Genomic DNA, 144,179 nt, shown 5'->3' on the forward strand with positions numbered 1-144,179 from the left:
CTTGAGTCCCTTATAGATAATAAAAGGGCTCAACTTGGTCAGGCTTTTTCCCTCCTCTGTGCATCTAACCACCAGAAATGATGGCCAGGTGGCACAGCTTTTTGCGACCTCCTCTTTTTTATCGTCAATTCGTCGTTTCTTGCCCAGACATAGGTCTGGGGCAAGTAGTTTTGTGTGTGTTTTTTGGTCCATATATAGTTTGGTTAATTCGGCACCTGTGCTCCCCACCCGCCATCGAGTCCAACAAGGGGACGGGCCATTCGGATGTCCAGAATGAGCCCGCCAGGGCTACACAGGTGCTATACTCAGTCAGCTGCTACATCGGACATGTGTCCAATACAGCAGCTCCCTGATTGACCCTCCAGCCACCGCCCTCCAGCATAGGTCGACGACCTATGCTGGTAGCTCGGCATGACCAGCCGGTTGACCCAGAGCGGGCCATCTGGGTCTCAGGTCTAGGGGAACTTGGAGCCAAAGTATTGTGTTGTTGTGGTTTATCCTCAGATAGCCACCACTCAAACACCAGGATCTCTTTATCCCCCCTTACCCGTCGCAGTCCACGGCAAACGGACTGGTCTAGGACGTAGTGAGAATTTAAAGTTAAGGAGACAGTGTGATGATCAATGAAGGCAGACTTAGGAAAAGAGGAGGCAGACACAATGATAGAACAGAAGTAGGGCACTTTTGAGCTCCAAAAGTGCTAAGGAAAGAGGAGCGCAGTTTAACGTCATGTCTCGGGACGGTTGAAATTTGAAAATACGCAAAAAGGAGCCGTGAGATTTATAACAAAAGAATATTCACATTGGATTAAAACGACACCATTCTTAAAATCATTAAATTTAGAGACACTTCAGGACAGAAGAAAAAGAAGGTACAGTAAAGTAGCAATAATATACATAAAAAAACTAATAAAATAGTAAAAATCCTCAGAGGCAGAAATAAGTATGCAAATTTTATTTTTTCCACTCATGACTAGATTGACACATGAAACACGCAGGACGTAATTATCTTCTCTTTTGAAGTCACGTCTGCAATTTATAAGATAATAACGCTTGTAAAAGAAAACTTCAACAAGCCGTTTGAGCACGTACGTATCTTAAATGTTTTTTTTCTTAAGAAAATTGCCTAAATTGGTCTAAGATGTGATCTATAGGCCTACATTTCTATTTCTAGATGGCCTTATGGGGAAAATTCAGTATTTTCTTTCAATAATGCATATCAGATTCACGTTTTTCATTAAGTATATCTATAAATTTAGAATTTCTAATAAAAAAATTGTTAAAAAAAGATCAAAATCTAGATGGTCCTAGATCTACATTTTATGGTAAATTTATGTTCTGCTTCTGGCCTACTTTTGGACATCGCTACAAGCTATACTAGTAGTCAAATTTCAAATAATATAAAATATGAAAGTCTAATGAACAAACGAAATAATTCCGGATATTCAGTTTATTTATTTTGAATAAAATATCTTAATCCTGATATTAAACATGATTTGTTTATACTTTTTGTATGATAAAAATTTATATAATGTAATACTTTAAAATGAAAAATATTCTTTAAGTATTTAAATTGAATTTTCACAGTTTAAAATAACGTTTTAAAAAATTGTTTCAGATTGAGAAAAAAAAAATCCGGAACCGGAGGCAAAATGTCCGCCATGATTATCAAAATTTACTCCTTGTTCACAAGAAAACAATAGTGAGCATCTTTAAGGTGTAAATATTTGGTTTAATATCTAGTTTTTTAAAAACCGGACCTTTTAAACTGTCACATTAACAATGTTAAATATGTAATATTCACATTAGCATAATTTTGTAACTTCTAGCATAATTTAAAACTAGGTCAACTTTTGCATTTGATTTTTAGTAATTTTAGTTGAGTCTGAGTGTAGAGTACTGTTACTGTAAGTGTAGTCCCTGTAGACTAGCCCTCTACTCTCTAACTGACTCTCAGACTCAGTCTGTCTCACTCACTCTTGGCCTTGGGGTCTAGATAGAATAGATAGAACAAGAGTCTATATAGATCTCGATATAGACTATAGCATTAGTTTCACTTATTTATAGAATAATTATAGATCTAGTCAAATCTAGTCATTCTAGTGGTATTATGTAATTCTAGATCTAGATATGATATGATATAATTTAATGTAGATTTACTAGATTAGTAGAATAGAATAGTAGAACATAGAGTCTAGATCTATTATTTTATATTAATTTTATATATATATATATATATACATAGTTAAAATACTAATATTCTAATAGTAGATCTAGTAACAAACAGTTTTGTTTTAGATAGAACTACTATCCTTAGTATCCTATAATCCTATATTACTATATCATCATCATGTATTAAATGTATATATTCTATATCTAGACTAGAGAATCTAGACAATCTAGTAGATCTAGATTCTAGATGTATATTGTAGATTTTGTTCGAGCATTTACAGTGCTCTTAATATCACGTAGGGAAAAAAAGGGGGGGGGGGAGGGCGCACTCACAAAATCTAGTCTAGATTCTAGATTCCAGCTAGACTGTATCTGTATACTCTTGTTATTATTAATTAATATTATGATTTATAATAGTGTTAAAGTTTAGATTGCTCTCTATTACTTATGACGACTATAGATGACTAGATCTAGAAAATCTAGATAGAGAACTAGATCTCTAGAATTCATATTGTAATATCTAGACAGTGGCAGTAGTGACAAGATGGTAGAACTAGGTTACTAGTGTTTATTATTTTATTACCAGATCTAACTATAGATCTACTAGATCTACATCTTAAGTTAATATTAATATAGTAATAGTATTTATAGTCCTTTTTGTTCCTTAACTAAGTTTACAGATGACACCGCTCTAATTGGCCTTCTTTCAGAGAGCACGGACATAGATCATTAATTACTGATATAATGAAGTGTAATGAAAACTTTTTAATGTTGAATGTCAAAAAAAGAAATGATTATCGACCTCCAAAAGGAAAAGAAATAAAATAATATTGTTTCTGGGGAGAGCATAAATAGTTCAAAGCTTTCAACTACCTTGGAACTGTGTTAGACAAGAAATTAAATATTATTGCAAACACAGATTACATCACCAAAAAAAGGCAACAAAGATTTAGGCTACTAAGAAATATTTCGTCCTTTAATGTTAGCGAAAAAGCATTGTCAATGTTTTATCATGCTCACATCTAGAGAAACTGCAGTATTTTAAGTGTCAACATTACTGCCCGGTATGGCAATCTGAACAGAAAACATAAAAAGACACAGATCACAAAAATAAATAGACACAAAAACTCTTTATGTTCCTTGGGCAATTAAATCGTTGAACAAAATGTAACTTGCGTTGTAAATTTTGCATGTAATGTTAAAGAGGAAATTGGTTATGAACGTATTGCTATGTATTGTTTCGGTAATGCACAATTGTAAAACAAATTTCCTCATAGATAATACAAAAATTTTATTATTTTAATTTGAGCTCACATAAATGCCTTTAAAAATGTAAATTCCACTTTATTCTAATTCACAGATGTAATTTTCCCTTTTTTTTCTAATTGAAATAATCTGTTAATTCATAGTTAGTTATAAATGCTAATTTCTGTGTTCTCATTTTTTTACTCACACACAAGTCATCAGATTTGTGTATTTAGTTCACCAATCAATCAACACACTGATATCAATTGAGTTTTAACTCTGCATTATGTGTGTGCATGACAAATATTGTCTGAACAAATATTTTATGAATTGGCGCTAATTATCACATGCTATAAATAATAAGTTCTCAACATAATGTTATTGTCAATCGCCCAATCCTTTGAAGAGGAAATGTGAATCTCCTATTAGATAAATATATATAGTAAGGAAAAAATTGTGATAAGCCCAAAATAACACTGTTCTGTTGCAGAGAAATTAATTTCGGTGAACAATTAATAAAAAAAAACACAACCCTCACTGCTAGTCGTGTGGTATGCACTCTGAGCTTTTGTATGAACACTGCCCCCTGTCAACCTCTGAATTCCTGTGGGAGGTGTGGACTACCTAGGATGTTAAATAATCTTCAAATCTCACGTATGTAAAATAGCGCTACCCAACTCTACGAATACAATAGACTTTATTGGATTTAGGTTGATTAGCTATTAGATTTTAATAGTTCCATTCATAATGTTGCCTACATGCACAGCATAATGATACAAATCAAATAAGCATGAATGTTACAAACACACTTAAATATTATTGTCCTTTAATTGAACACTTTCAAATGTGTTTATTTTTATATTTTATAACTACACATTCACTTTAATTACAAGTATGTTGAGTCATACTTCTAGATCAAATTTAAAAGCTTTATTTTTAGATCTAGTGATACAGGTCTACAGTTTTACTCTAAAGTATTTAGTAAACAACATTAGTGGCTTGAATAATTCTTTGATCTATCAAGTTTAAAACAAAAACAGTTTGTTTGATAATATTACAAAATTAATTTTTCCAAGTTAAAATTATAGAATAAGAGAACATGGGCTATGCTTTTTGTAATGACACACAATTTAAGGGTAATTCAAATTGAATAATAAATTTGCAGGAGTAGATTCAACATAAAACTGGAAAGTTATAGTTTTAATGAACTGATTAGAGAGAGCCTGAAACAAGCCCATCACTTTTATTTATAGTTTGTATTAAACTCAGAATTCAAAAGTTAAAGAATCTTCTATTACCGGAGACAGTTAATCTCCCCTACATTATTTACTCTGTATAGAAACTCTTAGCTACCAGAAGACAATGTGTAAAAAAAAAAATATCTTGTTTACACTTCTCTGGCAACCTTAACACATACACCATGTGATGATATAACAAATACAATGATACATTTGCTACATATTCTTTCTTTTGTTATTATCATAAACACTGAAAATAATTTTTTACAATGATTTTTTTCAATTCATGCTTAAGTGGGTTTTTTTGGGGGGTGGGGGTTTGGTTTACAAAACTTTAAAAAATATATAAAATAAATAATTATACTTGATAACTTGTTTCTTGTTAGGATCAAATATTTGATTTAATTTTCAAAAATGTTAATTCTTACAATTTATTAGGTGCCTCTGCGCTGTCTGTGCAGATAAATCTAAACAGAAGTAAAACTCAAATAACCAAGTCAAATAACACCTGTGGCAAAAGGACAGCATTGCAGAAAACACTAGACACTGATTAACAATGTCAAACAATAAGTTTAATATGTAGTGAAGGAAATCACTGAATGCCAATAAGCTAAAATATATACTCTCTCTAACGTTGCCAAGTGTTCTGTGTTTACTTGAGCTACACTTTATATCCTAGTCATGTTGTTACTAGTGGTGTCATTTTTGCTAACTTAAAACTTTACCCTTTTGATGAAACCAATAACTTTTCATGCCACATCCCTAATTGTGTTCTAAGAAATTAAACCTTGTTGTCCTCAGAAAAAAATCTTAGAAAACTGATTGTACAACTTTTTAATTTTGCTCTTTTACTGTTTCTTTCAGGTATGACTCTGGCTGTTCTGGTTTCAATCTGATGATTGTATACATTATTTTATCTAGTGTTAAACTGTACTTTTAAAAATTGCAAACAAGCCATCAATTTTCGCCCTCTATAGATCAGCCATCATGGCTGATAATATGGGTCATCATTCCTCATCAGACAATAAGGGCCATCATTTTGGCCCTGGCCTCTTGGCCAATCAGTTCCCACTGCATCCAAGAGTTGATTCTCTCATGGCCAAAAGTGCTAGTCATGGTCAACAGCATCTGCTTCGACCAGATCTTAGACATGAGCTAGACATAGTCAACCAAAGCATTGGCGTCTGTCTTGACGGCAAACAACGGCTCAATGCTCAGATTGAGCATGAGCATATAAGCGAAGGGTCAAGCAGCGGGGGCACAGCATTTCAGTCAGTTGAGCCTTTATCCTTGCTCGCGAGAGGAGATGCACTTATGACCAAGAATCAGGGCCATAGTCAGCAATCTCGGGGGGAACTTCGACATGATATTGATATGGTTAATCAAAGTTTAGGTGGATGTCTAGATGGAAATAGCAAATCAAGACTTAGTACTCAAATAGATCATAAACATATAAATGAGAGTAGTTCCAGTGGGACTGCATTTCAGCCAGTAGAACCATTATCTTTAATGTCTAGGGGTGATGGAATCATGAGCAAGGGTGGTAATCCTACCCAGCAACACAGAGGAGAGATTCGTCATGAAATGGACATTGTGAATCAAAGTCTTGGCGGCTGCCTAGACGCTAACAGCAGTAAGCAGAGACTAACTTCTCAGCTAGAGCACGGACAGATTAATGAGCCTTCTACTAGTGGGGGCAACTCATTTCAGTCTGTTGAACCTATTTCTCTTCTGGCCAGGGGTGAGGCCTTGATCAAAACTGCAAGTCACAGCCAGCAACATAGAGGAGAGCTAAGACATGAGATGGACATGGTAAATCAGGGCATGGCAGGATGCCTGGACAATGGTGGAGGGGGAAAACAAAGGCTTAACTCTCAAATGGATCATGAACACTTGAACGAGCCCTCCACCAGCGGGACATCCTCCTTTCAGGCTGTTAAGCCTCCACATGATATGAATGACTACTTCATGTACATCGGAAATAACAAAATGAATGTTGAAACATTGTACGGCAACAGGAACAATGAGTTTGCAATAGAGAAAGAGCAAGTTAACAAGAGTGTTGCCACAGATGATGATGATGCCCTCTATAACGCAGTTTTTAAAAGTAACATGTCTACACCTAGTCTTCAGGATGATATTCCCCTCGATAAAATCTACAAATGTGAGTTGTGCAGCAAAATATTCAGTAATAGCTTCTTTCTGCGGCAGCATACATTGTTTCACACTGGAGACAAACAGTTTGTTTGTGGTACATGTGGGCACAAGTGTTTTTACAAGAGTCAGCTCAAAGAGCATGAGCGCACACACACAGGCGAGAAGCCCCACAAATGTCATATCTGTGAGACAGGCTTTGCAAGAAAAGATGCGCTCAAGAGGCATTTAAGGTCACATATGGATGAAAAGCCATATAAATGTGACATTTGTGAAAAAGAGTTTAAACATAAGCCATACTTGCAAATACATAAAAAGATCCATACTGGAGAACGGCCACATAAGTGTGAAATTTGTGAGAAGATGTTCTCCCGTATAGAAAGCCTAAAGCGCCATAGAATTTCACACATCAAAGATAAAGCATATCCATGTAACTACTGCGACAAAAGTTTCAAATGTCTTACCTATTTACATAATCACACCCAGAATCACACTGGACAGAAACTTTATGGCTGTGATTTATGTGAGAAAAAGTTCAAGTATCCAGCCCTGCTAAAAAAGCATAAGATGAAACACACTGGTGAACGGCCGTTTCATTGTGACTTGTGTGAAAAGGGCTATTTTACTGCCACCGAGCTGAAAATTCATAAAATGAATCACGCTGCCACAGATCCACCTTTTCAGTGTGAATTTTGTGGTAAAGGCTTTCACATGAATGATATATTTCAAGCCCATGTGCGGACTCACACAGGTGAGAGACTGAAGTGTCGCTACTGTGACAACACATTCACACAGCAGTCTAGCTTACATGCCCATGAAAGGATGCACACAGGAGACAAGCCATACATGTGCAGCACATGTGGAGTGACCTACACCCAGCTCTCTTCCTACAATGCTCACATTCAAACTCATATTGGAGAAATGCCATATAAGTGTGAGCCATGTGGCAGGAGGTACCAGCACTATGCCAGTTTTCGCTACCACCAGAATGTGTGTGCATTCTACAATCCTCCAGTACCCAAACAAAATGCTGATCCTTGTTAGTGACTGTTAGACCATCTGCTAATTGGATTTCCATTCTTCCTTAGTTGGTGTTAATTTAATCACAAAATTACTGAAAAAAAAATTTAAAACTTTTTTTCAATTTAGAGTCTAATATATATATGTATCTCCACTGATTAAAATGTTAAGATAATCTTACAGTCAGATATGCACAAACAGATGCTGCAATAAATTGTGTGTTTTAAAATACTTTTTTGTGAAGTTAGACTGATTTTCCTATTGGATCATGTGTCACTGTGCTCCTGTAATCTACAAATCATTTGACATGGTTAAAGAACACTTCATGCTTTTCAGCGGATTCATGTATTTACTGTGTAGATGAAGTATTTTTCCAAAGCAATAAAAGAGCCATATATTATGTCTGTGGTTTAGTAAAAAAAAAAAAACTTTTTTTTTCCTCCCAATGTTAATGACCAAATGTATCTGTTGGAGAGCTGTCCTTATTTAAAAATATATAATGTGTCATGGACATTGCATGCTTTTTGGCGTGACTGTAGCTTAGATGAAATTAGAGTAATGCTGAATGGTTTCCATGAAAACATTTTGTACAGTGCTCATGCATGAAAAACTTCATCCCATGTTTCAATATGCCTCTTTGTATCGTGGACAGTTTTGTTGTTAGGTTTCTTTTTTTTTTTTTCCCATTTATGGTTAACACTTTGTCTTTAAACTAAGTGACAAACACCATTCATTGTGTTGTTGTTGTTTTTTTTCTCTCTTTTGTAAATATAGATATGTAAATGAATGTAAATAGCTCTCTTAACACATCTAGATAATGCTGTCATGTATTCTATTCACATTCTTGTGTTTATGTTTTATTTTGTGATTTTTCATTATATACTGTAGACATTATACCATATATACTATAAATTCAGTCTTATATAAATATTATTTATATATATGAAATTATAAATATACATTGACTCTTCTGTCGTGGCTTAATCACTTTTCTGTAACTAGGTTTCTAAAAATTGTTTTTGTTTTGGGCATCTGCTTATGATGAACAAAAAAAAACACCAAAATGCAAAATTATGATGTATTCCTAGAACAAATTCATTCATGTCATTTGTTACTGTGGGAATCTTTTTATGCTATAAAACTCCCTTGTTAAATATTGTTTGTAACTTTTGTTTATATTTTTTTGTCTCTGTTTAAGTAAGTGAATACTCACTTATTCATATACCCATGTTTCTGAGTGGGGAAAATCTTGAGGTCAAATCACTTTTCTATTTCATAACTTTCAATGGTAGACTTTTTCAAGCATTTTATTTTTCAGTTGCTCATTAGGCAAGTAATAAGGTATCTAAATATTTATGTAATTTTTCTTTCATCAAAAATTAATAAATGAAATATTTATTTAGATTAAAAGTAGGGTAGAATTTTCACCTATTTGATAAACATTATTTAGCCACAGCTTTTTGTTGTTTTCCTTTTACTGTGTATTGCTATTTCAGAAATCTATTCTATCCATCTCTTCTTGTTGTTTTTTTACTGTAATTTTTAATCTCAGTTCAGTAAAGAAAAAAAAAAACATTTGAGGAAAAAGGGTTTGGTTTACTGTTAAATTAATGTTCTACTTTATGTAGCTAATACAATAGATCTGATAATATCCATTATTTTGAGATTCTTTTTATTTAAGTAAGCTGTATAGACACTAAGTTACTTCTCCTTCTCCATGCCTCTTAACCAGAACTCTGTCCTATTTCATTTGACAAGAGGGCTGGCTAACCAGCCTAGATTTTCCTACTGTTGTTAGAACTATTAAACTCAAATTTGAGATAAATCTGAGAAATCCCTAACCTCCATCCTGCTTTGAACTTAAAGACACTCATTTATTACAACCATACAGTTTATGCCTGTCTCCCGCTCATTGAAAATTCTTCTTCTGTTGTTTGTAGTTTTTTAAAACAAGAAAGTTGGTTGTAATTTCTATATAACTCAAACAAATAGTCCAACCAGTACTATTTTTTTTATTAGAATATCCTAACAAATAGTGCAGTATCTAACAAATCTTTAAACTCACTTTTAAAGAGCAGCAGTCTACTAGTATAAACCATGTATGAAACAGTTTAGGTTTACATTTATTAAATTCTGTTCCCTTTGCTTATGATGTAATACTAAATGACAAGATATTTTTTTCACAGAGGTTCCGTCTGGTAGTGCTGTACAAGTAGTGTTTTTGTAGCAGTACAGTTCCATTCAAGAGTAGGCAGTACTTTGAATGTCTTTTGAGATGTCTAGTCTTTTAATTTTACTTGTCAGCTTTTGCATATATCTATTTTTCCCAAGCTGTCAGAGCCATCAACAATTCCTTGTTCTCATTTATAGACAACCAAAAAAAAAACTCAATATATGTCACTTGATGTTTACTTTTAGTTCTGAAGAAGTTGTTCTTGCCCTAACTTTTTTTTTTCTTTCAAAATCCTTTTTTCTATTATTGATTGAAAACCAAAAGAAAGGATAAACAAGTCTTAAGGAATATTTCCATTCAATGATAATGGTATGGAACTGCTGCCAAAACCACACAACTTTATCCTTAGGCTTGTTCTACTTTGAGATGGCAATTGTTTCTTATTATTCAAGTGTTCACAATATAGTGACAGTCTTTTACAAGATCAAAGTTTTAGTCAGTTGCTGCCATAGTGTATTATACATATGAATGTACAGTTGAATTATGTTCACATTATTTCCATGCCTACTGCATATGAGATGTGTAATTATTGACTTTGGTTATATTTAAACTGAAAAGAGTCTGTGTACATATTAATGTGTTTCAATGCATGTCACTGCGTATTGGATTGGTCTGTGCTTTTTTTCTCTCTCTCTCTGTCTGTTTTAATCTCCTTCCATCTTGACATGATTTGGGTTAATTATGTCTCGGTGAATGTGCAGGATGATGGCATTTATAGACATTGCAATAACTGATTCTGTAGTGTGTTTGTTGTTGTATTTTACTTGTTTTCGCTGTTGTTGGTTTTTTTTTTTTTGTTTTACTTCATTTTTAACCAAAACTAGAGATGAACTTGAATTTTTTTTTTTTTCCATGTAATGCTTACTGTCATTTTAACTGTAACACAACACCAAGAAAATACCAAATAGTTGTTTTTGATTTTTTTTTTCACTGTTTACTAGAACCTGGCTTTAATGTACATGGATGGGTGTGTTGTACATGAAATGATGCTTTGAAGTATGCCACACTAGCTAGTAGTTATGTTGATGTAACTGTTGGATTATTTACTTTTTTTTTGTAGTGGATGGGGTTTGCTGGAAGGATTTTTTCATTGGAGCATTTCAGTGCAGTGCAATTAATGAAAGAATAGCTATGCTAGAATTGGAATCTGTCATCAGTGTGAGTTAGATCATCAAACAGAGTGAAAATGTTTACAAAGCTGCTATCATCTGAGAGGCTGTGACATAAATTTGATCCTGTCACAAAGCTATTCAAATAAGTATTGTTAGATTTTATTTTTTTCTTGTCTCAAAATTTGTTGGACTGTCTTTAGAGTACGGTCAAGTGTTAATTTTTATTTTTTTTTACCTTTAACAATAGTGTCATTATTAAGTAGTCTTTTATATGAACATTTACTGTGAAAGAAAATAAACTGCCTGCATTTTAAGACTAAAGAGTTGGCAAAAAAAACTAGCAAAGGGTGTTTTACATATTTAAACAATTAATTTGAGAAAGTGTGTGTCTACAGTGTGGATGAGAAAAGTAGTTTTTGCTGTGATAATTTGAGTTGTCTGTTTTTGTTGTCCCTGTAAACATTGTTAAGTGACAATTTATTATTACTATTATTTTGTATTGTTTTATTTTTATACTTTCTTGAAAAAAAAAAATCAATGGAAGACTATAAGCCATATTCATAATGGCTGGTGTTACTGTATAAAGCTGTGTATTTTTTTTTTATTTTACACATATTTTTTTTTTTTATTACTAAAGTCTCTGTCTTAATCTCTTGCTTCATATTATCAGTCATTTTATTTTTCATTATTCTGATATCATAGGAGGATTCTCCACTGGTTTCAATGGTGACATCCATGAGTTACTTCTCTTTGTTTCCCTGACCTAAACAAAAAAAAAAATTAATACTATTTTACACATTTTGCTTTATCTATTATGTGTAGAGCTGTGTCCAATAAAATAATGTGAAAACAGACAAATATTGTGCTTGTGTTTTGCTTTTGTTTGTTACTTTCACATTCTGAATGTTAAATTTAGAGCAAAGGTGTCTTCTTGGTTGGTTCTTGCTCAGCTGAATTTTATATCATTTGGACCATAACCCATTATTCTAGTGTTTACTATTATTCTAGTGTTTACTGCATATCATTATTTAATAATTTCTTGTGAAGTTAACAATGTTTGTTTTTTTTAAAGAAAACATAAACTAGAACTTATTATTGATTAAAAATTGTGGCAGATGTAGCTTTACAATGCAAAGTGACACACTTTCCTATCAATTAAACAAATTTGTACTGTTCTGTTTCTCTTTATTACTAGTTTATATTGTTGTAACTCCAGTGGCAGACTGATAGGGTTAATGTGTGTGTGGCCTACTGACAAACGCGACTCAAACCAATCACACAGGTCAACGGCTGTCTATAGACAAAGACAGTACTGCTAGTACACGCAAATACGACCCGTGCTATGCTCATGTGATCGAAAGCCTTCTCGGATGAGAGACAGTGTGTAAGAAAGGACACTTGAGTTCAAGACAGCAAGGCAGTAAGGACTGTGCGGTACCATGTGAGTCCTTGAGAATGTAGCTATACGAGCAAGAGAGTTTAGTTAGGCAGTTCTGTTAAGTACAAGAAAGCATTTGAAGTTAGTGTAGCCAATTGTGTTGAATTTGGCTGTCGATGTAATTGTAATTAAACCGCTAAATTGTTTATTGAAACTCTTGTTGTCAAGTTCTTGTGTTAGATGTGCTGTTTTATTTAGCAATGTTTACAGAAGGCCTGATAGAGAAGATCGTGACAGTATGTTAAAAGTTTTATATAGGCTCATAGCAATAAAGTCTTTGACTTCAAATATTGATGAGAGGGAATAGCAGAGTTGTATGTGTATCTGTGACCCACATCATTTTCAAATCAAAAGTCATTGTCTACCTGAAGACAGTTGACTCATTGCCTTTCTTCAGCAGTCAGTTTTCTATGGGTCTCCAATGTGTATCTTGTGGCATAAGAGTTCTCCAGTTTAGCTCTTTTAAAAACCATTTGCTGACAGGTGTTTTCTATGCCATTGAGAGCAGGCTGGCATGTGAGCTGGTCTTTTAACATTTCTGATGTGAACCTCTCTTAGCCTGGCCTTTGGCATCATGTGGGACAGGTGCCATACCCAGCACAGCCTAAACACTGTCAGCTCTAGTATAAGCTTATTAATAATTTTACTAAGGTTGTCACTTGCCCATCTTTTTTGTTTTTACTGTCTGCAACGTTTTCTTAAAACAAAAGCAACTTTCTTTTTTAATCTTTCATAGTTTTCTCCCACATCTTAAATAAATTTTGTAAATTAATATCTTCTGTAGTAACTAGTGAAGGTTGTCATTTTGTGTAGACACAATGTTTAAGTAGCAAGACAAAAAATATAGAAATATTTTCTTTGTGAAAGTTTCCCAAGCTATTCATAGTTCACAGTTCATTCCTAACATTTTTTCATCAATTGTTACTTATTTTATTTTTTCAAATTTTGTTTACCATTGGTGCTACCAATGTAAGAATATAATAAGGCTTGTCTTCGAGTCCGAAGATTAATGAGGAATGCAGTATTTTCCGTGGCTATGCAGCCCCAGCTGTGATGTCAGCATAATCAATAAATAGTTATGAAAATATATGACACAAGCAGCAAAGTTGAAGCTTTTTTTTTTTAATTTAATTTTTTTTATCCAAATGACTATTAGTACCAGTAGTATTTAAATTGTATTGGGGGCTTCAAATAAATGTAGGTAGAGTAAAGCTCAACATAAGAGTGCAAAATTGTTTTCTGATTCGAATATGTTGCAAATTAGAGCAGCATTTAAAATATCTAGGTCTAACAATGTGCAATATTTTGAAAAAATAAATGCCACACCTCCTTACACTACATTATTCCAAAATGGTAGTAATCAGGGGTGGACTGGCTATATGGGCAAATGCCCGGTGGGCCGGTGCCAAATGGGCCGGTCTGGTCGCGACCAAAGAAAAAAAAAAACTCAATGCAGACAACAAAAGTGACAGCAGCAAGACACAAAGGCCCGAACAAGTTTTCTTGTTGTTGTTTTTTTTGTAAATTATTGTTACAATTAATTTTGTTTGAAATTTTAAGAATTACACTATACACTGTACGTATTATCATTTGTAAAACGTTAGACCGTACTTTCTGCTATGCATGAGCGGCATGGCCTTCAACACTACTTTGATGTCTTCAAGACTGTTTGGCCTGATCGTTTTGCTGGTCGGCATGGGCCTTTGATGGCACTGCCGTTTTTGTTTTGCTCCTTCCCTCACCCGTCTTTTGGTGGTTCCAATGAAAGTTAACGAAAAAGAGGGATGGGAGAGGTTAAGTAAGAAAACATTGATATAATGCGGCAAAAGGGGAGACAATTAACTCTTTCTGCGATTTGAAAAGAAAAAGTTTCTTGTTGTTTATTTGTAATAACATAGATCTAAAAATACTACACTTAAGCCACTTAAGGCTTACAAAAAAAAAATATTTAATTAAAACATAATTCTAAATTTATAGACATTGATATGTTTATAATATTATAATTAATGGCAAACTTATGCTTATGCTTAGTATGACGTCATTAATAATGAAAATTATTACAATAATTAAAATAATTTATATAGCGCTGTCACATACGATATTTAATGAAAGGAGATTTAGAATCATTTATATTTTAAATAATATATTCATATACAATTGAGAATGTACTAGGAGGAAGCAAGAGCTTTTCACATTTAGAAGTGCCTCCCTAACCGTTCTGCTTTCTCTTATCTTGTAAAAGAATATCTATCTATCTATCTAATATATATATATATAGTTCGTCCATCGTGGTTCGATGATGACCACTTTGTCATCCAGGGGGCTGAGAGCTTTACACTGGGGTTTTATGTCTCCTCGTGTGGCTGGTGAGACCTATGTGGGGCCGGAATGTTCGGCCGCACACTAGACAGGTTATTCCAGCTGGAGCTAGTGTCATTGGCCTTACTTTTCTTCTCTGGCGTTTTTCGTTTTTCTTCTGCCAGCATTGTTCTCTTTTCCTCAGCAACATGTGCGCCGGTTTTCACAGCGCGACGTCATGATGCTCTGTCATGTGCCTCTGTCTCCCAGGGTGTCCCTGAAGCGCTTTCTTTGACCACCTTGCGAGCGCTTTCCTTCGCTTAGTTGGCCATACAATAGTCGTTTAGGGATGCGGTGGTCTTTCATTCTGCATACGTGTCCTGCCCATCGCAGCTGGGACTGCATCAGGATTGTGTGGATGCTTTGCAGACCCGCTCTTTGAAGGACTTGAGTATCTGGTATTTTGTCTTGCCATTTGACATTCAGTATTTTTCACAGACATGTCATGTGGAAGTGATTCAGTTTCTTTGCATGTTAACTGTACACTATCCATGTTTCTGGGGCGTAGAGCAATGTAGGGAGGATGACGGCTCGATAGACCCCTAGTTTTGTATTTGTGGTGATACCACTTTAAAGGAATGGGTTGCCTGAGTCAGCCTTGAAAACCAATGATTTAGCATATTTTAAGTCACAGATCAACATGCATGACTAGATTGACACATGAAATGCGTAGGACCTAATTATTTTATTTTTTTGAAGAAACGTCTGTAATCTATAAGTAATACCAAAAAGTTTGAAACTCATTAATGCTGCTAATGTAGTGTTTATAGTTTTCAGACTACATACATGTATAAATAGAATACATTATATAAGCCTACGAAAGCATACATTCAGTTTTCGATGCGTTATCAAACTTTATATGTTTTGAATAGAATTAGGCTTACACCTATGATAAAACACATAGGCGTAGACGAGAGGGGAGGAGTTCAAACCATCACTGGCCTCAGATCTCATTGTCTGAAAGGGAAACTTTACTTACTTCCTGAGTGCAGCCAACTTAAGCAAACTACAGTCACCAAATTTCATGAACGTAGCCAAAAGGGGGTTTGTGGTTTCCTTTCCCCCCCCCCCTTTCCAATACAAAACTAAAAGCATTTTACCATTTTCTACCAGTCGCTGAACTCCAGTGAATATAAGATTTAGTGTTTGATCTTTTTAGCGGAAGAGTAGCAGGCTAATTGCACGGTAGATACCTTAAAATAAGCATTTTTTAAAGCTTAAAATAATGGAAATAATGCTTGGATCCGGACCCCACTAGGGGAGCTTACAGCGCTCCCCCAGACTCCCTAGCTGTCCCTTGGCGGTGTGTACTGCCTTTCACTAATTATAGGAAGAGAGTATTCTAGGGTAGAAAAAACGTTTAAAATAATGAAAGATAAGAATGTAATGAAGATTAATTACATATACACACACTAATATATATATATATATATATATATATATATATATATATGTATATATATATATATATATATTTATATATATATATATATATATATATATATATATATATATATATATATTGCGTAGGGGGTTTAAAACCCTCCCCCTACACCGAAAATATATGACATGCCATTTGTGGGCCGGTTTATAAGGTAATGCCCGGGCCGATTTTGATACCCAGTCCGCCCCTGGTAGTAATGGAATAATTGTCTCTAAATGTCTTGCTGGTTTCCTCCTATTTAGCACTACATTATGCATCACAAGCACCAACATGGTACAGTTCCAGGGTTCAGTAATTCAATGAATGGTGAATAACTTTAAAGTAAAAGTAATTGAACATAATTGTTATAGCAATTCAATAGTTAGAGTATCTAGCATTTATTTTTAAAGGAATAGAAAATTTAACTCTGCTTGACCAAATATTTATTATTATAATTATGGTAAAAAAAATGTATATATGTAGTCCTTTTCTCCCACTGCTACAATCAAGTGTTGATGTTTGTTTGTTTTTTTTTTAAGAAAAAGATTATAATAGTAGTCCTCTTAACTGTCTCCTCTGACCACTGCTGAAATGTAATTTTATGTAATGATATATTGTTACGGTTCTCTTCTACTCCGGCCTTCTATAAACACTGCTAAACACAACACAACACATCAACACATCAAGAACCTGCCAACAAGAGCTCCACAATAATCTGGTACTTTAATAATGAGTGAATAAGTAGAAGACAGCCAATACGACACAATTGGCAACACAATAAGCTACTACGAATGTTAAACTGTACATCACCGTATACAACTCTACTGTCTCTATTTCTTCCTAGACTCGTACATAACACTTGAGGACTCGACAAGGACCGACTTCATGGCCAACTAACAGTCCTGGTCTCCACGCTCTCCGGTCTTGAACTGCCGCTTTCTTACACACTGTGTCACTCGTACCGCAGGCTTTCGATCACATGACCATAACATTGGTCATATTTGCGTGTAATCGTAGTACTGTCCCTTGTCCATGGCCCCGCTGACCTGAGTGATTCACGGGTGTGTCAGCTGAGCCTATAGTTAACCCTTTTGCGCCGCCAATAGGGTCGTAACACTGCCCCCTTCTCAGATTTGTCCGTCCCGGACAAAATCTATCACACGACATGGGCAGTGGAGGTGAATCGATGCAGGAGGAGGTCTATCGGTGGGGGCGACAATGGGCTTATATTGCCATCTCGATGGAGCCATCTGCGTTGTATTCGGCGTATGTCTCCTTCTCCTACTCCAGGTGACCTTCACCTGGCTGCACTGACGTCGTGGTTGCATCGCCATGCACTTTGGACTGAGCAAACGTCGCCTTCTTCGGTCGCTCACTTCTGAGGGCAGCCACTTAACACACGGGGAGGGATAGGATGTCAGGACTGGGGTCACCAAGATCGCTGGCCTATCAGGTTGTTTCATAGGGTTTTCAAGAGACGGGTTTTTGGGAATGGGTGTCAGGTCCACAGGAGGGGAGATAGTGACACACATCATCTTCAGGCTTGTCCGGAGGGCAAACTAGCGGAGTAAGTTGGCAGCACTCCACTTGCGATGGACCCTCATCTTCAGCATCAGGCTCCAGTTCACTTACTTGACCATCACCAGGTCTCGTCAGCTGGACAAACGTCTGTTGGGTGCAGACCTTGCCGATGGGTTTCTTGGAGTTGGCGTTCTCCCTGCAAAGCTCGACACACAAAGTTCTCGCCAAACATCTGAGTGCAGCCATCAGGATTCGGGTCCCTCTCATCAGCACTGACAGATTGACAGATGTCTTTAATGTCCCCAGCTACAGGCTTGATGTAAGACACAACGTTGTCTGGTTCTGTCTGGCTGTAACACAACGTTGTCTGGCTCTGTCTGGCTGACGGAGGCACTCATTTCTGCAGCAAAAGCGACGGCTGACTACACACACCACTACCCCCATCTGTGCCACCACCTTAGATCTGTCCGTCCCGGGCTGATCCAGCTTCACCATGGTACTTGTTGAGTCTGTCGATGTGGACGACCTTCAGTTTGGATCTTGGGCTCTTCTGTATTCGATACACGACATCGTTGATTCTTTTTATCACGCGGTAGGGTCCTTCCCAGTCTGTTTGAAGCTTTGGGGACTTGCCTTTTCGTCTTTGTGGGTTGTACAGCCACACCAGATCGTTCTCATGAAACCCAGCGGCATTGGCCCGTTTGTCGTACCTTGTCTTCATTTGGTCACTGTTGATCTTGATGTTTCTGCGGGCTAGAGCGTGAGTTTTCTCCATCCGTTTTCGGAGATTTGCGACATAGTCTGTTGAAGAGGCTGGCACATCTCCCGGGATCCCGAATAGCAAGTCACAAGGTAGTTGCAGCTCTCGGCCGAACAACATCTTTGCTGGAGTGTAACCGGTGGTGCTGTGAATCGATCCTCTATATGCCATAAGGAACATTGGGATATAGGTGTCCCAGTCCTCTTGACGTTCATCGACGACTTTCGACAGATGTTGTTCCAATGTTCGGTTAAATCGTTCCACCATTCCATCTGACTGGGGGTGAAGAGGGGTTGTGCGTGTCTTTTCGATGCCGAGTACCTGGCACATCTCTTGAAAGATCTTGGATTCGAAGTTTCGACCTTGGTCGGAGTGTAACTCCCTGGGAGGACCGAATCGGCTAATCCAATTCTCCACAAGTGTTTCCGCTATGGTGGTGGCTTCTTGGTTTGGTATCGCATACGCTTCAGGCCACTTAGTAAAATAGTCTATCACTACTAGAACGTACTTGTTTCCTCTATGGGATTCAGGAAATGGTCCGGCTACATCGAGCGCTATTCTTTCAAAGGGGTTACCGACGTTGTATTGCTGCATACGTCCCCTCGTTCTCCTGTGCGGGCCCTTTGCTGCTGAACATGCGTCGCATCTTCGGCACCATTCTTCTACATCATCCCGGTAGCCGAACCAGTAAAACCGCTGGCGTACTTTTTCAAAGGTCTTGTTGACACCTAAATGTGACCCACTGGAATTATTATGGATTTCTTGCAGCACCTCAGCAACTTTCACTTTAGGCAACAACAGCTGTAAGCGATTGCATGTCCCATCTGTCGTTTCCCAGACCCTCTTGAGAACTCCATTGTCGATTGTCAGTGAGTCCCATTGTGCCCAATATGCCTTGGTAGCAGCTCCTTTATCAGAAAGGTGATGCCATTCTGGTCTTTGTCCGTCTTCCTTCATAAGCAGAATGGGAGCCAGGTCCTCATCTTTTAACTGGTCTTCTCGGATTCTTTCGTCGGACCATGACCCGGAAGCTTGTACCCCAAGATGTCGACAATCAACGATAACTTCCTTCTCTTCAACCTTGCTGCAGTGTTTACATTCCATTCTGCAAGGTCGTCGAGACAGCGCGTCAGCATTCTGGTGAGTTTGTCCTTTTCGGTGTTGTGTCTCGAAGTCATAGGTTTGCAAACGTTCAATCCACCTGGCGACTTGTCCTTCCGGACTTTTAAATGACAACAGCCATTGTAGAGCAGCGTGGTCTGTCCTAATGATAAATTTTTGCCCATATAAGTATTTGTGAAAATGTTGTATGGCATCCACAACTGCCAGTAGCTCACGTCTTGTGACACAGTAGTTTCTCTCGGCTTTGGACAAGCTCCGACTAAAGTAAGCTATGACTCTCTCAGTTCCATCTACCTTTTGGGATAAGACAGCACCTATTCCGGTATTGCTCGCATCAGTGTCAAGTACGAACGTCTCTGCTGGTATCGGGTAGGCCAGAATGGGCGATGAAACAAGAGCCTTTTTCAGTCTCTCAAAGGCCTCATGACATTCCGTTGTCCAAATAAACGGCCGCTTCGGTTCTGTCAATTGATGAAGGGCACTACAGAGGCTAGAGAAATTAGGCACAAAACGTCTGTAATACGTGCAGAGTCCAAGAAAGCTTCTTAACTCCTGGATATTAGCGGGGATCGGCCATCCATTTACGGCTTCAACTTTATCCGGGTCTGTGCTGACTCCCTCCTTTGACACGATGTGCCCAAGGTACTTGACAGTCCTTCTGAACAAGGAGCACTTCTTTGGATTCAATTTCATTCCAGCGTTTCTAATTCGTTCAAACACTTCCTTCAGGTTTGCAATATGTTCCTCGAAGGTTCTGCCTATGACGATAATGTCATCTAAGTAAACAAGACACGTGGTCCAGTTGAGTCCTCTTAGCACATGCTCCATTAGTCTTTCAAAGGTGGCTGGGGCGTTACAGAGGCCAAAAGGCATCACGGTGAATTGCCAGAGACCATTACCAGCAGAGAAGGCTGTTTTATCTCTGTCCTCGGGGTGTAGTCCCACTTGCCAGTAACCGCTCTTTAGGTCAAGGGTGGAAAAGATCTGTGACCCAGCAAGTGTGTCCAATGTGTCGTCAATCCTAGGAAGCGGATAGCTGTCCTTGTGTGTGGCGTCATTTAGTAATCTATAGTCGACACAAAATCGAGTGGATCCATCTTTCTTCTTTACCAAGACTATGGGTGAACACCACGGACTGTTGGATGGTTCAACAACCCCTTGCTGCCTCATTCGTTCTATCATGTCCATAGCTTCTTGACGTTTTGCTAGCGGCAGGCGACGTGGTTGCTGTCGGATGGGCCTAGTGTTTCCTGTGTCTATTCGATGCTGGATCAGGTTTGTTCGCCCAACGTCCATTTCATCAGATGGCAATATGTCAGAGAACTCTCTTAGGAATTGTTCTGCTTTGGTGTACTGTTCTTTTGACAAGATCGTTTTGGCTTCTGCCAGAAGTTTAGTAACCTGGGGTTCACTGGGCTTGAGTATTCCGTCGGGATTTTCACTGCTGCAGTTTCTTATCATCTCTAGAGCATGGCAACCAGCGATGAGGCTTCCTTCCCGTAAATGTTTCTCCTCTGTGCCGAGGTTCATAATTCTTACGGGTACCTTTTGGTCTTTCCCAATCGTGACTAGTGTCTTTCCTACTGCTATCCCGTTATAGTTGGTGTTCAAGCTTTCTACCAGCGCGGTTTTTGTCGTGGGATAGTCGTCCTCAATCTTCCCCCAAATGATCATTTCCGACTTAGCAGGCAAGGTTGTATTTTCCACCAAAGTAACCCTTCTGGCTCGGCCATCTTCTTCATTTTCGTCGCCAAGCAAGGGTACTTCGAGGTCCCCACATTGTAAAGTGCCTCCGCCGATATTCAAAGAAAAGCCATATTTCAGCATGAAGTCGAGTCCTATTATGCAGTCATCTGTGACGTCAGCAATCAGGAATTCGTGTTTGAATGACTGATTTCCGATCTCGACTGTTATGTCGATCAGGCCTTTTATGGGCATCAGTTCTCCACTGGCTGTTTTCAACGAGTAGGCCCTAACTGGCGTTTTCTTGCTATTGTCCACTTTATCCGTCCGGATGACTGATCGTGAGGCACCAGTATCAAGGAGGAAGTGATAGTTTTGACATCCAATTTTCCCGATGACCTTTAGACTCTTACTTTGCCCTAGCACGGCGACCGGGATGATGGTTGCAGGGGCTCTCATTCTCTGTGTCGCCGGGTTCCGCCCCTTGAAGCCGGCGCGTGCTAGTTTCCCTGGTAGCCCCGAGAATTTGGTCGTGCATACCTTTCTGATCTGTAATAGGTTCCAGTTTGTGCAAATCTTCTAGTGCAGCTTCTTTGTATATGACCGAGTTCACCACAATTCCAGCATCGTACAGGAACCCTAGGTTGACTTTCTGGTACTTGGTTTGTTCGTCGTTCATCTATTGCCTCTGTCACCCTTCTCACAAGTTGTGTAAATTCTTCCTCTTTGACTTCTAACCTTCGGCCTTGATGAGTGCTCCCTGATGCGTCTTTGGCGGCTTCATATGAGAGAGCATATACGAGGGCTTCACTGGCCTTACGTTTACCACTAACTCTGGTGGCTTTCTTTAACTCGGGGTCTCGAAGGGCATCAATGAAAGCGTCTGTAATAATGACTTCCAGAAAATCTTGTGCGGCGGTTGGGTAGGCCAGATGTGCGAGGCGTTCGATGTCTGTCTCTAGTTCCTGTAGTGTTTCATCGGGGCGCTGTTGTCTGGTCTTTAGTTGCACACGATATACTTCTTGCAGATGTTCATCCCCGTATCGGAGTTCCATAGCCTGGACTAGGGCGGCGAAGTCTTGCTGGTTCGGTAGAGACTGTAGCAATTCGGAGGCTTTTCCTCTTAGGGATAACACAAGGGCTGTTGCTTTCTCCTCCTCACTAATCCATTTGTTAACTTTGGCTGCTGCGTCAAATTGCTTCTTGTATACTGCCCAGGACACGGAACCATCAAATACGGGGGGCTTCATTTTCCCGTAGACTTCAGGTACAAATGACGTCATATCTGCTTCTGGTACATTTGTGTGCTTGCGTTGGACTTGTATCTTCATTTCGTCGATGGCCTTCTCCACTGCGTCGACCCTCTGATTCATCTGCTCGTCAATGTTGGTGATTCTCTCCTCCACAGCATGTATGCGTTGGTTCATTGCCAATAACTCCGTTTTGATTCCCGAGTCCATCGTGTCTATCTTGGTGTCCATGGCATCTATCTTGTAATTGATCTGTTCCAGCAAGTCCGGTTCGACCTCAAAAAGATATGTGTCCGGATCTTCTTTTTCCTTCACCTTCGATGAAGTCCAGTAGGGAATCGGCGCCGGAGGCGCCATTATCCCGTTGATGGTTAGAAAGGCTTTTATCCAACCACCAGGCCTGGACATGGGGTTCTTCACCCCTGTCCTGTCTGAGGGCACCCAACGGTAGGCGGCCATAATGGTTGACTGACTGGTAAAACCGGGCCGTGCCGTGTACACAGCGCGCCGTTACCGGTCCTGGCCCACTCGCTATAAGTGGCCGGAAACAGCGCTAACTGCGGGGAGCTTGTCTCATATTCCTATACTGTAACCGCCACTGTTCCGTGCAAGGGCCGCCACTCCAGCCAACGGGTCACTGATGACGGCCCCCTTTTCCTTCACCAGTTCTTCCCGAAGGCGTGCTTGTAAGGTTTCTTTGTTGCCGCTCGTCTTCAGGCCTCGATCACGGAGCTCTTCCTTCAGTTCCTTCACACGGAGTTGGTCTAACGTTTTCATAGTAGCCATAGCGGATCCGTTCCTATCCGATACGATCCGATCCCACTTCTGACACCAGTGTTACTGTTCTCTTCTACTCCGGCCTTCTATAAACACTGCTAAACACAACACAACACATCAACACATCAAGAACCTGCCAACAAGAGCTCCACAATAATCTGGTACTTTAATAATGAGTGAATAAGTAGAAGACAGCCAATACGACACAATTGGCAACACAATAAGCTACTACGAATGTTAAACTGTACATCACCGTATACAACTCTACTGTCTCTATTTCTTCCTAGACTCGTACATAACACTTGAGGACTCGACAAGGACCGACTTCATGGCCAACTAACAGTCCTGGTCTCCACGCTCTCCGGTCTTGAACTGCCGCTTTCTTACACACTGTGTCACTCGTACCGCAGGCTTTCGATCACATGACCATAACATTGGTCATATTTGCGTGTAATCGTAGTACTGTCCCTTGTCCATGGCCCCGCTGACCTGAGTGATTCACGGGTGTGTCAGCTGAGCCTATAGTTAACCCTTTTGCGCCGCCAATAGGGTCGTAACAATATTATATATATTATATGTCTATGCCATTACTGACATGTGACTATTATTATTATCTCTGAAAAAAAACAACAAGGTTTATAGTTTCTCTAGCTCTAATTAACTCTAATATAGTAATTAATGTTATCTTAAATTAAATGTCCTAATTGCAGACTTGTGAAAGAAAGTTAACTCTGGAAGGAAACAAAACAATTAATGATTGAGTTATTGTTTCGTTTGTACCCCTTGGATAAAAAAAAACTACTGTGCGACGTGAAACTGAAATACAGTTACCAAAGAATGAGTTAAAAAAAAAAAAAGACAATTTAAAATCAAGACTTTATGAATAATATTTTTATCTCCTTAAAAATACATAACATTCTGATTTGACTATTACATCTCCCACCTGTTACGGAGTCCTTGTTGGTAGAATAGAATGAACATTTTTTTTTAAAGTAAAGTTCCCCTAATGCCAGGTACTCATTAGAGCTGGGTGGACTAATATATATCTAACTATATATATATATATATATATAAGCTCAGTTGGGCTAAAAACAGTAAATTTCTGTTTCTTTATTATTTTTTTTTTCTAAAGTTTCTCTAAAATGACATTTTTATAAATTAAAAATATGGCAGTTTCAAGTTTCATTATTTTTACGCCCGTTGATTTGTTCCTATAGGCTTTATATTGATAATAATGGCCGAACACCCCAATCTGTTTGTATTTTGAATTGTAATAAACGAGCCACATTTCAACAATCAACTTATAACATACTATTTTCAGCCCGTGAATTCGTGTATCTGTTGCAATGAAATTTCACAGCCCGCTCTCCGTTTCCTTTTCTGTCTGTTTCTCTCTCTCTCTCTCTCTCTCTCTCTCTCTCTCTATCGCTTTTTTGCAACCTTTTATTTTAATGCAAACAATGTGCGGTATTAGATTACGAATAGGCCTATATTTCTTAATACTATAAGTTGGAGGCATAGAGAATAAAATGCATATTCTGAATGTCACGATTGAATGCCACATTCCCGTTTCTCTTTCTACATGTATTTTGGTATTTTGTTCTCTAAATAAAAAGAAATATTAATTTGGTTTTATTAATTGCAATCGTTCATCTTACCCCTGTCAATAGATCTATATTTATCTTTTTAATGGTTATGCCTGCGCTGGATGTGGCAAAATATGTATGTCACAGCTGTGGCTGTGTACCCAACCCACGGGAAATAATGCATTCCTCATTAATTTTTGGACTCCAAGACAAGCGTTATTATTAGTGGCGTCACTAGGACTGGTGTCACCCGGTGCGGTCAACTAAGGGTGTCCCACCCCGCAGAAAAATTTCGTGTTTTTTATTTTTTTTTGTTTGTTTGTTAAGCCATTATACACATACTTTATAATTAACTGCTGTGAAGAAACAAGTGCCTTTAATTGTAAGGTGCCTTTAATTGTAAAATGCCTTTAATTTTAAAGAATTTAATAATAACGTATGTACAAGGCTAACATACATATACAAGCAACACCACTAGATGCTTTTTTTTTTCCTTCTCCTTGTTTACAACACACCCTTGACTTACCGCAAGTCCCTTAACTCCCCAGTACCCAACACTTGACCGTGTGTCACTGTTGACCACACATAGTAACCGTGTCAAAACAACTACATTAAGTCATTGTTAAAGAACTATAAAATGTCAGTTCAATTTAAACATTCGGTGGTTACAATTTATCTATAGTTCAATTTAGCAACAAATTACAGTGGGTTTTTTTTCTTTTCTGAATTTCAATCACTGAAAATTAATGTCTTTAACGATTTCATTTTGTTGTCAAAGTGTCCTCTGTTCCATTGTCGAACGTGTTATGCTTTTGGTAAAGAAAACGTTGGATTAGCCACCACTTTGTCAATAGTTTAAACTTCAAAGGTAGGCCTACTCTTTTGTATCTTTGGCCTTCGAGTACATCTTCTCCTAAAAAAAATTTAACCAAAGATAGGTAAAATAAATAGATCTTGAGCTGCGTCTATAAAGGCTGTAATTTGAGAATGAAAAAATTATTGCCATTGTACCAAACATTTTAGGCATGAAGCATTTTCTGAAGGAGAACGTTGACCACATAGATTAAATGAATGCTAAACACATCTATTAAATAGCTTTTCTGTTGGTTCTTAAGATGTCATGCACTCCTTTTGGCCCCATACACCGAAGCTTAAAGAAAAAGTAACGAGCGGCTTTCAGACCTTGCGATCTAATATGCGGCAGATCTGTATCTGTGGCCCATTAGAGCTGGGCGGACTCGGAGGCGCCCTAAAATCCCGAAATTCAAATTTCCCGTTTTCATCAGAATTCGAACCCGAGACTCTCGGTTCGGAATCTAAGCAATCTACCACTCAGTCACCGCGCCTCCATACACCAAAGCTGCATTTTATTATATTCCTAATCTCGACATATCATAACTTCCAGCTCACTCATTTCTAGACATTAAGTAGATATTAACCCTTAAAACGCGTTTGGTAGTTTAGCCTCTAAACATAAGACTTATGTTTGCACTCATTGTAAAACAGTTCAGCAATTTAAGGGTTAAGTAGATCTCACCAGTTTTTATCCTCCCTTAAAATCTTATAGCTTACACTGTGTACTATGTCAGGTGTGCTTTTAAACAAAATACAGTAATTCTGACTTTTGTAAATATATCTTTAACGTGGGTTTCTATAACGTTTATAAACTTTTCCAACAGTACAGATACACTTTCAGTTATGGGTTTTATCCACACAACATTTCCATCATCTTATGGAAATTCTAGATTTAATAAAGACTCGTCGTTAATATGGTCACGAAATGTAAAAAAATATTGCTCTTTTATAGAAACAGTCCGTGCAATGTATTCTTCCATTGTTTTTCTTTTTTACACCATTCATAGCAACGACTTGATTGTCCATTGTAATAGTAGCCGGATGTCCTTGTTTTCCAATTTTCCTGATGCCTATTCTTCATACGTCTTTTTATATTCCAATTTCGGACTTTACTTCCGTCACTAATTAAATTAAGGGACTGATTTCTATTTCATTTCTATGGAATTAGTTGAAAATAGTTGACAAAAACAACAACAACAACAACAAAAAACGCTTGCTATTAAGTGACTAAATCATTCCCAATAGGAGGCATCGAAACCCTTCTTTTAACAACTGGCATGCTTTTCCTTTTGCGCTGGATAATTTTCTGCGCAATTCATGTGAAATTGGCACACTACAAGAAGAAACTATACCCTAAAATATTTAAGTCTATATATATAACATTTCCTTCTTCTTGGCTAGAGTTTTATTACATTAACATCTGAAATTACATCATCATCTTCAGAAATCTCAATTGTCACTTATTTACTTTCCAATTCTACAAAATTTACATTAATTACATGTAAGATTTCAATAATATACTATACATAAAACACTGAACCATAATCTTCAAATACGATTTTTAATAAAATACTCAGAAAGACACAAAGATAAAGACACATTCCTCGTCCAATATGCTAGGACAAATTTGTACAAATGCTCCTTCTTCCCTAGTGCTACTAGAGCATGGAATGGTTTGCCTGAGCTAGCCAGGAAAACCAGTGACTTGGCAGAATTTAATTGGTTAAAATGCATGACTGAATGCATGACATGTAGAACGTAATCATCTTATTTTTTTAATTAACGTCTGTAAGATAAGATAAGATAAGATAAGAATGTCATCATTTGGTAAACGGTGACTATTGGTCGACATCCTGATATTACGATGCGAGCTACTATTTCAATAGATTCGATAAAAACATTTTTTTTAAAATTTAAAGTAGTGTTCATATACATGCAGCTCATGGGCGTTGTCAGTGGGGTTTTGGGGTTCAAACCCCCAAAATGAAATCCTCCCTTGCAGGGCGCATTGGAATTTAGTGACTGATTTTTTGCTTGGATTTTGTTTATTTTAGTTGATATTTTAATACTAAACCATCACTTGCCACAGCGCAACCAAAGGGGGGGGGGGGTTGAGTTTAAAACCTTTTATGAATAACATGTTCCAATAATTAGCCACTGTCACTTTCTTTTTTTTTTTGTATAATTGTCAGTTATTTTAAAAGTGCATTTTTTTTCACTTGGGTGTCACTCCCCTTACGAGTGTCACCCGGTGCGCAACGCACCCCCACACTCTCCTAGTGACGCCACTTCATATTATTATTATCTTTTTAATGCTATTAGAATTTAGCTGTTTTGTTAGATTTTTTGTTTTTGTTTTGTTTTTTTGGATAGTGTTACAAAGTAGCCTAATATTACTTGCTTTTTACCTCGCTTTCTCTCTCTCTCGTAAAAATACAAAAACGGATTGTAGATCTATCTCATTAATATTAGGATTAGTTTTGTTTTCTTTATACCGCGTCTAAAAGAAAGTGGAAATGACGCAAGGCACATTAAAAAATAAGTAGACTTGGCAAAAAGAAAAAAAATGCAATAAAAAACGAAATGTGTGTGATTTTTTTTAATGCTTTATATATAGACTGCGGACTTTTGGGGAAATACCGAAAATAAAGGTTTGGTAGAAAGTTGCGGTTTTTCGCGACTAGCAGTCGTCAGGCTGCGAATATTTCAAATCCAGTTTTTATAAGGCGTCCTGGAGTTAAAAGGAACCTGTGTACGAAGCTTCATACGGATCTGTACGGCAGTTTAAGAAATGAATGAGTCAGTGGTATTAACCAATACTTTTTACGTACTAGATTTATTTTAATATATATATATATATATATTATATAAAGCCCCCTTTTTTTATTGATAAAAATTCTCAACCCGACTATTTTGGCTTTTGTTGCTTCTAAATCTGGCAACCTCCGTTTACTTTCCAAACAAGCTGACCAAATCCGGTTTTGGACGGGTTTGTTTGTGAACTGCGGTGGTAATCGACATTAATTTTTTACGGCGTATTCGATTACTAAAAAGTTTGGAATCGTTGCTTTAAAAATGGCATGTTACTCATTAAAATATATAAATAAAAATATTTATGATAAAATATTCTTAACAGCAAATGAATACAAAAAGAAATAATATTCTACAAAAATTAAATAGAGCGAGTCAACAGTCTTTTTCTAAGATTACTTAGATCTAGTACGCGTGCTTCTAGATTCTAGATCTGGTCTCCGTGATCGATAGACAGGCATAAGCCCAGGCTGGCTAAGTATAAAAGCTGAAAAAACTAGATCTAGCAGCTGCGCCGGAGTCCTCTTGATATTTCGTTGTTTGATCCATTTCTTAGATACAAATCAAGTAATTTGTCTATTTCTGTCCAGTACTGCATAAAATGTCTGGAAAAGACGGTGAGTTGCATTATCATATGACATAATGATTATCTGACTAGTCTAGAGACTTAAAATACTTACAGTGAGTAGCCTACACTTACAAATGACATGACATCTATCAAACAAGTTAAGCTCAGTTGCCGACAATTTTTATGTTTCAATTTGTGTATCTCCGTAATAATTAGACCTAGAGTAACTTACATCTATCGAACACCTTCGTTTTAAGGTACTTATCGAACACCCCATTGTATTTTTTAAAATTCTCCTTTATTTCGATGATTATAAAGAAACTAGTCCATTCTTATTGTGCATCGTCCATTTCTTGATAGTTAAGTTATAATTAGTTTCATTTTCACATGAGGATCATTTTTTTACTTATATTCAAAGTGCATTGGTAATATTGGTATAAAAATTTCACATTTTTTGAAGTCTTGGGAAGAGTGGAGTGAGTCTCGGGTTAAGGGTATTTTTTAATGCTAATGATGCTTCAGCTCAAAAAAACTATATAATACGCTTCTAATTAGGCTGAGAAATATTTACAACTATTTATTTGAATGTGTCCTTTGTTACCTAAACATGAAAATTGAGGTTTAAAAAGGGGGTGTTCGATAATAGCAGTTTTTATATAAGCAATCTCAGCTTCGTAAGATATCGAACGCCATTTTAATGTTAAAAATAAACATCAAAGGGATATAACCCAAAGAAGACAAAATATTTAAATTATATATTTTTTAATTGTTATTTTTTAAAATAATGTAATGCAAAGTACAGATATAAATTAATCATATGTTACAATTTGTATCGGTTATTTGTGGTTTACCGTAAATGTGCTATATTTTTTTAAGTAAATAGATTTACATCGATATATGCACTAATTGTACCCATTTTAAAAGCTTGATTTTATGACACATATATTTTAGCTAGATGCTAATAGTATCAATGCCGGCAAGGAGGAACACAGTGGAATGTATTCAGTTGTTGTTTCTTTTTCAGATGCCCCATTCTATTAACTTCTGAATTTGCCCCATTCTATTAACTTCTGAATTATGTGTTATAAACCAATACCTAGCGCATGTGCTTGATGTGAAGAGATATTAATAAAACGAAAGGGCAAAGGGGGAGGTATAGAATGCAGATATGGTATTTTGAAATAAAAATGTCTTGGGCAGGTAAAAAAAAAAGGTCGGGGTGGGGGGTGGGGGAGAGAAACAGTCAAGACACTGTATCCAGAGATCATCAATAATTGATCGACCATTAGAATGTGACGTCAGCCTCAAATACATAGAGTCCGTTGTGCTTCTCGATCTAGACGTGTGGCGCCGGGTCTATAAAATTATTTATATATATAGATATATATATATATATATATATTAATGCGCTACAAAGACACTCCTTTGAAACATCACAAATACACAAAAATAATAACAATAACGCATTTAACCACTCTCTTATTCTGCCTACACCCCCTTACCCGCGCTTCCACTCTCCAACATTCACACTTTTTCAGTGCAAAGTAACAACGTAAATTTCAAGACTCAATCCAAACGCAGCCACCAGACTAACACACAACAAAAAAAAAAATGGTCAGTGATAGCGTAACACACAGGTGTAAACCAGGCCATCAACACAGCCCCAAAACATTGTTCAAGTTGTAGTAAGAACAATGTTGAGGGGAAAGGGGGAGGAGCCATCAGTCGAGTACCTACGGTCAAGCCGCTAATTAGGTCACAAACACTAGGCATGATAGATACGTAGTATATATAGTTATGTTGTTTGTGTGTGTGTGTGACAAATACTAAGCGTGCTCTAAAATACGTTGTTTGTTTTTTTTTGGTCAACCAGGTGGTTTAGGGAGGGCGGATTTATCTACATCTATAGGTAACACAGCTTGCAAGCTACCATAGCTTTTCAGCATCCCCCCCCCCCTTCCCCGCCCAGATCGAAAAATATCTAGCACTGACTTTTAGGCTGTTACATACACTGAGCGTGCTAGATCGGCGGCTAGTTACGTAGGGCCGCGTACCGTATGTTTTGTTTTTAGGTCAACCAAGTAAACTGTTGTGTCCTGCAATGACTTGGGGAGGGCGGGATTATCTATTGGCTACCAAAGCTTATTAGGCTCTCCCTCAAATAAATAATATCTGGATTTAATTTATTAATGGCCTTATGTCTCAAAATAGCTTAGACCTAAATAAGTACTACGGTAATGCGTTACTGGGCTTAGCACCGTCAGTTTCTAAGCAGAGCTGATCAGTGATAGATTCCTTCGATGTGGACCATGTGAAAATGACTAAAAATCTGTCTTTCTTGACATGGCGTAAAAAGAAAATGATATAAATAAAAAAAATATAGATTATAACACTTTTGAAACACCATACTTTTCACAAAATTTTAGGATTATAACACTTTTAAAACACCATACTTCTCGTGTGTTCGATAAGTTCTTCATATGTTCGATAAGATAAGATAAAGCTAAAAAAGTGTTCGATAATTTAAGCTTTTGAAATCATCAACCTGACCCATTTTAACATCAAATATAAGTTTAACTATGAGTAGTAATAGAATAAAACATGTCTACTTTTTAAGAAAAATGGATGAGGAGTTCACAGATACAATCAGTTTTTTTCTAGGTCTAATTTTTACGGAGATACACAAATTCAAACATAAAAAATGTCGGCGAATGAGCTTAACTTGTTCGATAAACGTAAGTTACTGTAGAAAAAAACTGATTGAATCCATGAACTCCCCATCCATTTTGCTTAAAATGTAGAGTAACTTACATCTATCGAACACCTTCATGTTAAGGTACTTGTCGAACACCCAACTGTATTTTTAAAAATTCTCTAGGAATGTGAAATAAAAAAATTATCTTGGAAAGTTCAATTTTTCGTTAGTACATCATTAAAATACTTTGACTTTGTCTTAAAGTTGAACAGTTAGAAAGTTATGATTTTTTTTTCTGGAGTTTTGACCTAGCATTGGTTGACATGGAGCATGTAACTAATGTAAGATGAGAGCGTCTCGCTCCCTCAGCCAGCGAGACACACCCCCGCTCCAAAAGTTAAAAAATTGGAATTGAATTTCGCAGGATAAATCTACTTATTAAATAGGAAATTTAATTGTAGTAGTAATGGTAGTAAATTTCTAGCTCACAAATGTGATTTCATTTATATTTATGAGCTCCACTTGTTTAGAATGTAAATATTGATGAAATAAACAAATTATCGGAAGAAATGTCGAGGGGTGTGGACTAAATGGCGGCTTTGTGATGGCAGAAAATAACAAAATATCTCAAAAGTGGGATCAAATTGTCTGAAACAATTATTTTTCAAATTGGCTTTAAAATTATAAATAAAATAGATTAAACCATTAAAACTCTTCTAAATTATTTAGACACATGCATAATTATTATATCTACTAGCATGATTTTATTCAGTTTAGTTTTCAAGAAAAAACAAAATCCCATAGGGAGCAGTGCCAACTTATGTTTCAACATTGTAATCGATCAAAGCAATGTATCGTGATAAAACTTGGCAGAAATATGGCCAGATATATAATCTATTATGGGGAAAAAAATCAACTTCTTGGGACTTACCTGAAATGAGTATCAGTAAAAATAAAAATACATATACCTTCAAGTTTAAAATAGTAAGAAAATACACATGAAAAAAAAATGTTCCTCAATAAAAAATGTATCCATATTCACCCATTTTGGCAAGGATTTCAATGGATTTAAAATCATAATCGATTTCAATCAAGGGCATTTGTACAGAAAGTAAGAAAAATGAATTTCAAGTTTTGACACCATTTTTTTACTTCCGGTTTTACGGATTTTCACATATCTAAATTCTCCTTTATTTCGAGGATTATGACGAAACTAGTCCTGTGCATCATCCATTTCTTTATAGTTTAGATATAGATCTATTTAGTTCCATTTTCACCCAAGGATAATTTTTGTACTTGTATTCAAAGTGCATTGGTATAATGTAACTTTTTTTTTTGACCTCTTGGGAAGAGTAAAGTGAGTCTCGGGTTAAGGGTATTTTTTAATGCCAATGATGCTTCAGCTCAACAAAACCTATATATTATGCTTCTAATTAGGCTGAGAAATATTTGCAACTATTTGTTTAAAGTATCCCTTGCTACCTAAACATGAAAATTGAGGTTTAAATAGGGGGTGTTCGAAAGTTGTTTTTTTTTATAAGCAATCTCAGCTTCGTAAAATATCGAACACCATTTTTATGTTAAAAATATACATCAAAGGGATATAACCCAAAGAAGACAAAATATTTAAATTTGTATTTTTTAAATTATTTTTTAAAATAATGAAATGCAAACTACAGATATAAATTACGCATGTGTTACAATTTGTATCAGCTATTTGTGGTTTACAGTTATGTGCTATATTTTTTTAAGTAAATAGATTTACATCAATATGCACTAATCATAATTTTAACTGTGAATAGACCTTGCTTTAAATAATTTAATTGTACGGAATTTAGCCCTTGTGATATAAAGGGAGAGTAATCCTTTGAAGGACTATGGGTTTGACATGGCCTAAATTGTGCTGATGTGCCAAAAACTCAAAACTCAGAATTAGGGTCAGGTATAGAATTAGGTTTTGATTTAGGGTTAGGTTTAGTATTAGGTATAGAATTAGGGCTAGGTTAAGGGTTAGTGCTAGGTTTAGTGGTTAGAGTTAGGGCTAGAATTGGGTTACAGTAAACATTAAAACTAAACCAAACCTTAAACCTAACCCTAATTCTAAACCTAATCCTTAATGTAACCCTAACCCTAAAGCTAGCACTAAATCTAAATTTTGATCATACTAAATTCCATCAAAATAATATATAGTTATATACAGTGATACTTGCTCTTAATCTATTGTTTTTTAATTTCTGGGATGGAGAGTTACCTCCTCTTAAGAACGTCATAAACAATATGGCGTATTTTTTCATTACAGCAATGATAAGAAACCGTAAAAAGTAAAAAAAAAAAATAATTTTTGACTTAATATTAATTTGCGGGTAGGTTTATGAGCCTATTGTATACGGTAAGACCACAGAAAGAATCGGATCATTCGTGCAAAATATCGCCGATTACCGAACACCCCCCTTTTGTATACCATATCGAGCATCTCACCTTATTTTTATTAATGCGTCTTTATTTTAATGGCTAGTTCAGAAATACTGTGGTATTATGGTGCGCTTTCTATTTTTTAACACATTTACTTTTGTATCTCTGTGCAAAATCGTTTTTCTACTAGTCTAGAGTCTATGTGATTAAAGTACACTGGTATGAAAGTGTGGTATTTTGACCAGATACACATGAATGGGGGTGCTTCTGGTATTGAGGCTACTGTATAGCCCCATGGTGCATTAGCCAAGCTAGATTCGACCTATTATATATTTGGATTCAGGATTTAAAAGAACATGCTTTCCATTAAATCTATTTGCAGTTATTTGGGGGTATTCGATAAGGTTTTCCATTTAAGAAAATGCTACAAACATCAAACAAATTTTTTATTTTGAGTGTTCATGTATTTTTATGCAGTCATTTCTTTAATGATCAAAGCAAAAATAAACATAATCAGTAAATTTTTAGTATCTAAAACACAACGAAACACAAAAGCAATTTATAAATGCATGTTTAACATTTTAACAAAAAAAAAAGAAAATTTTTTTGTAAAAATTAACAATTTATTTTTGCATATTACTTCCCTTTTCCCCCCATAAAAATTAATATTAAGTATGCTCTCCCCTGCCATTGCTAAATCTATTTTTAGCATTGACTTTGCCTAAATTTTGAACTATCACTGGTATGTGTATGGCAATTAGTCTTTTCTTTTGCACTTGATAGTTCACCTCTTGCTTGACCAGAAAATACCTGAAATGAAAGAATTAGATGATTAAATCACTTTTTAAATGCATATAGCTGCCTGGTCCTGCGGTTTGTGCGCTGGACTGTCATTCTGATTTATTGCCCCCCACCCCGTCGTCCTGTGGGAGGTTTGGACTACATCAACTCTGTAACATCAGAAACATGTAAAACAAACAAATATGGTTTACAAAGTGTTCGATGTCGTAGTCAGTCAGGGAAAAAAATTGTCTGATGAAGTTTACATTTTGTCATACCTACCCCAGCCCTCTTAGGCATCAGATTTTAATTTAACTTTGCATGTTGAAACTGCTACGGATCTAATTTTATAGACCAATGCATGACGATATAAGTGCTAAAAATCATAAACTGTTTATAAAAAAAAAATGTTTTTCCCGTTTATCAATTATTGGTAATTGATTTAGTTATTAGATAAGGGAGATAACTTCTACATTATTGAGATGTAGTTGTGAGTGTGGAGTTCTTTCCCTTAGAAAAGTTTTGTTTTTTACGATTCTTTATAGCTTGCTTGTTTACATGTACATGGGCAATCTATATTTGGTAGTTGCATGCTATTTGTCCATTACTAGTATACATTATTCTTGTTACCACTGAAGACCTTTACCCTAACCCTCTTTATTATTTAACAGCTATTGAAAAGTAAAAATACATTCAATGTATCAGTGTTAAAAAATGGTGGTTTACTATGATGTGAAATGCTTTAATGTAAAAAGGGTGGTGGGGAACTGACCCTCCACCTAAGCCATAGCATATTAAAATATTACATTGTGACTCATTATTGAGATGTTAAAAAAAAAGGAATATCCCCCCTTTTTTTCCCTCCCTTTATTTTGTTAACATTATTTTTCAGGTTTTCCCAACTTGTATTTACATAACATTTTATAAGCAGAATGCAATCCAACAACAAATCTGTTCCTTTCAGTGTCTTATATTTCAGTGTAAATTTGGTGTCCCAAGCATGAATCATAGTTTTATTATTCTATTTACTAACAAACTTAAGTCCTGTTTATAAATAAAATACACAATTTCAAGTTCATTAACATTTTTTTCTAGATTCCATTAAGCATTTATAATTGGACTACAATGAAACTATTTAATTATGGGTGTCAGGTTTAGTTAAAAAAAAAAAAAGATGTTTTGGCCCATATTAATACTTTTAAACAGCTGTTTACCATCTATAAAGTTTTTTTGTTTTGTTTTTGTGTGCCTATGGGAGAAGTGGGAAAAGTTTGTGTTTTAACTTGTGGAATAAACTCCATATTTAAATCTATATATTTTTTTTTTGTCTTAAGGCAACAAAAAAGGTGGGCAAACTAAGAAGGATGACAAGAAAACTGATAGCTCCAAAGCAGGAGAGAAAGGTAATTTTTTATTTTTTTTAAGCGCCTTGCCCAGGAATAATTTTGGAGCCTATTCTAAACATTTTAAAGTTCAGGGCTGCAAAGAGGTTGTGCTTTATTTTTAACAGTTATTTTCTGATGCATGCATATATACAATGAAACCTGCATACATTTGTTTAATCACATAACTAGAAAAGTTGTGATCTTAAAAAATAATTGTATTCTTCTAAATAAAGTTATCTTTGTCTTCATTACCAAGTTACATACATAAAGCTTGCACATCTCTACACTTATCATCAATAATTTATTTTTATTTATATATGTATGCTACTGTGGGTTTGACTTTAAGAGAATTATAGACAAAACATAGTTTATGATTGATATATTTTTTTAATTTTTTTTTTGCAGGAGGCAAAAAAGATTCCAAGAAATAACCAAACGCCCATTGGATACAATTCATTCAATCATTCATACTGTTCATAGTCAGTTGCCACCATGATCATTTTATTTCTGCAGATGTTGCTTTACACAAGTGTTGTTCAGGGTCTGCACAGTGAAATTCTTTTTTTATTCAAGATCAATTGACATTAAAATGTTTTAAATGTATTTTCAGTGTGGACTTTTTATATTTAATGCTCAATTCTTGTATGTTACTGTTGGTAGTACATCCTAGGTATACTAAAATAAAATCATTACTTGAGTTATTATAAAACACACAAATAACACACTGCTTACTACAGAAATGAATGCACAGCTACAAAATAACCTTCGTTAGATGAAGTCATAGGATTTTTGTGAAGATGCTAATTTGCTTTACCAATGTCAGACTCAACTTAACATAAAGAACAAAATATCTAGGTGTTTTTTTTTTGTCTCAATTTTGGATCTCTAGGACCCATATCAGATAATGTAAATGATAAACCTTTTCTCAAGCTCTAGTAACCGATAATGTACAATATTTATTAAATATAAACATACTAGACTTAAAATGCGACATGGTATTTAATTAAAATAAATGTCTCTTGGTGATTCACATAACAAGGAAAGTTGCCCCTAAGTGTGCGAACACTGTAACAAGGTGTTTTGTCATGTTTGCTAGTAATAATCATTATAATGTCTAGTCCGAGTAATTAAGCATCGTAAATAATATAGCACACTCGTCTCAAAAATTAATTTGCTTTATAGATACATAATTTAGATCTATGAAGATATAGGTTATCAATATATTTAAATGTAAGAATTTATATTGGTTAAAAAAATGGAAATTCAGTTTGACTACAATTTAAAATATTATTTATAAAATCAACAGGCTTGAGAAAATTCATAAAGTGCTCTTTTTTTTTCCTTACTGTAATTAGAGGATGGAATGGTTTGCCTGAATCAGGCAGGAAAACTTGTAATTACAAATGCTTAACACATGCCTGTGCTTAGCGCATTTTGTGCCCACCAACCTCTGTAATTCTTTGAAAGGGAGCGTTTTCTGCAGGCGTCGCTCTCTCTTCCAGTTAACCATTCTGTTCCTGAAATGCTGCTGTCATGGCCTTTTCTTTGTATATATATATAGAGAGAGATAGATATCCTTAATTCAAGAAAAAGCTTTGCTTGTGTTGAACAGACGCATTCATCCAATATACTAGGGCTTTAAGGCGCTTGATAAGTATTGATTGATTCGCCTCTCGTGTCCTGTACATGTTTCGTCCTCCAGCGAGGAAAATAGCGGAATGCCCCAAAAGAATGGGCGATGGTGGAGTGGTAGACTACTCGCGATATCGACACGTAATGACAACATTCCTGAACAGCAGATAACAGGATGGCAGATGGTGACCAGTAGGGTAACTAGCTTTGGATAATTTTGCATATTTATTGAGCACTTAATATCTCTTATTAATATATATTTTTTTTTTCAATTTCTACTATTAGCTGACACTTTCTACATAGATGGAATTTTGGTATTAGAAGACTGAAGTTTAAATAGTTAAATAATTTATTTCAAGCTAAAATTCCGCACCTATGGCTAATTTGATAAGACGTCGTGCATTCTTTTTCAAAGACAAATACGAACGTTTTGTTTATTACATTTTAGACATAGTAGGAATAGATTTAGCCTAAAACAAACTGTATCGTTTGTTTAATAAACCTAACTTAAAACTAAGGCTTGTTTGGTTTGTAACAGAAATGGACCTCATTCACCAATCGTAAACAAACATTTAGCCACGTGATTCTCTATCTCTTCTATACAGATTACGCAATCCATAATGGCTGTCACGTGATACGTTTTATTTCATAGCTTTATCAATATTATCACGTGGCTAAATGTTGTTTGTTTACGATTGTTGAATGAGGTCCATCGGTGGAAAAGAGCAACATTCGAAACACAAATGCCAGGAAAAAAATTCATATCTAATGTAGCCATCGTGTTGGCCTATCTAGATCAAAGTGATCCATACCACCCTTAACACTCACACTGAACATTATTCCAAAGGCCTACTATGACATCAACGATAGCACCCTGGATGATCTGGATCTATGAAAGCTACACGCCAGTGGCGTAGCTAGTCTGGGATGGGGAGAATCTGAAAATCCCCCCGGGTTTCCACTTGAAGAGGGCCCCCCAAATGAGTGTTCGAATTTTTTTTTAGTATTAAATATTACGCAAAATGCATGGGCCCCAAAGAGGTCAAGCCCCCGATGGCAAATTCCTATCTATGCCACTGCTACACGCATTGAGAACCGGTGCTCGTCATGATGCTATTATTTGTAAGAATTTTGTCTAAATTGAATTGAATGTAGTCATTTTCAAACTTCATTTACAAAATTTCACAAGCGTAGCCAAAAGGAGTTTTTTGATTGCCCTCCCCGTCCAATAAAAAACTAAAACGAAACTTTCATTACTAATTTCTACCAGTGGCTGGGCTCCATTAATAAAGTGCAGTGAAAAGCAGATTTGATTTTTGACCTACCAATTTTTTTTTTAAATAGAAGAGAAGCAGGATAATGCAATGTAGATACCTCAGAATTTGCATTTTGTAAAAAAAAAAAAAAAAAAACTTTTAAATACTGGAAATAATGCCTGGAGATTTGTATACATGGCAAGAAAAAAAAATCCACACTCCTCAGAACCTCCCCCGAAAAAAAATCCATCAGGCGACTAAAAAGAGAGATAGAGAAAAAAAGAGAAAGAGTTAATTTCATACTTTGTGTATATGCGACAGTTCACTGTTTCAAACAAAAGAAACTATCTACACTAGAACTAGATCTATTCCCTGCATTCGTTATCAAGATATTCGAATGGCGACAGTGACTGGGCGATAGGTACAAATTAAAAAGGGGTTGGGGTAGGGTAGGGTGGGAATAGGGGCAGCAATCCAACTATTAATGTTGATCCCATCAACTAGAGATGACAGTAGGGACATTAGCTTTGACCCCCCGCTGACCTCCCGTGTTAAGCTGGCCGCGTACGGGATATAAGCATGAGTTCAATTCTCACACGGCTCTAGTGTTACAAGTGTAGCTTGTTTTTTTTGTTTTGCAAAATTCACTTTTCACGTCTAGTTTTTTTTTTAAACTGTTGTTAAGTGAAAATGTGTTTCTAAAGCCAACGAAATATTTGACAAGAGTATTGGAGATTTTCAAACATGGCGGGAAAACTATAAATAGCAAGCTTTTTGGTGCATCCAGTCATGATCCGGTGTACAAAGTAAAGGAATGCTGTGTTTTTTTAAAAGCTATACGCTAGTTTTGTGCACTTTTCAAATGTTCCTAGCGCTTCAGTTTATAACACAAAATAAACTCATAATGGAGGAATCATTAGACTTTTACTCTAATACAGTGGCACAACTCAGCGCTTATTTTAAAAAACAACAACACAAAAGGGCAACTAACTAGCGGTAATAAAGAAGAGCTGATACGAAGATCAACTACTACGATAGTGTTGCCAAATAAAAAAAAATCCATTTCTAGCATGATTTCAAACGAAAACGTCTCATGTACATAAACTTTAGTTTAATAAGGTTGTTAATAAATTATATATAATTAGATCATGGAACTATAATAATAAGACTTGTCTTCGAGTCCGAAGATTAATGAGGAATACAGTATTTCCCGTGGCTGCGCAGCCCCAGCTGTGACCTGCATATGGAACTATACTATATGATTAGATCTAGATAGATCTTGACTATCATTTACGAAAATAAAAAAAAAAAGTGACGTCATCAAATGATGCTGTTTAGCTAGCTACAAATATTAAACTCTTTATTTTAGAATTTTCTGAAAAGAATAGCATTGCATTAAAAAACTAGATTTAAAGATTTTGTTTATGACATCTGGTACTGTAAATGATATTTGAAGTAGGCCTAGATATAATTGTGTTATTTTAGAACTATAGATTTGTGCATTGTGCACATTTTTTTTTTTGTGTGGAAATAATAGCTACAAAAGTTTTAATGTAAATAAATTAAACACGCGACGAGAATATATAATATTAACAATATGTTACTATCCAGTGAACGATTTGTCTGTGAACAATTTGTCCGTGACGTGAACGAATAGTAGCGTGAACCAACTGTCGGTGAACAAGTTGTCTGTGAGCGATATGTCGCGTGAACAAATAGTCGCGTGAACGAATAGTCGCGTAAACGAATTGTCGGGTGAACGAAATGTCTGGTGAACGAATAGTCGCGTGAACGAAAAGTCGTGAACGATTTGTCGGTGAACGAAATGTCTGGTGAACGAATAGTCGCGTGAACGAAAAGTCGTGAACGATTTGTCGGTGAACGAAATGTCAGTGAACGAATTGTCGTGTCCCCATCCAATACACACTACTCGCAATAATTTTAAGATAATTGAAAATATTTTCAGATATTAAACGAAACAATATATTTTGCTATGTGATTGTGATTGTAACCGCACTAGAGTTAACTACCTTCAGGTCGATGGGCCTATATAGGGGCGTAGCTAGGGATTGGGGGGGCCCGGAAGATTTGCTATTTTGGGGGCCCCTTGCATTTTGGCATTCGACCCTACATACCAAGTTACTTCCTGAGAGTAACACGGCACTAGTCAGCGCTATGGAAGTTACTCTTTGAAATTGAAAGTAGCCCCGCTCGGAGAGAGTTAATAATCTGTGTGGAATACATGCAACAGGGTCACTGACTTATATAACAACGTGAAAAGCAGGATTAAATCACAGTGACGTAATATTAATTTCATTTAAATATAGATTTCGGACACGGACACTTAACGGGGGGCCCCACTCAAGTGGGGGATCTTCAAATTCTCCCCCTCCTCTCCCATCCTAGCTACGCAACTGGGCCAATAGATATAGTGCTAATGTGTTAACGCAGGTTTCAGGGTCAGATTTACCTATAGGCAACATAACATTAGGGACCCTAAGAAATATTTAGTTCTGACATGTAGGCTAATATCTAAACTTAAAAAGAACTTAAAATGGCCTTATATCTCAAATAGCTTGGGACCTTTTGCAAGTCGTAAAACGTCTTATTGGGAATGTCATTGTTGGTGTTGATTGCAAAACCAAAGTCATCCATCCCGGTAATTGAAATTGAAAGCAAAAGCTTCACTTTTTTTTTCTGCAATATCTCGTCAAGCAAGTTCATTGGTGGAAGGTCAACCTCCGACCTCGTCTCGGTAATGGGAATCCGGTTGACATCAGTGACTTTCTCTTTTAATGAATAATTGTGCAAAAGTTAAACTTAATCCAAAATGTAAAAAGGGAGAAAAAAATCATGTTTAAACTTTTTATCAGACAGACAGACTGAATGAGTTGACATAAGCTTTGTAAAAAAAAAAAGTTTATTCTTTCCTTTCAAGCAACTCGATAAACGACATCAAACATCTATATATAATTCTCTTCTTACCTCAAGAGCTTCACTGACTGGCAGGCAAAGGAAAGATCACTCTTTATTTCTGCTGATAGTCCAAGAGAAAACAAAGGGGAGGGGGGGGGGAGAGAACACGTGGGTATTCACACGTCGCTACGCATGGCTGCGCGCTGGACACTGTCAAACCGGCGCCTTCTCGACCCTGCCCGCTCCCATCCGTGACCTCTATGTCGAAGGCGCCGTCCCATCCCACTTCGTCCAGCGGGAGGTTTGGACTAAAAAGTAAACAATCTTCAACTCTGAAGGAACATCCGAAACATGTAAAACATTTTACAAACAAACATTTTCAAACACTGAACAGCAGGGATGGACTTAACCATTGTCGAGCCCTATGCGAAACGGATTTCGCGGGGCCAAGTTTGGGTAGGGATACGGATAATAAGTGAAAATTAAGAGTTTGTATTAGAAAATATATTCGTCTTTGCATTTTATTCATTCTTTAATACATACAGAATTACTTAACGAGCCTTGCGTGTAGCGAAGTTATACAGTATATCATAAAAATTCTATTTCCTACATAGATCACGCTCAGTAGCAAGAATTACCGAATGTTTCAATCTATCTACGAGAATTGTTGAAAAGATTTTAATAATTTCCGGATATTTCCAGGACTTTTTCGTATATTTTACAATTTCAGGAGATTTCCATGACCTCCTGTTAAATCGACATAGTTCGCGGGAAATCTGTTATAAGTTATAAAATGGTTTAATTTAATAATTTATACATCTAAAATTAGCGCGGATGCTATAAAAATGCGGGTCTGAGCCCACTGCGGTCGCATAGCTTGCAGTGGCCTAATGTTTTGGGTGTTCTTTCAGAATTGGCATTCTAGCCAAAAAAAACACCCGCAGGAAGAGGCTGGGGGGAGGTCAGTGTTCGAACCAGGGACTAGAGAGACGACAGTCCAGAGGGCATACCACATGACCAGGCGGTGCTACCCGGCCCTTATAAACTTCCAGCCAGTCAGGACCCAGTTCATAGTGAAACCGAAGAGAATTGGTTCAATTTTATGACTATCCCATGACACATGTCCGACATTTATATAGTTCGCTGGCCGGAAAAAAAAAAAAGATTGAGCACCATTGTTTTAGGCACATAGACATTTCTTAAACTCTGTGGAGCGCCAGGTCATATAGTACCAGTGATGGATTTTACCTATAAGCAACATTAGGTATATAAAAATTAATTAAAATAAATTTTAGCTTTTATATAGCGCTACTTTCATGCTTATAGCATGCTCAGAACGCTATGGTCCAATCTCATTTGTGGGAGTTAGGGGGTATCTGTGAGAAGGTTTTCCGTGCTGCCTTGGATGAAGTGACCGGGGGGTGAAGTGACCAGGGGATGAAGTGACCAGGGGATGAAGTGACCGGGGATGAAATGACCGGGGATGAAGTGACCGGGGGATGAAATGACCGGGGATGGAGTGACCAGGGGATGAAGTGACCAGGGGATGAAATGACCGGGGATGAAGTGACCGGGGATGAAATGACCGGGGATGAAGTGACCGGTCACCATTAATTAGTCGTAATTATTTTTTTATATGGAAAATAAGGAGATGCACCTTGCGATAATGAGAGAATGGCTGCCATTGAACGGTTATCAGTTGAGTTACGTACTCGTTTGTTAACATTTGTAACTGATTTAAAATAATTGAAGCTCTGTTAACGAGAGAGATGATGATGTCTTATTTGGATCTAATCTTAATTAAAGTACCTAAACATTCGTATAAAACAGATGCTCGAATTATTCAAATCAGTCGGTTTTATAGGACCGAAATAGTCACATCGCGATGTGTTCCGATTAATCGAAATCGACCGTATAGGTAGGGCTAGGTTTTCGACAGTGCAAGACCTCCAAGAGCATCATCCTAAAAGGTAGCCTTCATATGGTTATAATCCTGCCATGCACACCGCCACCCAAGCTAGTGCAGAAGGTGCTCACGAAAGGGAGGTTAACCTTAGGAAGAAGAGAACGAAGTTCCGCCAAAGTCTAGAGATAGAGCTGTGCTAAAGGCAGACTTTCGTTTTATGTATTTGTGATGCCCCGTGAATAAACATCTATCTCGTTGGCTTGCCTCCCTTAAGTTATTACAATATTTCAAAAATATAAAATTTTAAACAAAATATGCACATTGAAGATAAGAAAAAAACATGGTTACAAAGACAGTTTGTCTGGAAACACAAACTCAAAATCGGTCCCCCGAAGTAATCCTTCCAGGCAGGTTTCAATATTTTCAGGAATATCAGAATGAAATTCTATCAAAGGCAAATGAAAGAGAAGAATGGAGAAAGAAGGTTGACAGATTTTGTGTGGTGCCCCAACGGTCCAGCAGACCAAGGGATAGGTGAAAGTGTATGTGAAGTTCAATGTGAACCTTGCCTAACTGATGTCAAATATTAAGGCTTGTCTTCGAGTCCGAAGATTAGTGAGGAGTGCAGTATTTCCCATGGCTGCGCAGACCCAGCCGTGACCTACATATTTTGCCACATTTATTTTTTTTTTGTAAATGTAGTAGTTAGTTTGACAGAACGTACTTAACTTAGCAATTGTAAAAATATTTTTTGACAAAAATCTAAAACCGTTTGCATAAATGTGTTTAAAATATGGTAAATGTTTATCTCCCTTACTAAACAGCCTCACGTGTTTGTTACTATTAATAGTGAATAGTTGTAAAAATGGTGTATTTTAAAGAAAAAAACTGACTGCATAGGCCTACATGATTTTAAAAATACGTTTTTTCGCTTTCAGAAAAGGAAAAAGTAGTCTTTGCATCAGAACTTTGAATGGATTAAAATATTATGATTTTGGATTTTCACTATATTTTCTAGTTTAAAAGATCTAAACGGGACGTGCGAACGGACGGGCAGACAGACTACACAAACTAATAGCGTCTTTTCCCCTTTCGGGGGCCGCTAAAAAAGAGAACTAAGACTAGATTTACAAATAGGAAGTGAAATGAATTTGGTGGATCCAAATAAAAAAAAAACAAAAACAAACAGCGAGAAAAAAAAAAATAACGCGATTTATTTCAAACCTATTGTACTCCAAGCACCGAACATAACATTGGGCACAAGTCTCGCTATTTCTTCTCTAAAAAATTGTTTTTTTTTTTAGTCTTGTGAGAGGCATAGTTTGCCTATGCCTAAGGCCGGCCCTGAATACTTATAATTAAATAAATATATAAATAAAATATTAAACACACTTCGCAAAGAGTTTAATTTCACTTGTAAGATGTCATGTGACCATGTCAGTTTTATTTTAATGAATTGATTTTTCTGTGTTTATTTTTGTTTTTGAGTTCATTTGGGGGCTTGAGGCCACCAGTTTCATTTTGTCCAGGGCCTCTATAATTATATCTAAGGGTGGCCCTGTTTAGGCAACCCATTGTACTAGCAATCGGGAAGAAGGAGTGTTTGAACCAATTTGTCCTAGCATAACCCGGGCATGCTACCCTGCCTCATAGTGGCGCCCGGGTAGAAACGATCGTAAGAGGAAACGATTAGGCTAAAGGGTAGCAAAACAAGACTCCCGTGGGGTGCCTAAGGGGGCGCGAGAGCATCCTCATTGCACTGTGGAACGAGGAATTTGCGTTTACGATGTGTCTATCTGAATATTTTGTTTGGTTTTGTTTTTGTATTTGAAGATTTTGGTTCAGCGTTTTATGTATAGGCTAATTGCTACTTTATTTTTTTTTCAGTGTGGAATTACTAAGATGATTATCATGTCAAGGTAGATTTTAGATCTAATCTAATCTAAGGCTGAATCACTTGTATCACATTATCATTTACAAGGACAGCTGAGGAGATTAACCTTTTTATCCTTTCACTCAACTAAAAAAATAATTGTGCGCCCTCCTCAAGGGATTATATTTCACTTGTCATCTTTTCACTGGCACAAGGTGAAGGTCGTTTTGCTTTTCCCTCCATTAACAATCACCTTCTGTTTCTAGGCCTACCCACACGCACAGCATCTCACAACATTGTCTTGCCTTAGGCAAATGTATCATCGAGTCCGCAAAACTGACCAGATTTTTTGACGTGGACACGCAAAAGGCCAAATCAATGGAAAAAAAATCGTAAGCTGATATCCTATCCATGTTTATTTGTTATCGCTGCGGTATCCAACTGTGTGGCGTAAGAATTTCGAAAAACATAAATTACACCAGATTATAGTACAGTGCCGTATATAAAGTAATATAAACATTTTAATTTCCTAAGACTGACAAAATGTAAAATTTCAAACGCTTAAAAAATAGATCTAACCCAATTGTGGAGATAAGGCCACTTAAATTTATTATAAAATTCAAATGTGTAGGCCTATATCCTAGATCTGTCTATGTCTCTATGCCAGAGGCATAATATACCTATTAATAGGATAACCATGTCACCATGAGCTTATCGATTCGTCCTCGATGGTGTATTATATGTCGATGCCGACAGTCTGCCTCTCCTTATTTGAATTGAATGGGGGTCAAGTTTTTTTTTTTTTTTCAGTGGGAGCAAGAACGGGTAAACGTTATTTGCTTTGTATTCTAGTGTTATCTTCTTATCTTATATAGTACAGACGTTACTTCAAAAACAAAAAAAGAAGATGATTACGTCCTACGCGTCATGCATTTAGGCATGCATATTAATAATATTATAAAAACCAATGACCTAAATATTATGCCTTCTCTGTTTAGGGACAACAAGTAGCTAGGCTACCTCTGACTTGTAGTACTTGTAGGCTACCTTTGACTTGTAAGCTTCTTGACAAGTATATATTGACTATAGTATGGATAGACTTTAATTGTAGACCTGTTCATCTAATCAAATTGAAACAGTTTAAGGATAATCATATATGCATATCATATAGGCCCCTATACCATTGAATATCTGCGCACGAAATGTGTAAATCAATTATTTGCAATATGACATAATAATCTGATCATCAGAATTCTAGAAGATCAACATCAACGCAGATTGTATCCTAGAAAAAGTCTCACATTGGCTTTAGATCTAGTAGTCAGTAGTAGTCACAGGTGTAGATCTCGATTGTAAATGATTCCCTTAGCCACCAGATTCCTAAAGGCCTACCCGACAGATCTATTGTACTGACTATTGAGTGAGGAAGCGCCTATTTGTTGTTAGAGGCTGGGAAACTTGGTCTCTCACCAACTTGGCGGTCCAAGGTCAAAGTCAAGGTTGTTGTTAAGGACTCGTGGACCTAGATCTAGTTGAGATAGATGATCTACCCATTGCTCTGCCACCTAAGCTGTCAATCTCGTGTCTACCCGTGCGTGAAAATTGCGGCCATTGTCCGTCGCGGGAATCTAGGCAAAATAAAAAATAGGCTTGTCTTCTTCTCTCGGACTATAACACACGGACTGACAGAGCTGAAATCCAGAATCTAGCTAGACTAGATTTAGACTATCATCTAGCTAGTTCATTGCACTGATCACTGACTATTAAGTCTACAATTTAGATCTAGTACTAGTTAGTAGGCTATCGGTCGAGAATACTTCATTACTTGTGATCTAGACTCTTAGATCTAGATCTACTAGATTTTGTTTTATACGGATAAATTTCTGATAAAGTCACTAAAAAAAAAGGCGTCTATAAGGTATGAACTACTTTTTAACTTAATTATCTAGATTTAGGTTTATTTTTTTCATTCATAATTATAAGAGATTCAATCTAGATCTATGATTCTATCTAGAATTCTAGAATAGATCTAGATCTACTTAATTTAATCATAATCTATCCTTTCAACCTTTGGATTTTGTATATATCATGCTATATCAAATATTTAAATTTATAGAAAAAGAAGTAAAAAAGTAGGCCTATTCAAAGTAATGAAGAATATTATAGATGATTAGATCTAGAATAGATTGTAATTGTACTGTAACTTAGTGTAACTAACTATGTTACATGTAGACTGTAGATTTAGATCTAAGGACCATAGGCTGGCAAAGGCAATCATATTATAATTATATAAATATAATTAATAATGTCAAATGTAGACTTAGACATACTATATCCTAAGGGGCAGCAGCCAAAAATCAATTGCAAAACAGCTTGTAGTTTTATGTAAATTAGAAACAATACAATAATTAATGGCATACATGTCCTTTAGTTAGCTAAATTTGCAGTACAATTTCATAATTAAAAATTTCTAAGATTGCACTTTTTTTTCTTTGTCCTGATTCTGATGCTTGACATATTTCTGGGATACAAGTTTATTAATATCGGGTGGAAGTTTGTTTGTCTCTGACACTATCATCACTCACGACAAATTTTGATCAGATAATCTCGAACGGTGAGGTGATTTGTAGTTTTCATTATAGAAAAGAACTGCTCACAGAGATCAGTGCTTGCAAAAATAGCTAGAATTTTGGCTGCAAATTTCCGCAATTGAACTTTCTTTTTAGGTAAATAACTAAATTTTGGCGCAGTCACTTCTTTATTCTTCGCTTTCAACAAAGTATCTAACTGCACATTACCATCAGCATTTTCAGAACGAAAATTCGTGCTCGTATCAAACGAAGTCATGAAAACGGTCAGTGGAAGCATCTACTAAAGATTCCAGGTGTAAGACATATTTACCGCATCTTAAACGACAAACTCCTTCATAAAAGCCCTTTCACTAAATGCAATTAAGTTTGAAAAAAAATGAAAATGTAGCTGGCTTTCACTGCAGACTCCATCACAAATACAATTTTTCATTTTAAGTAACTTGTCTTTATTTTCCAGCCTAATAGTTTAACATTATTTTGATAATTTTTTAGGTGGCCAAGCGGGCCGCATGCAGGGTGATTTTTCTAATAACTATATATATATATTACAATTAATTACATAATAAACATTATGCAACATGCTAGAATGTAAATTGCAGGCCCCTTGATAAGTGCTCGCCCAATTTGGAGCAATCTGCCGAAGGTTTCTATTTATTTAGATGTGTATATTTTATAGATCTATATCTTGGGCCAGTAGTGTGCTTTTTCAAAGTATTAGATTAGATATCTATTTAATATTTGGTCCAGTAACATGATTTCTTTTAAAAGGACTTTCAATGTCTTTTAAAACATCAGTGAAAACCCTTAACTCCAATGAAGGCCTTAATACTACTTACTACTAGATCTAAAATCTGATATTGAATGAATGGCAATGCCTTAGATGAGTGCAATATTTAACATGAATATGCAAACCCAGTTGCGAACTTCAGTGGCGTCACTAGGGTGGGTGTCACCCGGTGCGGTCAGCTCAGTGTGTCACCCCGCCCTACCCCCTTTAAAAGTCCTTTTTTCTTTGTTTGTTGCGCTGTAATACATATACAAATACTAGATACAGAAGTCCTTCGAAAAGCGTGTCTGCAAAGCATCCACACAATCCTGATGCAGTCCCAGCTGTGATGGGCAGGTCACGTCTACAGAATGGAAGACCACCACATCCCTAAACGACTCTTGTATGACCAACTAAGCGAAGGAAAGCGCTCGCAAGGTGGGCAAAGAAAGCGCTTCAGGGACACCCTCAAAGCTTCTCTGAAGGCGTTCAGCATAGACCCAGGCACCTGGGAGACAGAGGCACATGACAGAGCCTCATGGCGTTGCGCTGTGATAACTGGCACACAGGTTGATGAGGAAAAAAGAACAACGCTGGCAGAAGAAAAACGCCAGAAAAGAAAAGTAAGACAAACGACACTAGCTCCCGCTGGAATAACCTGCCTAGTGTGCGGCCGGACATTCCGGGCCAACATAGGCTCACCAGCCACATGAGGCATAAAACCCCAGTGCAAAGCCCTCAGCCCCCTGGATGACAAAGTGGTCATCATCGAACCACGATGGACGAACTATATATAATACATATAATTTATAACTACCTACGTTATTTGATTGTTCAACAACTATAAAATGAGTGACTATTAATCTTAAAATTCAGTTGTTGATCATAATTTATCTACAGTTCACTGGGTTTGTGTAGTCATGTGAAACTCTGTACTCTTTCCTTAATCTTCGGAATCGAAAAAATTACCATTAATCTATTGTTCAATTTTGCTACTGTGCAACCCATAAGTAAATTACACTGTTTTCTGGATTTCAAACTTGAAAACTTATCATCAAGTTCAGCAAAGTTAACGATCTCTAAATTTTTTTTTATCTTTTGTTCTTGTCGTCCGCTAGGTCTTTTTTATAGGCCTAATCTAAAATGTGTGCCCCATGGCCTTTTCTGAGAACTCTCAAGACTCTTTCAGGGGCCATCTACTATCCTTTATGTCAGGGTGGGCTAATTACAGGCTGCTGGCCACATGTGGCCCGCCGGACTGTTTCATGCGGCCCACATACACCTACAGAAATCAGTTGTGCCAGCTGATTATACATATAAAAAATAAATAAATTAATAAATAGCTAATTTTAAATATCTATATAAATTATTGCAATTTCTGGGGCGAAAGAAACCTTGTCTTTACATGTCATTCTAAAAAAGCATAAAATAAATGATTATTTTTATTTGCAATATTTTGAAAAATTCAGTTAAAGATTCAAACTCAGGCCATTATTTTATTCAATGCTTTGAATAAGATGGCAAGTGTAACAACTGATGGAGCCTGTCTTTTGACAGAGAAAAGCAGGTTTTTAATAAATTAAAGAAGAAATCTCAACCATAAACTTTAAATGGGAAAGTTTACTCAAAGCTGAATTAAATATCAACTATATTATTGACATATCAATCTAGGTAATGTAACTTATCACTGCTAGGGGTCTTAACCACAGACAGTTCCCATGAGTACTTGACGATTAGGAAACAAAACATTCTGATCTTCATTATAACAGTAGTATCCATTAGCATGCGCAAGGTAGTGAGAATCAATGGAATCTCAAGAAAGAAATTATGTTCCTTGAAGGACATTGACTGTGACTTTCTCACTAATATTTCTAATATATATAAAGAGTTGCAGACAGACTTAACGTTTTCATCAGAAGTATTGCACATGAAATGTATGTGCATGTTAAATCTTTTTAAATAGAGCTTTCCCATATCTCCAGGCAAGCAAGTGTAAACAGGTTTTGTCATTTTCATTTGTTGAAGGGTGAAACCATTTTTAGTGAAATGGTTGAAAAGTACAAGTCTTATTTGAATTCTTTGGTTGTGGAATTTGAAAGCTAATTTAAAGACATCAAGAACTTTGAACAAATTTTTAATACCCTCAGCTCACCATTTAGTGCAGAAGTTGAATCAGTTCTAGAAGACGTACCTCCAAGCAAATTATGAACTGAAAGAGAAGTTCCATTCAATTATTTCACGAGAGCTTTATGAGTGCCAGAAGATGTATGTCCACACTTTAAAAAACTTTGCTGCTAAACGTTCACATTATTTGGGTCCACATACATCTGTGAACAAAATTTTTTTCTGTTTGAAAATAAACAAGTGTAGGAACAGGTTGATTCTGACTGACTGTAATTTGACAGCAGTCCCACAAGGAATACTAGTAAGCTAGTTCTATGATTCAGGAACATTACTCACGAGTGTAAACAGTTAAACACCTCAAATTAAGTACAACTGTTCATTTGTGGTGAAATTGTGAGATGTAAACAGACGATAACAAAAATAAAAAAATAAGTGGTCGTAACATTATTTTCAGAAATCGCTAACTCCCTTAACTGGTAGTGTAAAAATTAAATGTAAATGTATAACACAGTAAAAATGTGAATTAAAAGACTTTATACACAGCTAGCTAGTGTATTTTTTAAGTTGTAAGTACATTATATGTATATATAAATTTTTTGTAATGCAGCCCTCGATAGGGAAAGGTTGCCCACCCCTGCTTTGTCATTGAGAGCTAAATGGTGCCAGGACTGATCTTTTATAGGGCTTCTGGGGGGCATATCAGCCATGCCCTCCTCATTTAAGCTCGCCTATAAAGGTTCGCATGCAATTGTCTCCCATTTGGGATAAAGTGTCTGACCCAGCACTGCATTCAAATGGTAGGTAGTGCTTCTATACTGTCCATTACAGAACATAGTTATTTGCAAGGTAGTCTTGCCAGTTTATGCCCATTATCATTTATGAAACAAGAAGGCACCTTCGATGGAGGTGTTCTATAGATCACCTAGGTCTTGTAGCCATACAAAAGTGTATTGAGAACCACTGCTTTATAAATATTAAGTGTGTGCAAGAAGTATGAAGAAGTTTAGTAGCAATCTTCTCTTTAATTTTAGTTTGGGTAAGTAAGTGTTGCCATCCGTGGGAAGGTTTGTTGCAGATGTTCTCATGAAGACCTCGTCCCATTTTATTTACCATCCATTGCTTCAGAGAATCTGATAAATCTGCAAGTCTGTTGTATTTTATGTTTGTGTGTGTATGTGTGTGTGATCTATTTATATACATTGTTACTTCTGACAGAGATGGAGCAGGTAACTTTAATTTTTTTCTTTGTTTTTTTTGTGTTTCTATTCTTTGCCACCAACTTTAAGATGACTCTTGATGATCCTTACTTAGTTCTAAGTGAGCCCTTCTGACAGAGGCCATGTCGTCCTTTCAGCTTTTCAAAAATTATTCCTTTGGCTTGCCATCATTCTACATAGGTATTAGATATCAGCAAACTCCTTACAGCCTTGCATTTCACGACATTAAAGCTCCTCAAACGCTTCCATCAAAGATGCCTTTGCTTCATGATGGACATACTCTGGCAAGACTACATTACAAATAACTATGTTCTGCTGGAGGCCAGTGTGGACAGTATATAAACACTAATTATCATTCGAAAACTGTGCTGGGTCAGACACTTATTCCGCTTGGGAGTTGACCGCATGCCAAAAGCAATTTTCGTTAGCAAACTTAAAGTAAGGGAGGGCGACGTAACGGAGGTGCCCCCCCCCCTCCCCCCGGTAAGCTTAAAGATCAACTCAGGTGCCATTTTGCCCTCACTGGCATAGAGGACAGTAGCTGACAGCATATGGTCTCTTAAAAAGACAGTTGGAGAGTTCTCACAATGGCTGTAAGACTAATAAAAGAAAAGCCATTATTGAAGACAGGTGCAGAAAACGGAAAGAAAATTTACATAGACCGCCAACAGACATTGGTTTTGTCTGCACGAGATGCTTAAAAATATGCAGGTTGCAACTGGGTTTTCCTAGTCGTTTGAAACACTGCACTCATCCTTATTCTTCGGAATCCAACAAGACAATGCCATTATTATTAAGGCATAGGTGCTTCAATGGAATGGTTCTAGCAGCTTTCATTGTTTTCTGTACGCTCGTTGTTCAGAACTGTACAGAAATCAGTCAATCTGCAAAACTCTCCAAAAGATCTGCCAGTTATAGGCCAGTAAGATAGATCTCTGGTTAGTTCATTGCTCTGAGGTGTGATAACGGAATTTTCTTGTACATTATGACCTGTGTCCTCAAGCTCTTTAGTTTACAGAATTCAAAATGATTATAAGAATGAATTAAGGGCACACAATACTTTTTCAAACTTGTGAACTAAATCTGCTTTCCAGGGTGGACTTTAGTTTTTATTATGTAGGCCCTATTTATTAGTCTGTTGTTTTTTTTTTTTAGATTTAACAATTTCAGCATAAATGTCATGATATGCTCTTCTGTTTAATGTGGCTAAAATTGATCCATAACATGTTCTCTTAACATCACTAATTTACTGTACAATTTTTTTTTGACCAGGTGCATTTAGATTGTGTAGATTGTGCTATTTTCCAAAATGCCTATCCTTGTGGATAATGCGTCAGCTGATTACGTTAGGATAAAGCTGGAATTTTTGGAACGGCTGAAGATAAACTTTCACATGTCAATGGATGAATTTATTGCACAGGTAATGCTTTAATCCTTTCTTCAGTATAAAAAAAAAGTTCCCCTTTCAGACCTCGCCATCTATGAGGCAGATGATTTTATGGTCATCTGTCTTTTTTTTTTGCTAGTGGTTAACAAGCAGGGTTTCATGTGGCCAGCACAACAACCAAACCCTTTACTTTGTCCAACTAAAGTTAGGTACTCACTACAGTTTGGTGGACGCGGGCGCCCTCAAAATCCCGAAATTGAAAATCAGTTTTCACCAATATTCGAACCCAGGACCTTAGGTTTGGAAGCCAAGCACTTAACCACTCAGTCACCGCAACCCCCTTTCTTCAGTATGAGTCTTACCATTTCATCTGCCTTATTAATATGTAAATTGTGTTAACCAGGTGGTGCACTAGTTAATTTCTCTTTGACTAAGTATTTTTTTCCTTTGAGGGCCAACACAAAGACAACACATCCCCAACAAATGTCTTGTAAGTGTGCCCATTATAGAACCATCTCACAAGCCAAGTAGTCAATACTAGGGCTTTAAACACTCTCATATTTATAATTTATGCCATTGTCACATACACTGAAAGTTTTTAGGTTTGAATTATAATGAATGGAATCAAGCTGCATTCTTGACATAAATATGTTGGTTACAATAATCTAGCTTTGAGCAAATACGATAACCTGCTCATAGCAGACATTGGAATTTCCATATATATATATACTAAAAATAGATCACTAGTTGGTTTGAGCTATTGAGAGATGCTGATTGGGAAACTCTATATAAGCAGAGGTGTAGAACAACTGGGAGCACTGAAGTTTGTGCTTACTTTTGTGAATTTACAAGTGAAATTAAATTATTTGATAAGTGTGTTTAATATTTTCGTGATTCCAAGTTGAGGACTAAAGAGTATTGTGTTTTTTTTAAAAGGATTTCTGTTCCGCTTCATCATGGAGTTTGAAAGATCAGACATGGTTCTGAAGAATAAAATGCACTCAATTCAACACAATCTCAACCTCACAACTGCACCATTTTGGCCACCATTTCACAAATGTACATATATATTAGAGATTGGAAACAAACTGAACTCAAACCTCACTTACAACCAAACCCGAACTTTAACACTAATCAGTACAAACCGAAGCAACTGTCCTTACCTTAACTGAACTGAATCAAAGATTTCGCAATATTTATTTTAATAAGAAAAAAAAAACTTAGTTTCAATGAGATGATTTGACAGTTATTTTTAATTTTTGCCAAAATAAGCTAGGTGATTTTGGGTCGTCTTCTTTTGATTCACCGCAAATGATACTGTTACATTTACTATTTGTGTGTTAATGAAATGTGCGAGTCAAATCAAAAAGTAGACTCTGAAAGTAGAAACTACCAGGAAAAGCAGAGCTAATATCTTTTATTGGTACAGTGATGTTAGTGGCTGTTTTTTAAAGAACATAACTTTGAACAGCACTATGAAAACACCATATTCTTAGTTTTGAGCCACCAAGAAAAGATGCTAAGAAATGCCTACAGATTACCAAGAAAGGACAAGAAAATGAGTCAACAGTAAGGGTATGGTACAGAGTTGCTCACATTTTAAGTTGTGAAATGAAGCCTTTTGTTTTCAATGGCGGGGAATGCGATGGAAGAAAAGTGAAAAAAAAAATAATGCAGTTGAAGGAAGCCGCCACTCTTTCTCACATGACAATTAGAAATCTTAATTAAAAACTAAATAGAGCAGCAGAGCTGGAAATGTTTACCATTAGCTCCAACATAGCTGATAGCGCTCAACTCTTGCTACTTGTTCACAGTACGAAAAGCAATTTTTAAATCACAGGAAAAATAGCTGCTATGAGAAACATGCATCGGGACCACCACTGGCAAAGACCTATTTAAAGAAGTTTCAGACATCATGGATGAGGAGGCTTCTTTCCTTAGGGAGAAATTAGTGGGATGGACTACTGATACAGCCAGAAGAATGGCTGAATGACATAGTGAACTTGAAGCAAGAGTTATTAGAAAAATTGTCAAGTCCATTGGAACCTCTGTGACAAGAAGTTTAATGAGGTCTTGTAAAGAAATTGCAACTCTTAATTTAGGAGGTGGAAAGGAGCAAAACCAATGTGACGTAATTGCCTCACAGATTCAGTGTTTGGGCTTGGTGTCTCGTGAATTAGTGAAAATATATTCATGTGGGATGCGGCAGTGGCTGAACAGTAAAGCACTTGGTTTGCGATCCGAATGGTCCCAGGTTTGAATCTTTGTGAAGACTGAGATTTTTAATTTCGTGATCTCTGAGTCCATCAAGCTCTAATAGGTAAGTGATGTTAGTTGGAAAAAAGTTAAGGCAGTTGGTCGTTGTGATGGTTACATGACACCCTCATTAACCATGGACCACAGAAATAGATTACCTCCTTTATATGATCTGCCCTATAGATTGTAAGGTCTGAAAGGGAAACATTTTTAAAAATAATATCCATGGGTTACTATTAAATATGCTTTAAAAACATATTTTTATTTATTTATTTATTTTTTTTGTGTATCTTTTCTGTTATGTGGCCCGCGAAACGCGCGTTGGAAAATTAAAATGCCCCACCGGCTGAATAAGGTTTCATATCGGTGCTTTATGTAATTAATAATTGAATTAAACATTATTACATGTACCTAGGTTTTGCTATTAGGCCTACCTAATTTCATAACAATTTCATGGATCAGACCTGTACAGGCAGTTCTTATGCTTGTGATACTTGTACAATAATTCAGACTTTGAGGATTATTTAATTTGGATGACTTAGGAAGATTTCCATTGAGTTGAAAAGTCAACCTGAGGTCATTTCTATGTCAGTAGTGTATTCTTAAAAATCAAAAGGATAAGCTCAACTTACCTTGAAATGTAGACACAAATATCCCAGAAGTGCTCTCAAACTAAAAACCCTAAAATGTCTGAGGGAACTGAGGTGACCCATGATCATCTGGAGGGAATTAAAAAACTTTTAGATAGTTAACCTTGCCTGAGGCGATGCAATGAGAACTCAAACTATTGATAAATACTGGTTACCTGATCTTACAGTAAGCACATCATGGACTAAGCATAATACTCTCTATGAGGGTCAGATGTTATAACTAACAAGATGGACATTTTCATTCATATTTGCCATAGGATGGCTGCCTGGTCGTGCGGTTTGCGCGCTGGACTGTCGTTCGGATTTATCGACAGTCGAGGGTTCAAACCCTGCCCGCTCCCATCCCCCGTCGTCCTGCGGGAGGTTTGGACTAGGAAGTAAACTATCTTCAACTCTGAAGGAACATCAGAAACATGTAAAACATTTTACAAACATTTTTTGTGTATGTATATATATGTTAATTTAACCATCTTTTTTTTTTTTTTTGTAGATAAATGAAGTAACAAAAATGCAGATCTATAAAGCAACAGTCATAATAAACTAGTTAGCTTAAGTTAATATTTAAGCTCATTTAGGCATTTTGTCACAAATTCTAGCTCTGCAGACATTTTCTTTTTATAAATTTTTATTTTTTGGCCCTGATGTAAATTGTGCATTGATCTACCATATGACCATCTTTATTATACTTTATCTTTCCTAAATACTTTAGTGTAATAATTAAAATAGGATGGTCTCGGGGAGAATGGTAAAACTTCTGTAAAAGAAATCAAGCTTATGGCATAGAGGCTAAGTTCTCTATTACCCAGCCATGTAGGCTACAACCATGTATATGACAATAAATGTGCAAACTTTAATTTCAGGTTTCTTATGTCACCAATGAATGGCTATCGCAAAAAGAAAAAAGTTTAAATAGTTATTTGGAGTTGAGCGCCACTCTTGAGAGAACCATCCATTTTATGTCTCATCAAATTACCAGTGTAACACGTACGTAAAATTTTGTATCAGTCAATGTATTTTATGAAATGTGTAGCTGCATGAAATCATTCCAATATTTTAATATTTTTCAGAAGATTTAGACTTGATTAATGTTTGTATCAGAAGGGTAAACTTGATAGAAACATTAGTAATTAATTGTAAAACCTTGACATAAATGGTAAATAGAGCTTATGTCAAGTTTGAAAGAATTGAAGAAAAAAAAATCTATTTTTATTAGTGATGGTAATTTTCCTAAAATTTCCCCAGAGTAATTTTTTTTCTTTAAAATAAAAAAAAACAATTATATGCCTTTTTTGAGAGATGTTGTCGTGCCAAGAAAGCACTATTCTAACTAGTTCAGACTGCCTTGACCATTTACAAAGCCACTAGTACTAAAAGAAAAGCAATTTTCAGGTACTCCCAATATATTTGCAAAAAAAAAATGTCCTTGCATTAATATTCTTATGTATGCAATAAAGCACAAGTTATATGATTTTTACCTCTTTTTTTTCCAAGTACTCAGTACAACTATGATCTATAACTACATTCAGTTTAATGTAATATATAATTTAATAAATATTTATTGACTCATTTTTTTGGATTACCTTGGCATGCTTGTGCTGGAAATTTCCTAAACTAAAGTCTGTTCCCATCACTGGTTTGTATAAAAACTTAATATTGACCTAGACTAACGTTGTGTGATGTTCGGCACATAGGGTGGCAAGCTCTCTCCACAGCCTCTTCCCAACTGTTGTGCACATTATTTTAGCACCTTCTGTCACGTAGCATAAAGAAGCTAAGTTTAATTTTAGTTTTCTGCAACCATCTCTATAGCAACGACAAGGTTGATTGTTGATGGGCTCTTGCAGCAAGCATGCTTTCTTGGAACAGAAAATATTTAATGACCATTAAAGGAGCAAAGATTTAGTGGGGGGGGGGGTGAACTGCATGGTTTGTTTACAAATGAAGAGAAGAGGTTAATGACTAAAAAGTTTGGAAAGGACAAAGAAAAGTCAATTGTAAAACAATCTAGTTGTAGATATTGAGCTGTAGAATCAGAACTAGTTGTAGTTATGAGCTTGAATGAAGATAATTACCTTGTTTAATTTTATTGTCTATTTTATTTGAGCGATTACTTGTTCAGAATTAAAGCTTTGTATTTATTGTTGAAGGATCTTCATTGTTTAAATTGATAGATTGCATTTGAATCTTCGGCATGACATTCCTGAGTGCTCAGTAATCGTTAAAATAGAAATCTACACTAAATTATATCAGAAACGCATTGTCTGATCAACACAATCTCATTGTAACAGCTTCACATCTAGACACTCAAAAACAAATGACTGTCACACTTCTAAGAAGGTGCTACACCATAATTTTTTTTCTGCTTCCATGTTATGGCAAACTTTTCTAAATGTGTTTCATCTTGCCTAAGGATATGATAATATGTCCTGCTAATCTCATACGACCTTCGGTCACCATATACAATTAAATATTTTTTTAGAAAAGGTAATTTGAAATTGATCTCTTGATTTTTCAACCAACCATGAAGTTTAAGATGAAAAAACAAATTATTTTTGAATACTTGTATTAAGCTTTCACATTACCATTGTCTTAAAAAAAATACATGAACCATTGAGTTTAAAACTTAGAGCTCCATTTTTACAATACATCTATTCAAGTCCCAACTTTATGGAGGATGGAATCTGGACACTGATCTAAAAAACTAATGAATTTATGTAAGTGTCCTGTTGGAAGTGCATCGTATAATGAAGTATTGAGCTATAAATAGTCAATGCATAACCAATAGAAAAATGGATATTGTATTTTTACTTGATATGATTCTAATACTAAAAAGTTCTTTTTTCAAAACAGCGGACCCTGAAGTAGTTAAAGCTATCCTGGACAAAGTTGTAGCTGCTGCAAGCCTTGACAAGGACTTAAGCCAACATCCACCTGTTAAGTCCACACAAGCAGAGACAACAGCAACAGCTTCCACACTAGCAGAGACAACAGCTTCCACACTAGCAGAGACAACAGCTTCCACACTAGCAGAGACAACAGCTTCCACACTAGCAGAGACAACAGCTTCCACACAAGGAGATACAATAGCCACAACTTCTGTGCAGGGAAAGGTTGTTGCAGCATCCTTGACACAGAGGCAGCATGAAATGGTGTTTGAGTTACAGACTTTGTCCAAGTACACTGCTGGCCACTACCCATACCTGAAGAAGCTGTTGACCGACACACAGGGACATCACTCTGGAGGCAGAAACCATTCTTTCCATGATGCTATGGAAAATGTTTTGTGTGGGCTTTACACAACCCCTGGAGGTGTTGCTGACAACGGTAGAGGCCCTGCTAAAGAAACCAGTTCAGAAGACGAGTCCTCCATGCGTAGATGCCTTGCTGAGGAAACCAGTTCAGCTGTGGAGCCCATCGTGCCACAAGTATGTAGAGAGGAATTTCTAAATGTAATAGTATATCAACAGTCAGTGCTAGAGAGTTATGTAAATAATCTAAATGATAAACATTCCGTTTTAGAAGGTAAACTATCACAGATTTCACTTTTAGATTCTAAGTTTACAGAGAGGTTGAACAGGCTGGATGATAAATTACATCAATTTTTTGGAAATTATTCACAGTCAGAACAAATTCAAAATGACTGTGCATCTGATCAAATAAATCTTGATCCTGAACTTTTACAGTCAATAAAACATCATCAGTCTCAGATTGATTCCAAAATAGAAACAATTGAACAAAAACATTCTGTTATGGAAACCCATCTTGGGCAGATATTAATCTTAGACCACAAATTCACAGAGCTTGTCAACAAACAGGATGCTAAAATTCAGCAGTATTTAAGCAGACACTCCATAGCTATGAAAAGTGTTGATGACATGTCCAAGAGGCTTAACTCCTGCTATAAAGATGTTGAGATTACCAAAAAACAGATGCACAGGAACAGTGATCAGCAGAAAATGTATTTGAGTGAGCTGGATTCGAAGCTCAATGCTCTAACAGAGGAACATGTGAAGCAGACCCAGCATATCCAGTCATTAGCACTGAGGGTAGAAGATGGGGAGAAAAGTGGTTCAACGCTGGCGGAACAGGTCACACTGTTGGAGAATTCTCAAAACAATCGCTTTGATGAGGTGGGGGTACTTGTGAACAGCTGTTGCTCTAAGCAAGTGCTGTTAGAGAAAAGCCTTGAGAAACTCTCATCCCTTCAGTCTAAGCTTGAAGCAGAGCTGAAAAAACTAGTCAGCACCAAGTATGACTCGGAACAAGTCAAATCTTTGGGAAATAAACAAGCAGCCAGTGATAGGAAATTGTCCAATCTTTATGACAACTTTGCTCATCTTGAGAGAAAGCTGCTCAAGGTGGACAAGAGTGTAGAGACATTTTCAGAGCGTCTTTCTAAACAGGATCTCTCTGTGAATGTCCGCAATCTTGAGAAAAATCAGGGCAAGGTGGAAAGAAGTGTATCAATTGTAACTGAGTTTCAGTCAAAACTTGAGTCTGAGCTCTTCAAACAAGTGCAAGTTAAGAAAGAAGTAGAAAGGATTGATAAAAAGCAGCAAGAGTTAATCAAAAAGTTAGATAGTATTGCCAAATCAGATCTGGATAAGACTTTGAAAGAATGGTCTGATGACTTAACACTTTGCAAGAGTCGCATTGAGTACTTATTTGAAGAAGGTTCACCTAGCAACATCAAGACCCTTTCAGAAGACTTTTCCACACACACCCTTCTGTTTAAAGAACATGAAGAATACACTTCTGGGGCATTGACAAGGCTTTCAGAGAAGACATCTCAGGTGTCTCAAACACTAGATGCTGTTACCCCATTGTTAAACACCTTAAAGAGAACAGTTGAAAGTGTGGAGCAAGTTCACTTGTCAGGTTTCACCAAGTTTTCTTTCAGACTTGGCCAAACCGAACAAATGATTAGGACTGTCAAAAATGCAGTGAGTAAAAGAGTAACTAAGCTAGAAGAAAAGTACTTGGAGTTGTCTGATATTCTGACAGATCATAGCGAAGATCTCCGCTCTTTTGGTGCTGCTATTGACTCTCAGTATAATGTTAACAATGACTTAAGGACCTGCTTATATGGTGTCGTTGAAAAAGGTATCGAAAATCAAAGTTCAATGCAAGAATTGGCGGAAAAATTTCAAATTAAAGTTGATCTGATAGATTGCTTAAGGGACATTCAAAGATCTCATTCAAGCAGAATAGAAACCATTGAAACAGACATCAGTTATTGCAATGAAAAAATAGACTTGCTACAAAAGCCTGAATATTGCAACCAAGAGGCTTGTGCTGTAATTGTAGACCACACTCAGAATGATCAAGTGGTCTCTGTTGAGAAGTCTGAAGATCAAGTAGTCCAGGTTGAGAAGTCTGAAGAAGTGGTCCAGGTTGAGAAGTCTGGAGAAGTAGTCCAGGTTGAGAAGTCTGATGAAGTGGTCCAGGTTGAGAAGTCTGATGAAGTGGTCCAGGTTGAGAAGTCTGAAGAAGTAGTCCAGGTTGAGAAGTCTGAAGAAGAGGTCCAAGTTGAGAAGTCTGAAGAAGGGGTCCAGGTTGAAACATTCAAGAATTCTGAAAACCAATTGCTCTACTCTGAGAAGTCTGAAGATCAGGTGGAGCACACTGAAAAGTCAGAAGATCAGGTGGAGCACACTGAAAAGTCCGAAGATCAGGTGGAGCACACTGAAAAGTCCGAAGATCAGGTGGAGCACACTGAAAAGTCCGAAGATCAGGTGGAGCACACTGAAAAGTCCGAAGATCAGGTGGAGCACACTGAAAAGTCCGAAGATCAGGTGGAGCACACTGAGTAGTCCAAAGATCAGGTGGAGCACACTGAGTAGTCCAAAGATCAGGTGGAGCACACTGAAAAGTTTGAAGTACACAAAGCTGATGGTCATTTTGAAGCTCCTCAGAACCATACTGAGAATTCTGAAGCACAATGAAACTTGCTGATGCTCCACAGGACTGAAGCACCAACAGATATTGATCAGCTTCAATTCAGTGATCAGCTGTTGTTTTTTTTGTTGTCATTTTTTGTTTTGTAAGGAAGTTCGAAATAAAGAATGATAATGTGTAAGGCATCCAGTACTTTGGCATCACTATCAAGTTATGCTAGAGGTATATTGTTTTTCCAATTACTGTTATACCAATAATAGTATTTGATTTTTTTTTTTTTTTTAACTGATCATTTGGTCACTTTTATCTATATGATTAACTTAAAATCTACAAGGTTTGTTTACCTAATTTTTTATTTACCTTTGTTTGTCTAACAATTTTGGTTTGAGTTTCAATTTGTTACAATTCTTGTTTTGGTGTTAACCTGACTGATCTTTTGTTTTATGAAACCTTTCTTGCTATTGCTTTTTATTTGTATATTATTTAATTACTCATTTAGCGATTAAACGTAAAAGCATTATATTCGTTTGAAGATTTTAAAGCTGAAGGTCTGATTTAATCACATTGGTCATTTCATTAATCTTGTTATATCAATTATTTTAATCATTACAATTTTATAAAGTACACAAGGACAACATTTAGTTAAATAAATTTTATGAAAAAAAAAAAAAAGAATTTATATTGTGTTATTAATCTTCTGTTGTTGCTTTTACAGATCAACTTGACTTCTGATTACGATGATGTGGAATCATGTTCAGGTAAAATTTTCAAATTTCACTTAAAAAAATATTTTTTCATTAAACCTCTTCATAGTCTTTGATTATTTATTATGACTTGCTTGGTAAATCCTTGAGATGTGTATGATTATTATTTAGAGCTTACCAAATTCCTAGTGTTTTTTTTTAATAAATATTTTCACACTGAATGTTTTTAACACATATATGCAGAGACTGTTTAAAAAACATTTTTCAAAAAGCCATGTCACACATGACCTTCTCATGTATATATTCTAATCATGTGTAAGCCTTCCTTAACAGCACAACCTAATCCACTTTAAGTAATGTACATCCTAAAGTCAACATGATAATGAAATAACTTTTTTTTTCAAGCTAGAGTCTTGAAATCAGTTTTCTCTCACTGCAGATTTACAATAATAATAAACCATATCAATTCCCACCTCCATGTGTATTGTTATAAACCTGGTGGTGGCACAGATGGGGGTAGTGGTGTGTGTGTAGTCAGCCGACGCAAATCGCCCCAGGCCAGCGCTAGACGAGCGGTCAACCGTGACGAGTTACGACGATCGGCCGAGACGAGTGTCAACAAGAGAGTTCAGGAAGGATCGCCGACGTGAACAGAGCTCAGGGGCGTCACGAGAGTTGTAGTCATCTGACCACCTAGAAACGTCGAGCGGCGTTCTGTCCGGTTCTAGAAGGCCAGTAGGGACCCTATATAAGAGCGGAGGTGACGCAGTCAAGACGGTTCAGAAAGCGGGTTCACGACAGGAGTTCAGAACACGGTCGACTACAGCACAGTTCAACGGTGTGGTTCTTTACGGAGCATTACGACGGTTCAGTGCGGAGTACAGTCAAGTACAGTTGAGACGAACGGCGTCTTGATCTTGGTCTGTGATCGAGTCCGACACAACGAGCCCAAGTGTGTGAAGTCAGTCCCGAACTGTTGAACCCAGTGCAAGCCCGGAACGAGACGGAGAGGCCAGTGCAAGACTTGATACGGCGGAACGGTGTTATCGGAGAGATATTTGTTATCGCAGAGCTATTTGTACTGTTCTACGTGCTGCCAATTGTACAGTATTGGCTGTTATTTATGGACATTAAACCTTTACGTTATTTTGGAGCCCTGACTTGTCAAGTTCTTTAAGTTGGTGGTGTATGGTGCAGTTTGCTGAGAGCCTGGATAGTGAGATTCGTAACAGTATTATATAGAATTTGTACATTACGCAACCAGTTACCCTTGAGTGTCCTGTGAATGATATTGTAATGGGTGGAATCTGTGTCTGTCATATTGTGGCATAAAATGTTTAACAAGGGGGCTCAATTTTGAAACGTAATTCTAGCTGTGTTGTGTTTGCTGAGTGCCTAAAGGCAGCAACTCAAATGTCTACAAAAGTGGTTGAATCAAACACACTATGCTCTATGAATAATGCCCTTAACAAAAAGCAAATGTTCTGAAAGACTATTTAGCTAGCGGACTTAGCTGTAAAATAAAGTTGAATTTTTAAATTTATGTTGAAAGCATTCCTACAAGTTCCACTGGATTTATGGGCTTAGCTTTTATTAAAATACATAATGTTTTTGTATGTAATAGATCAAATCAAATAATAATGAACGCTTTTCTAATATTTTAGTATTTAAAAACATGTCATATCATCTTAACAATTCTTTTTTTTCTTCAACAGATACCCAATCTTTGAACAGCAGTGACCTCAACCTGCCATTAGAGACATTGGGCTTAATGCTGGACAAACTGTTAGAAGACTGAAGAGGAATCAGCTTACTGTGAACATCTGGTTTTAGCTTTTTAGACTTTTTTAAAAATTGTCTTGGACATTTTACTTTTTTTTTTTTTTTCACATTTCTTTGTAGTAACTTAATGATAAAAAAAAAAGCTGTGTTAAAAGCCCAGATACTAGGCTACAATAATCTAGAATATGAGATTTATAAACCCAGCATTAATTTTTTTTTTTTCATTTCATTAAAAAGAAAAAGTCATTCTATTATGTCTTTCAAGATTTTTATTCTAATTATTTTTTTAGTCATCCTTGTAACCATGCTTGTAATTTTAAACACACTCTTAATTCTCAGGGATTGATTTGTTGTTCTTAAAAATGATTTGCTATGCTGTTTAAAATTTTATGCTCTAAGAAATGCTTTCATTATGACATAATGTATTACATTTTTTTATATCAAGATGAAAAGTTTAAGTTTGGTGTAAAATACATTTATCATTTGTGTTGTAGCCAAGAATTTTACCCTATAGATTCCTGTATGTCTAAATGATGTGCCTTATCACACAAGTGAACTGTATTTTTATTTTTTTTTACTCTGAATAATTTTTTGAATGGTTATATGACTCACATTATTTTAAAATACTTGTAAAGAAGCAGGGAGACCATTTTATTTCTACATTTTAAAGCATTTATTTACTTTGAATTCATAGCAAAATGGAGTTATAACATTTTTATTTGAAGTGTATTTGTCTGCAAGTTTGCATGTATAGATTTTGTTTTAGAAAAACATTCATTATTATGTCTCCAAATAATAAACATATACATAATCTATAAATCTGTTAGTTTTGACCTTTCCTTTCTTTGATTTTACTCATACCTTTAGATAATTTTTTTTTTCTCTAATTAGGCACAGCTTTTCTTTCCATGTTAGAGAACATTTAATAGCAATTTAGAAGTTCAATTACTACAAAATAAACACATCACTATGTGACATCATTGGCCTCGTTCAATTGTGAAATGACTATATCATGGAGCTCTTTTTCCTGTGACTATCTAGGCCCATTCTGTAGAGACATTTTCTACGTACACTGCAGATGAAGGTAGCATTTGGTTTGTTTTTTTTGGTCCAGCCTTTTTTCATTTCTCTAGCTTTTCCTACAGAACTGAGGTCATTACATTTTCACTCTGTAACGCTTTGTGTTAAACACGTTCTAATTTAAAACTTTGATTCCAAGTACTGAATGGCAGGCACTTAGTTGTTATGCTCCTAGAAATTATGGTGACTTCAAATTCATTTAATTGAATTAAAAATATGAGCCTTTGCAGATACAAATTTATTTAGCTTAGTGACAGGAAGCTCCTGACCTAACAATAAGTGCTTCTAATAGTTGGCAGCAATGATAGTTAAATAAAGCATTGACATTTTGTTTATTTCAGCATCACTCCCTTCGTTCTTCTTTTTTCATTTTCTTGCATGTTTCTTTAAGCTACATTATGTCAACACATTTCATTTTTTTTTTCTTGCTGAATTTTATTGTTTGAAAAACAAACAGCAGACTTGTGATGAACTCTTTAGTTTAAGAAGAGTGGACTGCTGCTTTCTTTGACATTTAGATATTAGGGTTTTTAATCTGCTGCTGGAAAATGAAACTTCTTTGTTAAAAAAAAAATCTCTTAAAAAGCTGCAAAGGAACAAAATCGATTAGCGGTACATCACTAGGATGATAATATACAAACAAGTATCAAGATTTAAATTAAAAAAAAAAAAGCTGAAATCCAAATCAGTGATGCAATATTTTATTACTGAGGTAACCTTGAACTTGGATTCACAATAAATACATATGGTTCAGTTATAAACGCACATTTTAATGTCCATTTGATACGGTATGTCATTACTGATATCCAGATTCTGTAAATTGATTCCTTTGCTTCCTAGACTGAGCCCTACCAATTTAAAATATTTATGCATGAAATTGGAGACAATTTTTACTCATACTTTTAATAGAGAATTACTGTTGTAGTGGGTGAACAGGTGTATAGAAAAATACAAGAGGAGCACATGTAATGTAAAAAACTAAACCTACCACATTCTATTCTACTTTCAGTTTGAAAAATGACACAACAAAATGTTTTGTCAATAATTATTCAGGCTTCTAGAACCTGAAGAAAATCAATGATTGCTACACTTTGCACCCCTCCCTTTTTCCCAACCAGAGTGTCCATACAATTCAAATATCACTATTTTTGCTTTTTGATCAGGAGACTTTATTTCCAACCACACTGCATGTAGACATTTAGAATAGAATTAAAGTACCGGGCAATTATTTCAATCAATCACTGTCTCAGTTTCTTCTATCACATGTCTCTTGTAAGTGGAGCTTATTTCTGTTATCATGTTGTCTCCTGGATAACTGCTAGCGCTGTAATCAAGATTAAAATGAATTTATCAAATTTAATTTTTTTTAAATTCCTACTATTAGCTCATGCTTTCTTCATAGACAAAAGAAATTTTATCATTTATTGTGACAACTTTTCATTATCCTATCAAGCTGAAATTTCCCACATCAACATTTTAATATTTCAAAAAGATGACTTCATTGATTAATTAATTAACAATTACATTGTATTATTTTTTTTAATGAGTAATGAGTATCAGTAATATCATTTAGCATATGCCCTCCCTCCCCCCATTGAGCTGTGTAAAATCATTAGATGGACTGTAAAATAGAGCTCTAATGTGCAAATCTCATTGAAAAGGCTCCTTGCAATAATAAAGTATTACAAGAAATGTATAAAATGATAAATCATAGGCCGCCAATACCTTCATAAATCAGAACAAAGAATAGAAAGTGCATTGATAATAACAAAGAAATAATAATCATAAGGCAGAAGTCATAAAAAAAAAATAAAAAAGGAAAGTTGAAAATGCAAGGAAAAGAATAACTTTCCATTTTACCACTTCATATGCTGAGATATATTCAAATCTGTTCAAAATTATGAAACATAAAATATGTGTTAGTCGTTACTACAATATCTTATTGCTAATGCTATGCTCAACTGAGCCACCCCTAGTTACTACACGGGTTAAAGCCTCTACCTATTGGTGGTGTAGCTCATTGGCATACTGTTGCTGGTGGTCTGAATTCTCTCATGGTAGACAGATGGTTGGAGAGTAGAAGTGTTGCTTGTAGTCTGCAGTGTCATGGGATAGGCTGTTGGTTTGATGAGAGTAGAGGCAATCTCATTGAGCTCTTGGTCTGTTATGGGATTCTTGTCACCAAATGATATTTCTGCCACAGCATTCATTGAACTGGACCTAATGGCTTTCAGAAAGAACACAATTGAGCTACATAATTGTATCCATATTTGAAAGGAAACATTGTATGTATTTAGTAAAAAAAAAATGTAAAAAAAATCATTTGAAAATGGTGTATTCATAATTGTATTCATTTAATACAAATCAGTGTTAATAAATATAAGATATAATTGCAAGAAAAATAAAGAAGCAACCAAATTTGTATGTGGTGAGGGAGGTAACGAAGGGGAATGGTGGCTGAGTGGTTAAGCGCTTGGCTTCTTAACCTAGGGTCCTAGGTTTGAATGTCGGTGAAGACTGGCACCCCTGAGTCCAACCAATTCTAATGGGTACCTGAACAAGTTGAGGAAAGTAAATGTGGTTGTTTGTGGTGCTGGCCTCATAGAATACGAATCATGATTAAATATTTCCATTTTGGTTAATTAATTTTTATAAAAAAAAAAAAACTTACCCCCCAAAATCTTGCATGGTCTATTAATTCTGTTATTATTCTAGACAGAAAGTTTAAGATGACCCATAGATGCAAAGCTATGTAGCCTACTTACTACCATCTGAAGTGGACAAATCCCCATGATTTGGCTTACATACTGCTGTCACGGCATAGCCAGAACTTTCTCTTTGTAGAGTTCCAGAAGAATCTACTCTGTTTGAGAATGTGACCTCTTTAGGAGTCATGAGACTTTCTATGTCAGTAGCACTGTAGCTCCTGTTTCTAAACCTGAGAGATGAATTCCCAGCACTGTTTCTAATGACTGAAATAAGATGTACAGGAAACATAAAAAAAAAAAAATATTTGTTCAAATGTTTTTCATAATTCAAATTAAGCCAAGGCTTATTTGTACAGAATTATAGTAAAATTATCATCAGATTTAAACATATTTTTATTCATCTCAATAGCAACAAAATCCTAATGCTTTCATTTTGTGATATGATTTTTGGTACATTGGCAGTACTACATGCGCATCTTAGTGTAAATGTAAAATGGTGCGAATCCGTGCTGAAAGGAGAGGAGAACAAAAATGGAGGAATAGAAACTAAATAGTGTTGATGTATTGTTAAGAGTCTCTTCAAATAACAAAATGTAGCAGGCAGTAGTCAGACCATGTCATACCATTTTATCTTTATAGTCTATTAAATTGTTTTAATCTAAAATAATCAATACATTTTTATAAAATTTCTATGGAGCTGCTTAAGATATAATTAGCACAATAAAACTGTGTGTGGAGTAACAGATGTGTGGGACTCCTTCCATCAAAGAAAGTCTATAAGTATAGAATAATAAAGCCTAAGATAAACTGACAATGTTACAAAAAACTTACTCTGATGCTTATTCATTGAAATAGACTCTTCACCAAATTGTCTCTGACAGCTGTTCCTCCAGTCTTTAGAGAATAAAACTTTCCTGTCATTCTCACCATACAGACTGTCCAACTCTGAGGTCGAAAACCAGCCTTCATCTTCACTGTAGGCTTCATTCAAGAAGCCATCTTAAGCAAAAAAGAAAGTTGTTTTTTTTTTTTAAATAAAAGCTAATTGTATGTACAATTTAAAAAACAGAACAAAAAAAAAACGATTAAAAACATCTAGCTTTAATGGGGTAGTCTACCCCATTATATTTTTTTTTACTTCTCTTACTTTTACAATAAAATTTTAATTAAAGTATTAAACTACTTACAAGTCTAGATAGACATTATTAGAAGAAAAAAAAAATTTTTGTTTGCTAAATTGTCCACTCTGTTTTGTTTTTGGTTGCATTGGGCAAAATTAAGAGCTTGCTGTAAATCATTTTTTTCTGAAACTATAACAGTTCGAGTGTTTTAATAGTTTGAGTGTTTTGGTCTTTTGGAGTAGTTTAGTAAAATTTATCCGTATTTTTTTAAACAGACTCTCAGATTTAAAAAACAAAAAAAAATCATGCCAGTGATAGCATACCATGTTCCCCTTGCTCCAAGAGGAGCAAATTCCTTTTAAACCTTATAAAACATCTTATCTATTTACTAAGCTAACATTAACTTAAATATTTTTTTAAGCATTTTTTTTACCTATGATTTCAGTAAAATAAAACAAAACTATAAAGGGACACATTTGCTAGTGGGAAACTTTTCTAAATAACAAAATGATTAGGAAGAGAGGAATTATCATCATTATCAATTCCATGACTTGCGTTGTAGGTGTGCTGTGATGTTAGGTGTATCTAATCCCACCAATTTTTCCCAGTCAGCAGCTGCACTGAGCAGAATATCAAGAAAGAGGCCAGTCCATTCTTTCACATTGTCCATAGAGCTTTTCTTCTGACAGTGTTTTTATTCATGTTTTTCCACTGTACCTTGAAGGATGATTTTTGACAGAGAGTTGTGTCTTACTGCATGACCTAACCAGCTCAGCTTTGTCTCTTCACAATATTGAGTCGTTTCTCCTTTTTGTCAAAGTGTTGACTGTGAAAGTACAAACTAATAAGTTATCTTTTTCTGATACCTTATACACAGCAGTTTTTTTTGTATCATTTACTCTCAAAAGATTGTAGATTTGGCATATAATAATCACTTTGAACAGCACTTTTGTTGTCTATGATGTTTATACTATAAGGTAACCATGTCATTTAGTACTTGTTTCCAACTGTCATCATTATGATCCCAAGTTCTAACCCTGTTTGCCTTGCTGTCCTAGAGGAGATTTGAATAGGAACAGAATAACTCTTTCTAAAGGATTGTCTGAAAACTTATAAAACAAATTAAGACATGATTCTGTAATGGCTCTCACTAAAGCTTTTTGTAAACACTGCACAACACAATAAAACCAACTCAAAGAACTTGACAAATCACAGTCAATAATTTACAATGGGCAACACATAACATGGACTGTACCAATGCTTCACTGTAAATGATTGATGTCCTATGAACTTTGTACTCTGTACCAAACTCTACTGGCCTCTTTGTCTCATCCTGGGCTTGTATTTGATTCAAATGTTCTGAACAGACTTTGACCTGGGCTCAGTAAGACTGGATCTTGAATTGTGACTTCTTTGATCATGAATTGTAAAGGGACTTGACTCTTTATAAAAGGGTTCTGAAATATCTCCTCAGAACCTCACTCATTCCTTCTGGATGATCACTTGACCATTTCCCATGTGAAGGGCCTGAATAGTGTTCACAACACAGATCTTTCCTGAAGCATCACCATGTGACCGGTTGTCTAGTTTTGGCCTGTGTTATCTGTCTCAGCTGATTACAAACACAACTGTTGCTACCAGTTAAAACAATAGTATATCCTTGACTAAAGAATATGAAGCACTTTGTTATGAGAAACAAAGAGGGTATAAAAAACCAACTTTACTTAGTATTACTTACCTCCCTTCTTCCTTAGTTTTGAATCATTTTTTGATAAGTCTGCATCTGATGTGGTCTTGTGCTTCAGCGTTTTAGCATCTGAAAATCTAAATCACAAAGTAAAATACAAATATTCTATAATGCAATGCATCAAAAAAAAAAGAACAAGGTTCTGTATTTTAAGTTTCCACATCATTGCTTGGTATGGCAATCTAAATATTAAAAAAATAGAAATAAACTTTATAAAATTCTAAATGCTGCTAGTAAGATCATAGGCAACAAACAAACAGCTCTTGACACCTATTTGAGAAAGATATTGCTAAGAAAGCTATACAAATTCTAAACATAAACAATTACCCTCTTCTTCATGATTTTCACATTATACCATCACAAAGAAGACAGAAGACACTGATTACAAAAACAAATAGACACAAGAACTCTTTTATTCCTTGGGCAATTAAATCATTGAACAAAATGTAACTTACTGTTGTTAATTTTACATGTATGTTTAAGAGAAACTGAGGCATGAACATATATTTTGTGTTATATCATACACATTTTTAGCGGCCCCCATAAGGGGAAAAAGCCGCTATTAGGTTTGTGCAAAATGTCCGTCTGTCACACTCAGATCTCGAAAACTAGAAGAGATATGAAAAATATTATTTCATCATTAAATGCGGCTTGAAAAGTTTAGGTGCTACTTTTGGTTTTCTAAAAGCAAACCGTTTAATTTTTAAAATTAATTATGCAAGCGATTTTTTCATAAAAATACACCAATTCTAAAACAATTACGTAAATGTAAGGGAGGCAATGTTACAATATGCTAACAAAGATGGACAATTTTTGTGTATTTTCAGTATCACTAAGTCAAATATATTTTAAAAATGTACAGGAAATGTTTACAACAAATATAAATAATAGTTAAAGATGTTTTTTTCTGGTCAACTAGCTGCTAAAATTAAAAGAAAACATTTCTGTTTGTTTATAAAGGTTAATAATGCATTTGGATGTAAATATCACGCACATTTTTTTAATGGACTCTTTATGCAGCGATTTTCGTGCAGTAGCGTAACGTCGCTACATGATCAGGTGCTAAACCAATTCCGTAAACTTTTTAAAAAAATCAGATTTGATTTATTTTTTGTTTAGTGCCCCCATCCAAATAAAAGAAGATTATTTTTGTGCGTTTTGTCTGTTGGTCGGTCTGTCCGTCACGATTAGATTAAAAAAACTAGAACTCTAAAAGCTATTGAAAATCTGTTTACACTTTAATGTTCCTCCCATAACATCTCAATAGTTTTAAGTATCTAAAAATTGATTATTCCGGATTTTTTTTTGTGCAAAACTAATCAACCCCAACAAATGTTTGTTTGCTCTTCTAATTTATATTACATTCAATTTCCATGCTTAAACGTTGCAAAAACACATTATCAATAATATGTTGTTCCGTTTTTTATGTAAATAGCATATTAATGCTAAATCAAAATCTCTATACTGACTTATATTTCATTAAGTGTAAAAATGTTCCGGATATTGTTTTATAAAGCATGAATTATGCCTAATGATTGTTTGAAATCGCATAATTTACTAATATTACACTTATATTATTTGACAATGCGTCACTATAATTTGGTTATCAATATCAAATTGTTCCGTATTTTCATCTTTAAACAAATTTTAAAAATATCGACAATAGGTTGTTCAGGGCTTTAAAAAAAAGTAATTTACTAGAATTGATTACTGAAAATTACTTTTTAGACATTTTTTTTTCTTGCTAAAACATAACATAGAAGTTTTGTAATCGATAAAGAAAGTTCCGTATTTTGTTTCTTACAAATCGTCGCCAGAAATTTCCGAATTTATTTAAAAATCTACTAACGCCAAATAATTGTTTGAACTCCCTCTTCTAATTAATTAACAAATAATCTTCTCATTTACGAAATAATGTTTTTACGGATTTTTATGAAAAATATTTTAACTCACTACTCTCTTACAGTACATTTAACTTTCGTAATGATAAAGGCGATTTTTAGTCTAGCTAGGCCGTGTGACGTAGTGTTTTTTTTTCTTTTGACGTCATATGGAATGAATTCTTTAAATGAAATGCTAAAAGAACGCACTCGGTGCACCAATGTCTATGAACACTCGATAAATGGCTCGTAATGATGAAGGCGATTTTTATTCTAGCTAGGCCGTGTGACGTAGTGTTTTTTTTTTCCTTTGACGTCATATGGAATTAATTCTTCAAATGAAATGAAAAAAGAACTCGGTATAGTAATGTTTATTAAGCCTCGTTATGTGACTCGCGTTTAAAAAAGGAATGATATCTTGATTTAGATCTAATCTAGATTTTTAAAACTAGATCTAGATTTTTATTACAGTATATCTAGATCTGGATTTATATTCTAATTAAAATTATTCTAGATTCTAGATCTAGAATTTCTAGATCTAGTTTAGACTAAAATAGACTAGATTAAGATGTAGAATTTCAATTTCTAAACTTAAAGTGTAAAAAAAAAGTGTAGATTTTCATTTCCAAACGTTTTGATCAATATTGTAATGTTTTAATATACTAAAACTAATCTACTATTTTTTATTTAATTTAAATTTAAATTTACGGCAAATGAATCTTTGAAACATTATTACTTTTGACCATCAAAATTAAATCACCTCTTGAATATTATTTGCAAATATGCAGATCCGACAGGGATCCGACTTCGACACAAACACAAACTCTCTTTGTAATCTTGTTTTTTGCTCAAATTATGTATTGTATCTTTTTGTAATGTACAATTGTTAAACAAATTTCCTCACGGATAATAAAGAGTTACAATTATTATTAGATAATATGGTATGATTACTAAATATTGACAAATTGTACTTCAAAAACAAACCCAATCGAACTTTCAGTTGTCCATGGTCTTGGTATTTTCATATCTCTGCCAAGAAGAAAACAGACTTTTAAAAAAAACATACTTACGATACTTACACTTACATTATGGAAATCTACAGCCTAATATTGTAATATAAGGTACGGTTTTAAGATTATTTACTGGCAAATTTATTTAAGATAATATGGAATAGAGCAGAAGTCCAGAATAGGACGTGAAAAGATGGAAAAAAAGATCTATGTTATTAATTAAAGATGAATTTTCTAGCCTTCTTAACAGAAGATAGACTCGTTACTCGTATCCATGCAAGTATACAGATGCATAATTTGAATGTTATATTTGTATCCATTTAATATTGAAATCTTTACAGACCTAGAATCTAATATTTTAATTCAACACAATTAGACCCCATCCATCCACCCAATCTATCTATTCTATTAGATCTATTGGCTTTTAAAAAGTTAAAATATACACTTACACCGCCGTTAAATTAACTTTTGAACTGCTGTTGCCATGAGACTTCTTGCCACTGAAAATTATAAATATTTTTATGTTTTAAAGATCTTAAATCTAAAATTAAAATTTATTTTATAGTTATTTATACTCAATCGATGTAAGGTTTGGCTTCTAGATCTAATATAGGTTACTTTGTTTATTCATTTATTTAAATGGTACACACTGAACAATGACCTTATCTTATATGATACAAATGTTTCTTAAAAAAAGAAGATGATTACGTATTACGCGTCATGCATTTAATCATTCATATTAACCAATGACCAAAATTCTGCCAAGTCACTGGTTTTCCTGGCTAGCTCAGACAACCCATTCCATGTTCTTGTAATAGCGCTAGGGAAGAAAGCATTTGCTTATTTTCTTAGATCTCCAGGTGTTCTTCAGCTGATGGAAGGCTGGTCGAGTTTTACCAATGTGGGTTTTTGACATCTGCATCTACATTGTTGTCTAGGACACTGTCGAGAAAGGTGAAGCTTTCCACATCTTTCAGCGCCTCGCCATGGACCTCTACCTGTTTATGGTAAGACCCATTCTAGTCTGCAACCATGCTTATCTTTTCCTGCGTCTGCTGTTGTTTGCGAAAAAGAAGAGCCAGGTCATCTGCAAAGTTAAGGTCATCTAGCTGTTTCCACAGTGTCCACTGTATACTGTTCCGCTTCTGGTCTTTTGCTGTATTCATGACCCAATCTATGGCTAGCAGAAACAAGAAGGGAGAGAGTGAACAGCCTTGTCTCACTCCTGTTTGGACTTCAAATTCGTGCATCAGTTGTCTGCCATGCACTATTCTGCAAGTCATCCCCTGATGATATTTGTTTGTTTTTTTCATGCACTCCAAAGTGCAAAAAGGAGTGTCCTAGGAATGGACTAAGGTCTAGATCTTCCGAATAGTAATCTTAATTTGTGAAGGGACGTATGGAACTTACAAATCGATTTCCTGTAAGGATAATACACATTCTTCATTCACTCTGAGTCTGGTTATTAATACTTAGCATATAGATGTAATTATGTAGATTTAGGTCTTAGAGGCCTCTGTAAATTAGGTCTATACTACTGGGTACAACAACGTACGCCACCAGAGCCACACATTCTGTTAGAGAGAACCATGGTTAAAGTAAGCGGATATTTCAGTTTTAGTTTTTAGTTAGAGTGGTAGAAAGCTGCACTATTTACAAAGCTAATATCAATTCAGTCTGTCTGTCCATCTGTCTGTCTGATAAAAATTGTGTACACGTTATTACCCCCACTCCCATTCTCTGATCAATCTGAAACTTCATTGACATAGATTTTAGACTTAGGTCCTGCCGCGCCGTTCGGCGCATTGGGCGGCAAGCTGTCTCCATAAAGATCTGTCGCTGTCACTGGAAATGTCTGAAGCCTTCTCCCACCCGGTGTTTACTGTTTTGAGGTCTTCCATGAAAGTGTGGCGCCAAGTTATACGAGGACGTCCCTGTTTGCGCTTTCCTCGTATTGGCCTCCATGCCTTCGCAACTCTTCGTATGCGTTGTTCCTTTTGTCGGAGAACGTGACACTACTCGGGGCTACAAGTAAATGCATTCAAGAAATGACGGAGAGCCTAGTTAGAGAGGCACACACACACACACAATTGGCCTCCTCATAAACTTGGATGGACAAGTTGACATACCTTGGCAGCATCATAAAAAAACGATGGGGATGCCTACCATGATGTAGCGAGCAGAATAGGAAAGGCAGGGAGCATTTTCCAAAGGCTGCAGCCTATTTGAGCAAGCCAAGCCATTGGACTTGAGACAAAATACACCTCAACACAATCGTCATCTCCAACAGCACCATATACACGCGAGACATGGATGTCATCTGCCGACATTGAGAAAAGATTAAATGTGGCTCAGCAAAAATGGTTGAGAAGAATTTTGAGAGTCAGTTATACAGATCGGGTCTCAAACAAGGAAATCCTTTTCCGAACATGAAGTCGAACACTTATTGAGCTTGTGACAGAGTGTCATTGACATAGACAAGGCATGAATCAATAAAAAAAAAGTAACCAATTAGACAATTAATTACTGGTAATTCATTGTTTAATAGCATCAGGGAAAACTAATTTCTTCAGTATTCACAGATATGGCTAAATTTGTTAATGGTGTTATAACCCTATTGGCGGCGCAATAGGGTTAACTGTAGGTTCAGTTGACACACGTGAACTCAGGCAAATCATCGACAATGTCTGAACCCAACAGACGATTGGTCTGCTGACTAGACAAGAAGGAGAAGCCCTGATGGTGATGAAGAAAGTCAAGTAGAGCTTGATGCAGAAGATGAGGGATCTTCGCAAGTGGAGTGTTGCCAACTTGCCCCACGAGTATGTCCTCCGGACAAGGCTGAAGATGATGTGTGCCACTATTTCCCCTCTTGTGGACCCGAACCCCATTCCCAAAGCCCTTCTCTTGAAAGCCTTACGAAACAAACTGTCGGGCCAACGATCTTGGTGACTCTGGTGTTAAGTGGCTGCCCTCAGTGGTGAATGACAGAAGAGGGCGACGTTTGCTGAGTCCAAGGTGCATGGTGATGGAACAACGACGTCAGTGTAACAAGATGAAGGTCGACTGGAAGAGAAGAAAGCGACGTTTGCTGAATTCAACGTGGATGGCGATGCGACCATGACGTCAATGAAACTAGGTGAAGGTCAGCTGGAGAAGACGAAAGCGACAATGCTGAATACAACGCAGATGGCTCCACCGAGATGGCAATATTGTCGCCCCCAGCGATAGACCTCCACCTGCATCGATTCACCTCCATAGCCCATGTCGTGAGATAGATTTTGTACAGGGCGGACAAATCTGAGAAGGGGGCAGTGTTATAACCCTATTGTCGGCGCGATAGAATTAACTGTAGGTACAGCTGACACACGTGAACTCAGGCAAATCACTCAGGTCAACGGCTGGCGATGAACAAGGGACAGTACTGCTAGTACACACAAATATGACCCGTGTTATGGTCATGTGATCGAAAGCCTTCGTGGACCAGAGACACAGTGTGTAAGAAAGGGCAGTTCAAGACAGGAAAGCGAGGAGACTGGGACTGTGAGTCGGCCATGAAGTCGGTCCTGGCGGAGTCCTCAAGTGAATATACGAGTCCAGGAAGAGATAGAGACAGTAGAGTTTAGTACGGTGATGTACAGTGTAGCATTTTTAGTTCTTGATGTGTTGCCCATTGTCTAGTATTGGCTGTTACCCTGTTATCTACTCATTAAAGTACCAGATTATTTGAAACTCTTTGTTATCAAGTTCTTGATGTGTTGATTTGTTGTGTGTTGAGCAGTTGTTTACAGAACGCCACATTAGAATTAGAAGATCGTAACAATAATAATTGTTAACGCTATATTTCTCCCTCAAGCTTTCTCCGATCAAGTTGATACTTTAAGCAATTATTTAGTGTACCTGATAAAACATGAATCAATAAACACAAACACTCGGTCAATTAATTATTGATGATTATTTTTTTTTATTTCGAATAAGGGATACAACTTGTACATTATTGGTAGATACAGTTTTAAGGACGAAATTCTTCCCATTTAGATATTGTTTTTTTAAAGAATTAAAAAAAATATTTTGCTTGTTTTTGAAAGATAAACTACCAAGTCACTACTAGGTTCAACTTTGACATGTAATCGGATTAATTAGTTAACAAAATTAATTAGTATTTTCCAGTGGCGTAGCTAGAGTATATGATGCCTGGTGCGGTACCTCAACTTGATGCCCCCTGCCCCCCAAAAAAAAACAAAAAAAAAAACAACTAACTAATTAATAACATTGCAAAACCTGTTCAAAATAATATAAATAAATAAATCAAATATTGTTAATTAAAAAAAAATCACTTTTACATAAACATTCTACAAATGAATTTTACGCGCTTTCTTGCTGGCAAAAGTATCAATAATTTTATCGAAATCCATTTTTTTCCACCAGCTCTTGTTCAATGGACAAAATGGCCAAATTAGTGAGTCGTAAATTTGTCATCGTTGATCGCAAGTAATTCTTGATCAATTTAAGTTTGGAAAAAACTTCTCTCGCATGTAGCGACGCTTACCGCAATAGTAAAAAATATGCGATTCATGATGACTATATTCGGGACTGAATCATCTAGCTGATATTTTTTTTTTTTAAATTTCAAGAGCTCAACAGGTTTTGAAAATTCGATGGCTTCTGATGAAACTGTGACAAACCGTTGAAGCCTCTTTCGCTCCAGCAGAAATTCGTTTTATCAATGTCGCTAGGAGTAAAATCGAGATTGATTTCGACCTGAGGATTTAATAGCTGGGAAGGCGACAAAAATTCATATCTATCTGCTACATCATGAAGTTGCTCGAATCGGGTGATTATTTCTTGAACAATCCTGTCCAAGGTAGAAAAAATTTCCCTTCGTAGCTCTTCTTTGTGTGTAAGTACAGAGTAGTCACTTTTCTCACCAGGCATCTTTTTCTTAAGGCCAATACGTTTTTGAGGCTCTGTACTGATTCTCAGATCTGAACACACGCTTTCGGCAAAGGTAATGCTGGCTTCAGCGATGTCCTCTCGATTACTACTTAAAAATGTCTCTAATGTTTTTAGTTTGAGTGAGCAGTCTCGAATAGACAATCCTTTTTTTTTTGAAGGGAGAATTGCGCATCATTAATTTCAGTTAATACAGGAGCCCAAAATCCAAGATAAGTGGGAAAATTAAAAGACTGAACAGCAACCTGCTTCAGATCTAGTCGATGAATTTTCATCTCTGCTAGTTAATGTCTCCAGAGTTTGAGCAGGCAATGAATAGTGACTTCTAGAATACGTTTTTGGACACCGTAGTTTTGACCTTTCATGACCGCAGCATTATCATAGCCTTGACCCCTGCAGTCCATTATGTCTAAGCCATTCGAACGCAGTTTTTCTAGAATCATCTCAGCGATTCCAGCAGCATGCTTGTCCTTTGTGTCGATGAAGTCAATAAAAGACTCACGAACCTGCACCCCGTCATTATCCATAACAACGCTCCGTAAAATTTGGGAAGTTTGATCCAGCTTTAAGATGTTAGGTGTACTGTCAAAAATAATAGAGAAATATTAGGCTTGTTTTACTTGCTGTATGATTTGTTTTTTAGCGTGATCACCCAATATTGTAATAAATTCATTTTGTATTTGTGGAGACATGTATGTATTCGGTCTGGAACAAAGGTTAGTTCGAAGCACATGCTCCCTCAAGAGTGGATCGTACTTTGATTGTAAATTTACTAACTCTCCAGGTTTTCGTCTCTTGTATAATCAAATCTTGGGCCTTGTTGTCCATATTGTTTCCTACTCTCAGGCGAACTTCAAGTTCCCTCTAAGCAAGCGATGACTGAATGTGAGCTCTGCTGGTCTCATGTTTTTCTATTTTCGGGGATAACCTCCACCACTAATTGAATCCATCTTTGGATTTAAATGAAGATTATGAAATCTTAACAAATGTGGCCTCTTTACATTTAAGGAGGGAAAGGGCGGTACTTACGGCCTACGAGCGCTACAAAAGGGGCGACTCTAGGCTACCCACCACAATCTTAGTGCAACAGTGGAGAGAGAGGAACCGCATAAAAATGCGATCGTTCCTCCACATTGCGGCCAATTTGTCAAAATCATCTGGGCTCTCCGATGATAGAATTCCTATTAGAAGAATTAGTACTTGCCCTCCCACAAATAAACATGTCCCTTATAGGGCAAGAGCCACCAAGAGGCGATTAACACCTGCCATACTCCAAAACTTGGCATCAGCTACACTAAGGTCCTACCCATCAGATGCCATTTTCTGCTACACCGATGGGTCGGTAATGAGGGACCCCGATAGATCTGGGTATGGGGCCGTTATAGACTACACAGACTGGACAGAACCAGAGATGCCGATTTCTCCGTCTGAGCTTAAAAGGGTTTTGAGGCGCCAGCCAGACTAGTCAGTCTTGAGCACTGTTCATCATTTTGTTTACGTTACAGTATTAAAATTAACTAGTTAGTTAAAAAAACTCGTAGAAAACAAAGGTTAGCTTATTTTAAAAAATTGACATTACAATAGAATTATTTCAAAAATTAAACTATTAAGAATCATAAAGAAATGAATAAACTAAGACAATTGTTTAGAGCTAGAGTTTAGTAATATATTTGTAAACTCTATATCTAGATTAAACCAATGGACTAAACAATGAAGTAAAAAAAGGCTGGCCTATCTTCTTCTTCTTCTTTATATTACAGAGCATTGATCAGTGTAGTAACAACATGTACCGTGTGTCCGAAATAAATCTAGTAAATTAGACTCAAACTGTTCTATAGCTTACATTGTATTGAAGAAATAGTCAAGGAGATGAAACAAATAGCGACATGACTAGTTTATAAATCGTTAGTTCATGTTTAAAATACAGTAGTTTATGTTTGTTCGTGTCCATATAATTAGTCGTTTTTACTGAAAAGCTCAGGGAAATAGGAAATTAATACACGCTGGGAGAATTTTGGTGCCCCTCTCCACTTGGTGCCCTGTGCGGCCCGCACCACCCGCACATTGGTAGCTACGCCACTGGTATTTTCAGAAATGAAGATAATAACTTTCTAGCCCAAACTTCCTGCAGTGGATGGCGGCGGACTGGTTTCGTAACTTGAAGCCATCGTGACGAGAGTAGAAAGTGCACACCACCGTATCATTATACCACTCGTTACACCACTCGACCATGTGTTGAACCGAGACCACTCGTTACACCAATCGACCATGTGTTGAACCGAGACCAATCGTTACACCACTCGACCATGTGTTGAACCGAGACCAATCGTTACACCACTCGACCATGTGTTGAACCGAGACCAATCGTTACACCACTCGACCATGTGTTGAACCGAGACCAATCGTTACACCACTCGACCATGTGTTGAACCGAGACCAATCGTTACACCACTCGACCATGTGTTGAACCGAGACCAATCGTTACACCACTCGACCATGTGTTGAACCGAGACCAATCGTTACACCACTCGACCATGTGTTGAACCGAGACCAATCGTTACACCACTCGACCATGTGTTGAAGCGAGACCAATCGTTACACCACTCGACCATGTGTTGAACCGAGACCAATCGTTACACCACTCGACCATGTGTTGAACCGAGACCAATCGTTACACCACTCGACCATGTGTTGAACCGAGACCAATCGTTACACCACTCGACCATGTGTTGAACCGAGACCAATCGTTACACCACTCGATCATGTGTTGAACCGAGACCAATCGTTACACCACTCGACCATGTGTTGAACCGAGACCAATCGTTACACCACTCGACCATGTGTTGAACCGAGACCAATCGTTACACCACTCGACCATGTGTTGAACCGAGACCAATCGTTACACCACTCGACCATGTGTTGAAGCGAGACCAATCGTTACACCACTCGACCATGTGTTGAACCGAGACCAATCGTTACACCACTCGACCATGTGTTGAACCGAGACCAATCGTTACACCACTCGACCATGTGTTGAAGCGAGACCAATCGTTACACCACTCGACCATGTGTTGAACCGAGACCAATCGTTACACCACTCGACCATGTGTTGAACCGAGACCAATCGTTACACCACTCGACCATGTGTTGAACCGAGACCAATCGTTACACCACTCGACCATGTGTTGAACCGAGACCAATCGTTACACCACTCGACCATGTGTTGAACCGAGACCAATCGTTACACCACTCGACCATGTGTTGAAGCGAGACCAATCGTTACACCACTCGACCATGTGTTGAACCGAGACCAATCGTTACACCACTCGACCATGTGTTGAACCGAGACCAATCGTTACACCACTCGACCATGTGTTGAAGCGAGACCAATCGTTACACCACTCGACCATGTGTTGAACCGAGACCAATCGTTACACCACTCGACCATGTGTTGAACCGAGACCAATCGTTACACCACTCGACCATGTGTTGAACCGAGACCAATCGTTACACCACTCGACCATGTGTTGAACCGAGACCAATCGTTATACCACTCGACCATGTGTTGAACCGAGACCAATCGTTACACCACTCGACCATGTGTTGAACCGAGACCAATCGTTACATCACTCGACCATGTGTTGAACCGAGACCAATCTTTTCTTTATACCACTCGACTAGGTTTTGAACCGTGACCATTCGTTATAAAATTGTCTCAGCTGAACTTATGGTGACACCCAACTAAAGTAGTTTTTTTTTTTTTAAAGAACTGATACAAGCAAAGTACGCCTATTCAAACACGTTGTTGCACAATTAAGACCCAGCTTTTAGTGTTGAAGTTTCCTTTGGTAGGGGTGTTTGGGGGAGGGATGAAACCACCCTTAGCAACACCAGTACTGAGTAGTCTACTCATCAATCAACACCATCTCCCTTAACCTTCCCCTGAACATTGACCATATTTGGCCGATCTAGACCCCAGATGCCTTGTAAATCTTACCTAGAAGCTGACCTGCTTCCTTTTGAACAGCAAAATCCACGTCTGCCACAACACAAGCCATAAGGGCACAAGCAACACGTCAGCAAGTACAGCAAAAACAAAAACAGGGCCAGAGCCAATATTAGAGCAGCCAGCAGAGCAGTGTCATTGGCTGAGAGGCCGGAACTGACACCATGGCCGCCACTGTCAGTTGGTACGTCAATATACTCCAGCTTGTTTACTGAAACTAAAGGAAGTTAGTTTGACTCTAATTCAATCATTCAATGCAAATAATACACATATAAATAAAAAAGGGAGCCTCAACGTTGGCTTGTTTTATTTTTTATTTTTTTATTTCTTGTAGGCGCGCTATTAGCTTGCAAAATCTTCATGGAATCAGGGTGGGCGTACACTAGTTGGACATAGATTTCGAAAAAGTCTCTACCGGTTTTCATAGTCAATATACTCCAGCTTGTTTACTGAAACTAAAGAAAGTTAGTTGGACTCTAATTCAATCATTCAATGCAAAAAAGACACATATCCATAAAAAATAAAAAAGGTTCCTCTACGATGGCTTGCTTTTTTATTTTATTTCTTGTATTAGCTTGCAAAATCTTCATGGACTCAGGGTGGGCGTACACTGGTTGGACATAGATTTCGAAAAAGTCTCTAAACGGTTTTCAAATAAATTTGACGGTTCATATATAAATTATGGAACACTCAAATATAATCATCTTAAAATTAAATTTGGTCTGGAGATCTACATCTTGAACACACATCAGTGGAAATTCCTGCTTGTATTTAATAAAGAGTCAAATAAAAAAAAAATTAGACATTCATAGACATTTTGCGCACCGCCTTATGTAGAAATCGGTCTAGACTCTAGACTATTGTCTCCTTCTGTTCTTAAGCCTGGATCTATAACATCATTTTGCTTGCCAGAAGTTCGGCTTAAATATTAGTCAAAGCAAGAGTAGAAAGAAGGGTGATAATGCAACGGCGCCTGGTGATTGTAAAATGTTTGTTTGTAAAATGTTTTACTTATTTCGGATGTTCCTTCAGAGTTGAAGATAATTACTTCCTAGTCCAAACCTCCCGCAGGACGACGGGGGATGGGAGCGGGCAGGGTTTGAACCCGGGACCATCGATAAGTCCGAACGACAGTCCAGCGTGCAAACCGCACGACCAGGCAGCCATCCTGCCTATGCCTAATATGCCTATGCAGCATATGCCTAACCTGTGACCGCAGCTGTATCAAAGATTGGCCTCTAGTCACACAAGAATTTGCAAAGGGAAAAGATTGTCTCACGAGACGTAAAATGCCACAGATATAATCAAAGAACTAGAAAAATCTATACCTCTAGCTTGATTAATTCAATCTAAACTCTAGACTACTGTCTTTTAATGTTATCACCAAACTCAAAAGTCATAGTGTTTCTTTTTTTTTTTCTATAATACATTCCATTACTTATTTATTAAGAACAAAATAGTCACTCTTACTAAAAGTCAACAGCTTCCCAAAGGAGGAGTTTAAAACACTCCACTTTCTCTTATATTAACCCCCAACATTTATATAGGGTTATCTTTCTCGAGTATTTTTTTTAAACCGACCCAGACATTCTTATCTTATCTTATCTAATACAGACGTTATTTCAAAAAGAAGATGATTACGTCTTACGCGTCATGCATTCAGTCATGCATATTAACCAATGACTTAAATTCTGCCAAGTCACTGGTTTTCCTGGCTAGCTCAGACAACCCATTCCATGCTCTAATAGCACTAGGGAAGAAGGAGTATTTGTATAAATTTGTCCTAGTATATGGGACGAGGAATGCCAGAAGAAATAGATTAAGGCCATATACATATTATGTGGTCCAGGTAAGTAGCATAAGTTGGCTATGTGTCAAACATTTTACGATCTATTTCTTATAATTCATAGATAAATTATAACTAAATGTATTTAGGGTAGGCCTATAGTCGTGTACTATATTATGATTTAAATTGTTTTGCTTTGTTTCAATACTTTTCTTGACTGTGCAAGGCAATCCGATCTATGTTGAAACAGCATATAGAAAGATGCTCTTCTATAACTTTATCCTATCCAATGGAACAAGAGAAGTGTTTTTATCTTTGTCATTATCGTACAACTTAAAAAAAAACATTTTAAAAAGCTATCAAGGCAACTGCCTTTCTCTCAATGGCACTAAACAAAAAAAATATTTGGTACCGGTACACATTTTTCCAATCACACTGATTTACTATTGTTAGTCTAGGTCTATTACAAATTTAACAATACGACTGGTCCAAACTAATTGATACAATTACAATTGATATTGTTATGACTTTGCCATGCGCACCACCATCCAGGCTAGTGCAGAGATGCGCACTTCTAGTAACCAAACTAGAACAGGATGTTGACATGAAGAGACTAACGATTTCCGCCCAAGTAGAGAGCCAATATGGAGATGATGTGCTCAAGGCAGATGCCCCTTTGTGTTTGTCATGTCTCCATGTAAATAAACGTCTATGTCCTCGTTGAGTTGCCTCACTTAAGTTATTACAATTGGTCTCAGAAGTGGGATTTTAGGCAACTCAACGAGAGGAGGTAGGCTTTGATTACAAAGACATATTTGAAGCTATTACATCAGCTCTCAATTAGAGAGCTACGACAAGAGCTTCGGGACCGAGGTTTAAAACCCGTCGGTAGCAGGGAAACGCTCACGGATCGTCTGCGGCAAGCCCTGATCGATGAAGAAGAAGATCCGGAGACCTACACATTTGAAATTGAACTTGGGATTGTTGAGTTCTTTGGCAGGATACAGGAAGAAATTGATGCAATGCGTGCACAAATCAATAGGATGGGGAGTAAATTAGATGAAAGTGTATTGCAAGTAGAAGGGCGAATAGACCAAAGTGATAAAATTGAGTCGCAAGCAAAAGGAGGAATAAACTCGTTAGGGAAGGAGCAGTTGCCTGGTCAGGACTGTGGCTGCACACACAGTGGTGATGGAGGCGCTGGGGATTGGAGCGCTGTCTGTGACTGTGTTGTGGGCAAGTCTGGCGGGGATGACTTTCATGGCGAGAAACGTGACAACGATTGCTGCGACGATCGCAATGGGATATACAGAATTGAAAGAAAAGAAACAAATGAAGAAACTAGAGAAGTCTGTTATGAGCCTGAAACTTTTGTTCCTGGTATACCTGCAACGAGCCGGACAGATCAAGACAACGTTGGGTGTGCGTCCAAGCTGGCTGCTGTGGACAGCAAGAACACTGTTCTCCAATGGTGAAAGAGAAGGAAATAGAAGGCTGACACACTTGCCAAATGTGAGAAAACAAACACACACTTGAACATAGCACTCTATCCGGAAGAAATGAAGAAACTAACAGTGAATAGTAAAAAACGAGAAATGGACAAGCTCTCATTCGATATACCAGAAAGATGGCACCTATTATAAACTATCCCGTTAGGACCACCTATACTTTTTCACTTCTCCAGCTTAATTGGTTTCATAGCATCATAAAAAATGGCATTATTAAAAAATGGCATATTAACATTTGCTTGTTTAATAAAGAAGTAATGAAATTCAATTTCAAATACTTAACGCTGTACAATCTACATTTCTTTTTGTTAAAGTTATAACTAGACAAAACTACAATTTTAAATAGAGTTATTAAATTAAATAGAAACTATTTTTCATTCAATCAGCAGGATAAAAATTATAAGCATTTCCTAAGGTACAAATAATAAATGTGTGTATGAAAAAATTCCAACTGTCAAAATTAAAGTCACGACATGCTGAATTGAGATTCTTTATCGTAGACCCCCGTGAACATCTCATAGACCCCCAATTCCCTTTTCAACTTTCGTAGACCCCTTGGAAGTTTTCGTAGACTCCTGGGGGTCTATGTAGACTATTTTTCGTATCACTGGTTTATACTTACGCCATTCCTTTTTGTGGCAGAAACAGTAAGGGGAGAATACCCATGCCCCTGAAATGATTGAAAAATAAAGTATTAATACTTCGATAGAGTAATAACTTACTAAACCTACAACTAAAATCTATATTGATACATGAAAAGAATTAAAAGGCATTTTAAGATACATTATGGGCATCTATTTATCTGTTCTATCCATCCACTTATTCTGGGTTTTGAGATAGGATAAAAAGAGATACAATTATTACAACAACGAGGTAAACATGCAAACTTACCAATATTGTCAAATGCTAAAGACATCTTGAGCTCAAACAAAACTTCTGCTCAACTGATACAAATGAAAAACCAGGATGTCTCTACTCAGACTACTTACAAGGCAGTCAATAACTCACCTGCTTGAAACTAGGGGCGGACGAACAGGGGGACAGGTGGGGGCATGACCATCAGACACAAAGTCAAGAGAATACAAGCCGAGTGAATTAAAATGAAAAAATAAATGCCCCCCCCCCGGCTAGTTCTGGCCTACATACCAATGCTGAAGTGACCTATCCAGTCAATCCGACTCAATTCTTAACAAGGTGAAGACTAGTCTGAACGAAGCTAAGACAGGTCAAGCAAGTCAATTCAAAACCTGACTGCGGAGTCTTGAACTAAACAACAAATAAACAACAAAACAGTACGCCCCATAGTCCAATTTAAAGAAGTATTCAAAAGACAGGACTGTATGGCCCAGTGGCGTAGCTAGGGTGGTGGATGTGAGGTCCTGATTTGAAAATCCCCCACATGAGGGAGGGGGGGGCCTCAATTTTTTTTTTACATTAAATATTAAGCCAATGTCATGTTATCTTGCTATTTCTGTTATGTAACTTAGTGACCATGTTGCATGTATTCTACACATTGGACATATTTTTATTACGAACATTATCTCGTGTCATGATGCCGAATGTCAAAATGCAGGGACCCCTTAAAGACGCCAAGCTCCCCGGGATCCCCCAAATCTCTTGCTACGCCACTGAGTATGGCATAACAGAAAATAAAAATTTTAATTATTGGACACAATATCTAGGTCAAAAGTGACTTCGAGTGGCCAGGTAAAGTACTGCACTCGTGATCTCGCTGAAAGTATTACACTCGTCTCTCATGCCAGATAGGTGTGCAAGTGCCGAACAACAAGCAGAGCCTCAAGGAGTCTACTTGGTTCCCACCACCATTCACAAAAGCATCATCAGATATTGACTTTTATCGATGATCTTAGAATGATCGAGTGATTTAGCGCTCTGCTGTAGAGCATATTACCACTCGGGAATGGTAAAAATAATTCTAGGTCATCAAATCCAGTCCGTGTTTAATGACGACGTGGTTTGGTGTTGTGTTGGGCCATTCACCAAAACGTTGGGTCTAAGAAGCAAGTGATCATAAGATTATCGGATTAAAGAACTTTATTTTAATTGAAGGGAAATATCTTTTTTCCCCCACAAAACTTATATCAATTCACTCTGTCTAGTAAAAAGTTTATAGGCCTACATGTTATTTCTCCGACATCTCGGATCAAGTTGAAATTTCGCACAATTTGTTCTACTACCTGACAACACAAGAATCAATAAAAAAAAATATTAACCAATTAGATAAATAACTATTGGTAATTAATTAGTTTGTTTGGTATCTCGGACAAGGGAGAGAAATCGTACGTTACTGAAGTGGTGGTGCAAGCTGAAATAGTTCCTTTATAGGTCGCCGCTTTAAAGTAAGTTTGAAACAAACAATACATAACTATACAATCTTCTACTATCATAATCACCTCACTAGCAGAGTGGTTAGTATGTCGCACACTCCTTTGTGCTAAATGGAGAGGAGCCCTCACTGTGTGAGTACTGTGACTTTTATCTCACCATGGAACATATTCTCCTTGATTGCCCCAGATACCAGGATATTAGAGGGAGATATTTAGGAACAGACAACTTAAAAAACACTGTTTGATTATGCTGACCCTGGGAAAATACTGTGTTTTATCCGGGAGGTGGGCTTGACTACTAAAATTTGAGTTAAGATCGGGCTTAGTACTTGTAAATATATACATATTTACAAAATATTTAGATTAAATTACATGGATAGCTACAATTATAGTAGGGAGAGACCTTTTTTTTTAAATACATATGTTGCGGAACTTTCAGCACTTTGCTTGCTATAAAGGGGAAGTGACCCCTGAGAGATTATGGGCACGACATGGACTCATTTGTGCCGATGTGCCAAAATACCAAATATCAAATAGTATGTCGGTTTGAGGAGGCGTAAGTCGTGAGTCTAAATAAATTCTTTTAACAAGGGATTACGGTAAAAATGCAGCCAGATAGCCCTTTCCTTCTCTGCCTCCCACCATTTTCCCAACTGGCCTAGATAAGTGATAGGATCAGAGCGTAGTGAGAAAGCTAAGACCATACGATAGCGCTTTTAACAAAAGCAATTTGTACAAATATTTCTAATCGCTCAAATTTATTGTTGTTAGTCTAGATCAGTGGTTCCCAAACTTTTTTGTCTTGTAGACCCCTTGCCATGTTTTCTGGTTTTCGGTAGACCCCCTGTTTAACTTATATTGCATTTTTACAATTCATCAACTTCATTTTAAACTAATTTCTAACTGTAGTGAGTGGAAGAGTGAAAAACTAATTTTAAAGCTACATAGAAGTTAAAGATTTATCTTTTTTATTGATAAAATTCAAATATAGACCAATTAAAAATAACAATTAATATGTAAAACTGGAATCACCAAACACACTGGGTTTTTTTGAAGGTCCATCATCCTTGCTACGATATTATGTTTCTAAATGTTTCATTAGGTAGCCTAATCCGTTGTTCTATTAAGTAGTCCTTTAAACATTAAATAGTAATTAACCAATTGGCCTTAAGTACCATTGTGCTTTCACGTGTGGCTCAAATATTGGGTCCGCGGAACTGTTTTCATTTTCATTTACAGAAAGGGCAAAGGCGAGTAACTGGCGTGCTAAACCAGTAAGCTTGTGGCAGTAGGGGCTCAGTAGACTTGGCTTGTAGCCCAACTGGCAGACGGAAGGCTGAATTCAATACTCTGCTGCCTTGCAGCTATACCCAAACATGGGAAAGGTTTTGTGGGTCAGCTCTGTTAAAAAAATAAGAAGCCGCCGATCCTTAAGCAGTTTGCAGCACACAGCGCTACACCCTTCAGAGCCTGCGTTGACGCTGTTCTCAAACTATATATATCATATGTCGTTTGCAAAGAATTACATAAGAAGCTTTTTGTTTTATAACTCATCGCATTGCGATTAAAGAAATTCTTTGAATAATATCAGATGTAGGTTTATGTAAAAAAAAAAAAAACAGGTTGTAAAATCGATGTTTTATGTATAGTGTTTTCGTATTTGGCTATAAGAAAAGAGATATTGTAAGACTCAAAAACCACCATCTTCTCTATATGATGTTGAAGAAAGATTTTAAGTCTACTCTGAACTTTATCTTTTTATCATGGTGGCATCGTTTCAAATGATTCTCCAGGGTAATTAGTTTCATATCATCATAAATAGACACTTACCCAACTGTTAGTTTGACAAAGAAGGAATGAATCCCAATTTTAAATAATCTACATTTCGTTTTGTTAAACGTTAGTTACATGTTGACAAAATTAAGCCATTTAAATAAGCATTGAAATTAAATACAACATTTTGTTCGTTTGAATAGCAGGATAAATATTTAAAGAATTAACGAAGGTACTAATCATATATTAGTGTAGGAAATAATTACATTAATGGGGTGTGAAAGTTAAAGTCACGACCTGCTTAAATGAAATCCATTATCGTAGACCCCCGATGGACATCTCATAAACCCCCATTTTTTTTTTCACTTTCGTAGACCCCTTGGAAGTCTTCGTAGACCCTTATATAGACCACTTTGGGAATCACTGGTCTAGATCTATTACAAATTTAATTACATGACTGATCCAAACTAATTGATGCAATTAGGCCGACACTTCGTATAAGCTTTGTTTTTTTAATAAAGTAATTTTTAATATTTTTTTTTCTTGTTTCTTATGTTGATACAGCAGTGGCGTACCCAAGTTTAGCAAGGTCTTGTTTAGCTACCACTATAAAGATTTGACCTCCACTCATCTGTGATTTATTAAGATAAGATTTTACGGATATACCGGTAGTTAAACTGAACTTTAGAAGCCTGGAAAACCTGTTCTATTCTACAGTAGGCCTATTCTATCTAAGGCAGTCACCACAACCATCTCTCAGTATTATACATGTGTGTGCGTCTGCGTTGCGTGCTTGTGTGTGTGTATGATAGTCTGCTGAGGCCAGTGCAGTGTCCTCCTATTCATCAATGTTTTCACAAACAATATCTTAATAGCAGACGTGTTGGACATCAGAAAGTGACAGCGTTACATTTGTTTACAGAGTCGACCTACAACTAAATGAGTCACGCACAAATGGCAGCTGAGAATGTTTGAAGGTCAATCACCTAGCAGTTTAAATGTATCATATAGCGGTATTAACGCTAAAACCATTACATTGTAGCGAAAACATCGGAAGTCTACAAATACTCATACTCGTTTTCAAGAGAACATACTTTATTAACTTTGTAATTCACTTTGGCAGGGATGACAATATCAAGGAGTCATTGAAACAGAAAAACAAATAACAGGGAGAAATGGAGGTGCCCCAATGACAGCGTTACATTTGTTTACAGAGTCGGTGACTAGCTAGGTGAAGTATTTTTTGTCGACTAGAGTAGCCGACCTTGGAGTTAACTTTTGTTTGAACTATTTTAATATTCCCATTATTAACTCATTATTTTGTCTACACAGCGGAACAATCAGGAGCCGTTGACCTATAGCTTACAGGGCTACACTTGGCAGATCCTGTAACAGCGCTGATCTCAAACTCTACCGTGGGGTTTTACTTCGATAGCTCAATTGGGAATTCAGAAACCGCAATGCGTCATTTGTAACGAAGTTCTATCTGCCGGATCTTTGATGCTAAACAAACTGAGACGTCATTTAGATGGCAAGCACCATGGTTTTGCTGACAAGGACATCCAATATTTTAGTTTTAAAGCTGACAGATTCAAGAAAGCTAGACTTGACGCAGGTAGCAATTACCATAATCAAATCTTAGCAGCCGTTGAAGCTTCTTATTTGGTGCCAGAGCTATGAAACCTCACACCATTACAGAGGACTTAATATTGCCAGCGGCCAAAGATATTTTTCGAGTTATGATTGGAGCCGAATTCGTTACTAAATTGAGTGCAGTTTTCTTTATCAAATGACACTGTTCACACGAGAATAGTAGACATGTCTGCTGATATTATTGATCAGGTAATTCAGGAAATGATATCTTCTCCACTTCCAATATTTAGAATCCAACTTGATGAATCCACAGACATTGAAAATTGTTCACAATTACTAGTATACGTGAGATATTTACATGATGGCGATTTTAAAGAGAAATTTCTATTTTGCAAACCTCTTGAAACGACTACTACAGCACGTGATATATTTGACAAAGTTTATTCATTTTTGGAAAAGTCTAAGATCTCTTGGAAAACTATTTGTGGTGTCTGCACAGATGGTGCTCCAAGTAGTCTTGGATGTGGGTCTGGATTTCATTGTTTGGTACAGAATGAGTCACCAAAAGTGATCGGCACTCACTGTATGATTCATCTACAAATATTAGCAACGAAGACACTGCCACAAGAATTACAAAAAGTAATGGAAAACGTTGTTAGTTCTGTTAATTTTGTCAATTTTGAACAGTCGATTGTTCTCAAAACTTTGCAATGATTTTGACGCATCCAATAATGTTTTGCTATTTCACACTGAAGTAAAATGGTTGTCGAGAGGCAAAGTTCTTAAACGTGTTTTTGACCTTCGTGAAGAACTAAAACTGTTTTTTTAACAGAAGGAAAATCCCAGTTGGCAGCACTTTATAGCGATGAAAGTGGACTACAGAAAATAGCCTACCTGGTTGCCATCTTTGCCATCTTAAATGAGTTAAATGTATCACTGCAAGGATCAAATGCAACATGTCTTGATTTGTCTGAAAAGATCCGATCCTTTCAAATGATAGGCCTACTTCAACTTTGGCAAACAAAATTGGACGAAAATAAAATTTATATGTTGCCAACATTATCTGCGTTCTATGAAGAAAATGACTTTGAATCTGAGAGAAGGAAGACATGTAATAATTTCAATGAAAGAACATTTGCGAATGCTTAGGGAGGAAATTTCATCCTACTTTCCAAATCTACCTGGCATCCCATTTGCACTTGCCAGAAGTCCATTCACAGTCAAAGTTGAAGATATTCTGGAGACGTCACAGGAAGAATGTATTGACCTCATCAATAGCGATACCACTAAAAATGATTTCTCTTGAATGTCAATTACACATTGGATTAAAGGTTTTGCAGTCCTATCCCATACTGTCTGAGATTGTGTTGTGAATGCTTCTTCCATTTCCAACAACATATCTTTGTGAAACAGGGTTTTCCAGCTTGTTAGTTATTAAGTCTAAATTCAGAAGTAGACTTGATGCAGAAGATGACATTCGTTGTGCTCTTTCAAAGACTGTCCTCAGAATAATTCCTAATCTGGTGAAACAAAAACAAGCTCGACCTCCTTATTAAGTTTGTGTTTGTAAATACTGACGAAAACATATTTCGTTAACAATGTAATTTACTGCAATAAAAACTGTACTCCATACTTCGACACATTTGTCAAATCGTCACTTAAGTCTGCAACATGTACATTGTGAATATATATGTTTTAGTTTGCGCTTTTTGACAGTAGTTAGCAGGGCATCGTGGGGTTTAGTTGCTGTATGAATCCTGGGTCTAATCTCTTGATTGGTGATGAGATCTTTCTGTAGCATCTCAATTCCATTGCTCTAGTTCTGCAGCCGCCGTTCAAGAGTATACGTTTGGTCCATATATACAGCCCCATATCTGGGACAAAGGTACGTAGATCTAGCTTTACACTAATAGAGAACAGGGGTAGAAGCATAATGAAATTAAACAGCAGAAAATGTGGTCGTCCTTGCCATGTATGGTTACCTTCTATCTTATATAATACAGACGTTACTTCAAGCATGGGTTCTAAACTTTTTAACCCAACGCCCCCAGTATGTTAAAGTCAACAACACCAAATCGTCAACTCGAGTACTATGTACAGGTGCTCCACAAGGTTGTGTACTTTCTCCTGTACTGTACACTCTTTACACTAATGACATAAGAAGCATCTATGTCAATCTATGACTCAGTTAATCTCATTAAATTTGCTGATGATACTGCCATAGTCAGTCTTATTTCAGGAGACGAAACTCAGTATCGAAGCTCAATACAAGAGTTTACAAACTGGTGCACCGACAACTTTCTAGAACTGAATGTCACAAAAACTAAAGAACTTATAATAGATTTTAGAAAGAAAAAACAAACTATACGTGAACTGCAAATAAACACTACATCTATAGAACAAGTAAAGGCATATAAATATCTAGGCGTTATCATCAACAAGCTTTCATGGGAAGACCACCTTGGAACTCTGACAAAGAAAACAGCCCAGCCACTCTTTTTTCTATACAAACTCAATAGCTTTAAACTAAATAAGAAGAGCCTTGAGTCTTTTTACAGCGCGACTATATAAAATCTGCTAACATACGGAATAACTTGTTGGCAAGGCAACGCCTCATCTAAACTGTTGCGACGTCTAGAAAACATCGTAAAAAAAACATCAAAAATTACACTCACAACATTTCTACATTTAAAGGAACTTTTTGAACAAAAGTGCCAAAGAAAAATCGAAAAAATCTTGGAAGACAACGGCCACCCGCTCCATCAGAACTACGTCAGGTCGTCGCGAAGTGGGCGACTGTTGTCAATCAAAACAAGAACGGAGCGGTACAAAAACTCGTTCGTACCTCACTCGGTCAGACTCTATCACCGCCACTCATTGATCAGGGAACATAAAAAGCACCAAGATACCTGTGTGTAGTGGCTCAATGAACTCTTTATGTTGTGAATGTTTCTGTTGTGTTGTCTTTATATGAGAAAAGAGTCCTTGTAATCAAAACAAATTTCCGTAAGGATCAATAAAGCAGTCTTAGTCTTAAAAAGAGATGATTACGTCCTACGGTTCATGCGTGTTATACAATAACCAATGGTTAGTTATGGTTAAAACTATGTTGTTAAATTTGGTTCCCTGACATACGAGACATTTCATCATTATAGCAATTCATTATCATAACCCTAACCCTAACCCTAAATGTGCAATGATGAATTGCTCTAATAAATAAATGTTGCAATGATCAAATGTCTCGTAGGATGAGGTGTCTGGTCACCATTAAGTTTATGTCACTCCAAAACAGTTTGTCAATAGGTTGATTGGGTAATCCACACTTGCGGAATAGTCAAAGATAATAATTTAAAATTAAAAATAAAAACAGTGACACAATAGCAATGAAACAAATCTTGTTTCAATTTCTTGAACAAAATAGCCTGCTTTACTTAGTCACATATTTCCAGAAACAATAATTTTCTTTAACATTGTTTTTATTCAATTTAAATCGAACAGATTACTAACTTCCTAACATTTCAGTTGCAGCGACAAACTATATACACTTACAATTCTACATAGAGGCCTAGATACATATTTAATAGACATTACACAAATAAATATTCCGCATACATAAAAAATTCAATCTAAATATAAATTAATTCATTAAATAAAAGAAAACAGTGAAGTCTTGCAAACGAATTGGGGCAGTAGTTTGAGTTGTAATAGGGGTCAATGTGATCATAGGACTAAAGACAGCTTTATAAATCTTTATCGGAAATGTGTTATGATTACAAAGTCTTTTTTTCAATTAAAATAAAAATTCCACAAAAAGAGAAAAAAGACCAAACAATTTCCACAAAAAGAGAAAGACCATTACAAAAAGAGAAAAGACTTAACATTCCACAAAAAGAGAACAGACATAAAAAAAAAGTTCATTGAGCCACTACATACATACATCTTAATTTTTTTTAGCTCACTTGCTGATCTAGTCGTGATTTTCCAACTGATTGATGCAGTTATACCCTACTCCAATATGGTTGTGAAAGTGGGACACTGACAAGCTGAGGCTGAAAGGAGAATTCAAGCCTTTGAGAGTAAATTCTACAGAAAAATGCTGGGTATCAGATACCAGGAAAAGAAGACAAAGAGTTTTCATTTTTACAAGTCAACTCTCTGGCTGGCAAAAAGGAGGAACACCTCAATCCTGTGAGAGATGAAAGCTGAGCTAGTTTGGTCACATTGTAAGACTCACTGCCAAAAGTCATTTTTCATAGTATAGTGGAAGGAGTATGAAGAAAGGGTCATCCAAACAAAAGTTGGCTGGACAACGCTAAAGAATTGACCGGCTTATCATTTGATATCCTGCTAAAAACAGTTGCTGACCAAGAGAAGTGGAGAGACTTTTAGTTGCACGAACTGGTCACAGCACCCCTACGACGAAAGCCAAGTGACAGATGAGAGAAATGTTACAGTAAGCATTTATTTTTTAAAATGATGAAAGATTAACAAGTGCAGAGCTTTAAACAGGACATGAGGATTCCATCAGCATCAAGTTAATGAAATGAAGATTGCGATGATCTGATTGTCCAGAAAACTGCAGCACACATTTTAAACACTGTAACCATAGAACTTAGAAGTGCAGGCACATGACAAAATTGTACAAATGAATCAATGTGATCTAATATTTATCGCTGGCTTGCAACTGGGTTTTGACACTCTTTCAAATGAACAAAACAAAGCAAGATCAATCTCTTTGTTAAATAAATCTGATGCAACTATCAGTAACCACATGCATAAGCTACACTCTTGTTCTTTGGATAGAAGGGAATATAAAAATGTCTGAAGTTTGTCAAGTAACTTTCAAAATATAAATTGTTAATTATGGTGAGCAGTGTTTATTCAAATGCACATTAAAATTTCTATTAAAAAATTAGCATTAAAATGATTGGTCCTGTCACTTTATTGATGCGGAATCAACAGTATCTTTCTTTCCAAGTTCTGAGTATCAGTTATTTTGTTCTGCCAACAACATTACAAAACCTTGGCCTTTTCAGCAGTTGATCTTCTTTGTTCAAGACAAAAGTATGAGATAAGTTGGGATTGCTGGGGACACAATGTACGTTTTTATACAAATTTAATTGAACATCTAATTTTTAAAAATAAAAAACACTTTAAGTATGTACACAAAAATTTAGTAAAATTATGAAGTGTCCTTAACATTTTTTCAACAAGCATTCACACCATTCCACATTCAAACTACTCAGATAAGACCATAAGGCATGTTACAGTATGTCCATAAAGGAGATAAGACCATAAGGCATGTTACAGTATGTCCATAAAGGAGATAAGACCATAAGGCATGTTACAGTATGAAAGACCTGCTAGACATAAACAAAAAAAAAAGTGAAAAACTTACGATAATAAAATCTCCATTGTATGCTGTGTATCTTTAGTTTTTCTGTGGTTCTTACCGAGCAACAGAGATTCAATGGTATGACACTGAAAGACAACAACAACAGTTTATTCAAACTCAGAACTTACTTTCACATTAACACCCACATTGGTGTCCATGTTACGCAAACTATTTAAGAATGGTGTCCATGTTATGTGAAATATTTCAAAGCATGTCAATGTTCTGTAAACTATACCCTTCGTAACAATTATTGTCTTGTAATAAAACACATCCCATATACTAGATTTATTTGTATGTACGAACAGTATCACCTAAAAAGCAAAAAATAAAAAATGGCTAAATTATTTTTTTAAGAGTATTGGAGATATTCACTGAAAAGTAAAAAATCTCAAGACACTATTTTTTTTTTTTAAATAACTTTCATGCTTACTGCAAGCTCATAGTGCTATTGTCCAATCTCTTTTAGGAGCCTATTGGTGAGAGGGTACGGGAAAAAGGTTTTCTGTGCTGTCTTTAGGCACCTCCACTTGACTTGGGTGTTAACCTCGAAAGCCCCCTTGATAGGTAGCCAAGCCAAGACCAAGGAGTTTAAGCCGTTTGGCAACACAACCAACCACACAACCAACCAGAATTATTCAACTTAAAAGAAAAACAGCTTATCATCTTTTTTTCCATTGTGTACACCAGATACCCCAAAAAAGTTACTATTTATAGTTTTTTACGCCATTTATGAAAATCTCAAATATGAGTAAAAAATAATACATTCGATTGTGATTTAACTAAAAAGGTTTCAAAGTGCTTTAAAAACAAGAAAAATGAATTTATATAAAAATACAGAAAGTCAACTGAAATTACCTTTTTATATGTGAGTAAAGCCTTTTCAATATTTCCCTGAGTCAAATAAATGCTGCCTATAAGTTTGTAGGTGTCAGCCACCTGCTCTGAGTAGTCTCCAAACACTTCACATTTAGATGGCAGACTTGACTGTAGAATCTGCATAGCTTCCTATTGTTTCATAAACAAGAAGATTTTTCAGGAAATTCATTTGTTTAACTTAGTAAAAATAAAATAAAAGTCTTCAGGTAGTCATGACTAAATGAAAGGTCTGCTTAATGATGATTTCAAGTTATGATGAGATTTATAACTAACTCTTTATTTTCTCAGTATAAAGAAAGACACGGTGGCTAAGCGGTAAAGCGCTTGACTTCTGAACTGGGTGTCCCAGGTGTCAGGGTTCAAATTATATAGATGCTTGTCTCTTGATGAATTATAATTGAGTAACTAAGAAAGTATCAAGCAAGTATGATTTAATATTCAAGAAACCCCTAGTGAGCCACAGGAACCAAGTCAAGAAACACAATAACAAGAGACAAGCATATATATAATTTGAACCCTGACACCAGATTCAAATCCTGGTGAAGACTGAGATTTTTTATTTCAGGATCTCTGGGCGCCTCTAAGTCCAACCAGCTCATTAGTTGGGGAAAAGTAAAAGTGGTTGTACATTGTTCTGGCCACATGACACCCTTGTTAACCATAGGCTACAGAAACAGATGACCTTTACATCATCTGCCCTATAGACCACAAGGTCTGAAAGGGAAACTTTACTTTTATAAAGAAATTTCAGAGTTACCATAGCTGCGCAGTCAAAAGACCAATATATTCAACCTGTGCATACTGTACTACTGTATGCAATAATGTTTTTTAATATAATCAATCTACATTTGTAAAGAAATCAATGTTTTGTACCACTCATTTGTAGATCCCTACAGTGCAGGTATGGAAAAGCAATACAAAAAAATTAAAAGCACAGAAAAAGTAAATATCTAATACATTGTGGATACATATTTAATTAAAATAAAAAACAACTTCTATTACAAACGTACCAAATAACTGCAGTACATATTAAAAAATGTTGATATGTACAAAAGAGAAATCTTATATAATACAGACGTTACTTCAAAAAAGAAGATGATTACGTCCTACGCGTCATGCATTTAGTTATGCATATTAACCAATGACTTAAATTCAGCCAAGTCACTGGTTTTCCTGGCTAGCTCAGGCAATCCATTGTCCAGACTAGTTTGATATATTTGTTTAATGGCAGGATTAGTCTCCATTTCAAACCTTGTGGTTTAAAGGGCAGATGATGTAAAGGTCATCTGTTTCTGTGGCCCACGGTTATCAAGGCAGGATAATTGGAACAGAATTCAGTGTGCAAAAACTACCTGTACTTATTCTTCACATTGCTAGCAATGACTAATTCCCCACATCTGGAACTTACACTTGTCTTGTCCATCCTGAGTAACATCTTAGCAAATTGTTCTTGCACTTCTAATGTCTTGGCATGGCTGGGGCCATGAATGGTTGTACATGATCTCAGGCAGTCCTCCATGTAACTTAAAGCTGAGCCTAAAGATGTAATACAATTTAAGAACATTTAGAAATAAACTTCTTAAAATCTATAACTTATAATTCTACTAATTTTGTTTTTGTGGCTACAGTAAAGTAAATATTTTCAATTATCAAACTTATTTCATTAATAACTTATCTATAAATAACAAAAACGTATTGCAAACGACAGAAACAATGAGAACTAGTTGAAAACTTGCAGCTAATTGGTCCAAAGGAATGGTAGCTACTGATAGAGTTAGGGATCAGCGGCATTGCTAGTTCTGTCAGGGTGCTACAAGCTGCCAAAGGGTCTTAGACTTACTTAGACTTAGGTCATCCCACGCAGTTCGGCGCATTGGGCAGCAAGCTGTCTCCACAAAGATTTGTCACTTTGCAAAGGGTCACTAGCTCCTAATTTTTCTCAGGGTTGACTCCCCTGATGCCCTTGCCATGTATGGGTATATATGTTAGGAGGAGAGGTTTGAATTCAGAATTCTCCTTTTCCTAGTTGGGTAACCAGCAAGGCTAATGTGCTCCTTCTGCGCAAAGCACCAGTTTTTCACCTTTGCCCTATTAGTTTCACTGTTCCCAATATCTGAGCCAGGATTTGGACTTGTTGTAAAGAGGCTAGGTGAGACAACTACTAGAGCAGAATGTTATGTTCCTTCCTCAAAACCTTGTTCCAGAACTTGAACTACAAAATTATTTTTTTAAATAATAAAAACTTTCTTCCCCTTCTATCATCCTTATATGGTACAGCTCCATTTTTTATGTTAATTTTCATAATGGGGAATGGCATGTGTGAAATCTCATCGTGCATGCTGGTATTGACTAATCAGATCATCACACTGGTTAATGAAGTACTTTAATCATACATGTTGATATGGACTAATCAGATCAGATCATCACGCTAGTTGAAGAAGTACTTTCATCATACATGTTGGTATGGACAAATCAGATCACCACACTAGTTGATGAGGTACTTTCATCATACATGTAGGTATGAACAAATCAGGTAAATACCAGACACAGCATGAAAACAACAACAACAAAAAAAAAAGGACTTAGCTGTGTGAACTTACTTTCAGATTCCTCTAATCCTGTCCCTGCATGAGCCTGAGATAGGTTCAAGGCTGTGTCAATAAGGTCAGGATGACCCTCTTTGTGACTAAATGGTAAATACAAAAAGTGCATTAGTAAATGTAACTGAAAACACTGTCAGCACATTACAATCAACATTCTTTGATAGAGTGGCACAGATCTCAGTTCAGAAAAGTGCCATCTGTGACCCCAATCCATCAGTCAAAACAGTAATGACAAGAGAAAGGGCTGTCCAATAATTAGACACCACTTACAACATGAAAGCACAAAAAAAAATAAAAGTTTTGCTTATTCTATGTCAGGAACATAGTAGAATTTTGCTTTTTCTAGGTCATTTGAAGCAACTTGTTATGTACACAGAAGATAAATTACTTAATGTTTAACTTTGTTTATTGAAAGTATTTCAGAGCATACAATTAAAACAAAAGCATTTCCTTTCCTTTTTTTTTTAAATTATGTAAACACTGAATGAAGTGGATCTTAACTTTAGATTTAGGGTTATATTTGGTCTCAACAAAACATTAATGAGACAAGGATAGGAAAAGAGTTGAAGAAATAAGACCAAGATTGCACAAGTTCATGAGCCTTGAAATTCCTTTGTAAAAGTAAATAAAACTGATTACAGAGCTGGCAATACACTAACCCTCATAAACTATTGAAGAAAGAAACCTCTACTTCACTTGCAACATCTAAGTATTAAATGCCAATAGAATATTTTTGTCTATGTTTTGTCCTCCTGATGTCGAATTCACAATCTTTTTTTAAAATTCTTTCACCATGCTTGGTGAAGCTTTATTACACCACAAAAATTCTTTCTGATAAGTTTGCTATAGAGGGCAGTAAACAATATTCAACTTACATAGCTGAAGCTATAGAGTGTGCTCTTAGAAAGAGGTCAATGACCTTATCATGGTTAGCATATTTGCCTTTAGACTGTTCAAGCTGAAATAAATAAGTTGAAATTTAAATAACCTACTTGGGGGGTGGGTTAGGGAGGGAGCAGTAAGTGAGGAGGTAGGAATGAAGAGCAAGAGGAAAGGAGAGAGAAAATATAGTCCACAGACCTAAATATAGAGATTATGTGTTATCCATTGCATACTTTACACAATTCTGGTGATTTTCTTTTAAAGACGTAGCCTATATAAAAAAAAGTACCTGATACATCTAGACTATAATCTAGACTTTTACCTTTGTTAAAAATGAGTAACCTAAAAAAAATAATTTAATCTTCTTTATAAAACACCAAATATTAACCTGAGAGCACACTATTATCCATTTTAACTTAAATCTGGATCTGACAATTTGGTGAAATGCAAACCATATTTCTTTATGATTAACCCAGAAATTCAATCAGTGGAATATATATATATATATATATATATATATATATATATATATATATATATATATATATATATATATATATAATGAAACTTAACAATCCCAATATCTATAAAAGTATATAATATATATATATATATATATAAAACACATTGCTTATATTTTTTACTTTACTTATCTATTACTATTGTATTTTGTCTATTGTATCTAAGTAAAGTACAGTATCTAGGTTCAAGAACCCTAGGGGTAGGGGGATACAAACCCTAATATAGTAAAGTATCCCTTTTAGACCTTGCAATCTATAGAGTGGATGATATAAAGGTCAACTGTTTCTGTGGTCAAAGGTTAATGAGGGTGTCAAGTGGCCAGCACTAGGACCGACCAATTTACTTTCTCCAACTAATGTCAGGTACTCATTAGCATCCTTAAAGTCCTTAAAGAAAAATTATAGTCTTACCAAGATTTGAACCCGGGACTACTATGTTCAGAAGCCAAGTGCTTTACAGAACAACTACCTTTAATATATTGTATAGATACTTAAATAGATATATTATTTTGATTTTGTGAATTTCAGTTATTGCTGGTAATTCTGGAACACATCTCCTGTGATAAACCAGAGATAACTGTATTAGTCTATCCTATATGTGAAGAAGGGGGAGACAAATCATGTACTAGTAGATAATTTTAATCAACCTCAAGAAATTATCAGTCTCTCTATATATGCAAAATACCACTAATGAAATCTCTGGTACAGCTAAACAGATTTACATGATGTTTTGTACATTGGTTCATCTTACCTCTTTGGTGTTCACTAAGAAAGGATTTTGATTGCAATCTAACCACAGAGATTTCTTAACAAAATGTGAGCCTTTTTCTATTACCATTTGTATCAATGTTTGAGCTAAAGGGCCACATTCTTCATATATAAGGCTGAGATACAAATGTTTAATAGCACAATATGAAACTTCCTTTCTATTTTTTTGTGGAGGCATGGTGGCTGAGTGGTAAAGCGCTTAGTAACCATGTGCAATATATGTATGTATGTCTTTCATAGAAAGTGAAAACATTTTGCCATTCTTTATGAAACTTGGCATGAACATCCTTAGATGGCAGTCTGCCTAAAATATGTAAAATAGCTCTACCACAAGCTGAACTAAAAAAAAATCCCTAAATTTATACTGAAGAACAAAACTTTTTAACACATCAGGTAAACCCATTTTCATACTTTTCTTTCATAGGAAAAATGAAAAGTGTTTAGGGAACATCCCGCCATGTTGGAATTAGTTCTAAATCCAATGTAAGAGATCAGTGATACTCAAACTAAGGCCTGCAAGCCACTGGTCATATCTGGCTAGTATATATATATATAATATTTATATGAATGTGTATATGTGTGTGTATGTGTGTGTGTAAGTAAGTAAATTAAAAAAAAAAAAAAAAAAAGAACACATTTTGTTTATTTTGGGTGTCTAAGTACCTGTCCATATTCTGTGTACGTTTGCATAACTTGTTTACTGTCAGGTCCAAACTCTTTGGTCGAGAGTTCAAGAATCTTATCATATTTCTCACAGGCAAGTGCATGCTTCTTCTCTTTGGCATACAATCTGCAGAAAAGAGATCCATTTCAACACCATACCACAGACTTAACAAGCATTACTGAAAATGAATAGGATTCCATTTATCCGTTTATTCTGGCTCAGACATGTTCATTACAAAGCTAAAAAATTAGAAATTTGAGCAAGTGGGAAGATTAAGAGCAAGAGGGAAGATTAAGTGCAGGTCATCTAAAATATATATTTTTTATTTTGCATGCTTATGAAGTTCCTTCAGAATTGGAGATTATTACATCCCACCCCATTGCTCCTGCAGGATCACGGAGGGAATCATCAAGTCAATGTTGGAACCTGAGACCATCTAGACGACAGTTCTTAGCTCACACCACTTGAACAAACAGACATCCATAGTAGACTCCTATAGTATTAATATATAATTAATGACAACCAGGTATATTTAGTGTTCTGGTGTGAACGACTCTTTAGAAAAAAAAAATCAAATTGTATTATTTTTTCAAACTCTATGGTTAGAATAAGTTTTAACCAAAACCCTTTTACAAATTACCACTAGTACATGTTCAGTTACCTGGCCATGCATTGGTATAAAGATATGTCCAGTAAATTACATTCTCTGTCAGTCACACATGACAACTTGGCCCTTTCCTGTAAGATTTTGTCAGCCTTTTGTAATGCCTGTTCAGCTTCTGGATATCTGGCAATGACCAAATAATATAATAGTGAAATCATTTTAAAGTCAAAACAGAAATAATGTCCAAATGAACTTCTTGAAGAATTCTTCTGCTTGGTGGAGAATGTAAATATAGATGCGAAGCTAGGTGCTGAAACAAATGATGATACAAACATATTAAATAATTAAACACAAATGAACAGCAGCACCAGGGACCAAGTTTTTAAATGAGAGAAAGTAGTGAATTAAATGGTGAAGGGGTGGGGGCTAGCTAGTGCATGTGACCATTGACCACTGGGGTGGTAATTTGCATATGGATGAATGACCCTGGACCAGAAGAATGTTTTTTTGGACATTCCGATGATCTGGAGGTTAAGTTCGCTTAATGCGTTGTCGCTAGGCGGTGTTGTCATTTCCAGGATCACTGGTTCAAGCTTTGGTTGGCGCAGTCCCTTATTTTCATTGAATTTAATTCCCTATTTTCTCTCATTTAAAAACTTGGTCCCTGGTGCTGCTGTTCATTTATGTTCAATATGTTTGGTGGAGCAATCTAAGAAAAGGTTGACCATTTAATCTTCTGCAGGCATATTGATTACAAAACAAATTTGGGTGTGACAAGTAATAAATGGATGTCATGGTTCATACAACCTGTACAGCAAATTTGTGCAGTAAGGTTGCACCCAAAGAGACTTAGAAATCAATGTTTCTCCATAAGTTTATACTGATAATATTGTTTATAAAAGCTTATTTGTTTAAGAAGAACCTTAAAAATATGAAAAACAAAACAATCTTAGTCTAAACCTTCATAAAAATGTTGCATATAAAATTTCATCAGCTGTACTTTTTCAAATTGAGGACAGTGATAATAAGTAAGCATATCCTAGTGATTGCTTCATGTTTTAAACTTGCAACAAAGAAAGTATCAAATAATTTATTGCAATTTATTCCACAACAGTAATTTTTTTTTCAAGATCTATAATTGACAAGTCCTCCATTAAGGTGGAATAAATCACTTAATGTCACTCAGTAGTGATGGCTGTAAAGGAACATAGGCACAACATATCAAGGTCACGTCATAAAATTCATGGGACATATCTTTAGGCAAGATGAAACGTGTACCACAGTGAGCCACAACATGGTATCCAAAAAGGAGAAGCAAAAACAAGGTCATCCACGAATAGCATAGAATCGCACCTTCTTTGAAGACCTTAAATATGCAAGCACCAGCTGGGAACAGGCTCTTGAAGTCGCATATGAACCACCTCTGTGAAGAGAGCTTGCGCTGAACAACCCAGAAAAACCTAAGTCTAAGTAAGTGCAATGTAATTTTTAGCGGCCCCCGTAAGGGGAAAAAGCCGCTATTAGGTTTGTGCAAAATGTCCGTCTGTCCGTCTGTCACACTCAGATCTCGAAAACTAGAAGAGATATGAAAAATATTATTTCATCATTAAATCCGGCTTGAAAAGTTTAGGTGCAACGGCTACTTTTGGTTTTCTAAAAGCAAACCGTTTAATTTATAAAATTAATTATGCAAGCGATTTTTTCATAAAAATACACCAATTCTAAAACAATTACGTAAATGTAAGGGAGGCAATGTTACAATATGCTAACAAAGATGGACAATTTTTGTGTATTTTCAGTATCACTAAGTCAAAAATATTTTTAAAATGTACAGGAAATGTTTAAAACAAATACAAATAATAGTTAAAGACGTTTTTTCTGGTCAACTAGCTGCTAAAATTAAAAGAAAACATTTCTGTTTGTTTATAAAGGCTAATAATGCACTTTGTATGTAAATATCACGCACATTTTTTTAAATGGACTTTTTATGCAGCGATTTTCGTGCAGTAGCGTAACGTCGCAACATGATCAGGTGCTAAACCAATTTCTTAAACTTTTTAAAAAAATCAGATTTTATTTATTTTTTGTTTAGTGCCCCAATCCGAATAAAAGAAGCTTATTTTTGTGCGTTTTGTCTGTTGGTCGGTCTGTCCGTCACGATTAGATTTAAAAAACTAGAACTCTAAAAGCTATTGAAAATCTGATTTACCCTTTAATGTTCCTCCCATAACATCTCAATAGTTTTAAGTATCTAAAATTGATTGTTCCGGATTTTTTTGTGCAAAACTAATCAACGCCAACAAATGTTTGTTTGCTCTTCTAACTTATATTACATTCAATTTCCATGCTTAAGCGTTGCAAAAACACATTATCAATAATATGTTGTTCCGTTTTTTATGTAAATAGCAAATTAATGCTAAATCATAATCTCTATACTGACTTATATTTCATTAAGTGTTAAAATGTTCCGGCTATTGTTTTATAAAACATGAATTATGCCTAATGATTGTTTGAAATCGCATAAGGCTTTTAAAAAAAGTAATTTACTAGAATTGATTACTGAAAATTACTTTTTAGACATTTAATTTTCTTGTAAAACATAACATAGAAGTTTTGTAATCGATAAAGAAAGTTCCGGATTTTGTTTCTTACAAATCGTCGCCAGAAATTTCCGAATTTGTTTAAAAATCTACTAACGCCAAATAATTGTTTGAACTCCCTCTTCTAATTAATAAACAAATAATCTTCTCATTTACGAAATAATGTTTTTACGGATTTTATGAAAAATATTTTAACTCACTACTCTCTTACAGTACATTTAACTTTCTAACTAAAACATTAAAAAATCTAATTATCGTTAATATTATGTTCCGATTTTTAAGGAAAACAGAATCCAAACACCAAAGTAAGGTATGAAAATCTCTCCACGTGGCTTTAGTACATCTAATTTTTATACGAGACCATCCAAAAAATTTAATTAACGGTATTACATTTATCTGAAATTCTCTTTTTCTTTTACTATTTATACAAACATCCGGAACAATCTATTATATAAAATTTTCAATTGTGTTCATACCTAAAAATTATTGCGATGTTTTGAAACGTAAAATAAAGGTTAATCAATTTTTAATAACTTTTAGTTGTTGTTTTTTTATATCAAGATAACGGACAGACCGACTGACAGACAAAACGCAAAAACAATGTGGCTTTGATCCTTTTTAAATAATATCTATTAGAACTCAGTGCACCAATGTCTATGAACCCTCGTTAAATATCTCGTGTAAATAAAGACATTTTTTTTTATGGTACCGGTACTAGCCTATTGTGAGGTAATGGAATTTTTTTTCTTTGACGTCATATGAATGGACTCTTTAAATGTAATGTTAAAAGAACGCACTCGGTGCACCAATGTCTATTAACCCTCGAAAAAATTGCTTGTATTAATGAAAACATATTTTAGTCTAACTAAGCCGTGTGACGTAGTGTTTTTTTTTCCTTTGACGTCACATGGAATGAATTCTTTAAATGAAATGCTAAAAGAACGCACTCGGTGCACCAATGTCTATGAACACTCGAGAAATGGCTCGTGTTGATAAAGGTGATTTTTAGTCTAGCTAGGCCTTGTGACGTAGTGTTTTTTTTTCCTTTGACGTCACATGGAATGAATTCTTTAAATGAAATGCTAAAAGAACGCACTCGGTGCACCAATGTCTATGAACACTCGATAAAAGGCTCGTAATGATGAAGGCGATTTTTATTCTAGCTAGGCCGTGTGACGTAGTGTTTTTTTTTCCTTTGACGTCATATGGAATGAATTCTTTAAATGAAATGCTTAAAGAACGCACTCGGTGCACCAAAGTCTATGAACACTCGATAAAAGGCTCTTATAGATGAAGGCGATTTTTAGTCTAGCTAGGCCGTGTGACGTAGTGTTTTTTTTCCCTCTGACGTTATATGGAATTAATTCTTCAAATGAAATGAAAAAAGAACTCGGTATAGTAATGTTTATTAAGCCTCGTTATGTGACTCGCGTTTAAAAAAGGAATGATATCTTGATTTAGATCTAATCTAGATTTTTTAAACTAGATCTAGATTTTTATTACAGTATATCTAGATCTGGATTTATATTCTAATTAAAATTATTTTAGAGTCTAGATCTAGAATTTCTAGATCTAGTTTAGACTAAAATAGACTAGATTAAGATGTAGAATTTCAATTTCTAAACTTAAAGTGTAAAAAAAAAGTGTAGATTTTCATTTCCAAACGTTTTGATCAATATTGTAATGTTTTAATATACTAAAACTAATCTACTATTTTTTTATTAAATTTAAATTTACGGCAAATGAATCTTTGAAACATTATTACTTTTGACCATCGGATGGCTGCCTGGTCGTGCGGTTTGCGCGCTGGACTGTCGTTTAGATTTATGGATGGCCCAGGGTTCAAACCCTGCCCGCTCCCATCCCCCGTCGTCCTGCGGGAGGTTTGGACTAGGAAGTAATTATCTTCAACTCTGAAGGAACATCCGAAACGTGTAAAACATTTTACATCAAAATTAAATCACCTCTTGAATATTATTTGCGAATATGCAGATCCGACAGGGATCCGACTTCGACGGGGGCCGCCTCTGAGTTTGTGTAACACAAACTCTCTTTGTAATCTTGTTATTTATTCAATTACAAAACTACAATCATGAGCTATGACAATGCAGCATGTTATTACCCATTGCTAAAGTTTTTGTTTGTGAGCCTAAAGTACAAAGTATTCTATTTTTGATTCTATGGATTTCAAAGGGTTACAAAATCAATTATGACGAAAAAAAAGCTTATGTTATCATACATCTTGGTTACTGATGACTTACTACTACTAAATAACAAGAAACTTTACTTCTTTAATGCAGTTGAAGCTCGGCCAATAATTCCATAAATTTGAATAAGAACTGAATACAACGAGGCTTTCTCTTCCATTGAAGAGGCCAAATGGCTTCCATGGAGCAGGATGGAACGTGCAGTGTCAGCGTGATGCTCTGCTTGAGCCCAGTAATCTAGTGAAAGAAGAAAGAACAAATATCTGTCCAATGTTTGCTAACATACACAAGCCTCATTTAGAGTAGAATAAAAACAACAAAGTTCACTTACAAAGAAAAATGATTAGGAAGTAAATATTTGACTTAACAGTTGACAAGGCTATTAGCAAGCAGCTAGACAAGAGTGTCTTTGGTCCTAAAACCAAAATCCTAGGTTTAACCTGAAAGGCCAACTAGTTCATAGCACAAGTTGGCAAGCTATCTTTTCACTTAGATACCATATCCAAGCTGTGACTAGAAGCTATCTAGTCACTTACATACTAAATCCCAGCTAGGACTAAAAGGTATCTAGTCACTTTGATACCATATCCCAGCTAAGACTAAAAGAAATGTACATATTATTCTGGTAAAACCAATTTTAATGAGTTAAGTTTTCCTTAAAAAAAATTTCTAAAGTTCAATTGAAAAAAAAAGCTCTTGTTGTTTCTAATTGCCCTCCTTACTTTTTAAGTCAAGGTAGCCTTCGGCTAAGTTGGCTATGCTCTGTGCATACTTCCAGTGAGAGGGTCCATAAATAATCCTTGTGTAAGCCATACATTTGATCAATTCTCGAATGGCTTTATCAGCCTGTGAAGTTATAAACCAAAAAAAAATTTTTAATGGCGATAGAAAACAAATCACAAGTCACAAATCAATAAAAATGAGAAGCAGACAAATGGCAAATATTGGGAACTGGAGTATAACGTTTGGAGAAATATAATTATGGAAAGTACTCTAAATCAAAATCCCTACAGAACAAAGCATAATGTGGCTAGAGAGGAAGATCTAAGATAGACGTCATTGTGGACTGTGAAAAAAAAAACAGCAAAAGAATAAAGAGTACAATTTCTCAAGCCATCATATACAGTCAGTCAATGATAACACAAAGATAACCTTGACTTCATAAATTCCATTGAAAACTTCCTGAATTGAAAACTACAGCACAGTAAAGACTTTTTACTTGACCTCTTCACTGAAGAAGAAAAATAAAATATATTTTCTTATAGACATACCCTACTTCAAAAGAGAAGATAATTACATCCAATGCATTTCATGTGTCATTTTAGTCATGCATGTTAATCAGTGACTTAAACTCTGCTACGTCATTAGTTCTCCTCTCCTGGCTGATTCAGACAACCCATTTCATTCTCTAATGGCACTAAGGAAAAAAGAGCACTTGTACAAATATTTCCTAGCATATGGAATAAGAAATGTGTCCGAGTATTTTATAAGGTTTTGTTTTTCTATTTGTAAATTATGGTTTATTGTTTTATGTAATATTGCTACTTTATTTTTTATTCTTTTGTCCTGAAATGTGTCTCTAAATTAAATGATTTTACTAAGGGTGTTAGTCAAATCAAATTAGAATATTCATTTGTTTTGAATCTAAATGCTCTTTTTGCATCTGTTCTAGTTTCTGTGTTTTCTTGAGTTGCGTACAAAACTGAGGATATATATATATATATATTGTTGTATACTTGTTCCCCCCCCCCCCCCAACTGACCATTTTTTTTCCACGTGAAAAACTTTTTGAGTTGTGTTTGTGCTTGGAGGTGAAACTGACCTGAGGAGTGTGTTGATGTGTTAACAGAGTTATGATTGCTGATTTTTCGATGGACGATTGTTTTTTTCTTGAATCGGTTTTTGTGAGTAAGGATCTGTACATTTTGTTAAGAGCACTGTGAAATTATTTCTATTACTTGGATTATTGACTGTTCATAGTGGATTATGATTCTGTAATCTTAAGGATATCGGCGATCTGACAATCAGTGAGTTAACTTTCTTTAGTCTACTCCAAAGTCATAGAAGTTGCAGAAGTAATTGAAAAAGTTACCAAAAAAAAAAAGTATCAACCAAATTACTTAAATGAAGATTAAAAAGTAGTTGACAAGAAACATTACACAAATACTTGTATTAGGCAAGCACCAAAGATAGTAAAAGCAATAAAACAAGTCTTTTACTGTTATATCATCAAATAGATATAACACATTGGAACTAGCTAACTCAAATACGATTTATACCTTGAGCAACTTTTTAAAAATATCTTTTCATACACACAAAATCTAAAGGACATGTGAAAGGAAGATTAGAAGATGGGCAACCAAATAGCTTCTTGACTTGATGTCATAGCACATTTGGGCAACCAAATAGCTTCTTGACTTGATGTCATAGCACATTTGGGCAACCAAATAGCTTCTTGACTTGATGTCATAGCACATTTGGGCAACCAAATAGCTTTTTGACTTGATGTCATAGCACATTTGGGCAACCAAATAGCTTCTTGACTTGATGTCATAGCACATTTGGGCAACCAAATAGCTTCTTGACTTGATGTCATAGCACATTTGGGCAACCAAATAGCTTCTTGACTTGATGTCATAGCACATTTGGGCAACCAAATAGCTTCTTGACTTGATGTCATAGCACATTTGGGCAACCAAATAGCTTCTTGACGTGATGTCATAGCACATTTGGGAAAGTGACATTCAAGAATCACTCACTTTGTTTTTCAATGAGTACTGTTTGGCCAGTTTCTCTGAACGTTTTAAATTGTCCTCAGGCGGCGTCATGTCCACTTTTCTCTGGCCGTTACGGGGCTTATAATTTGTTGTTTGTGTCACCTGCTCCTCAGTAGAATTATCAGGCTCACCTTCATTGTCTGTATAAATGTCTTCATTATCATCACTAATGAAAATAACAAAACATTTCTTAGAGTGAGATGTACGAGAAATGATGGCTAGGTTTAGAAAAGACAAGGGAACCATTCTTGAAGACTATGAAGTGAAAGCACAAGCTAGTAAACAAATCTTTAAGAAAACAAAAACTAGAAAGGCATAAAAAAATACTTCACGATTAGAAATATTTTTACCAATTGTTTTTGTTTAGCACAATTTCATGCTTTTAGCATTTCAATGCGCTATGATACTATCACTTGTAAGGACCAGTTGGGAAAGGTAGAGGGGGGAAGAATGAAGTATCTGGGTGATCGCTTTTTAAATGCATAAAAAAAAAAATTTGTTCACTCAGGGCTCAAGCCTGGTCAAGGGGACTAATTCAACTTATACCACAACATCTGTCAAGTATCTTTCCCTTGTTTGATATAAAACTTATTAATTGATTATCAATAGCAACTATACTAATTGGTTAATTTTTCTAATTGATTCTTGTTTTGTCAGGTACAAGAAATAATTGTGCACAATTTTAACTTCATTCAAAATTGGGTGTGGGAGAAATAATGTGTACAAACTTTTTCCAGACAGACAGACAGAGTGAGTTGATATAAGCTTTGAAATAAATAAGTCATACACTGGATAATAGACTGATAAGGAACAGAGATGAATGGAAAGAACTGATTCAACTTGTCCTGCCCCAGTGGTCCAATAAACTTTAGGACAAAAGAAGGTAAAAGTAAAAGATAAGGCTGGTTAATTGATTTTGAACTAAGTGAATTATGAATATGAACTGGTTCAACTTCTCCTGCCCCAGTGGTTCAATAAACTTTAGGACACATGAAGGTAAAAGATAAATAATGAGTTGTTTTGGTTAATTAATTTAGAACTAAGTAAATTATGAACATGAGTTAACTTATATTTTGTGAGCTGGAAACCAAAATATTTATTTATACTACTTATAATACTTTTATAAAAAAATAAAAAGTCCAATTAAATTGGTATTTTCTGCTGCAACAATTTTGTTTATACTCAACTCATAAACAGGGCAAGATTTGAGACAATTATTTCTGTAGATCCATTGATCTCAGATTATAAATATCACATCTTCTTCTCAATACAATGAAAATAACAGTCAACACTGTAAATTGGATCTTCTGTGAAGCAGCAAATGTTTGAAAGTGGGTTTTGAATTTCTTAAGCAAACAAAACCCAACCAGAATCAACAACTCAACTTTAATAGAGCCAGTACTGAGTGTTTGATTATGTGAGTTTCATGAGACAATAAACTTTGAAATGAGAGTGATACAGCCAAGAAGTTAATATAAATTAGTAATACAAAACTTTGATCTCTTACGTTTCATTTGTTGGCCCCCAAGCTTCTCTTGTGGGTCGAGATATTTCAACAACAAGTGGTAATGTTTCTTCATCAGCCATAGCAACTGGCTGCTCTCTGTGACCTTTATTAAGTGCTGAACAAAAAAAAATTAAAGTAATTGGTACTTCTGAATATACCAAAAAGTGTCAAATGTAATAGATAACAAATGTAACAAAGCTCACAAAGTTTGAAACCTACAAAATGGGGGAATATATTAAGTTATAGTGTTTCGGTGCTAAAAGTTCTAATGATAATTAAAAAATCCACAAAACTTTTATAATAAATGTGTATTTTTTATTTACTATACTAAAAATTAAATTTTTATAAAGTTAGGCTATTTTATTAATAATTATTGCAAACCATGATATGTCAGATTACTACATGAGACCACGATATAAACATGCTTTCCCCCTGTTATTTATAGATGAAGTGAAATGCATTGGTTAAGTATCCATCAATTATATTTTAAAATATTTATTTATATACTATATGAAAAAAAAATTGTTTGCATAAACAAAAATTGTAAATATTTTATAAAATCATTGTTTCACTTTGTTTTTGGAAAACCAGAACAACATTATGATGTTAAGTAACACAATAATATTAAATACACAAGAAACTTAAATCCAAAAACTTATGAATAAAAACTAAATCATTGTTCTTCATTGAAAAATATGTTTGAAGACAAATACACCTTAAAAACATAGATTTGTATATAATAAAATGAACATATATGTAATGTGTCTAAAATATTTAGCAAAAAAATGATCAGTATGCCAAAATTACTGTACCAAAATGTCCTATTTGATACAGTAAGAACAAACCTAAATCTAGAAACATAGATCACACTAGCTTAGGAAAACAACTTATAAATATATAATTATAATTTAGATTCTAGATATTGAAACTTATTACAAATATCCTCTCTACTAACTCTACTCTAAATATTAAATGGTATATTAAATAGACCGATATAGAACCTTGATTTAGGGGATAGTGGTGTAAAGTATTACTTGTATAGTTTAGCTAAAATAACTTGATTCTATATATTTTTATGTATCTAGATAGCTGATAGCTAGATTTAATACAGTTTTGATAAACAAGGTCAAGAGCTGAAGATCTAAAGGCCTCTCTCCCCAGAAGCAATTAAGATCCACTCAAGCATCATTTTGCCATCACAGGCATAAAGCATGGGAAGAGTGGTCAAGAGGCTAAGTGCGCTTGAACTTGGCTTGGCTACCTAGAAGGGGGCTCGAGGTTCGACACCCAACTCGGGCAGAGTTGTGCTTACTGAGCCCCTAAAGGCAGCACGGAAAAGGAACTCCTAGATACCCCCTCCCCCCACTGGTCCACAAATGAGATTGGACCAAAGCGCACTGAGTATGCTATAAGCATGCTATAAGCATGAAAGTAGCGCTATATAAAAGGAAAGCAGCTATAATCATTTGGTCTTTGAAAGAGACACCTGGAGAGATATCACAAAGGTCCCAAAAGACACATTAAAGGTCCAAGAAAAGTGTTTGACTAAGATGGGCGTAGATGATGAAAATATAACTTACATAGACCCTCTTTGCAGAAAACAGCTTTATCTCAATTAGATGTGGCAAAATATGCAACTGGGTTTGTGTGGTCACATGAAATCAACCTTAATTTTCAGAATCAAAGATCATGCCTTATTATTTTAGATAAAAATGTCCAAAAAATTACTTGCAAATAAGGGGGCATGAAAGTGTTTTTTTTTTTTTTTATTTTACAGTGAAGTTATTCCATATTTTGAGTGTAAAATTGACTAAAAACTCAATAATTACCAATGTTCAAGAAATTAAAATATTAAATTTAAAGGACATAGTTTCATCTTCCAAGTTGAACCTTTAATCTTACTTACTTTTTCCGGGAAAGACATTAGCAACAAGATTGACTCAAAAGATACTTTTGAAGAATTCATTTCAACACTATTCTAGTCTATTACCATCTTTTGTCAGAATGCACTAATTTTTCCTGAGCAAAGTATTATCACCCACTTTAACATGAGTTGACCTACTAGTAGATATCTTGCTAAATATGAGGATGAACTTACAACACTAAAAAATATTACAAACATAAATGCTCCATTTCCTCCAATGTCACTTACAATAAATTATTCTCCTGCCCCACCCTTATTAATTAATTATTTTTTACCTACAATTGTATACTCAAAGAGAATGAATTTCTGAAGCTAAGAACAACAGAAAACTCCCCTAGAAGCAGATCACTGCATCTCATAAAAGGCACTTACAACACTCCCCCAGACTACCTAACTAAGAGGGCAGTAAATGTTTTTTGTTTGTGAGGGTGTCACTAATTAAGGTTTGTGAAACACGTATAACCCAGATAGAATATAAAAAAAAAGCCTGAAAGTTAAAAGTCTATTAAAAAATTATGTTCAGTTTGCTTCTAATAATCTTAAATTTTAATGCAGGTAACATAATAAATATTGATAAAATATTATAAACAACAAAGTTTTTTAATATATAATTAGCACTCATTTTACAGTTGTGTTAATAATGAATGTGGGCAATTAGCTCCCTGTGTTAAGGTTCAACAAACTAACAGTCTTATAAATATAGTTTTTAGTATGAAATGTTTGGGGGAAGTTGATAAGCAGGTTAGCACTTGATTTAACCACACAGTGTAACACAGACCCTAGTGATGCCACTAATAAGAATTAATATTGATATAGAAAATTATAGATCTATTATACTGTAGAAATACTCAAAGATACTGTTATAGGTTTATATAGATCTATTTATTCTAGTCTAGATTTAATCTAGATCTATTAATTATATTTTACTTTAGACAGTTTAGACATACTCTCATGGTATATCTATAATCTGGATCTAGAATCTTATGATTTATTATTATAAATGACTATATTGAATCACAAAAAAGCACTGATTCTATCTATATCTAATAAATATAAATAATATTAAATATCTAGATCTAGAATTCTTTCTTTATTTATAAAAGATTAAGTCACTGATCCTCTTGAATATTGATTAGTCTAGATTTAGAAAGTCTGGAGATCTATGAGAATTCTAACTAATACTATCTAATAGATGATATATTGAGTATAGTATAGACTTGTCTTGATCTTCGTTCAATCAGTGAGACTCTTTGTGTCTTAACTCTAGATTAGATACTAGAATAACTAGTTTAAAGTAGAAGTAGATCTCCAGATGTTGATAGATAAGATAATGATGGATTATACTATAGATAGTCAATTATGATAGTTACATATAATATTGTACTAGCAGATCTATAGAGCTCTAGATCTATAGGTTAGAAAAAAAGATCTAGATTGTAGATCTAATTATCTAGATTCATCTCTAGATTCTAGTAACTTAAAAAGTGCATGTAAGGCTCAAATCATCTCTTGCAAAAAAGGCCTAGGCCTGGCAGAAACCCTGCAGGCCTGCTGTTTTGAGTATTGCATACATCATCTACTCTCTAGATTAGACCTACTATACTACTATGATCTATACTGTCTATAGTCTATATTATATATAATATATTATAGATGTATAATATAGACTAAGAATACGAATTTAAATTGCACTTACTCTTACTTTTAGTAACTTTTACAGTGTGAGTGTGTTTACACTTTAACTTTAACTTTTCAGACTTTTGGTATTTACACTAATTTACAGTCACTCAGTAGTTTCAAGTTTACAGTATGAGTATTTACAGTATTTTAAATTTAGTATTTAGATCTTCATCATCTATGATAGTATAGGCTGTCAAGTTTAATGGGTAATTAGAGTGTATATAAGAAAGATAAAGATCCTCAATTTTAGTTACTAATCAGCTAAACTAGCATTCCTCATGATTAGACGAGTCGCTAGGTTGCTGTTTGTAAACAGGAATCGCATTTAGGTTACCAGATTTTTGTTACTGAATTTTGATAATAAATTTTAATAATTATGAACACTTACAAATTTACTATATCGAATTCTAATATATTTTAGGATACAGAACAAATACTATAGACTTAGATCTAGATCTATATTTTTATCATAGCATGTAGGCTAGTAAGTTATATTGGTTTGCATATTCAAATTCAGATATATGATTACACCACAAAATTTCAGAGCCTATAATCATATACCGGTATATGGAACTCACAAAGTCAAGGACAATGACTAGATCCAGAAATTTATGGACCATCTTGGCATGCTAATACAAACCAATGGTTCCCAAACTTTAGTCTCCTTGCCATGTTTTCCAATTTTCGGTAGCCCCAGCCTATAGCTAACTATGCATTTTGTTAAATTCATCAACTTCAAATGTGTTGATTTTTCATCGGTTTCTCAGTCGTGTTTATTTACCAATGAAATTCAAATTAAAACAAAGTAAAATAAAATTTGATGTATATTAAAACCCTCAGGAGGAGGTTTATCTAAAAGCCTTCTGGAGGGGAGGGGTGTAAAAACAAAACCCCTCTTGGCTATGCTCATAGAATTCTTATCTTATATAATACAGACGTTACTTCAAAAAAGAAGATGATTAGGCCTACGTCCTACGCGTCATGCATTTAGTCATGCATATTAACCAATGACTTAAATTCTGCCAAGTCACTGGTTTTCCTGGCTAGCTCAGGCAACCCATTCCATGCTCTAATAGCACTAGGGAAGAAGGAGTATTTGTACAAATTTGTCCTAGCATATGGGACGAGGAATGTGCCTTTATCTTTGTGTCTTTCAGAGTATTTTATTAAATTTTGTTTTTGTATTTGAAGATTATGGTTCAGTGTTTTATGTATGATTGCTACTTTACTTTTGAGCCTTCTGTCCTGAAGGCTTTCTAAATTTAGTGATTTTACTAAAGGTGTTACTCTAGTCAAATGTGAATATTAGTTTGTTATGAATCACACTGCTCTTTTTTGTATCTGTTCCAGTTTCTTAATGTTTTCTTGAGTTGAGGGGTCCCAAACAGAGAATGCATATTCTATTATTGGCCTAACCAAGGTTAAATAAAATTTTAGTTTTATGTTCTTATTTGATTTATAGAAATTTCTTTTAATAAATCCTAATGCTTTGTTTGATTTTTTTGTAGTTTCATCAATATGTGGATTCCATGACAGTTTTTCATTTATTATTACACCTAGGTATTTTGCGTTTTTAGTCCGTGTTACTGGTTTGCCATGAATAAGATAAGTGGAATTAATTTGTTTTAGTTTTTTTGTTAGTCTTAACAACTGACATTTTTTCTGAGTGGAAAGACATACTCCAATTTGATTCCCATTTCTGTAATTCATCTAATTCTCTTTGTAAAATATCTGTGTCTTGTGTTGTTTTTATTGTTCTATATATTATGCAATCGTCTGCAAATAATCTGACTTTTGTTCCTGAAGTAATGCAATTTGGTAAATCATTTATGTAAATTAAAAATAGTAGTGGACCCAAGATTTGGTGACTGTTATATGCTTTCAATCTTCAAATAAAAACTGGATATAGAGTAGTTTTAATATATTAAGCCCAATAATGAAATTTTTATCAAAGCAGCCCTCGTAATCTTAATAGGCGTTTATTTCTTTGATGAATTCATTGAAGTTTACACCCCCCTAAAGCGGGGTTAGAAGCTGAAAACCACATCTTCAATATAAAATTAAAGCAAACTGCACACACAAAATTTTATGAGTGTAGCCAAGGGGATTTTGAGTTTCTTAAAAAAAAAACACAACGTCTTAGCGATTTTTTTAGTTTAGAACCCCCCAAAAGATGCTTTTGACCATATAAAATCTAAAGCGAAATATAGTCACCAAATTGCCTGAGCCTAGCCAAGAGGAGTTACAAATTTCTACCAGTCACTTTGCTCCATTAATATAGTGCAGTGAATAGCAGATCTACTTTAAAACTTTAAATAACAGAACAATGGACTGTAGATACCTCAAAATATGCTTTTTTTTTTTTTTTAAATACCGGAAATAAGGCGCGGAAATGAGGCGCGGTGGCTGAGCGGTAAAGCGCTTGGCTTCCGAACCGGGGACCGGGGTTCGAATCCTGGTGAAGACTGGGATTTTTAATTTCGGAATCTTCGGGTGCCTCTGAGTCCACCTAGCTCTAATGGGTACCCAACATTAGTTGGGAAAAGTAAAGGCGGTTGGTCGTTGTGCTGGCCACATGACACCCTTGTTAACCGTAGGCCACAGAAACAGATGACCTTTACATCATCTGCCCTATAGACCACAAGGTCTGAAAGGGGAACTGTACTTTACTTTACTATTACCGGAAATAGTGCTTGGTGGCGAATCCTGCTTACAGCGCTCCCCCAGGCCCACTGTCTTTCTACAGTCTTTCCACTAACGCCAGGAAGAGCCTATTCTAGAGTACAATAAACATCTTCCAAAATAGTCTAAGGTTGGATTGTAATAAAGATTAATTAGATGTACACTTACACGCACATCATACATATATGGTTGGGGGGTGGGGAATCACTGGCTTCGCCCATGACACTGGTCGTCCATTGCATCCCAAACCACTTCCAGTAGCCTGAACCCCTGTTCTGCTGGCAAGGGGCGGGATACAGCGCAAATCTCCCACACTTTAGATAACTTTCACATTGGCATCTCCCACATTCATCAATACTAGACTAATTAAAACTTTGATGCATAAAAGACAATAGGTATTGAAGGAAGGAATAAAACCAAATTCAAATGAAATATCAACACTGTACCATCTACATATCTTTTTGGATGTGGCCATGTTTAATATTAGTTTTATGTAGACACTATAAGGATATTTGAATAAGATGTTAAATATTTAAAATGAAAAAAAAAACAACAACAACATTCGAATAAAAGGGTTACAATTCATTCAAATAACAGGGTTACAATTCATTCAAATGACAGGGTTACAATTCATTCAAATGACAGGGTTACAATTCATTCAAATAACAGGGTTACAATTCATTCAAATAACAGGGTTACAATTCATTCAAATAACAGGGTTACAATTCATTCAAATAACAGGGTTACAATTCATTCAAATAACAGGGTTAATATTCAAAGGATTAACTGAAGTACAAACTATTGTGTGTATGAGTAATTCCATTAGTGGGAAATACAATCTTAAAGTCTCGACCTGCTTAAAAGATATCGAGTAGGCCCCCCTTCTACATTTCATACACCTCTGGGGATCTATATAGACCAGTTTAGGAATCACTGGTTTAAATTTGAACAATGATTTAACTCTTTCTCTCCGTAATTATTATTTCCGCGTTCTGATAGAATTATTTCTTTTACTTATTTGTGTTTCATTACCCTACTATGGTTATTGCATGCTCTTTTTATATAATACAAATTAAAGTTTATAAAACTAAAAATTAATTAAATTTAATGGAGTGAAATCAACGAGTGAAATCAACGTTGGTATCGTGAGTTAGGAGAGAAAGAGTTAAAGCTAATCTACCAGTCTGATCGTCATATTAGGGGCATATAAAAAGAAAAAAAAAACAAAAACCAGACATGAAAATTTAACGTTTTGTCCACCACCCCAAAAACATATTTCACACGACCTATATTAGGGAGTTATATTTCAATTCAAACAGATTGGACCCTTTGAAGTCTGAATACGGCACTGCTTATACCAGTGTCACACATGGGCCCATAACCAGGGCCGGATTTAAGACAGTGAAAAACTATGAAAAGGGCCTCAAATATATGTTTTAAAATCTAATCATGCAACATTTACTTGATAAAATTCTTGACCCTGACCTTTCAATCACTAATTTTCCCACTAAACGTGGACGATCAAATACGAAACGACATGGCCTAAATTGTGCTGAGGTGCCAAAAATTCAAACACGAAAATGTAACCTATTTTTACTTAACTGAAACCTAGGATAAATTAAGTCATTTTGAAGATCTAAACCGTAAAGGTTAAATCTACCAAAAAAAAATATTTTTTTTATAGGCCATTTCTATACATTATGTATTTGATTACCGACATTTTTATGTCTAAAGAACAAAACAAGAATTAATTCCGCTTAACAAATTATGAACACCTTTATTTTTGGTGCGTAACCTTCTTTCGTTCCAGTTTGTTATTTATGCATTTTTCTCGACAGATCAAGATATTTGATGCCATTCTCCTCTAGGTGTAGATAATTGTTAAAGTGTATGTGAGGGAGTGTACCATTGTGATTATCATCCTCAACTGTCCCTTCGCTTTGCGACTTTTGTCTGTCTGGTAAAACGTTTGTAGACGTTATTTCTCTTACACACCATCTCAGATGAAGTTCCAATTTTGCGAAATTATTTCTTTTCCACGACAACACAAGAATCAATAAAAAAAAATTAACCAATTAGTTAATTAGCTATTGGTAATTAATTACTTTGGTTGGTATCTTGAACAACGGAAAGAAATCGTACTTTATAGATGTGGTGGTATAGGTTGAATTAGTCCCTTGTGGACTCTTGGGCCCTGAGTGAACATATTTTATTCATTTAAAAAACGATCATGTGAGCTTTCACCAAGATACCCCCTTCTTCCCTTCCCCTTTCACAACTGGTCCAGACAAGCGATAGGATCATAGCGCATTGAGAAAGCTAATCAAAAACAATTGGGAATATTTCTAATCGCACAGATGTATTATGTCAAGGTCAGTCATGCATATAATTACATGACTGATCCAAACAAATTAATAGCCGTTTTCAAATTGTTCTACCCACATTGTATCATCACAAGAACGCTGAGCTGGTGTGGTCATATATTGTAAGACATGTCAAGTAAGTAAAAGTAAAGTTCCCCTTTCGGACCTTGTGATGGAATTACGAAACAATTAGCAATGTTCTATATCTTAAAACTCTGAAGAAAAAAAAAAGAAGCGAAAATCGAAATGTTTGTGACACATTTTTTTTATTTCTAAATACTGTGTATCTCAAAAATCTTGAAATAAAAGTAAACCACATAACTGTGTTATATAATAGAGTGGAGCATGTTTAACAATATTTGAATATCAAAATATATGGACATTTATCAAATAAATATGAATTTTAGCTGCCGACTATTAGGCCTAATTTGTGTCTGAATTGAACAAGAAAAAGACACAGGGGTAGGCTGGCTATGTGTCCGACAAGGTTGTGAGAGAAGCAATACAATATGACTTTTAGATTCGGTGGGCCCTAGCTGATTTCACATAATTTCTATCAAAACAAGCAAAAATTGTCTCAAGTACTTTGCACTATAAACCTGGAACACGATTTGCTTTTCCAAAACAGATTCAAATGACAGACTTGTACATTGTACAATTGTGTAAATTACTGCAACATTTCAAAACTTGATTCAGTGAACCAAAAAAAGGAAGCAACTATTCCAATAACCCTACTTCAAAGTATTAGACCCTAAGTACCCAAATGGAAATCTGGAAATCAGACCAGAGACCCTCAGGACCACATCCATTGGACTTCCTCCTCTACCATCACGCCCCGTGCTACTTGTATCAACAAGTTCAAATCTAAATCCATGTTCAAGTTTAACAAAGAGACAGGGGCGTTTCAGGGGGAGGGGTGGCAAGAAGGGAAAACACTTAACTGTGATATACAGAGAAATAAAGTGAAACATTTGAAACAAAATGAATGAAAGAAACGAATCAAATAATCCGCTCATTGACTTGAAACTCTCTACGCCAGACTCAGCATCAGGTCATCCTTACTGAAAAAAAAATTACAACACATAATAGCAATATTGTATCATACAAGTTTCTAATTATCTTATCTTATAAATTACAAAAGTTTCTTCAAAACAGTAGATCATTGGCGTACCCATGAGTTAATCTTGTCGTGTATGTTGATTAGATACTTTGCCAAGTCATTGGTTGCCCTGGCTGATTCAAGCCATTCCATGTTCTAATTTGGAAAATTTTATAGGCCTAAATAAATCCCTTTTTTTTTGTAATAGTTGATTTAATAGATGCAACCTATGTAGATGATGTTCTACGAGTTAACATTGACGGACCTATGCCAGAGGGACTTGTGCTAGAAGATGATCATTCAAATAATATACATCAAAAGCACATATTTGTCATGTACGTGCCAAATGTAACATATATTTGTAAAAAAAAACACTCATTCATTGATTAAGAGATGTCGCCGTCGTAAAGATCTGCACGAAATTTCGTATATAGATTCATTTTACTTCCTAGACGCACATTAAGAACGGTATTTGACAGGTGCGCAGCCCGAGGGCCGCTATTCGCGAATAACCGCAAGCTTTCTATCAAACCTTTGTACTTCATTTCGGTATTTCTCCAAAAAGGCCGCAGTCTACATATAATGCATTTTTAAAAAGATCACAATGGCGTATTTTTTAATCAAAGCATTTTTTTTTCTTTTTCCCTAAGTCTAATTATTTTCAGTATGCCTTACGTCATTTCCGCTTCCTTTTAGATGCAGTTTAAATATAAAACAAAACCAATCCTAATAGCATTGATAAGATATAGATCTAGAGTATTTTCTTATTTTTCGAGAGAGAGAGAGAGAAAGAGAGAGCAAAGAATGGTACATTGTAACACTGTCAAACAAACAAACAAACAAAAAACAACTAAATCCCAAAGGCACTGAAAATCTACATCTATTGTAATTTTGCTACATTCAAAACGGATGACAAATAAACAATATGATACAAGAAAATTGATATTTCTTTTTATTTGGAGAAAAAAAAAGATGCGTAAATAAATGTAGAAAGGGGAACGGGAATGTGTACCAAGGACTAACTTTTTTGTTATTCGCGGGAGGGTGTGTGTGTGTGTGAAAATGCTATTAAAATTAACGGGCCCAAAATATTAGGACGAGTTAGTGTCGGGGACACATTATGAAGCGAGTCCAAATCAAGTCCAAAGTCCATGTGGGAGAAATTACGATGCGCAGGTAAAAAACAAAAACAAAATGGGGTCCCTGATAGAGAAAGACGAGAGAGAGAGAGAGAAAGAGAGAGCATACAGTTAAATTTCATTGCAACAGATACACTAATTTAAGGGCTATAAAAAGTATGTTAAATTGATCGTTAAAATGTGGCCCTTTTATTAAAATAAAAAAAGAGAGGTTCCGGCCATTATAAACGAACGGTCGTCCGAAGAAAAGCTGGCTGGACAATGGAAAAAAAATGGAGCAGCCTCTCTCTCGATATCCTACTAAGAATAGCTGATGACAGGAGGAAAAAAAATGAGTGATTTGGTTACGCGAACTGTCACAGACGTCAAGGGACTGATAATGAAGAATAGATAAGGATCTCCATCGAAACAGTGATGACTTGTGTACAAAATGTTTGTTTTCTATTTGACTTCATTGTTATGTCAAACTGCATCATTTAAAACAACAACACGTAGGGCCTACATTTGTTCTTCTTCTGAGTTCAGATTTTCATGTTGAAGTGCTCAATAACCAGTCCTATATCCGAGATGAACTTCCAGATAAGGAAGCTATCCATACATTTGGTCTTGTAGTAGGAGTCTTTTGGGCCCACTGTTTTGTTCGGGTGTTTCGGTAAAGTCCGCTGCATTGAACTAAATGGTCAGCATTCACTGGGCATATTCTACAAGATCCTATTTTTAGCTTCCGGAGAATGCGCTGTCGTATTCTGTTTTATCAAGAGGAGAAAAATATTTGTGCTCCTCTCTGGCTAGCTTGTAATAAGCATCATTTTTTTTTCGAAGCTTGGGTGAGAAGATATGTTCATGAGGTGTAGTAGGTAAAAGCTCGTCCATGGGTATCAATGAAGATCACTCAATTGTAGTAGGTAAAGCTCGTCCATGGGTATCAATGAAGATCACTCAATTGTAGTAGGTAAAGCTCGTCCATGGGTATCAATGAAGATCACTCAATAGTAGTAGGTAAAAGCTCGTCCATGGTTATCAATGAAGATCACTCAATTGTAGTAGGTAAAGCTCGTCCATGGGTATCAATGAAGATCACTTAAAGTTTTATAATAAACATTCATTTTTCACAATACTCCTTATAAATAGGTTTTGACTATTTTATGAATATTATTGCTAACTATGTTATGTTTAAAATTTAAAGTTCTAACCTAGACAAAGACATTGACACCCTCTCGCTCCCCGTAAAGTAATGGCATTTACATCGATTACATCCATCATTTTTTTTAAAATATATTTAATACATTGAATAAACCCTTTTTAGACTAAAAATTGCATCGATGTTTTTCAAATCATTGTTTCACGATATATTCCGACGATAGCAACAGGTAAACACCACTTTGATGATGTTAGGTGACATAACAATAACGATAGCAACAGGTAAACAACACTTTGATGATGTTAGGTGACATAACAATAACGATAGCAACAGGTAAACAACACTTTGATGATGTTAGGTGACATAACAATAACGATAGCAACAGGTAAACAACACTTTGATGATGTTAGGTGACATAACAATAACGATAGCAACAGGTAAACAACACTTTGAGGATGTTAGGTGACATAACAATAACGATAGCAACAGGTAAACAACACTTTGATGATGTTAGGTGACATAACAATAACGATAGCAACAGGTAAACAACACTTTGATGATGTTAGGTGACATAACAATAACGATAGCAACAGGTAAACAACACTTTGAGGATGTTAGGTGACATAACAATAACGATAGCAACAGGTAAACAACACTTTGAGGATGTTAGGTGACATAACAATAACGATAGCAACAGGTAAACAACACTTTGATGATGTTAGGTGACATAACAATAACGATAGCAACAGGTAAACAACACTTTGAGGATGTTAGGTGACATAACAATAACGATAGCAACAGGTAAACAACACTTTGAGGATGTTAGGTGACATAACAATAACGATAGCAACAGGTAAACAACACTTTGAGGATGTTAGGTGACATAACAATAACGATAGCAACAGGTAAACAACACTTTGAGGATGTTAGGTGACATAACAATAACGATAGCAACAGGTAAACAACACTTTGAGGATGTTAGGTGACATAACAATAACGATAGCAACAGGTAAACAACACTTTGAGGATGTTAGGTGACATAACAATAACGATAGCAACAGGTAAACACCACTTTGAGGATGTTAGGTGACATAACAATAACGATAGCAACAGGTAAACACCACTTTGAGGATGTTAGGTGACATAACAATAACGATAGCAACAGGTAAACACCACTTTGAGGATGTTAGGTGACATAACAATAACGATAGCAACAGGTAAACACCACTTTGATGATGTTAGGTGACATAACAATAACGATAGCAACAGGTAAACACCACTTTGATGATGTTAGGTGACATAACAATAACGATAGCAACAGGTAAACACCACTTTGATGATGTTAGGTGACATAACAATAACGATAGCAACAGGTAAACAACACTTTGAGGATGTTAGGTGACATAACAATAACGATAGCAACAGGTAAACACCACTTTGAGGATGTTAGGTGACATAACAATAACGATAGCAACAGGTAAACACCACTTTGAGGATGTTAGGTGACATAACAATAACGATAGCAACAGGTAAACACCACTTTGAGGATGTTAGGTGACATAACAATAACGATAGCAACAGATAAACACCACTTTGATGATGTTAGGTGACATAACAATAACGATAGCAACAGGTAAACACCACTTTGATGATGTTAGGTGACATAACAATAACGATAGCAACAGGTAAACACCACTTTGATGATGTTAGGTGACATAACAATAACGATAGCAACAGGTAAACAACACTTTGAGGATGTTAGGTGACATAACAATAACGATAGCAACAGGTAAACAACACTTTGAGGATGTTAGGTGACATAACAATAACGATAGCAACAGGTAAACAACACTTTGAGGATGTTAGGTGACATAACAATAACGATAGCAACAGGTAAACAACACTTTGAGGATGTTAGGTGACATAACAATAATTCCACAACAAACTGAAATCCAGAATCTAATAGGTTAAATAGCTATTGTTATTTACATCAACTATACGTATAAAACATAGACATGTGTCATTCTTTGTAAAGAAACTAATAAAATGAGCATATATAATGAGTCTAGAAGATTTACAGCCCAAATGACCAGCGCGAAATCTGCGTAGGAATTGACAAAACCAATGAATGACAGATAAGTGAGTAGTCCAAACTTGCCAGAAATATCTTAAAGTAGTTTCAAAACCTAACTAGATTAACTGACCACGCTCATCTAATTTTTAGTGAATTCTAAGCATTAGTGAACTATAAACTAGGCCTCTAGTAAGTTTGTTCACAAATTCTACTGTCATATTATATCAGAATTTGTTTACTGGGCACACAATTGACTTTGTAAGTATACCTTACACATGTAAGGTTTGTTGGTTTGGAGTTCTCAACTTGCATCAGATAATATAGGCCTACTACACATGTTGTAAATGTTGGTTTGGAGTTCTCAACTTGCATCAGATAATATAGGCCTACTACACATGTTGTAAATGTTGGTTTGGTGTTCTCAGCTTGAATCAGATAATATAGGCCTACTACACATGTAAATGCTGGTTACAGTAGCTTGTACAGTAGCTTCTTTTTTTTACATATTGAAGTAGGTAAACCATTTCTTATTGAGTTCTTATTTACTCTTGGTGAGTTACATGTATTGAATTCTAAGAATTATTTTGTCTATCTATTTCTCTTTTCTGAAGCTATAAGTAAATGAAAAGTAACAACCAAGTCATTGTATGCTACATAATTACCAACTTATTTACTGTACTAACTAACTGGCTCCTCTACAATGATATCACCAAACTGCAGATGATACAATTTATTACAAAACTCGAACATTTAACTGTGATTATACAAGTTTTACAACAGCTTCTAGAGAACCCCAGTAAGTCAGTTTGTTTGAGTTCACCTGGTCATATATAGGTCTTCCATTGTGGTTCGATGATGACCACTAGTGTCACACAGGGGGGCTGAGGGCTGGTGAGACCAATGTGAGATGCCATGATGCTCTATCAAATACTTCTGTCTCACAGGTGTTTATACAGTGTTATCTACATGCAGTTTACTTTTTCTAACGTCAGTTCACTTGTCACAGTAAATTGTAGATAGCATAACTTGGTGAGACAGACTAACAGTTTGTTTGTATTAGCCAATGACTTGGTAGGACAGACTAACAGTTTGTTTGTGTTAGCCAATGACTTGGTAGGACAGACTAACAGTTTGTTTGTGTTAGCCAATGACTTGGTGGGACAGACTAACAGTTTGTTTGTGTTAGCCAATGACTTGGTGGGACAGACTAACAGTTTGTTTGTGTTAGTCAATGACTTGGTAGGACAGACTAACAGTTTGTTTGTGTTAGCCAATGACTTGGTAGGACAGACTAACAGTTTGTTTGTGTTAGCCAATGACTTGGTGAGACAGACTAACAGTTTGTTTGTGTTAGCCAATGACTTGGTAGGACAGACTAACAGTTTGTTTGTGTTAGCCAATGACTTGGTGGGACAGACTAACAGTTTGTTTGTGTTAGCCAATGACTTGGTAGGACAGACTAACAGTTTGTTTGTGTTAGCCAATGACTTGGTGGGACAGACTAACAGTTTGTTTGTGTTAGCCAATGACTTAGTGGGACAGACTAACAGTTTGTTTGTGTTAGTCAATGACTTGGTGGGACAGACTAACAGTTTGTTTGTGTTAGTCAATGACTTGGTAGGACAGACTAACAGTTTGTTTGTGTTAGCCAATGACTTGGTGGGACAGACTAACAGTTTGTTTGTGTTAGCCAATGACTTGGTAGGACAGACTAACAGTTTGTTTGTGTTAGCCAATGACTTGGTAGGACAGACTAACAGTTTGTTTGTGTTAGCCAATGACTTGGTAGGACAGACTAACAGTTTGTTTGTGTTAGCCAATGACTTGGTAGAACAGACTAACAGTTTGTTTGTGTTAGCCAATGACTTGGTGGGACAGACTAACAGTTTGTTTGTGTTAGCCAATGACTTAGTGGGACAGACTAACAGTTTGTTTGTGTTAGTCAATGACTTGGTGAGACAGACTAACAGTTTGTTTGTGTTAGCCAATGACTTGGTGGGACAGACTAACAGTTTGTTTGTGTTAGCCAATGACTTGGTAGGACAGACTAACAGTTTGTTTGTGTTAGCCAATGACTTGGTGGGACAGACTAACAGTTTGTTTGTGTTAGTCAATGACTTGGTAGGACAGACTAACAGTTTGTTTGTGTTAGCCAATGACTTGGTAGGACAGACTAACAGTTTGTTTGTGTTAGCCAATGACTTGGTGAGACAGACTAACAGTTTGTTTGTGTTAGCCAATGACTTGGTAGGACAGACTAACAGTTTGTTTGTGTTAGCCAATGACTTGGTGGGACAGACTAACAGTTTGTTTGTGTTAGCCAATGACTTGGTAGGACAGACTAACAGTTTGTTTGTGTTAGCCAATGACTTGGTGGGACAGACTAACAGTTTGTTTGTGTTAGCCAATGACTTAGTGGGACAGACTAACAGTTTGTTTGTGTTAGTCAATGACTTGGTGGGACAGACTAACAGTTTGTTTGTGTTAGTCAATGACTTGGTAGGACAGACTAACAGTTTGTTTGTGTTAGCCAATGACTTGGTGGGACAGACTAACAGTTTGTTTGTGTTAGCCAATGACTTGGTAGGACAGACTAACAGTTTGTTTGTGTTAGCCAATGACTTGGTAGGACAGACTAACAGTTTGTTTGTGTTAGCCAATGACTTGGTAGGACAGACTAACAGTTTGTTTGTGTTAGCCAATGACTTGGTAGAACAGACTAACAGTTTGTTTGTGTTAGCCAATGACTTGGTGGGACAGACTAACAGTTTGTTTGTGTTAGCCAATGACTTAGTGGGACAGACTAACAGTTTGTTTGTGTTAGTCAATGACTTGGTGAGACAGACTAACAGTTTGTTTGTGTTAGCCAATGACTTGGTGGGACAGACTAACAGTTTGTTTGTGTTAGCCAATGACTTGGTAGGACAGACTAACAGTTTGTTTGTGTTAGCCAATGACTTGGTAGGACAGACTAACAGTTTGTTTGTGTTAGCCAATGACTTGGTGGGACAGACTAAATGTTTGTTTGTGTTAGCCAATGACTTGGTAGGACAGACTAACAGTTTGTTTGTGTTAGCCAATGACTTGGTGGGACAGACTAACAGTTTGTTTGTGTTAGCCAATGACTTGGTGGGACAGACTAACAGTTTGTTTGTGTTAGCCAATGACTTGGTAGGACAGACTAACAGTTTGTTTGTGTTAGCCAATGACTTGGTAGGACAGACTAACAGTTTGTTTGTCTTAGCCAATGACTTGGTAGGACAGACTAACAGTTTGTTTGTCTTAGCCAATGACTTGGTAGGACAGACTAACAGTTTGTTTGTGTTAGCCAATGACTTGGTGGGACAGACTAACAGTTTGTTTGTGTTAGCCAATGACTTGGTGGGACAGACTAACAGTTTGTTTGTGTTAGCCAATGACTTGGTGGGACAGACTAACAGTTTGTTTGTGTTAGCCAATGACTTGGTAGGACAGACTAACAGTTTGTTTGTGTTAGCCAATGACTTGGTGGGACAGACTAACAGTTTGTTTGTGTTAGCCAATGACTTGGTAGGACAGACTAACAGTTTGTTTGTGTTAGCCAATGACTTGGTAGGACAGACTAACAGTTTGTTTGTGTTAGCCAATGACTTGGTGGGACAGACTAACAATTTGTTTGTGTTAGCCAATGACTTGGTGGGACAGACTAACAGTTTGTTTGTGTTAGTCAATGACTTGGTAGGACAGACTAACAGTTTGTTTGTGTTAGTCAATGACTTGGTGGGACAGACTAACAGTTTGTTTGTGTTAGCCAATGACTTAGTGGGACAGACTAACAGTTTGTTTGTGTTAGTCAATGACTTGGTGGGACAGACTAACAGTTTGTTTGTGTTAATCAATGACTTGGCGGGACAGACTAACAGTTTGTTTGTGTTAGCCAATGACTTGGTGGGACAGACTAACAGTTTGTTTGTGTTAGCCAATGGCTTGGTAGGACAGACTAACAGTTTGTTTGTGTTAGCCAATGACTTGGTGGGACAGACTAACAGTTTGTTTGTGTTAGCCAATGACTTGGTGGGACAGACTAACAGTTTGTTTGTGTTAGCCAATGACTTGGTGGGACAGACTAACAGTTTGTTTGTGTTAGCCAATGACTTGGTGGGACAGACTAACAGTTTGTTTGTGTTAGCCAATGACTTGGTGGGACAGGTTGATGCCCCAAAGATTTGAGCACCAACTATCAGAATCTGCCATAGAGAAACTATTTACTTTCAACTGAAGGCATGCTTGCCAACTTCTGTATTTATTAATAAAGCATTTTTTCTTTTGAAGTTTCAAGCTTGGTATTTTTTAAATCTTAAAACAATAATGTCCTCTTTAAAACAACAATTTACATTACAATGTGTTACCAAATAAAGAAAAGTTTCAATGCTAGAAGCAAACAGAGATTATTTGGTAGTTGAACAAATACATTCTTGTCTTGTATTGCAATTAAAAAAAACATCTGACACTAACAATGATTTGATGATTAAATGATCTATCCATCAAAAAGATTATTTAATGTGTCTGTACTATAAATACCTTATGTGCTCCTCTTGGTCTGGGAGGGTTGGGCAGAATCCCTTTGTAGGGCTTTTTCAGAATGGGGATGTTCCATCTGAAAAATGTAGAGAATAGCTTATAATTAATTAACAGAGCAGAAACAAAATCTAAAAAAAAAACAATTGGTTTTAAGTCAGCAGTGTTAAAACAATAAAACTTGAAAGACTTTAACAGTGATCTCAAACTCACTTGTCAAGATTGTTTTCTTCACAGCCATCTTTGCTTCTATTGTAGCCTGGTCCCTCAGACATTAATCTGAAACACAAGAAGACCATAAAAACAAATAGATCTTTTTATAACAGCAAGCAATGGTGGATACCATTACAGAACAGCAGGCAATGGTGGATACAATCACAGAACAGCAGGCAATGGTGGATACAATCACAGAACAGCAGGCAATGGTGGATAAAATCACAGAACAGCAGGCAATGGTGGATAAAAATCACAGAACAGCAGTCAGTGGTGGATATGACATAACAGCAGGCATTGGTAGATAAGATAAGATAAGACTTATTTTTGTATCTAAATAAATATATATATATATGCATAACTAAATGTCACTTTCAATAAATTATACATCAAATAACAAATTACACAATTTGTTCTATGCCCAAAAAACAAACAATTCCCACTAATTTTTTAAAAATAATTTTCAACAAAAAATAGAACTTTGGTCAGCTTCTTTTTCAAAAACATTTCTTTTTGAAATTGTGAAAAAAATTTACTCTAGAACATTGGGGTTTTTTTTAACTGAGGACCCTTTCACTTGCCTATAGAACCTTAAGTGAAAAAGCTACATTAATGGATAGTGTATAAGCTACAAATTGGAATAATTAAACATTTTGTTGAAGGACTGTTAAAAATGAGATTATAACTTGCTTTTCAATAAATTAAAACTTGTAACAGTGTATGAGGTTGACACAATTTTATGAGTACATATATTTTAGCCCAGCTCAAAGTTTGTAAGTAGCAGCTGCAAATCTCAACGAGCAAAAATGTATGAATCACCAATGAATCCACAACATCTATGTTGTACCGAATGAGAGGATGGGAAAGCTGTCAACAACTTCTGTACATTGACCAATAATGCAGGATGTAAAATTGGAATCTGTTTTGGTAGCCAGAATTAACAGTCTCCTTATTCAAACATTAGTTTAAGTTCCTCCTTTCTCGATATTTAAAAAAAAATGCTCCTTTATTAGCATGGATTCATTAGTGATTGGGATCTGAGTTTGTACACGCACAAAAGAGCTCAGTACCCAGTCAGGAATATCCAAGAGAAGAATGTCTTCCAATCTTTGGTTTAGGTCATCATAGAGCAGTACCTAATAGATATATTAAACAGTAGTGTGACGTGAGTTGATTATCATTCAAATAATCTGATCTGATAAATTGGCTTAAAAGCAAAGAAGCTTCTAGTTTAGTTGTATACGATTTTCCTCTTTCTGTGGACCCCCTATGGTTGTCTTGCGGACCCCAGAGGGGTATGTGAACCAGAGTTTGAGAACCATTGCTCTAGAAGTACACCTTGACTTTTAATTCTAGCTGAATATATGTTTTGGTCAATCTATCTTTAGTAAAAGGAATGGATGTAGTGAAAGCAACACTATAACTTGGCTCACACCTTGCAACAGATTCTGACTGCTACACTTCCCAGCAGGATCAGGATAAAGTACGTATGGCTGTCACTTTTATCAGAATTAAAAAAGGATGAATCTATATTAAGGAAAAAACACTTAGGAAAATGAAATCATTAATAATCATGATGATTCAGACCTTACCTTCTTGAAGCCATATCAAATACAGCTGCAAACATTTCAGATATATTACTGTGAAGGCTGCAAAATCTTTCTCTACACAAAACTGTTAGAAAAATAATTCTCACATTATTTGCAATGACAGAATTGAAGATAACACTCAAGCAACAGCCATTAAGGCAAAAAAAAAAACAACAAACAAAGCTTATATTGTGTTAAGGGTTGCTACAATCAGTTGTTTTTTTTTTAGAATATTTTTTTTTCTTTTTTTTGCTTGTGAGAATCATTATCAAGCTGTCTACATCCTGGGACTCCTTGGGTCTTTGCCCCTTTTCTTTCTAGCCTCTTTTTCTTCTTCTTTTTTTTTTTGTTTTGAAAAAGGTACAAGTACTAATTACATAAAATAATACTAATAATAGCAAATCAAATGATATTAAAATAGAGGCTATGGTTTTAATGGGAAAATTAAGCATTTCAGATTATAAAAGTAAAACATATTATCATTAGAACATTTAATTTGTAATGACTTAATTGTAGTGGTACAGTTGTTTCCTTTTTCTTACATATATGTAAGATAGAAGGACAAAAAATGTAATTGAAATGTTCTCTTTCACAGCTTCCTGCTATTGCAGTCTATGAAACTGCATTTTGAATTATTTCTTGAACTGCAACCAAAGGTGAATCAAAGTGTTACTTTCATATGTCAATATGTATATGAGAATCAACATTGCTTTGTATGAGCCAATCTAATGACCGACCATCTTTATGCTTATTAAAACATCAGAAAGGACCAGCTTATGTCTACATACACAGGATTACCACATTGTTTTAAAGGTTGAAAGATCATGGAGTCATGTCATTCATTTGATTAAAAATTCTTAAATAATGGTTGAATACTTAAATAGCCCAAACTACATACCAACAGATAATGTTTTGACAAAACATTCACACATCAATTTGCTAGCAAGGTGAAATTCTTTACCCTAACTTTCCCTCTCAAGGACAATGACCTATATTTTTTTAAAGAATGTTTTTTCACTATTGCATCACCAGGAAATGTGTCACAGCTGTGTTAAAATCTGTTTCTCATTCTGCAAAGTGTAGAGTTGACAGCAACTAACTGCAGCTTAGTAATCCTACTGCTTTTATTATCATCACATTCTCATTGTTAAATACAAAATACATGGCCGGATTTAGGTATGAGGGAGCCCCAGGGTAGAATTTTTTTAGAGGACCCTACACTTTTTTGAAAACTTTAATAAAAATTTACTTACTAATTAAAAAAAACAACTAATATCTTAATGCATGCCATATTATAAAAGAAAGTACTTGTACATTGTAACTTAATTTTCTTTCATTTAGAAAAATAAAACTTTTTAATATGCATATTTTAGTAAAAAAAAATTAAAAAATTAATTTTTAGGGTTTACAAAATGTATTTAGTTTATCCAAATTATATTACAAGAATACGAGCGTTCTATAAGCAGACACTTTTAAACTACAACAGTGTCACCAACTGTAAGATTTAAAGTATTGTTGGTAAAAATGCTAAAAAAAAAATGGCACAGCTACTAAAAGACTGAGAATGATTGATATGTTGTTCACTTTAGTTTAGTTTATGTTGGCATTTAGCAATCTCTTTTTTTAGTCAGATTTTATCAAGAAATATAAATATCTCTACATCTAGATTCTAGGCTTAGACAAGAATAAATCAAATTTAATCATAGATCTCTAAATCAAGATTAGACTAGTGTGACTAGTCTGTCTCTAACATATTATAGATCTAATAAGAGATCTAGATTAGATATATAGATCTTTTCATGAATAGATCCTAGATATAGAATTACTAGATATAATTATAATCTAGATTTAAAAAATTCTAGTCTAGATTAATCTAAATCTCTAAAAAGATCTCTTTTCTAGATATATATATAGAGAGCTCATCTAAAATTACTACTAAATGTCTAGACTAGATCACAATCATGTATTCCAGGGGTGGGTAAGTTATAACCTGCGGGCCAAATGCGCCCGCTGGACTGTTTTATGCGGCCCGCGGACACCTACAGAAATCAGGTATGCCCAAAGATTATACATATAAAAAATGCAACTATTTTTAAAATAGCTAACTTTAAATATCTATATAAATTATTGCAATTTCTGAGGCGAAAGAAACATTGTCTTTACATGTCATTCTAAAAAAGCTTAAAGTAAACGAAGATTATTTTTATTTGCAATATTTAGAAACATTCAGTTAAAGATTCAAACTCAGGCCACTATTTTATTCAATGCTTTGAAGAACAGTGTTGAAAGTCTTGGGCTAGCTTGGAACAAGATGGCAAGTGTAACAACTGATGGAGCCCGTGTTTTGACAGAGAAAGCAGGTGTTTAATAAATTAAAGAAGATATCTCATCCATAAACTTCGAACGGGAAATTTTGTTCAAAACTGAATTGAATATCAATAATATTATTAGCAAAAGTAATCTCAGTAATGTAATTTATCACTGCTAGGGGTCTTAACCACAGACAGTTCCCATGAGTACTGGAAGAAAAGGAAACAAAACATTCCGATGTTCATTATAACAGAAGTCTCCGCTAGCTTAGCATGAGCAAGGTAGTGTGAAGAAATGGAATCTCGAGGAAGAAATTGTTATGTTCCTTGAAGGACATTGACTTTCTTACTAATATTTCTAATGAAGAGTTTTCATCGGAAGTATTGCACATGAAATGCATGTTAAATCTTTTCAAACAAAGTTTCCCGTTTCTCCAGGCAAACAAGTGAAAACAGGTTTTGTCATCTTCCATTGTTGAAAGGTGAAACTATTTCTAATGAAATGGTTGAAAAGTACAAGACTTATTTGAATTCTTTGATTGTGGAATTTGTAAGCTAATTTTAAGACGTTAAGAGCTTTGAAACAGTTTTCAATTCACTCAGCTCAACATTTAGTGCAGAAGCTGAATCAGCTCTAGAGGACATACCTCCAAGCAAATTATGAACTGAAAGAGAAGTTCCATTCAATTATTCCACGGGAGTTTATGAGTGCCAGAAGCTGTATTTCTACACTTTAAAAAACTTTGCTGCTAAACTTTCATATTATTTTTATGCACATACGTCTGTAAACAAACATTTTTATCTGTTTGAAAATAAACAAGTGTAGGAACAGGTCGATATATACATATATATATATTGTACTTAATAATAACAATACCATGTTACATTCAAAGCTTTATTTCACTGAATGACAAATAACTACACACATAGTAGAGATCTCAACACGAAATACGGTCAGTACACAAGCTAACAAATGTAAACAAGCACTAAGAAGCGACAACCAAATAAGTAAATTCACGACATTCACCCCACATTTAAATTATATATATATATAACACAACCACAGGCAGTCAAAGCAAAATACATAGATCAATATAACATAAACATCTAAACACATCTGCAATACTGGTTAATAGCAAACTGTTTATCAAACACATTAGTCTATCATACAGCAGTAATACTGGTTAATAGCAAACTGTTTATCAAACACATTAGTCTATCATACAGCAACTGCTTATCATCACATTAGTCTGTTAAACCATGTAGTTGGGTTTTGATTTTCTTTTTCTTAGGACGTCTTAGGTTGTATCGGCAGTTTGGATTGGCACTATCCGTATCAGTACTAACAACGTTACTTGGTGACTCGATGGTCGGGGCTTCAATCGGCTCCACTTCAACCGATAAGAATAACTTGGTTGTTCGGTTAGGAGGAGGGTTCAGAGTAGTGTTCTCTGCGTTGTTTTCTGTTTTTGCTTTGAACTGAGGGCGTCGCATTCCCGAAAGAACCGTTTCTAAGCAAAGGGGGTCTCACATTTTCTGCGAAACAGTCTTTTTCTTTGGGCGCCAACAATCTTAGAGACTGTTTCTTCTCGGCCCGTAGATGTTCTGATAAGACCGTATTGAGGGTTGCTGTTCACAAGTTCTACCTCTTCTGTTAATGGGTCATACTTAGAGGAATTTATTTCTTTTTAACAAAACGGGACCAGGAGATATTAACCACGTTGGTAGGGATGTTCCAGAACTACTTCTGCGATAGAATCCAAAGAGTCTCTCATGTGGAGTTTTATTCGTCGCCGTACACAGAAGTGACCGAATTGAGTGCAACGCATCTTGCAATACTAGTTCCCACTGAGACGTACTCAAGTCCTGGGAGTGTAAAGCTAAGGTTATAGCTTTCCAAAGGGTACTGTTCAGTTTCTCTATTTGACCATTCCCTCTAGGATTGTAAGCCGTGGTCCTGCTCGTAGCAACTCCTCTTTTGTTAAGATACTTCTGTACTTCAGCAGACATAAAGGAAGTACCTCTGTCAGTATGGACATAGGAGGGTAGCCCGAATAAGGCGAACAACTCATTTAGGCATTTAACGTCAGTAGCAGATGACATATCTGGGCATGCAAAGGCAAAAGGAAAACTAGAAAATTCGTCGATCATGGTAAGTAGATATTTATTGAGTGAGTTGGAAGGAAGAGGCCCCTTTAAGTCCATTCTTATTCTTTCGAAGGGCTGAGTGGATTTGATTAATTGTCCTGTTGGTTGCCTGAAGAATCGAGGTTTAAGTTCAGCCCATGACTGGCACTGATCGATCACTGTTTTGACGTCATCGGTGGAAAAAGGTAAATTTTTTGATCTCACAAAATGTAGCATTCGAGTTACACCAGGGTGACACAAACTATTGTGGAGTAATTTAAGGTCGTTACGTGACATTGCGGATAAGTAGCGATTTCTGCTGAAAGTGTAGGCAGCTGAGTTCTGTGTACCTGGTCTGTAAACGATGTCTTAGTGAAAGCAGGATAGCTCTAACCTCCACCTTTGGATCTTCTCATTCTTGATCTTGCCTTTATTTCGTCTACAATACATAAAGGACACAGATCGCTGGTCCGTGACAAGGGTAAAGAGTCTTCCGATAAGAAAGTGTTTCCACTTTCTCAAAGATTCTACTATTGCATACGCTTATTTTTCCACCGATGAGTGCTTCCTTTCGCTTTGCGATAGTGTCCGGGAAAAGAAAGCCACAGGCCGGCCATCTTGATTAAGTGTAGCTGCTATAGCTATGTCAGATGTATCTGTCTCCACTGTTAGCGGGGGAGTGTAATCAATGGTGTACACGGCGGATTTCTCGAGCTAGTTCCTTTAGGTTCTGGAATGCTTGTTTGACCTCCTCAGGGACAGGAAATCGTTTATTTCTAGCTAAGAGGCTGACTTTGTCTGAGAAGTTAGGAAACCATAGAGAATAATAAGCCACTAGGCTCACTATTCGTTTCTGTTCTCGCAGGTTCGAAGGAGCATTTAATTCCCGCAAGGCTCTGAATCTTTCTGGTTCAGGCTTGAGCTGACCTTTAGATATTTCATATCCCAGCAGTCTAACACTATGTGTTCCGATCTCACTTTTAGCTTCGTTGAAGGTAACCCATACTTCTGAGCTACTTTGAATAATCTCTGCAGGTTTCTATCATGAGATTCGGTATCATGTCCACAGATGGTCACATTGTTCATATAAGCGAATGTATTTTCGAGTTGCTCGTCTTCGATTATTTAATCTATGGTTCGCCGTAAACAAGCTACTCCATTTGTAACTCCAAATGGAATTCTTCGAAACTGGTAAAGTCTACCCCCAGCCTCGAAAGCTGTAACTGGCCTTTCTTCTTCTTTAATCGGGATCTGATGATAAGCATTCTTGAGGTTCAGAGTGCTGAAGACAGAAAAGTGTGCCATCTTTACAATTAATTCATCCATTCTTGGCATGGGATATGCGTCTAGCAGCGTAAATCTGTTGATCGTCTGACTATAGTCAATAACCATACGTCTTGTGTGCCTCTCATAGGCTGTTATTACAGCCTGTGCCCGCCAGGGGGGATTTTTAAGGTTCTATTACTTCTTCTTTAAGTAGTCTCTGAATCTCAGCATTAATAAACTTAGAGTCCTGTAGTGAGTGTCTGCGTGGTTTAGTTGCCACTGGAGTGCAGTTAGGAGATAAGTTACCAAAAAGACTAGGCGCCTCTACTTTAGTTGGTCTAAGGGTACTTACACACAAGTGTGGTCTCTTTCTACTAAAAGGAATCTGTAGATTCTCGTGTAGGCTTATGAAATCCAAGCCTAGAATTACATCTGAACACAATCCATCTAAGAGTGACAGTTTTATATTTTCATATGTTTCATCTTTGAGTTGAATGGTAGCAAAGATATGGCCTTCAGTAACTCGAGACAAGTGAGTAGAAGCCATAAATATTCTGTCCACAGAGATTTTATCGGCCACTTGTGGTTCCTGACAACTCGTGCTGAAACATAACTCTCACGGTGTCTATCAAGGCTTTAAGTGGCACCCCATTAAGAAGAATCAAAGAGGTCGATTTTCCTAGTCCTAAAGAGTGCAACGTAGCGAGGGCAAAAGCTGTAGATTTTCTTTCCTGTGATGAATGCATCGCGTATGGACTCGTCACGATGTTACTCATCTGTCACGGCTTCGAAATTGCAATCCTTGGATAGACTGCAGAGTTTTTGAAGAAAGGCGTCAACGCTTTGACCCTGTTCTTGTCTACACGTGGCTAATTTGTGCCTTGCGAATACCTCATTCTTGGGCTGTACATAGATGTTATTAAGTGTCTGAATCGCTTCTTCGTATGTTTCGTTGTCAATAATCATTTGGTATACTGAAGGCGAGATGTAATTTATTAATAGTTTCTTTTTTATCTACATTCTCTATGTTAACTACAGAGACAAAGTTTTTAAATGTTTCGTACCAGTGCAGCCACGTTTCTGGTGCTTGAGATGCCGTAGGTTTCACATCGAACCTTTCGGGCCGAAACAGTCTATCTATGTTTAGATAGATTCAGTGAAAAAAATTGTTGTACTTAATAATAACAATACCATGCTACATTCAAAGCTTTATTTCACTGAATGACAAACAACTACACACATAGTAGAGATCTCAACACAAAATATGATCAGTACACAGGCTAACAAATGTAAACAAACACTAAGGGGCGACAACCAAATAAGTAAATTCACGACAATATATATGCGGCTCCCATTCCCCAATATTTTTTGTAATGCGGCCCTCGAAAGGAAAAGGTTGCCCACTCCTGATGTAGGCTACTCCAATAATCTAATTTAAATTTAAACTAAGACCTAGATCTATATCTAGGCTAGTATTATCTAGACAAGCTAGAATTCTACAACAAGAATTAGAGCTACCATCTATGACAGTTTTAATAGACACTAAGATGTATGGATGTATCAATATTATCATCTATGATCTAGAGATTTAAATAGCATTATCTATAGGCCTACTAAACATCTTGATTCTAGATCTAGTCTTTACAGTTTAAACCAAATTCTTCAGTGAAGAATGCAAGAAAACGCTTTTGGCGTCTGTGGCTTTGACCCGAACTCCACTGATTTATAATCAGCTGTAGATGTCAGGAGAATGCATTTTTTAATATAATTTGCACTCTAGAACTAGGTAATAGATAGACTAGACTATGTCTATTTAGAGGGCTAGAATAATAGATTCTATCTAGATCTAGACTCTTTCTAGAATATTAATAGAATAGAACAAGATCTAATCTAAATCTAGACTAGAGGCTAGGGGAGTAGTAGAGCTAGATCTAGTATTATGACTATGGTGACTTAGTCTTATATTAAGACTAGAGTTATAGTTATAGGCCTACTCAGTTATGGCACTTAATAATGACTAGATCTAGAATCTAGAATCTATAAACTTACTGAAAGAATCCTATCATGATTCAATATATGGCATCATCTAGATTTAGATCTATATACTCCTATATAGATTATCTAGATCTAAAAATCTAGTATCTATCTTCTTTAGTTAAACTAACACTGGACAGTGGATATCTCTAATGATCTAGATTCTAGATTATAGATCAAGATCTAGTCTATATAAATTATAGGCATAGTCTATTATAAATGACTAAATCATTCAAATGACACAATGAAATAGTAGCTTATAAATTATTATTAAATAGTTAGTGAATAGTATGATGAGTAGATCTATCTATATTATAATGATATCATATGTGAAATGATGATCATGATGACACGATAAAAAAAAAGATGATTGACTTTGACTGTCACAGTGTCACTGTCAGAGCAATTTTGAATTTCAGGAGACCAGTCACTGGGTTGCCTGAGCTAGCTAGGAAAACCAGTGCCTTGGCAGAATTTAAATGATTGGTTAATATGCATGGTAAAATGGTTGAATTCATGACGCGTAATCATCTTCTTTTTTGAAGTAACGTCTGTTACTCTGTACTCTGTATTACTAGTAACTAGATCTAGTATTAGAATTAGATCTATATTTTATATTAGTAGGCCTATATTATAAGATAAGATTATTCGATACTATCATTATCATATTAGATCTAGTAAATGTATTCTTGTAAAGTTATTTATCTAGACTCTAGATCTAGATGTACATAGATCTGAAAACTTAACTGTTCTACAATACTGGTAAATTCTAGCAATGTGCAGACTCCGCTCAATAGATTTGCTCTACTGAAGGCCACGGCCGTTGGTTGCTATTAGCTTATCTTAACAACGAGATCAATGAATTTCCTGTAAGGGAAGGTACTCAAAATTACTAAAAGATTTTGTCCTTCACTTTTAAATAATGATCTTGATTACATTATAAATCTGTGATGCCCAACCTGCGGGCCGCGGACCATTTTAGTTTCCGACACCCGTGACGCAGGCCACATGAACAAAAAGATTTAAAAAAAAAAAAAAATTGAAATTGACTTGTGATAACACAAACTCAAAGACGGCCCCCGTCGGAGTCGAATCCCTGTCGGATCCGCCTATTCTCAAGGAAAAATTCAAGACATTATTTTGTTTTGGTTGTCAAAAGTAATAATGTTTTAAAGATTCATTTGCCGTTTTTAATTTGTGTTTTCTGTTTTACGTGTTTCAGGTGTTCCTTCAAAGTTAAGGATAATTTACTTCCTTATTCAAACCTTCTGCTGGACGTCGGGGGATGGCAGCGAGCTGGGTATGATCCCAGGACCGTCGAGATAATCAGTCCAGCAGACTAACCGCACGACCAGGCATTGCTGTTAACGTAACAACAAACTAATAGCCTATTAATGATAAAGAGATAAAGTACACATTACAGCGACCGGATATGTACAGGTACAGGTATCTAGCTTGTACTTCAGCTACGTCTGCTCGATGTCCAAGCACAGTTACCAACAGAGCTATT

At 35.8% G+C, this 144,179-nt stretch overlaps 4 protein-coding genes and 1 long non-coding RNA gene across 12 annotated transcripts; 3 read left to right on the forward strand and 2 right to left on the reverse strand.

Moving 5' to 3' along the window:
* Positions 1-1,626: 1,626 nt before the first annotated feature.
* On the forward strand, positions 1,627-12,031 carry LOC106057994 (zinc finger protein 737-like). 2 transcript variants are annotated; one of them, XM_013215361.2, is made up of 2 exons: positions 1,627-1,701; positions 5,519-12,031. In XM_013215361.2, exon 2 carries the CDS (start codon positions 5,642-5,644, stop codon positions 7,850-7,852), a length of 2,211 nt encoding a protein of 736 aa, XP_013070815.1. In that variant the 5' UTR covers positions 1,627-1,701; positions 5,519-5,641; the 3' UTR covers positions 7,853-12,031. The 2 variants fall into 2 exon arrangements, with proteins under 2 accessions (XP_013070815.1, XP_013070816.1); XM_013215362.2 differs by having other exon boundaries at positions 1,634-1,718.
* A 17,185-nt stretch (positions 12,032-29,216) lies between these two features.
* On the forward strand, positions 29,217-37,200 carry LOC106079330 (uncharacterized). The gene is made up of 3 exons (XR_001219985.2): positions 29,217-29,374; positions 36,547-36,615; positions 37,003-37,200. It is a non-coding gene; the product is annotated as an uncharacterized LOC106079330 (long non-coding RNA).
* Positions 37,201-46,863: 9,663 nt separating this feature from the next.
* LOC106072199 (myosin-13-like) lies at positions 46,864-65,583 on the forward strand. 2 transcript variants are annotated; one of them, XM_013232536.2, is made up of 6 exons: positions 47,581-48,098; positions 54,151-54,298; positions 58,032-58,155; positions 60,022-63,291; positions 63,785-63,827; positions 65,489-65,583. In XM_013232536.2, exons 2-4 carry the CDS (start codon positions 54,188-54,190, stop codon positions 62,982-62,984), a joined length of 3,198 nt encoding a protein of 1,065 aa, XP_013087990.2. In that variant the 5' UTR covers positions 47,581-48,098; positions 54,151-54,187; the 3' UTR covers positions 62,985-63,291; positions 63,785-63,827; positions 65,489-65,583. The 2 variants fall into 2 exon arrangements, with proteins under 2 accessions (XP_055873804.1, XP_013087990.2); XM_056017829.1 differs by lacking the exons at positions 47,581-48,098; positions 65,489-65,583 and adding an exon at positions 46,864-47,005 and having other exon boundaries at positions 63,785-63,830.
* Positions 65,584-67,320: 1,737 nt separating this feature from the next.
* Positions 67,321-88,401, reverse strand: LOC106072198 (uncharacterized). 2 transcript variants are annotated; one of them, XM_056017668.1, is made up of 10 exons: positions 88,246-88,401; positions 87,977-88,024; positions 84,064-84,277; positions 75,551-75,601; positions 75,076-75,120; positions 72,203-72,288; positions 70,175-70,342; positions 69,401-69,607; positions 68,637-68,862; positions 67,321-67,959 (listed from the first exon to the last, which is right to left on the reverse strand). In XM_056017668.1, the coding sequence occupies exons 1-10, from the start codon at positions 88,268-88,270 to the stop codon at positions 67,866-67,868; spliced, it is 1,164 nt and encodes a 387-aa protein (XP_055873643.1). In that variant the 5' UTR covers positions 88,271-88,401; the 3' UTR covers positions 67,321-67,865. The 2 variants fall into 2 exon arrangements, with proteins under 2 accessions (XP_055873643.1, XP_055873642.1); XM_056017667.1 differs by having other exon boundaries at positions 84,052-84,277.
* An 8,049-nt stretch (positions 88,402-96,450) lies between these two features.
* LOC106073952 (tetratricopeptide repeat protein 23-like) lies at positions 96,451-118,400 on the reverse strand. Of its 5 annotated transcripts, none has more exons than XM_056017331.1 (14): positions 118,099-118,400; positions 116,053-116,138; positions 114,473-114,587; positions 112,948-113,131; positions 110,911-111,034; positions 110,269-110,425; positions 105,439-105,564; positions 104,777-104,903; positions 102,818-102,900; positions 101,940-102,025; positions 100,748-100,875; positions 99,319-99,468; positions 98,467-98,549; positions 96,451-98,153 (listed from the first exon to the last, which is right to left on the reverse strand). In XM_056017331.1, the coding sequence occupies exons 3-14, from the start codon at positions 114,550-114,552 to the stop codon at positions 98,060-98,062; spliced, it is 1,422 nt and encodes a 473-aa protein (XP_055873306.1). In that variant the 5' UTR covers positions 114,553-114,587; positions 116,053-116,138; positions 118,099-118,400; the 3' UTR covers positions 96,451-98,059. The 5 variants fall into 5 exon arrangements, with proteins under 5 accessions (XP_055873306.1, XP_055873303.1, XP_055873305.1 ...); XM_056017328.1 differs by having other exon boundaries at positions 118,093-118,400; XM_056017330.1 differs by lacking the exon at positions 118,099-118,400 and adding an exon at positions 116,379-116,497.
* Positions 118,401-144,179: the final 25,779 nt, after the last annotated feature.

This window comes from Biomphalaria glabrata, chromosome 18, assembly GCF_947242115.1.
Source record: "Biomphalaria glabrata chromosome 18, xgBioGlab47.1, whole genome shotgun sequence".
Classification (NCBI taxonomy): Eukaryota; Metazoa; Mollusca; class Gastropoda; family Planorbidae; genus Biomphalaria; species Biomphalaria glabrata.

Bases quoted from the DNA above. Each gene is read 5' to 3' on its own strand.
- LOC106073952 (XM_056017332.1), bottom strand. From the start codon at position 114,552: ATGGCTGATGAAGAAACATTACCACTTGTTGTTGAAATATCTCGACCC. The intron at 113,132-114,472 runs GTAAGAGATCAA...TATTTTCATTAG, and splicing joins TGGGGGCCAACAAATGAAAC to TGATGATAATGAAGACATTT. The intron at 102,901-104,776 runs GTACTTAGACAC...TATTTATTTCAG, and splicing joins CGTACACAGAATATGGACAG to CTTGAACAGTCTAAAGGCAA.
- LOC106072198 (XM_056017667.1), bottom strand. From the start codon at position 88,270: ATGTCTTTAGCATTTGACAATATTG. The intron at 72,289-75,075 runs GTTTGTTTTTGA...TTTGTGATTTAG, and splicing joins ACAACTGAAAGTTCGATTGG to ATTTTCAGATGCTAAAACGC. The intron at 70,343-72,202 runs GTAAGTAATACT...TTTTTGCTTAAG, and splicing joins AAAACTAAGGAAGAAGGGAG to ATGGCTTCTTGAATGAAGCC.
- LOC106072199 (XM_056017829.1), top strand. From the start codon at position 54,188: ATGCCTATCCTTGTGGATAATGCGTCAGCTGATTACGTTAGGATAAAG. The intron at 54,299-58,031 runs GTAATGCTTTAA...CTTTAATTTCAG, and splicing joins TGGATGAATTTATTGCACAG to GTTTCTTATGTCACCAATGA. The intron at 58,156-60,021 runs GTACGTAAAATT...TTTTCAAAACAG, and splicing joins TCAAATTACCAGTGTAACAC to CGGACCCTGAAGTAGTTAAA.
- LOC106057994 (XM_013215361.2), top strand. From the start codon at position 5,642: ATGGCTGATAATATGGGTCATCATTCCTCATCAGACAATAAGGGCCAT.